General features: G+C 35.2%; 6 protein-coding genes and 1 long non-coding RNA gene across 8 annotated transcripts; 6 read left to right on the top strand and 1 right to left on the bottom strand.

The window, feature by feature from the left end:
• Positions 1–4839: 4839 nt before the first annotated feature.
• LOC128212211 (uracil-DNA glycosylase-like) lies at positions 4840–13198 on the top strand. The gene is made up of 6 exons (XM_052917549.1): positions 4840–5696; positions 5919–5973; positions 6398–6440; positions 8683–8780; positions 9849–10027; positions 11158–13198. Exons 1-6 carry the CDS (start codon positions 5631–5633, stop codon positions 11272–11274), a joined length of 558 nt encoding a protein of 185 aa, XP_052773509.1. The 5' UTR covers positions 4840–5630; the 3' UTR covers positions 11275–13198.
• Positions 13199–40583: 27385 nt separating this feature from the next.
• LOC128211741 (uracil-DNA glycosylase-like) lies at positions 40584–54041 on the top strand. Its single transcript, XM_052916773.1, has 7 exons — positions 40584–40679; positions 44279–44374; positions 45064–45079; positions 46262–46310; positions 49046–49134; positions 49617–49795; positions 50830–54041. The coding sequence occupies exons 1-7, from the start codon at positions 40584–40586 to the stop codon at positions 51013–51015; spliced, it is 711 nt and encodes a 236-aa protein (XP_052772733.1). The 3' UTR covers positions 51016–54041.
• A 2693-nt stretch (positions 54042–56734) lies between these two features.
• On the top strand, positions 56735–59484 carry LOC128211406 (uncharacterized). The gene is made up of 2 exons (XM_052916161.1): positions 56735–57372; positions 57704–59484. Exons 1-2 carry the CDS (start codon positions 56983–56985, stop codon positions 57983–57985), a joined length of 672 nt encoding a protein of 223 aa, XP_052772121.1. The 5' UTR covers positions 56735–56982; the 3' UTR covers positions 57986–59484.
• Positions 59485–60180: 696 nt separating this feature from the next.
• Positions 60181–70778, bottom strand: LOC128211404 (cytosol aminopeptidase-like). The gene is made up of 13 exons (XM_052916159.1): positions 70682–70778; positions 70344–70471; positions 69483–69643; positions 68944–69012; positions 68553–68679; positions 68045–68209; positions 66501–66659; positions 64667–64791; positions 62744–62935; positions 62335–62414; positions 61473–61622; positions 61079–61172; positions 60181–60674 (listed from the first exon to the last, which is right to left on the bottom strand). The coding sequence occupies exons 1-13, from the start codon at positions 70769–70771 to the stop codon at positions 60622–60624; spliced, it is 1593 nt and encodes a 530-aa protein (XP_052772119.1). The 5' UTR covers positions 70772–70778; the 3' UTR covers positions 60181–60621.
• Positions 70779–71040: 262 nt separating this feature from the next.
• LOC128211405 (uncharacterized) lies at positions 71041–75358 on the top strand. The gene is made up of 4 exons (XM_052916160.1): positions 71041–71776; positions 73125–73276; positions 73632–73877; positions 74187–75358. Exons 1-4 carry the CDS (start codon positions 71191–71193, stop codon positions 74667–74669), a joined length of 1467 nt encoding a protein of 488 aa, XP_052772120.1. The 5' UTR covers positions 71041–71190; the 3' UTR covers positions 74670–75358.
• Positions 75359–75654: 296 nt separating this feature from the next.
• On the top strand, positions 75655–76596 carry LOC128212080 (uncharacterized). The gene is made up of 2 exons (XR_008257385.1): positions 75655–76252; positions 76285–76596. It is a non-coding gene; the product is annotated as an uncharacterized LOC128212080 (long non-coding RNA).
• A 1782-nt stretch (positions 76597–78378) lies between these two features.
• Positions 78379–108514, top strand: LOC128212081 (transforming acidic coiled-coil-containing protein 3-like). 2 transcript variants are annotated; one of them, XM_052917337.1, is made up of 19 exons: positions 78379–78418; positions 84335–84583; positions 85036–85132; positions 85801–85870; positions 87536–87629; positions 88538–91380; positions 91676–91800; positions 92369–92430; positions 92621–92702; positions 93415–93466; positions 94085–94304; positions 95559–95639; positions 96273–96451; positions 98524–98567; positions 98830–98885; positions 99622–99714; positions 100046–100152; positions 100918–101059; positions 107258–108514. In XM_052917337.1, exons 2-19 carry the CDS (start codon positions 84341–84343, stop codon positions 107318–107320), a joined length of 4653 nt encoding a protein of 1550 aa, XP_052773297.1. In that variant the 5' UTR covers positions 78379–78418; positions 84335–84340; the 3' UTR covers positions 107321–108514. The 2 variants fall into 2 exon arrangements, with proteins under 2 accessions (XP_052773297.1, XP_052773296.1); XM_052917336.1 differs by having other exon boundaries at positions 78396–78468.
• The last annotated feature ends 3076 nt before the right edge of the window (positions 108515–111590 follow it).

The following is a 111590-nucleotide window of genomic DNA, read 5'->3' on the forward strand; positions in this document are numbered from 1 at the left end:
CACATGTGTTAAGAACATAAAGAAGAAATGTCGGGTGCAACAGGACACCGCAGGTCTTTTTTCAAACGTTTTGTATGCACATTTTTTTAATGAATCAGATCCACCTGCTTTTTATCTATGTTCAAATATAAGTGTTGAATGTCGTACTTTCATAACCTTTTCATCGCCATGTTTACAATTTCAATGTCTAACAACCTTTTCAACATCAATCCATTTTACTGTACCCTGTGGTTACCTTGTAACAAATAAATACAGTTTCCATTCAGATATGTATGATCTGAATCTGTTCTTTAATTAACATTTGAAATTACACCTCTTGTTCAGTGTTGACTTGCCTGTTTACACCAACCTTACCTTAAACAAATTTTAAAACACACACGTTATCAGTAAATCTTTAAACAATCCAACATTTGTTAAACAAGTAAAACATGCTGTTTGTTAATAATAAACCTATATCAAAAGTCGAGCCAAGCTTGGTTTTTCTATATCATGCTGAGTTTACTTGAAGTAGTATGCAGGTCTTGAGGGTTTATCAGGATTAGAAACAATGTATAAACAAACTATGGAAACCTAAGTGGAATTTCCATTGAATGTTATTAAAGTTATGTTGCGTTTCATATATGTTGGCAGTCTATGAAATGACTCAAAGTTATTGCAGCGTTGTGATTAAGACCTCATACATGTTCTATGCTGTAACCAAGTCAGGTGTCCTGATGTCAAATATTTGTTTGCAACAAATAAGATGGAAACCCAAAATGCATATTAAGTTTAAGCAGAATGTAATTAACATTAAAATTATAGTTTTTAGTGCAGAGCGATAATGAAGTGCACATCATTGGTTCATTGGTTTTGCTTGGCAACTTGTGGTAAAGGTTAGTGAGCAACTCTGTTTTCATTTTGAAAGTATTTTTCATAATTTTTTATCTGCTTTTAGAACTAATTTTGGATGCCAAACAACTCTACTCCGATTAATTGAGGATTTGAAGAGGGGCCTGGACAACCATGAGTATGTAGCGGCTATACTGATGGACCTGACCAAGGCCTTCGACTGCCTCCCTCACTATCTTATTGTCCTAAAACCTTAAGCCTATGGGCTCTCCGACCAAGCTACTGACCTCATGCATGACTATTTGACTAACCGCAAACAAAGAGTAAAACTGGGTGATTTTCATAGTGAGTTGATGGTTATATCAAACGGCGTACCACAGGGATCGATCTTGGGACCGTTGATTTTCAATATTTTTATCAATGATATATTTTACTTCATTCATCAAGCCAAATTTTACAACTATGCTGACGACAATACTTAATCTCACTGTGATTCCAACATCAACAACCTACATGATTTTTTTTTAATCTGAAAGTGCTATTCTAATCAACTGGTTATCATCAAGATAATCTTATGCAAGCAAATCCTGATAAATTTTCATCAATATCTATCGTAAAGGTCACATTAAGTAAAATAGATTTCTTCAGAATTGAAAACTCAGAAAAACAATGTGAAGAAAGTGTTAAACTCTAAGGAGTAGAGATTGATTCACTGTTAAACTTTGATGCTCATGTTGCAACTATTTGTTAGAAATCAGCCCGGCAAATAAATGTTTTGTCTAGATTGTCTACATATCTCACACAAGATACAAAAATGCTTATCTACAAATGTTTTGTCCGTTTCAATTTTAACTACTGCCCTTTAGTCTGGCATTTCTGTAATCAACAAAATACTGAAAAACTAGAAAAAATGCAATATAGAGCATTGAAATTAGTTTTTAACGATTAAACATCGAGTTAAAAACAGCTGTTGGAAAGGGTAAATATGCCAACTCTTCTTATAAGTAGGCTAAGACAAATCGCTGTTGAAGTTTTCAAATGCTTACATAAGTTACCTACCATTTACATACAAGAACTTGTCTCTGTTAAATCTAAACATTACTCTTTCAGACATAAAAACATCTCGACATTCCAAGTGTAAATACAGTTATTTATTGTAAGAAAAGCTTTGGTTTTGATGCCACTCAAGTATGGAACAGTCGAAGTACGCACAACTACTGACTTCAAAGAGTTTAAGAGACTGATCCATACTTGGAGTGCCAGCAAATGTAACCGCTTTTTCTGTTATACCTTTAACCTTGTGTGCTAGTAAGCTTTACTAACCGGTGCTTGTGCGTGTATAACAAATGTATAATTGAAATGTGACTTAGTTGCTTTATGCATGAAATGTGAACTATTTTCTTTTGTTAAATGTTTATATTTTCCAAGTGATATTCATGACCAATATTATAATCTCTTTATAGCAAATAGCCATATTATTTCTGTGTTTTCCTGTTTTACTTTTAGAAGAATGTTTTAGTATTTAAGCAATGCATCATCTTTTTTCTTAGTGAAAGCTATGCTTTTTCTGTTGTGTAGTTGAATGCTACAGTTCTGCTGGAAGTGAATGCTCAGTTCACCACAGGTCTGACCGTGGTGATAATAGGATCTTTTATACCCATTTTTATCTATGCATCGTAATGCGTGATTTTCTTCAGTGTCTTAATTTCCTTTTCGTCTTAATTATTTTTTAGAAAACGATAGCGTTAACCTCCAGCATCTTATTGTGTATAAGTAAAATATCTGTCGTTTATGTTGAACTGCTTTGTAATAGCCGCTAACAACCTTCTTATCGCTTAAATACGTATTGCTGTTTGAATTACATGTTTTGTGTCTTACTGTTGCCTTTATTTAAATGTCACTTAATGCATTGGACTAGTATTTAAATCATAAATATATTTTATCTTGTAACTTTGATGTATCTGGCAATTTTTATAATGAAGCCTTTAATCTTATTGCAACCTATATATTAACATTTTGACATGTGATATTATGATCTTGAATCTTTTCAGGTCCTTTGTTTGTCTTTTATTGGATAATCTATTATGTCGGAAGATAGCTATCAGCTAGTGTTATTTATGTTTATCATAACCGACTTTAAATAAAGATTATCTTATCTTATCTTATCGTATTTTACCTTATGTATACTGTGTCAAACCTCCGACAAATATGCAAATGCATTCAATAAGGATAAACAGAAGTTATACTTGACAATAGGATAAAAATAACATGGAATGAAGTAACACATATAAAAGCAAGTATTACATTGTATTAGCTCATTGTTATTAATCAAAAGGAATATATACTTTATGTAGAAATCATTTCACATATTAACATTAAAGAAATGAGTTTTTTTGTAAATACCGTCGGAGCTTTGTTATAATAGAAAGAAAAACTCTATTTTAAAGCTCAATTTAGGAATACAAAATGTGTATTAATAATTTTTGAGGAAAAAGTGCGTCTTTACAATGTATTATTATCCAAGTTAAATAAAATACAACACTGTGCTAACAAGCAACATATAAATTACACATGATCAATAATTATAGTCATAATGAATATAATCAATATATGTTTTATACTTTGATTTGCGTCAGTCACAACGATCAATAAATCTAATATTTTACCTGTATTTATAATACTGGCATCTTCAAGCGATGCGATAGAATAAAGAAAATCAATAGCGAAACTTAAAAAAGCCAGGGGTCATATCTAATAACCACCTTAGAGTTAACTTTATAGTAAAATATGAGTGTCATGATTGGTCTGTAAAGTTAATTGGCCAATAATCTGAATGAAATCACAGAGGCATTTTAAGGATAGAGATAAAAAATATATTGTCCTTGATTATGGTTTCATTTTTATCCTGTTCACAAGTTTCAACCATTCAAAATGCAATTGAAAACTAATGACTTTTGTTACTTTTTGTCTATGTAAATGGCCGACAAACGTGTTTACCTGATGTTGTTAATTTTAACTGCAGACTTTTGGCACAACAAATGTCAAAATGATACATTAATAATACCTTTTCAGTGGATGGCTTTCATGCAACCAGCGTATCAGACGACTCTATATCAGGCAGACGAACTGCTGGTCAACGTTGAGGAATCCTGGAGAACAGTCCTGGAGCCGGAGTTTAGCAAACCTTACTTTACAAATGTTCAACCAACTTACTGATTGACCTTAATTCAAACCAAAAACCTCACTTAATGATTCATCATATTCAATATCATCACTAAAACTTGCAAAAACGTTCATATTCTTTAATTGCTCATATTTTTGTCGTTTGTTCATACTGTATGATTGCAGAAGGGCATGCGGAACAATTCCATGAATGGGCAATATTGATATAGACAATGACATCATAACCCCTTGGATGATATGCAGTATGAAAGTCAAGTTTTCTCTATACACACGACTAGGCGAATTTTAATATAACATTATCCTGTCACCTGCATACAAACTGGTCCAATAAGAAGATGCCTTGCAAATTTTAGTTTATTAGGATAAATGACCACATTATATTTATATATAGTCAGTTGGTCATGTGACATCGAAAGGGGACATCTTTTCTATTAGTTTAAACTTAAATATTTTACAACGATTGTGAAACAAGTTACTACAACATTTTCTTTCATGCTTTTCGATGAAATATGGGGTTTTATCAGTGAAATAACAACAGTGAAAATTTTCACAGCAAAATAAGGAGTGAAAATATCAACTTTCAGAACTACTTTTAAAATCCTTTGTACTTCCCATTGATCAAGACAGAACACTTCACTTTGAACCAGAAAATGTTGGCAAATTTAAAGAAATGTTTTATATATTTAAATAAATATATATTTGGATATTAACAACTTACCGTTTACTGCCGGTTATCCCGTTTTCAAACGTTTTCTTGATCTTGAAGCTGAATGTTCGAACATTTGCTTTCATACCAAACATGTTACAGACGAAAACAACTGTTCGAACATTAAAAGAATATTATATCATCGTTCAAATGTATTTTTAAGTGTTTGTCGTTGTAATACGTAAAACGAGCTTCCCGGAAAATCCACACAACAATTTACAGATAATCTGATATTTTTTACCCCACCCACGTCTCAAAATATGTCAACAAACTAGCGTGGTCCTCATCATAACCTTGAAAACGACCTGTCTTCAAGCAAAACAGACTGGTCTCTGACATAAAGATGACTGAATATTCATGTATCAATTCATGAAACACACTCTAAAACTAAGAAAAATGTTTAAAATCCAATGATTATCCGCATTTGTTTTGCTAACACATTTGCCCTTCCAAATTTCCATTCATTAAATCGCGGCGTAATTTGGTTACGTTTTCATGCCCCGCTTAAAATAAAAGTATTTTCGTTATTTTAGAACATATGTGCACTTATTAACTACATTGATTACTGTTCATAAAAGATTTGCAGTAAAAAACGAGCGAATAATAAACTATAAGAAAAGTTGACAGCTATAATTTTGCGTGAGGGGCGCCCTACGGGTAGCGGCGTCAATAACACCCTTTTCAAAAAAGGAGGTTATTAAGAAATAAATTAAAATACTAATAAAACTCCGAAAATAAGCATAAAAGAAACAGAAAATTTGTTTATTTCAGTGTAAGTTCGTGTTTAATTTCACTCGTGATCATAGAAAAACTATATTTTTACTTGTTGCTTCTGATACGATGGTAGCATGAGATTATCACGGCAGGTCAGGGCGATTATGGCATAATTGCCTGGCGAAGACAAAACCGTGCGATGTTCACAGTTTACCCATCTGAGGAGGATGTGTTTTCCTGGACGCAGTACTGCACTGTTGATCAGGTGGGAATTTCCTGGTGTTTAATAATAAACCATTTATTTGTCGGCATTTATAATTTCAACAGCGATAAAAAAGTTTGTCAAAAAGAACATTTTTATATTTATTTTGAATTTCTGACTGGGAATATTTATTCAACATTTTGGAAAAAACACACTTTTAAAATTGGAAACATAACCGAATAGCGACCACATTATCAAAGAAAAAAAAACAGTGCCATATTTTAGACGGAGGTGGTTATTCTGGGACAGGATCCCTACCATGGACCATTCCAGGCACACGGTAAGAAAGTTACAAAACTCATATGTAATGTACCTTCACAACGAAATTCAATTAAAAAGATAATTATGAGCTGAGATTTATCACGCTTGAGTTTGTATCCTTGGTTAAAACCAATACTTTAGTCTATTTTGAGTAAGGTTGGACACCTTAACCACCTTGTATGTAATTGTGTAGGTGAAGATCTCATTTATGGTAGATAAAATTGGATTTATTGCACAATAAGTCAAAGCATTCAAATGAAAATATGGCAAATGGCGGCTAAGTATTATAAGAGTAGTATAGTTAAACTGCACATGTTCAGTAAGTGAATGAAGTCTTGTTTTTGTATTAATAAGGTACGTTTAATTTCTTACCAAAATATCATCAACCATCTTAATTTGTTATGTGGGAACAGTTTACAAAATATCTTTAATATTACTTTCAGGCCTGTCATTCAGTGTACTGCCGGGTGCGCCTATTCCGCAACGGTATGTTCATGTTAAGAATCAGAACAATTTCTTGTTTTAAATTGAAAAGATATAATATTAAAAACCAATGTGTCAATGCATGTACATACATTGTACACTTACAATTTGGCTTCCACACCATACATGAACCATGCAGGGGGCTCACTTACCACATTATGTCCTTCTCCCCAAACCATGCTAGTTCCTGCCTCACCACTTTTTCCTGGCTCATTTTCTCGTCCCTGCCTCATAACAACATCATTCTGTATCATGTGCTACCCTGCTGTTATCCATTAGAATACCATTCTGTATCTGCTGTGCCTAGTTAACAATTCTTTGTATATATAACCTATCCTGGTGTGCCTCGTTTACATCATTCTATAATAAAGCTATCAGTGTAGTGTCTCGTTCAAAATAGGGATGCAAACGAATAGCAAAATCCATATTCGAATATTCGGTAATTCTTTCGATTGAATATTAGAATATTTGAAAACCAAAATGAACCTTTAAGAATTATAGTAAACTATTATTCACTAACGTAATAGCCGGGGCCCTGTTACCTTTTTTGTCGTATTCGGTACACGCGAAGGACACTTATTTTTCCACAAATTAGCCTCTGAATTTCCCCATTTTCAGAACATATCCCAAGAAAAAGCGATATATTTTAAACAAAAAAACGAACTGTATCAATTCCTCTGCGTTCATTTTTGTAACCAATGCAAAATAAGATCGGAGAATTTCGTATTTTCCCGGTTAAATGACGATATGCGCCAACATGGGACTTGCAGCCTCGTTCTGAAATTGATGTATACGAAATATATTTAAAGAAAACGACACCACGGCCAAACTTCGATTTTAACTGATGTATTGTACAACAATACAGGACATACGAGTATATCATTAAACGTTAAACCACACAGTTACTTTTCAACGCAAGAGCGTTTTATAAAAACATGGAAAACAGTTTAAAGCAAATAACTAGCACACGTCCTTCGTATCATCAAAGCGATTTGAGCAATATCGCCAAGCTTGATTACCAGTGAAAACAACACTTTAAACTATTCTATATATATCCAACTCTGTAGTGTCTCGTTTACACCATTCTGTAACATGTTCTACCATGCTGTGCCTTACTACAACACCAATCTGTAATATTTCCTACCTTGTTGTGCCTCAATACAACTTCATTCTGTATCATGTCCTACCCTGCTGTGACTCATAACAACACCATTCTGTATCATGTCCTACCCTGCTGTAACTCATAACAACACCATTATATATCATGTCCTATCCTGCTGTGACTCATTACAACACCATTCTGTATCATGTCCTACCCTGCTGTGACTCATAACAACACCATTCTATATCATGTCTTACCCTGCTGTGACTCATTACAAAACCATTCTGTATCATGTCCTACCCTGATGTGACTGATAAAAACACCAATCTGTATCATGTCTTACCCTGCTGTGACTCATTACAACACCATTCTGTATCATGTCCTACCCTGCTGTACCTCATAACAACACCATTCTGTATCATGTCCTTACCTGCTGTGCCTCATTATAACACCATTCTGTAGTATGTACTACTCTGCAATAACTCATTACAACACTATTCTGTATCATGTCCTACCCTGCTGTGACCCAATAACATTGTTCGGTATCATGTCCTACCCTGCTGCGACCCATTAACATTGTTCGGTATCATGTCATTTCGTGCTGTTACCGATAGAAACACCATTTTGTATCATATCCTCACCTGCTGTTACCCATAACAACACTCTTCTGTATCATGTCCTTCCCTGCTATGACTCATTTACAGTATTCGGTATCATATACTCCCCTGCTGTGACCCATAAACATTGGTTGGTATCATGTCATTTCGTGCTGTTTTCGAAAACAACATCATTCTGTATCATATACAACCCTGCTGTGACCTATTAAAATTGTTCGAAACCTTCCCTGGTCTTACCTATAACAGCACCATTCTGTATCATATCCTACCCTGCTGTGACTCATTAACATTGTTCGGTATCGTGTCCTTCCCTGCTGTTACCCATAACAACACCATTCTGTATCATATCCTTCCCTGCTGTGACTCATTAACATTGTTCGGTACCGTGTCCTTCCCTGCTGTTAGCCATGACAACACCATTCTGTATCATATCCTACCCTGCTGTGACTCATTAACATTGTTATGTATCATGACCTCCCCTGCTGGCACTCATTTAAATTGTTTGATATCATGTCCTTTCCTGTAGCTTGAAGAACATATTCAAGGAGCTGGGGGAAGAATATCCGGCTACTACGATATTTCAACAACCTTCCCACGGCTACCTGAAGGGTTGGGCAGAACAAGGTAGGCTTTTTGCTCAACACATTAACCCGACATTGATACCACATTATATGCCTTTCCATTATTGTGATACCTCCGTTGCATAGCAGGCAGGTAGAGATCATTTTTCTCCCACCTCAGATAAGTAGATCCATTAATTTAACCATGCTAGAAATTCTTATCTTGCCCACGGGCGAAGATAAAACGCCTGTATGGAACTTCTTTTAATGGTCACCACATTGTAATTACCTCCCTTGTTGAAGACTGTCGTCTGTAGCATCATGGAAACCTTGTCTTTAGGCAATATTTAGAATGCGAGTTAATTATTTCTCGCTTCAAATGTCACAAGAACACAGTTTTCACGCACCTTTCAAGAAATAATGCTTCACTCTTCTTAGAACTATTTAAAGACCGATCACACCATTTACATACTCTGAATCACTGCGCGAATATCCATGATTACAACGAATTATTGCATATCCGTACGCAATTATTTTCATTAAGTACTAAAGAGTTCCGGCAAAAAATACATTTTGACTTAATTTTGTTTAACTGAGGTGGGAGAAAAAGCATCTACCATAGCGGCTCGTGTAAGATAGGTTCATCCCGACCCTCGCGCAGGGTGTTTTGCGGAAACTCGGTAAACCTCGTTTCCGCAAAACACCCTACGCTCGGGTCTGAATGAACCTATCTTACACTCTCGGCCATGGAAGATACTTATAGTCTGGCATCGCCTGTGTCATTGTCGTCATCAATTGTCAATCTTTAATAAACTTGATCGCGATGTTAAAATGTACTATGACTATACTACAGAATTTTAAAAGCTTCCAAGATTGCAACATTCACTTTGGAGTTATCGGCGTTGAATGATATCTTTGCAAGTAAAATTGAGCATGAAAAGCAAAGACACTATGCGTTGTGTGCACGTTGGTATTTAGAAATAGTTTTTACAGTCATAGTAAATGGAAACGATGATGCAATGGCCAATTCTTTAAGTGAATGCTTTTCGTCGTCAGCTATCGATGCTTCTAAGCTTTAAAATGGATGTTGTAAACAATAGTTAATAATATGAATGATTTGTTTCTTGTGCAGGTGTGTTGATGCTGAATTCAGTACTGACAGTTCGAGGGGGGTTCGCAGAGTCTCACAAAGGCCAGGGCTGGGAGCAGTTCACAGACGCCGTGCTAGCGTACCTTAACAACATCAAGAACGGGCTAGTCTTTGTTCTGTCGGGAGCGGATGCTCAGAAGAAGTGGCGGCTCTTTGATAACGTAAGAAGAAGAGGAAATAATAAAGAGTACATAGCTCTGGTTCGTCAACAAGTGACAAGTGAAGAAATAGTAATTAGAAGGTGCTTTAACCGACACTCATCTTAAAATACAATTAACTGTTTGTATGCTTGGATACAGTTAAGATGTATGATGTGCTTTAAGTTGTGCACAATTATTTCATACTATGTTTTGAATTGAATTGCATTCATCTCAGTAGTTTTAGACATAAAAATACAGAAGTTATTCAGACTGGCATGTTATACAAAAAATGATTGTAGGCATGTTAAGCTCATCTCATCTGAGAAAACAAATGCTGAGGAATTATGATAGCCTTGTCGTAGATGTTGTTGTAGAGAAAAGGCTTTAAAGGGGCTAGACACCAGATGATACAATTGCAAGAAAATAGGAAAATTGTCAAAAATTTACATAAAATTGACATCGTCCGTGTGCAACGCATTTAATCTTACTAACTGATGTATCATTTCGCTTATATCATATCGAGGGGTGAATGCGAAAAGGTTCTAAGTGACATTAAATAACGAAGCAGATAGAACCTTTTCGCTGTCACCCCTCGATATGCATCCATCGCATTTTTTACGCTTTTTTCCAATTCGAAATTAACTCAGGCTGTCCACCACGTACATCCAAGTAAGTTTTAAAATAGCGTCAGATTATTTATCTGTACTCATAAACAGATATAATTTAAACTGGGAAAACAATTTGCGTTTTTTTAACGGGGAAACACAGAGAAAGTAACATGCGTGTTGTGTTTATTATTTTAATCATGTAAAATGATATATTAACGGCCTCCTAGTAGCTCGCATTGATAATTATAGGCTGTTTTTGAGGAAATACAGTATTTGACAATTTTGAAGATTTTGGAACCATCTGGTGTCTAGCCCCTTTAACCTTAGCCATAACTCTAAAATATTCATTACATTAAAATGAAACTTGGTACACATGTTGCCACAGTTAATAAGCACAAGTACAGCAAGCTTTAAAATTTGTTGAGTTGTGCCCTGGCCTTGTTCGACTGGAAAATAACAGACAAGCGTTATTGTGTTCTCAGAGGTCCTCTTGTTGGAAATGCTTGTTTCCTTTTATTGTAACTGATGTACTGTATATTTTAGGAAAGGCACCTTGTCCTGACGAGCTCCCATCCCTCCACGCAATCTGCCTATAAGGGATTTTCAACGTGTCGGCATTTTTCACAGATTAATGCGTATCTGCAGGCAAATGGGAAATAAAACTGGTCATACCTGCCCCCTTTTGCATAGACTTGATATATACAGACTTGGACTTGAGACTTAACATTAACCAGTCCATTCCATGTTGGCTTAGCCTATCCGCTGTGTAAGACTTTCAACTGAAAGGTATTCATTATGTTGCCTTTGACCGGGTGACATATTGTAAAAGCCGCATATGCATTGAAGATTGTTCATATTATGTATCTTTTTCTGTGTACTGCATGACTATATCACTGACTTTAAGAATGTGTAGGCTATGGCAAAAAAAGGATCTTAAACTTGTCAGTTTTGTTTTTTAGAGAAAAATAGTGGAGAAAAACAATGGAGTATTGTCAAAGCCATGGTATAAGGGATGGGTGCATTTTTTCTTTAAACCTTGGTTATCAAGAAAAGATGGACAATAACACTGGCTTTGATAATAGTCGAATTGTTCTACTTTAATAAATACTTTGGATGAAGTCTTTATCCACTGAAGTAACAACAGACGAGCACGGTCAACTACAGTAGTACTCTTGCTCTTGTTTTGGCTCGTCTGGTTGATCACAAAATGTTGGTGTAATCCTAATCTGGAATGACTGCTTAATATTTCCAGTAGGCAAGTTTATTGTAAAGTTTGACAAATTGGAATGACGTGCATATTCTCAAAAACGTTATTTATATTATGTTTTTTTATCGTAAAAGAAATGTATTTACTTATGACCTATGTTTTTTCTGTATTTACATCTGTTGGCCATGACTATTGAGTAGACTTTACTACAGAGTGTTGTATATGTTTTAGGTTATGAATGTTGTAACATTGAATGCCGAATAAACAAAATGTTATGTTATAGTAGGGATTGAAATCGATCTAAAATCATTATAGATCAAAGAAAATTATCAATCAAGCTTTTTCGATTAATTTGAGATTATGTTATCTAAACAATAAATGTACAGGAATGTTAACTTCTTGCTATATTGGAGTACTGTTTCAATGATCTTGTTTAGTTTATAAGCTGAATTGAAAATTATTAATACTGTTCATCAACAATATTTATTTCGAGATAAGCCATATAGGGATGATCTTAATTGAGATTATGCAATCAATTATCAACAACCTGTATCATAGCAATCAATTATCAACAACCTGTATCAGAACAATCAATTATCAACAACCTAGAAAATTTATTTTGACTTAAGCATATAAACAGCTCATCGTCACATTACACAACATACACAATACGCATACACATACAAATAAACAATAAATAGATGAATAAATGCATGAATCATTATTCAATTTCTATATATAGTGATAGAGAAAACAACAACAACAACAGCTTTCATCTCGCCTATAAATACCTGTGAGAGTGTTCACTCTCTACTCTCCATAGAGGAACGTTTAGGCAAATGTTAGGCAATGGTACTTTTAAAGAATACAGTGGTTTGATAACGGTGCTAAATAGTTATAAGTGCAAAGATAACAGTACAAAAACAACTAATCTTAAGACAAAACACATGGAAGGATATAAAGGATATAAATATTTCTAGAAAAAGCATATATGTATTAAAACATAATCATTTCTTTCTTTTAAATCAACACCCTGTATCATAACAATCAATTATCAACAACCTGTATCATAACAATCAATTATCAACAACCTGTATCATAACAATCAATTATCAACAACCTGTATCATAACAATCAATTATAAACAACCTGTATCATAACAATCAATTATAAACAACCTGTATCATAACAATAAATTATCAACAATACTTATATACTATACTGTATTACAATACAATACTCAATCATCGGTTTTTCCTTGATCCATGCTTATGTACATAACACACTTTCATTTCAGCCTTATGTTCTTTGTAACTGATATTGACATTGTTGAAAATTTTAGAATTTTGTATTGTTTGTAATATATCTTAATCTTTTTATCGTCCATAACACTTACATTGTACAAAAGACTCTAATAGAAATATATTACGTTTTAATTTTTATTTTTTTTTGTTTTCTTGTCAATTTAGAAGCAATGATTTTTCTTGCAAACTTTTTAATCTGAACACTTTTGAATTGCAAAATAATCCCTGTAAGTTTAACATTTGGGGAAACTAAGTTGAGATCGTGCCAAATAACATTCAAAGACAAAACATCTAGTCGAAGTGTGTACAATATAAGTTTCAATGCATTGTATAAATACCAAGGATATGTCAGTTTTCGACAATTTTCTTTTAATCTTGCAAATTGATCATCTGGCGCACAGTTGCTTTAACGTAATAAAGTTGAAATTCCGTAATGGTCCATGTCGTGTCAAAAGTAGGTCACATGGCCAAATGTTGACAAAACATCTTGTTAACACTATTGAGGCCATATGTTGCATCCAATACATCTGAACGATTGGTCACTGAGAATCTATATAAAATCTACATTTAAAGGCCTAGTTTTGTCGTTCTATAAGTGACCCCCCCCCCCCAACAAAATAAAACAAAAACGTGTATTATACACAAGTACACAACCTTTGTGTATTGATTTTATTCTAATTGTCTTATCGGATCGCCGATCTGATTATCCTGATGTGCAGTTTTGGAGGTTTTATTATAGAAATGGCCCTGAGACAATAAACAGGAAATTGGCCCCTACTGCGACATCAGTGCAGTTAGCAGGAGATGCACAGCAGGGGATTGTCATGCCAAACATTCCTTAAACTTGGCTTTTATGTTAAGTTTAATTACATGTATAAGTCTTTTCCTGTCAAAATTTGCGTCTCTATGCCTAACGAATTATATATGAGAAACCAAGTCGTCACGGTCCGTTTTGGCTCTTGTCCGATGTAAAGTATGTCTTATTGCCAATTGCTTGGCTGGCCTAGAGACATTTTCAATCCAATCTGTATGAAGCTTGTTGCTATAAAATCTAAATGATCGATTTTATGTCATGTTTGGTTAAACAAATCCTACTTCTAGCACGAGGTCAACCATTACCAAAGAGATACAACATGTATAGTTACTCTAATAAAGCCACCCTTTCACCCAATCTTCAAAACAAATGTTAAAAATACCTAGATACCACATTGTTTAGCCAATCGTTATTAAACTTGACCAGATGTTTATGTACGTTATGTTCGTAACTGTTTGGTCAAACAATGGTCACGAGGGCAACAGTCAGAGAGAATCACTTGTTAACCCTTTAGAGGCCATATTTTCTACTTATTTTTTGGATGGAATGCGTGTCTCCTTGAAACTATGCCAAGTTCGAGTATGGGTCACGAAGGATCCAAACGTAGGTCATTAGGTTAACATCACGGAGTACATCAAATTCGTCAAAAAAAAACGTTAAAAGGTAAAATGACATCAGTGTTTATCCATAGATAACAATTTTCAAATGTTCCAATATTCTTACCAATAATCTTTAAATGGTCCAATATGTTTTCTTACAGACAAAAAATAAAGAACATTTTTTTAAGAAAAAAAGCAGGTGGTACTCAATTAAGCTGATGTGGGTCATGCAGGGCAACAGTAGAATGGCCTCGTAAATATTTCGGCTGAAGTCGGGTTACCCTGCCGCAGTCTTAACAAAATCTGCCTTGACAACACGCAGAACAGATGTTAATAAGTGTGTATAACCGTCGTTCCGTGCCCATCGACTCACCGTGTGTCATCATGACTTAAAGTTTATATATCGAAGCCAGCCATTTAATTTGTATATCTGACCGCCAAGCATCGCGCTCAACGCTTTTCACCTTTCAGAAGGGTTGAAACCATACAAGTAACTGACCGCCAAGCATCGCGCTCAACGCTTTTCACCTTCAGAAGGGTTGAAACCATACAAGTAACTGACCGCCAAGCATCGCGCTCAACGCTTTTCACCTTCAGAAGGGTTGAAACCATACAATTAACTGACAGCCAAGCATCGCGCTCAACGTTCATCACTTTTCAAAAAGGGTTTAAACCATACTATTATCTGACCGCTAAGCATTATGCTCGACGCTTTTCACCTTTCAAAAAGTGTGTAAACCATACTAGTAGTATCTGACCGACAAGCAACGCGCTCAACACTTATCACCTTACAAAAAAACACAGGGATTCGACACGTAGCTTGGACACTAAAATATGGCCTTTCAGTCTTTTGATATTGTTTAGAAAGTAATAAATTGACATTTCAATATAATCATTTTTAGTTTAAAAATAATATCATTATATTATACATATATATTTAAAAAAGACAAGGTAGTAGCCTCTTAGTACCTAAACCAACAGCTTAGTTAGACGCTGGGCTTTACATTGTGTTTACCTACAACACGGTCTTCACGTTGAATAACCGAATACGTTATTATTCAAAGGAACGATGTTGTACTAGAGACAACAAAATCTAAAAAGATACATGAGATGCATTGAATTTGACGACAATAACAACCTGGCAAAAACACGCTGTTGTTTACAATGTTGATACTGCTTGATAATGAAGCGTAAGGCTCGGATATCGACGTTTTCAAGTTTCCTACCTTGATTAAGTAATATCTGTATTATTCTTCAATCGATTGAAAACATCAGGCACTCTCTGTTTACAAGCCAATGTTTGCTGCTCGGAAGCAGGTTGTAACGAGGGAAATAAAATCTATTAGCTGGAATTAACCGCCTTCTAGAACGTGACTTTAATAGTGGAAATTGAAATAGTAATGTTCCTTAGTTATTTCGAGGGTTGTTGACGACTTTTTTTGACGGTATGTGAATATACCAAGCATGGTATCAGTAGTGTTCAATTAAACTGATCTAGATTTTTTTATTAAATGGAAACTTATCGACAGCAATACTATTTCACTTGTTCATCAGCTGCTTCTCTTTAAAACCATTGTTATACTCGGCAAGCCAGGGGCGTAGCCAGTGTTACGCACTTATGCATGTGCGTAATATCAATATCAAAAATGAGAAAAAAAATATGGCCAATAATGGCATCAAAGTTGAGGGATAAGCTAAAAATTTATATCCAAAAAAAGGAAGATCAGCACATGTTACTGAGCCTAAATCAATCACTTGGTAACTACAAAGACGGCCACCTCGAACATATAATTTCCCCAAATTCACCTCAGAGCTAATTTCAGTTCCATTTCCCATTTTCACCCTGGGGAGGCCCCCGACCCTCTAGGCTACAGGAATATTTCCCCTCCCACAACCCTCCCCCTTACGTGCGTAACATTCAGTAAGGCCTGCAAACGGCGGAATGACTAGCATCCAAGCATGATCATTAATAATACATAAATCCTATTCAGACAAACAGGATATGATATTTAGATAGTGCCTTTCAAGTTTATGATCGTATGTCCATCCTTATCTAATTACAACCACTGATTCACTTTCAATGTTTGGATCGTATTAGGTTTAATAAACAGCTTCATTTCCAGTCGGTCCCTGTGCAGACGGATGTGGACTGGTCGCAGACGATCGTCTCAATCTCATCTGCTGTGATAAATCCCCTGGGCAAACGTCACAGGCGCCACGTGCCCACCAAGACGACACCGGAAGTGCTCTACCAGCAAATGATCCAAAACACTGTGTTAGTGGACAGTATTTCGGACAGCAATCGCTCTCGTCTGCCATGGAATAAAAATGTCGGGAAAACGTCCTGGGCGTCATATGTGTTTTTGTTCGGTATGACGATCGTAGACCAAGCCTTAAAACCCTAGTAGGGTTAATTATATTTACTTTATATATGTGATTCATGCTTTATTGATGAGGGTAAATTCACAAAACCGTTCAAGGAATCTTCACACCTCACAACCATTCTTTGCACTTTTCAATCATACAACTTATACGTTGCATCCAACTACTACCTACAAAATGTGATTATTATAGTGTACCCCTCTCAATTAAGGATCAGCTTACTGGGAATTTGGGAGTCATTTATGCACATCCTGAGTCCAATCCTATATACCAGGCGCCTGGCAGGAAGGCAATCGGAACACATTCATTTAACAAACTGTTAGGACAGCATTCTGCCATATCAGAACACGCCCGTCCTTCTACCTTACTTACCGTAAGCGGAGGCTCTTACCATTAGGCCACGGTCCACGTAGCAGAACATCTGCCGATGCTTCATAAATCTATGTAAAACTTCATTCGACCAAAGCCTAAACACATAAGCAATTTCGCCTGGCACAATAACCTATTTCTTGATTACTGAGAACAATTTCGAAACTACAGTAATTAAGAAAATATGGGTGTTTGTGTCCAGACCATGTTTCAGTGTATAGTTTCTTAGGCTAACTATTTACAGAAAACCAATTTAATTGTCAGAAATTAATTCCACAACTTCATTCCAGTTGTCAGTGCTCCTTTTATTTCGTTTATTTTGAGTATACCTCCGTTAATTTCGCTTGCACCTCCGTTGATTTTGCTTGTTCCTTCGTTTAATTCGCGTTCTCCTTCGTTTAATTCGCGTTCACCTCCGTTTATTTCGCTTATGCTTCCGTCAATTTCGAGTGCATTTGCGCTAATTTCGATTGCACCTCTGCTAATTTCGCGTGCACCTCCGTCAATTTCGAGTGCATCCCTGCTAATTTCGAGTGCATCTCCGCTAATTTCGAGTGCACCTCCGTTAAAACTCTAGTTATATCGATTATGCAATAGATAATACAATATTTAGTGATCATATCGTCTCGAAGGTGAAATGAAACCACCATCTATGTGAAAAAGAAGCCAAAGCGCCGCGGAGCGAATGCTAATCTGTTCTTTACTTCCGCCAAACAACTGGAATAACTCAATAATTCTTCATGCCAGAATTATAATCATTGCAATATATGTTCATTTGTTTCTGACAACATGCGTGTAAGTTTTATTTAAAGATCTCGGACGTTTTTTTCTTCAAAAACTGATGAGCTAGAAACGTTAGAAGCTTTCTTCTCCGTTTAATTAAATTCAAATTTTGAAGAATACAAATATCAATGTTCATCGAATTTGTTAGAAAGGACACTGGAACTATGAAATACATTGAACGTGTCATGCCGATGTGTAGTTTTGTTTCACGTTCGATACTTTCCGATATACGAATCACAACTTCATACCAAACCCATTTTAAACAGTGTACACATATCACTTCAGACATTTTGTCATTCACTCAGAGTTTGTGAATCAGTCATTGCTGTGATAGATTTTCTTTATATCTTCAGCTGTTTACCAGGTATGCCAACTTTCACATTTGATGTGTTTTAATTAATAGCATGAATCATCGCCGACGTCTTTAAAGGGAAACACTCGCAATCATTTTTATTTATATTTAAGTTTATTGCTATTGAGATATTTTACTTACTTTTATGAACAAACACAAATCAACAAATGGCCGATCATAACTAGTTTGGACAAAATTTTGTAAATCCAAGCCTAAAATATTTCTATTTTCAGTTATGTTACTACCTTTTTGGCCAAATAGAGCATTTATGTCATATTTGTAAGTGCCCTATGCTCCTTTGAACAGTGCGGTTCTACTTTTGGAAACCTGTCCATGTACGAAATCGCTCCTACGATTATTGATGAAACAGCCGCAAAATTGCAGAAATAAGTTTAATATCTTAGGTGAAAAGCCTTTAATCATCGACTGCATACTGGTCCAGTATAGATCATATTTAGACAAATTTCTTTTCGGCCAAAGATACTTTATTCCATTACTACACTACAAGAGAACATGGTATATAAAAACTGGAACTGCATCAATAAATCACAACAAACGGGTTTTTTTATCATTATAATATGCAATACTTGTATTTCCTTAAATGTACATGCATGAAACCCTAATGCCAAACAAAGAAGGGTCTTAAGAGTATCCATTTTAACATTCCTTTTCAGAATCACAAGGGTAACATACGAATTGATTCAGTCAACACAGAACAGAAGAGAATGTTTATTTAACTTAAGCATATACATCGTTATAAACACAGAATGAAAAATAGCATGCATGTAATAAATAAGTAATGCATATGGATATTATGGTAATTATACCAATAATGCATATATTGTACACAAAACCAACACATTTAACAGCAATTAGTACCCACACATACCTAATGAATATACATGCATACTTACACTCTACAGTTCCTGGTTTAAATTAGATATGTTGTTGCAAGCACCACAAGAAGTTATAGGTATCTCAAAGTCACAAACCATTTCATTTTGTTGAAACCAGGTCAAGCAATGATCGCATGTTTTTGCTAGCGTTAGTCTGGGAGTATCCACCTTATTAACTGTAACATTATATATCTGGGTAAACATTGAAAAAATATCTCCCTGTGAATATACAAGAAAACATATCTGTTGAAAACGCCGATTAACTTTAAAAGGTATGATAAAACCAAGCAAAGAAATAAGTCAACCCGCAAGGACATACAAGTGGTAAGATTTTAATACAAGCAAAAAACGTTAGAGAACACCATCACTAGATTTAGACTTGATTGTGGGCTTCACACCAGCTTACAGTTCTCTTAGCATCCTAGTCATACTAAGAGTATGGTTAGTGGGCGCAAGGCTAATCTGTTTTCATTAATCAAGGTTCAGAACTCATCATAAATGTTCGCCATTGGTAACATTTAACTATAGTGTGCTTTCCTTGAATGATTTTTATGTGATCACCCAAGGTTTGCACCTAGTCAATAGCCACATCTGATGGAGACAATAATTCCAAGTATCCCATCATTTAAGTAACAGAGGCGCAGGGCATTATGAAATAATTACAAGTATCTCACCAGCTCAATTCCTTCATGTTTCATCAAATTTATTCACTTGCATTTATAATATGCAAATCTTATTGCTAATTTTCGTTTTTAGGGGATAAAAACATTGTACCAAGTGTATGGTTAATGGGAACCAAGGCAATTCTGTTTTTCATTAATCAAGGGGCAAAACGTTCTAATCAAGAATGTTAGCCACGGTAATAGTACTTGCTACTACGCAATTGTACTGTTACCGATAACACACGTACAAACTTTCGTGGGACTTCCTTGAATGCTTTTTAATGTGATACAGAGTAGCAAATCCTAATGATGATAACAATTTCAAGGCTTTAAAAGTATCGCATCATTTTAGCACCAGAGGCACAGGGCCTTATAAAATAAGTACAAGTATCTCACCAGCCATGCCCTTGTCGAGGTATTGGACCTCGACCCTGTTTACCCCTGTGGGCAAAAAAATCCAAGTGAAAAAAATGTGCATACGAACGCAAATACCCACAGGGGTAAATGACAAATGGGTACAAACTTTCCTTAAGTCTGGAGGTGGGGTAAATTTTACACGTGGTTTTTGATATCAGATAAGCAAAACAACTTATTTATAATTATAAGTTATTATTACACTTTTGTTTACTCTGTAAAACCATTTTCAATATCTCAGATGACTGTTTCTACAAAGGACTGCAATATCATGTCATTTATTTTAATATTTTGTTTTCAAGTTAAGCTATTTGGACTTTCTTTCTTGGAGACTCATATGCTATCAAAATGGAATGCTAAACTTTCAAATACATTAATCTATAAACGCTATCAAACTCCTTTTTCAGTGTTGATACTTATAAAGTTACCAACTTATACATTCTTGATTTAAAGTCTGGCATTTCTATTTTTGAACGACAGGTATCTTTCTTATTTTATTTAAATTACTGCAACATTATATCGCTCAGTGAATAGGAGTTTTATTTATTACAGAAACTGATATCTTACGTAAGTAATGTTAGCTTCATCATTGTCAAATGTTCTTTTCAACTCAAACTATTTGCATTTTATTAAAGTGACACTGTTATTCAAAATCAATACATACACAGTTATTACAAAAAATAGGTTTTGAGTGATAAACCTTTAACAACTTACTAAATAGTGCATTAATGGAAATTATTAACTTCTGATAACAAGATTGTAACCGTGTATTTAATTGCTGAAAACGCAAAATATTAAATGATTGGTGAGTGCTAAAACATAGACTGTGATCTACTGTCGTCTCTTAAGGTAGAAATACCGTGTTTTCTGAAACTTTGTTTTAAATTAAACTCGGTACTCTTCATAAGAACCATTGTTTTTGACATTTATTCATTCCTTTCGGTATATTAAAACAGTTGTATTAAATTTGGTAAATCTCATGTGGAAATAAGAGTTCATCTGCCCAAATTTGCCCACGTCGCAATGAAACATATATCATTATGGATATATGGTATAACTTTTTTATTATTCACTTTCAAAATTCAGTTCAACATCATTTGAATGTCAAAATGCAAATATGAACAATATCGACAGCGTTATTACTAATATCTTCATTTTATATGTTAAAGTCATAATGTTATCATTTTTATTATATTTCTTTATTTAGAATTTTATCATATTAGCTTTTTCCAAACATTAAAATTCATACCATATTCCTACTTAAACGCATCCAGTTCTTAACAAGCTTCATATAAAATATGTGTGAGTTTCCTATAGTCCTATCTAGCCGGAAGTATTACTTCTAAAACTTATGATGCTATAGTTAAGTCCATCATGTGTCAAGCAAACACCAAAGCAGCAATAAAATCGGATTTCCTAACCACAGAAGCCAATTTTTGCGAAACTCCATGGAAACCAGTTATAAAAGGCTGCTGATTTTTTAATTTAAGTTCAAAAATTGTTGTTGTATGCATTTTTGTTAACACGTTAGTAACGGTTTAAGCAATAAAACATAATTTTCGAACGGAAATATGAATATCTGCGATCTGATTTTTTGTCAGCAATCTTATATCATTGGTTTGCAGATATTTACGCAAAAATTTGCTCTTTCAAAGACAACAAAAAATAAAAAGGTGTAAAAATGGTAAATCTGTGGGAGTGCACCTTAAAGACACCGTAAATTAAAGCGCAGCGCATATGCACTGATGTTTGAAACATATTTCAATCGGACGGCATTGCTGCATGTTGTACTTTCGATTTCTACGAGAAATAAACATATGTCAAAGCTACCAACTCACTGTAAGTATCTTTTTCCCATATCATTTGATTGCTAACAGATTTATTTGAGGCTATCATACGTTATTTTTATTCGATGTGTGTGTTATTATGCGAAATTGTGCAGTTTTCATGTGTTGATTTATGTGGGGAGTATCATAGGGGCATTTTGCGTTGTTATGACACACCCATATGACCATGCCCCCCCCCCCCCACAAAAAATAGATAAAAAAACAACTACATAAATAAAATATTCCAAGTCTCATAAGCAACGATTGGGAAACTGTCACTTGTAATTACTAACCTTTTTAACTATTATTCTATAATTGTTGTAAAAGGTGACGACTCGCCATTGTATTTCCACTTATTTGTCGAGATGATCATGTTCAAGAAATCCTAACTTGGTCAAATCTCATTCAAACACAACAATTTTGGACTTTCCTTGTAGAGGTATGACCAATCTTGTTTGGGTTATTATCCTGCCTTAAATCACCAGAAGATAAAAAGTGATACTATGAATATTAAAACTTAAACAATCAATTTTTTGTTTTAAATAAGTTTACGCTTCTTCGGTAAATCGTACTTTTGGTATCATAATACGCAATAAGTACTCGATATATCAAAGAGAATTAACTGTAGCTTAAATACATTTGCTTATTTAACGAACGGTAAATAATAACCTTACCGAGCGACGAAACTTCCTTTGTTTATTGGAAATAAATTTTAATATCTCGGATTAAGCAAGGTATAAAAATATATTCTGTGTAAAATTTAATGCGTTAGACATGTAGGTGCTCTTGTTAAGTCTTGTTAAGTTTTCTTATACAGCAATTCAATTGTATGCTTTCATTTATTTGGAGAGAATTGCGGAGGTTTGGGTAATATTAGCTAGGGTAGGTGAGGTTGGGTGGGACGAATTGACTATGTATTAACATATTATACAGATATTTGAAACACAAAGAAATATAATCCTTATTAAACTGCAATTTTGTTTATGTACCAAACGAATAATTTACCAAGCGATCACTTTACCATTTTACAGGGGTTGATGAGGGATGCAGTTTGTCCAAAATATGTGATATGGATATAACAGAATTAAGTCCACGTTTATTTTTAGCTAAAACTTGTTTAAATACAAGCAAAACATTTTTGATCCCAAAGAATGAGCCTTTAAAAATGCAGAAAGTTGAATATTACTTTGTTCACATCAAAACACATGTACAAACATACGTTTGTTAGGTAAAAAGTGTGTTCTTACTAAATGGCTGGGTACCACTCGCGCATGCACCGTGAAGTTTTTCCGGTGGAAACAATTGCGCAATGTTCATGTCGGCATATGCATGTGCAAAGAAATAAACACCACAGTGAAGAAGATATTGGCTGTAATTGTAAATCTTGCGCACAGCTCTGTAGGACAACATTTGACTTCCATTTTACAGGTATCATGATATATTTATGGTTTCTGTTAGTAATACATGTTGAATGTTTGATTGCATAGCGAAATAATGCATTTTTAATCTGAAAAAATTGAGTATACTTAGCAGGTATAAGGTGTTTTTACCATAAGAATAGCTGTGGATTCATCCGGGTTTTTTGATAAGGTCAGTATTCAATCAGTTTCTTAAAAACACACCTGTTCGGTCCCGAGGTTCGCCACAAGAGAACCCTACTTGGTGTGCTTTTTAATCCTCGTCCCACAGAACGCCCAACAATCTACCTATGTTTACACTACACTCCTCCCTGTTTAAATTTGTACGGTTTAAATCCAGGGTGCCAAAATGATTGCAAACCAACCTTTTGATTAATAGGTCCAATGTACATAACAGTTCCTTTATCAGCCATTGCATTAACTTTTTCTAGGTTTTTGTTCCAAAACCGCCCCCACCTCGACAAAATGAAGACTTATTATATGACAGCTTATACTAAGTCACTATCATTGGCACGATGTTGCGCGGGAGTGTGCACTACATATATACTACTCCTTTTAGTTGGTAGAATTATTGTATCATGTCATGATGGATATCCATCCCTTTTCATGTAGAACAAGGACATGGTCCGGATTCAAGAGTCTCAGGACTTTGTCCATAACCTCTTGCTGAGCTACCCCGTTACTTTTCATTCACTGGGTAATCTAGTCCAATCTCCCACAGAGCTTTTGCCCCAAGAAGATCCTGTGTGCATATTCCAGATGCTCGGGTGTAGCCCTATGGCTAACATAGTAGCTAGTTCTGCAAATGGATAACTGAATGGATCACAGAAGTAAACGACCCCGCCTTTTACCGTAACATGAAAATCTTGATCTTAAGGTGCGGCCTCTTGAATACCATGAAGATTATTAACCTTCTTCCCAGCGAACGCTGCTGTTCGATCAAGGTGAGAATCCCAGTTGCTGGTAGTTCCTGGGGATGAAGGAGTCCAATCTTCTCTGTTCTTTGCTGTTTGAAGACTGCTACCAGCAGAAATGTTTTGAATTCCCGTGCTTCTTTTACCTGTTGTTTTCTCATAACCCCTATTTCATTCCTAATAATGTCTGGGAGACCCGTGTGGTAAGATTGGTAACAGCGTGGCCATCGTCTAGCAGATGCAAATATCACATGACGACGCGGTGATTTCCTTGTAGGTACAGATATAGCGGCAGGGGCTTTAGCCCCCACCAACAATTCTGACACCCGACTGTTAAGAAGTGCTTCCACTTCGTCGTAGTCAAAGTCCATAAAGGGGTCAATTGTACCGGACTCCATCTTTTGCGTTTTTGCACTACAATAATTACACGATTGTAATGCATTAATCTGTAATCTTTATCATAAATATGAGTTAAATTATAAACACATTGCCTCTGATGCCACCAACTGCAACCGCTGTCGATTACGCTGTTTTTCGTTTGCCTGCTAAACCTGTAGCAGCAGCTCCAACTGTTTTTCCGACGGTAAGCCACTAAACATCAGTGTATTGGTCAGCCTACGACCTGATCTGTAGCTTTGTGTGTCATTTAAAAAGAGATTTAAGCATTATTAAAAACCAAATATCATTGTATTTATCTTTGTTTTTTCTTATAAAATCAGACATATTGGTCAAACCAGAGCTTCTGAATGGGTGATGCATACAAATAACCCATGAAAACACTTATTACAAATATCACATTGGATCATGAAACGATCCTACCAAGGTTGGCGACAAAAACAATACAAGGTTCCGTCCTCGACAACTCGAACTACATCCTGTGTTGGATTTTCTCGCCATGAAATGATCCATGCCGGCAAGCACCTGTCTTAACAGGGCTTTAGACGGTCGTGATTGACCGCAAAAGCTGACTTAAGCATTTTTACTCTGATATATTCTTCTCTATGATTGCCAGGCCCTTTCAGGGAGCCAAGAGCTTGTTGCACTTACCAATTACCATAGCAGTGTCCAACAGATATATTACATCACCTTCCTCGTATGTCCGCTGTAGAACACGCACATCATTATACCTCTCAATACGTTTATAAAAGGTGTAAAGGATTGTCGAGTCACTTCAGATGCAGCTTTCATGTTCTTCATTTTCATCTGCATACAGCCAGATACCCTTCTTTTGAGGGAACATCAAATATGCTAGAGTATTGATTTCTCTACCTTACATGAGCTTGTTCGATGTGAACCTCGTACTTCGGATTAACTGCACTGCGAAATGCTCCTACTATTTGTTGCAGATACAATTGATTCTTTGAATCTCGAATGTAACAGCGAACAGCATCTATAAGCTACCTGTTATATCGTTCGACTTGTACGTTAGCCGATGGACGATATTATATTGTTGTTGATTTGTGAATCTCAAGCACCTCACATATTGCTGTCAAGAGGTATGACTTAAAATTTGTGGCCTGATCTGAGAAAAGCTGCAAATGATACCCAAAGCTAGAAAGGAATTGGTCTACCACAGCTTTTGCTGTAACCTTACCTTGAAGTCAATATGCACTCTTTCCATAGGTACATCTTATTGATATTCCTGCATAGAGATTACTCCATGTTTGTCTTCTTTCTTTCGTTTTAATCGAACGAGTAGAGACGTAATTGACTATGCCATTGTTCATTTTGTACCAGTAGAATTTATCTTTTAAGCGTGCCTTTGTACGTGATATGCTTTGGTGAATTAAGGATGGCAAAGCATGATGAATTTTATCAGATGAATTGCCATTTCACGCATAGTTTTAGGTATTACTAAATCTCTCGCATTACCTTCATTGCGTGTTATTTAGACCACACCTTTAATTAAAAAGAAATGCTTCGTATTCAACCAATACGCTTTTGTGCGTTGGTTTGCTAAGAAAATATTGTCTAATTGGGAAAAACAGATGTAACCAACCATGTCATTTAAATGGCTAAATCACTGACCTTAGATTGTATTATCTTAGATATTCAATTTTTGAAATCCCTAGTAAGTCTAAATACCAACCGGTTTAGAAATTTCACATTGTGACAACTGTGGTTGTTTGAAATTGATTAGACAAGCTGAACATGGGCCCTAACCTTGAATGTTTTCCCAACAAGTAATGCTTCAACTATCGGTTAGATCTCACTTCAGCAAGGGATTCTTTCCTCGGTGTGCAGTAATTTTTCTGCTATTTTGTTAATGTATAACAACCATTAGCTTCAACTTTCTCTTAACTGTTCTGGATCTGCAATAGTTCCGTACCAATTGCATGATCTGAGGCATCAGTATTTGGGATGAAATCACCTTGTATTTTTGGAAAAGCCAGCAGTGGTGGTGGTACTAATGTTTTTGTCACAGTCGTTTTGTTTTACATCCCCCCATTTGTATTTGTTTTTCCAAACTCATGCATATAATAGCGTTCCAGTCTGGAAATATTCTGAACGAAAGAACGATGATAATTTGCCAATCCCATAAAGGGTTCAGCATCTTTGGAACAGTATATGACAGGCCAAGTTGCAACGGTCTTGGTATCCTCCATCGGCATTGCAACGCTGCAGGACTTCTTGTAAGTTAAGGAGGTGGTCCTCGATACACCAACGAACTCACACGATTGCGCTTGCATATGAGTACCGGCGATGATGCCCATTTAGAGTTAGATTCTTTAATAACTCCCGATTGCAACATTTTCTGCAAATTGGCCTCTTCTTCTGCTGCAAAACATGGGCATGTGCGCCGTAACCTATGTTTGACTAGTTTTGCATCACCTGTGTCAATGTTATGCTGAGTTAATGATTCAAGGTCAAAATCAAACTTTGCAAATACAACTGTTCAACTGTCAGATGTGCATTTTTTTACTAAATACCTGCTCAAGGTGTTCTGGCATTGCTTCACAGTTTTGATTCTCTAATGGTATTTGTGTCCCAGGCATTTTAGCCCAGTCTACAATTAACATGACGCGGCCTGTCAGTCAAACTGGCCGCACGATACCCGACTGACCAATCAGCGTCCAGATTAGGCAGGGCTTATTAGGTGCCAGTTGCTATCCGCCATGACCTCCGACAATCTGCACTTATCAACAATAGTGTAATTACTCTGTTTTCAATTTATTAAACACAAAATAGTTTTTATAACTGAGATATAGTAAAAACAAGGAAATTTATAATGCTGACATGTTCCCTTATTGTTGCTCAAATTATGAAAATATGCATGTTTTAGAATTTGTTTTAAAACAAACTGACCTCTCGGCAGACTATTTCAACCCTCCACATTCTTAATGTGACCGTACAAATGATAATATATTTTTCATTAGTCATAAAGCGAGAAATATCATTATGAGTATTAGTGTATAATATTGACGACATCTCTCGATTTATTTTTATTTTGAATTTGTTCACCTTCTTGTGCGTATAAAATCCGAAACAATATACATTTGCTTTTAGGTTTACGAACTGTAAGTGAAAGAGACAATTCAGTTAATATGAGTTACATTCTTTTTATTAAATTTAGATAAAAGATCAAATATCATGTAGCTGAAGGTCGCAAAACGTATATACGTTTAGATAAAACAAATCATCTTTGTGAATCATTGCATAAACATGTGCATTTATAATGACTATGATCACTTCTTACTCCTACATGTATGCTTTTTGTAGAAGCAGTTTCGCATTTCATTTAATACGGATATTAATTCATTGAGATAATATTATGTTAGTTATACTTATAATAATAATTCACTAAACTTGTATAAAAGGTGATTTTTAATGGAGAAAGGATGTTGGAGGGTCCTTACTGAAGGGTCACGTGACACTGTAGGCGTAGCCTTATCGTAATCGGTGTGGTGTCAATTACCTTGTCCATATCAGTTTTCAATTAAATCTCTTCTTACCTGTGTATATAAATCATCAACTTCAGTATGACACCTTCAATTGGATAAGCTCTTCCAACCTCCTTACCTTTAGAGTGGAGTTGATACTTGTCAGTAGCATTAACTACACAAAGAACAAGATGCTGACCACTACCACGATCAACTCTTGGGCCAAATACTGAATATTTTTCACGATGTTCAATGTAGTAATCAGGCAAGGTGGACTGTATGCTACAGTTAAGTCACAATGTACCTTTCAATTGCGTTTGTTGAAACCACTAGCCTTTTAGTCACAGCGAGCAATTACTGGATGCTCATTTCTATTTTCACAGCCCATAATGATCTTATGACCAGCGTACAGAGTACAAAGTTTTCATGCCGATGTTCTTTATGGCATTGTCATGAAACAAACAATCAGCTCCAAAGGTCATATCTTGTTCAATAGAGCTTAACAGATAGGGCAAACATAAAAAACTATCACCTGTTTTCATAAAATTTTACGGAGGGTTCTTCAGTTGAGCAAATATCTTGTCCGAGATCATTGTTACCTCAGCAACAGCATCCACCACTGCTTCTATCTGTAGATCACCTATCCTCAACGGGATAGAAAGTGAAGACAGATATCAACAGAAAAATGCGTGCGTTAATTGCTGTTATAATGTCTGTATCATTTCTGTTTTAACATTGGGATGAGGTGCATCATCATTTTAATTAAAAACATTCACTTCTGGTCCCAGCTTAGTTGAAGCAGGTATGAATGGTGGAGCAATCACGTAGAACCAGAATCTAAACTTAGGGACAATTCAACATTTTTACCTGTTCCTGCAGGTCAATCGTTTGCCGAGATGCTTAATGCTCTGGCAAATCCCGAAAATTATCAGATGACAATACCTGAATCCTGTCAGACCAATCTACCAAAGGTTCTCCTTTTACCTGTGACGCTTAAAAATATTTGGCTTGCTCGGAAGCTGGAGGTTCTGCGCCAAACCTGCCCTCCATTTTATGGAGAACTTCACGATATATGATGCGAGTGTTTGATTTATTCAATCTTGCATAACAATCCAATGCCTTACCTTTTAAGCATTGGAGAATACATATTATACACTCTTCCGCTGTCCATTGGAACGATTCAGCATTCTGGGTAAATTGCATTTCAAACGACTGCCAGTATAAAATTCCAATTGTTTTTGGTATTATTAACGCATTCTTGAACCTACCTTTTTTGTAGGCTGGGACCTGTGCAAAGAAAGTTGTTCACCTCTTTTTTATTGATTGTTGAGGATCATGTTTGTATTGACCGGGACCATTTAAACGCAACTCATCATGCAATAACTGCATTCTAGCTACGCCTTGGGCCGACGTGCTTAACAGGGGCATACTTACATCTGGATCCTGACGTGATAAATGTGTCAGGTTTCCAAACGCAACTTTGGATCCCCTTGTTGCTTCATTCCTCTCAATTTTGAAGGCCTGCTAACATTACCTTCATACGGGATATATCCCCATCAAGCTATTGATATGACATAGAGAGCCGATCAACAGCATCAACTTCGCTAATACAAGGTGAAAGCTCAGAAAGAACACTGGGCGTTTGTCTGTGGTCATTCCAAAACAAGTCCGTATTTGGTGTGAAGTCCAACTGGATCCGCCGGTATCTTAGACCGAAGAAGCATCTGCAATGATTCAGCAGTAAGATTTCCAAAATCATTGGACACAACTGTACTGGCAAGTTTATCACCAATTCCAGGCACCAATTTTCCGTCATAAACTTCTTGAGACATTTTGAACAGGCCATTTTGATAAAATGAGATCGGATGGAGGAAATCAATTATCCAAAAAGAAAACCAGAAAGGACTATGTTATATAAAGAAAAAGATATAAATACAAATTTCCAAAACACCACGAGGTAAAATTTCAAAAGATTATTTTCGTTAAAAAAGGGTAAGTAGCGACCAATAACCATCTTACTATGGCACCACATCCACTCTTAAAGTATTCTAACTATACGAATAGCTGTGGATTTAGCATTTTTTTTGTTAAATTCAGTATTCAATCAGTTTCTTAAAAAAACACGTCTCATGGGGTCCAACGTGTTTGGTGTTTGCCGAATTTTAAGTCAGGGAATTGTGTGAAGCGGAATAAAATGGCGGTGTTCGAAGATATTTAGATGAGCGTCTGTCCGGTCCAGAGGTTCGTCACAAGAGAACATCACTTCTGTTTTGGTGTGCTTGGTAATCCTCCTTCCACAGAGCACTCAACAGTCTACCTATGTTTTCACTACAGGTAGTTGGTATGTCGAGTAGCATCTGTTTTGCTTCTCGGGTTTGGAATGGCATTTGTTTTCGGGAAAAGTGAACATGTTCTTAAATATTGTAAGTAACTCTACAAGGAAAGCCCGATATTGACGAGTTTGGTTGCGATTAGACAAAGTGATGGCCTTTTTAACTTGTTCATCTCTGCAAATATGGAAAATACAGAGGCAAGTCGTCACTCTTTACAAAGACTAAAAATAATAGTAAAAAATGCGGTGCGGGGTGATACAGGAATCCAGTGGATTTCACGTGAAATCGACTCAAAACGTGAAATCCGCTCCGAACTCATTCATTTTAATTAATAATAATTATTTTTTGTATACTTATTGGAATGTGCCTCGTGAAATGTTTATATTTCAAATTTTATTGAAATTTGTCAAAAAATGAAGAAGAGCAATTTTTCGAAAATAGATCGGAAATCGAAGTGAAATACAGTTTTCGAGAAGTGGAATCCACTAATAACCCATTCATTTTGATTAAAAGATAATACTTATTTTTTAAATTTTGAAAAGTGCCCCATGAAGGGTTTATATTTCAAATTGTCAAAAAAAATGAAGAAGTATGAGCAATTTTTCGAAAATTGATCGGAAATCGAAGTGAAATCCACTTTTAAAGACGTGAAATCCACTCATAACTCATTTATTTTTAAAAAAATATTTCATTATGTTGAATAAATAATTGAAAAGGCTTCATTAACGTTTATATTTCAAATTTTATTCAAATTGATCCAGAAATAATAAAGTTGTAGACATATTTTGTAAAAAGATCGGAAATCGCAATGAAATCCAATTTCCGAGAAGTGAAATCCACATTTTGAGACGTGAAATCCACTCTAGCTCATTTAGTTTCAATAAAAAAAAAGTTAAACAAATAATAAATAAGTGCGTGCGTGCGTGCGTGCGTGCGTGCGTGCGTGCGTGCGTGCGTGCGTGCGTGTGTTAACGTACAAACAATTATATTTTATTAATATTTAATACACCCTTCGTTGTATTTATTTCCTTATACTAAGAAGATTTCCTTCTCCAAAATTGGATTTCACTTCGATTTCCGATCTTTTTTCAAAATATTTCTTTAATTTGTTATTTTTCCGACCAAGTTCAATAAAATTTGAAATATAAACGCATTATGACGCCTTTTTGCACCATTTTAAATAAAATTTGAAATATAAACCTATTATGAGGCCTTTTGCACTGACATGTTAAATAAAAAAAATATTTGTTACAAAATAAATGTGTTATGTGTGGATTTCACTTCTCAAAAAGTGGATTTAACTCCGATTTCCCATCAATTTTCAAAATATTTCCAATTAAACTTTCTTCTTTTTTATCAATTTGAATAACATTTCAAATATAATCCGATTATGAAGCCTATCTCATTATATGTTCAAAAAATGGGTGAAAAAATTAATGAGTAATGAGTGGATTTCACTTCTCAAAAAAGTGGATTTCACTTCGATTTCCGATCGCTTTTACTAAATACTTCTACAACTTTCTTATTTTTTTGACCAAATTTAATCAAATTTAAAATATAAAACGTTTATGAAGCCTTTACATTTAGTTGTTCAACAAAAAGAAATATTTGTTAAAAATAGATGAGCGGATTTCATTCTCGAAAATTGGATTTCATTTCGTTTTCCGATCTTTTTACAAAATATGTCTAGAACTTATTTATTGATCAATTTAAATAAAATTTTAAATATAAACATATAATGAAGCCTTTTGAATTATTTGTCCAACAAAAACAAACATTTGTTAAAATAAATGAGTTATGAGTGGATTTCACGTCTCAAAAAGTGGATTTCATTTCTCGGAAATTGGATTTCACTTCTGTTTCATGTATAAGTAGTTGTAAAATAAATTATCAGCGTTAGATCAGTTGCTTTCTCAAATCGAATGCTTTATATACGAATTTAGTTAGCGAGAATATATCACTAGTAGCATCAGTACACATTATATTATTGAAAAAATGAAAGCTAGTCCGGAACAATTCACGTCGTAAACCATCGTAAGAAGGACAGACCAGAAGAAAGTGGTAATCGTCTTCTATTACATTGTAACCTGTACTCGAGCATAATGGATAGAATCGAATTCCCCGTACAATATTCAAGTGTTTTTCTTTTTCTATCATAAGCGTATGACCTGAGCATCTTAAGTTTGCAAAACATTTTTTTCAAGGATATGGTAGGTCTATTGACAAATAACGCTCTGGGTCAAGAAGAGTTTTATAGTGTTTTTAATGTTCAGCTTTTGGTGACGACTCTATATATTTTAAAAATTAAAAATGGCGGGCAGGTAAAACCTGTGTTTACAGGTAGAGTTTAAAAATATCGAAATTTACGTGTTTTAAAGTGTTTTTTAAAGGAATACAACATAAATAGTGAATTATAAAGGTGAGAGGAATATTAGCAGAGACTTATAATGGCTGAAAGTAGCGAAACATTATCGCAGTTGATGAACAATTCCCAAGAAATGGAAAATGAAGATATGTTTGGGGTTGATAGCCAGCAATGGCAACAAGTTGGGCAGAGCGGGAAACCAGTTGGGGCGAAGTCTGGGTTGTCACAGCGAAAACTCTAGTTATGTCAATAAAAACGCCTCAGGAATTTTTGATGATGTTGTGCGGAATAAAAGACAGGATTTTTACTATAAGCTTAATTTATTTAGGCAAGATAATAATGAATTAAATAGGTTAGAAATGGTGCGAGCTAGGAGCATTTATAAGAAAAGCGTACGGACCTTTAATTATGAAAAGGCAAAAACTAAAACAAATACGTTGTTACATGCACGTTTTAAGAATGCAATGTTGTATTGGCGATTATTAAAAGAATCTTCTGGTGTTAACTCACCTCAGAATATTTCTTTGAATTCTTTCACGGATTATTTTAAAGCGATTAACAATCCAGATGACAGGTTTGTTCAGGCGGATGAAGATGTCATATATTTTAATGAAGTGATTCAGAAATTGAAATTGTACCAAAATATTGTTATTTGGAAATTGTGTTTACATCTGGAGGCTCCTTTATTGAATGCATGAAAACATTGTCAGGACAAGCAAATAAGGCAATTTTTAAAATAAAGAAATACCTTCAAGGCTTTGTTAGCATATCGACTGAACATGTTTTAGATTTATTTGATAAACTAGTTAAGCCTATTTTATTCTATGGATGTGAAGTTTGGGGATTTTCCCGTGCGAACAACGTAGAAAGAATACATACTATGTTTTGCAAGAATTTACTTGGTGTTAAAACTTCTACACAAAACGATTTTATATATGGAGACCTAGGCAGGATTAATTTTTATTCGATGAGATTAACAGTTATATTGAAATATTGGTTTAAGATATTTCACTGTAGTGAACGAAAATACATAAGTATTATATATAAAAGCATGTTAATTGAAATTGAAAATAATCCTGGTAAAAACAACTGGGCGGTTATGGTGAAAAACATGTTATGCACTTTCGGTTTTCAAGACGTTTGGATTGCACAGGGTGTTGGTAACAATAATAATTTTCTGAGCATATTTAAACGTCGAGTTAAGGATACTTTTATTCAAACTTGGTATAGCAGATTAGAAAACTCAACTAGAGCAACTTTTTATAAAGTATTTGCAAATTTTGAAATGCAGTCATATCTTAACCAAGTCAATATTCAGAAGTATAGAATAGCACTTACAGAATTACGTTCGTCTTCACACCGGCTCGGTATTGAGACTGGTCGATGGAAAAACGTGCCAAGAGCAGAACGGTTATGCGCTACGTGTAATAAGTTAGAAGACGAATATCATTTCTTATTTGAATGCATATTGTATAATGATATACGATGTAAATATATCAAGCGTTACTATAGAGAAAAACCAAGTATGTTCAAAACTATTCAGTTGTTAAAATCCAACAACGCAAATATGTGAGGAAATTAGCTGTATTTATCTTTAATGCTTTTGAAATAAGAAAGACACACACCCTAATCCAGGACAATTAAGGGAGACCTAAATTGTTGTGTTGTTGTTGTTGTTGTTGTTTTTTTGTTTTTTTTCTTAATGCTACTCGACCAAGATATTTAACCAGTTTCATCAAAATCTTTATTCACTATTAAGGTTATAAACATTATATTATTATCATATTGGTATGCTGAATACAGTTGTTGTCTTATGATCTGTCCATTTGTTTAAGAATTTCATTGATTTTATTTATTTTTGTTAATTTCGATCATGGGCCATTTGCTCGTAATTTAATATGTATATACAAGCGGAAGTATTCCCTATAATGGGTATACAACAGAGAAAATATTTCAAAGTTGATGTACTTAGAAAAGTATATTGAATCATACAGATACAGTTGTTAACAATGCGATATAGATAAACCTATTTATAAATAATTAAATATGCTTCGCCATACATGTATACATAAGCTATTGTATTATGTTATGTAATAATTTGATCAAGGGTCATATTGGCCTATTTCAAATATGTAGTGTGTTGTATGTTGCTTTTGAATAAACTTTCTTCTTCTACTTTCTTCTTCTATATGCATACAAGTTCTGTAGGGAACAGTCTTTCAACCTGTTCGTGAACATTTTCACGAATATGTTTGGTTGGCCAACATCTTGCGCTATTAATATGTTTCCAAAAGCGTGTTCAAATATGATATTTTTAATATGTGTTGCCCAACTACCACGACCAGCATTATCCATATTCAAAAGCAAAATGTAACACTGACGTGAATATCTATTACTGGTCATGTCCATCATTTTGATCCAATATCTAACACATTTTGGAAGATAAATTGTCAGCATTGGCAGTATATCACACTCGCTCGAAGCAAAAAAGTTTAAAACTGTTATATTTAGCCCACACAGTTTCTTACAGAAGTTATTATGCACTTTTGGCTATGTTCTGGCAGTATTTGTATCCCCAAATTTCGGACGAGTAACATAAAATTGGTGTTACCATAGAGTCGAATAGTTTAAACGCATCTTTGATATGAAAATGACCAAAATGATTTTGGTAGCGGAATATAACTGAAATTGCTTTCGTTGCTTGTTTTGAAAGATGATTGTTTGTCATAGTCCATCTTAATTTAGGCGTAAAAAGAGCCGAGGTACTTATATGATGACACAAGATCAATTTGTATTTCCCTGTACCACCATCTTTCATAATGTCGCAACGTGCCCCCGTTTTGGAAAACTATTACTTTTGATTTGTCCGTATCAATGTTCATACTTGTGCTGTCACAAAACCTATTGATAAGGTTTATTTGAGCTTGTAGATTACGGGCTGTATCTGCGAAACTAGCAACACCATCCGCAAACATAAACGCATATAAAATTCCCGTTCCCTCTGTGACGAATATTCCATTTGGTGATTTTTTTTAGTACGTTTATAAGATCATTCATTATGAGTGAAAATATTCCGGGCGACGAGATGCATCCTTGTTTGGTCTCTATTTCACAGGCACAAGTACTCAGTTAATCCACAAAATAGTTTTATAAACGATTCAAGATGCCCATACATTGATTTAAAAATATCTTTTAATTTTCCACGAATTCCCAATCTGTACATTGACTGCGACAGTGTATTGTGTAAGCAACCATCAACTGCTTTAAGAAAGTCGACGTAAAATACATAGAAACGACCGCCCTTTTTAGATAAGTATTTTTGTATCAGCGCTTGTAAATTAAAAATATTGTCAACCGTTGAGTATTTTTTCTAAAGCCTGACTGCGACTCGTCAATAACTTCATTGATTTCACACCAGCATGTCAGTCTCTTCGTCAAAATATTCACAAATATTTTGCTGAGGCTGTTTAATAGTGTTATAGCTCTATACTTATTACCCTCCTTTTTTGATCCTTTTTTTGTGTATCTGGGTAACTATATTTCTACTCCATTCAGGCAGAAACACTCCACGGTCATAAATTGTGTTAAACAGATCTAATAAGTATGTTTCAACAATGTATATTGTGTATTTATACATGTTCATATTAATACCGTCTATTCCCGAGGCACAATTTCCCCGAAGGCTCTTTTCACTATCACGTAGTGCAGATACTGTGATTTGACTATTTACACAATCAGAGTTTCTTTCCCTTTCTAGTGGTGTCAAAATAGTACCATCAAGAGTGTCGTCAGAATGTCTCGCTGAAAAGAGATCTTTAAAATAGTTGAATATCACCCAATATTAGGTCCGTGTCATCTTTTGGCTTTGCCTGAGCAGTTTTTATTTTTTTCCAGAACAGTTTCGGATTTGATCTACTTTCAATTAACTCGACCCGGCGTTTGTTTTCAATAGATCGCTGTTTTAGCTTGCATGCATTTTTAAGATTTGTTTTGCTTGTTTGTACCTTGCTAAGTCATGTAGCGTGTTGGTTAATCTGTATGTTCTCAAATGTTTATATTTACTGCGCTTTTAGTCACTGCATTCGTTATCCCACCACTCTGGTTGGGAATATGACCGGGGCGTATTACCAGCGCGTTTTTTTTCATGCATTCACCAGCTCTCTGATATGCAATTGTAAACTCTGATAGTTTTTTTTTCAATAACATTATACTTATTTACAAATTGCGCAAAATGTGTGAATTCATCCGTAAATTTTGTTAAAAATGTCTGTTTCATCTCTTCGTTCCATTTGTATTGATAAGCGCATTTTAAAGTGTCTTGTGAAAGCGACACTTCTTCATTCGGTTTGCATGTAATACAGCACGATACTGGAAAGCATATTTGTTATAAACTTTACGGTAAACAATATGACATCCGTAAACGTATGACAAATTCGTAAACAAATGGATATTTGACGATATCACTGATAAAATCCGAATGTCTTTTGAATACATCTTTCTTACTTTTAAGCAGTGTTTGATAATTGATAAAAACCAAGCCACAATACCCCTTGTTTATAGGAGATTTTTTATTATTGTTGGAAAAATGACCCTCGCGCATTACAAACCTATTTTCCTAGTAGTTCTTTCGGTTTAATCAATTAATTAATCATGTCAAGTTTGTACAGAATAAATTTCCAATCCAGTGATATAAATTTAATTATGTGGTCTAAATTATTCCCGCACGATATCTATGTGCGCCTGACGCCTAGTTCTCTATATTGACGTCGTACTGGTACTCAACATCACTTTCATCGCAGCCAGAATGGTCTTATTTGGTAGCCAATCACTAAAATATAAATACCATTATTCAGTAATCTTGTTTTCAACCATAGTCAATAAGTGCAAGAATTAGTTCTAAATTGCACTAATTTATATTCGAAAACACGTTTTTCAACCGCTGTTCGATGTAAAATTCCGTGATATACATAGTGTTTTGTAATCGGGGTTGTCATTGTTAATAAAATATTTGTACTTACTTTCAACTTCTAGAAGCAGATGCCCATTTTTAAGACCGAATAAGCGACTAACAGAGGTGACACATATGTCCCATGTAATGATATATGACCTTTGTTTAAACAGTATTTATATGAAAATCTAGGCAATTTTGTGTTTATCCAACATGGCCGACATTTTGACACGAGCCTGAACCATGACCTGTGACGTCACACGCATGATTAATAAAATGAAGTTATGTTATTGGTCATTAATTATAGCTTGCTACCTTGTGCAAAAATAATCACGAAAAAAACGAGGCAGGAATGCCTTTAAAACTGCGTAATAAATGTTCACCCATATTTGACACTCATGACCTTTAGTCGCGTTTTTTCTCAATTCTTATAATTGTAACATAGTGTTTCTTTGATTGCATTGTATTTATCGATGTTTGTACTTCATAAAAATGCATTTATAGCAAATAAACAAGCAACAGGTATGAAAGTAAATGACCCTACATTACGAGTGCGTAAATATCCGTGTTTAATAAGCTCGATGGATCGAGGTGTAGAAATGAGTAACCATGAAGTAAACGATTAAGTATTTGCATGCACAGTTTAAAAAAATGACGTTTGCATTTACATATTACGTTCATTATAAATTATTGCAAAGGAGAAAATGGACAGTCACACATATTATGCCAATTAACATTACTTAAATTAAATTAAGAGCATTATTGTTATAATTTAAATAAAAACTACTTCAATTGTCACTATTAATCTTACCCCCTCTGAATTTCTTCAAAGAATGGCCACGATAAGGTCATTCTTATTTAACAATTGCACATTATTTTATCTTGGTAGTTCGTGGCTTTAATACCCACCATTCTCAACAAAGATAATTATTATATAATTTTGTATAGGACACTGCAGGTCTTCTTTTGAAAGTTTTGTGTACACACATTGTAGAAGTCTATTAACTTTAATATAAATAAGGTATTTTAAAGTTTAACGTGTTTTATCTATGCTCAAATGTCAGTGCTGAATGACATGCTTTACATGACTTGCATAACCTTTATATAGTCATGTTTACAACTTCATTTTTGTTACAAGCTTTTAATACATAAATCCATTTTATTGTACCCTGTGGCCACCTTTTAACAAATAAATATAATTCCCATTCTGATATGTATGATCTAAATATGCTCTTTAAATAACATTTGAAATTACATCTCTTGTTCAGTGTTAACTTGCCTGTTTACACCAGCCTTACCTATAAAACACATTTTTAAACATACACTTTATCCGTAAATCTTAAAAAAAAACCTATTACTTTGTTAAACAAGTAAACCAAGCTGGATGATAATAAACCTATATCAGAAGTCGAGGCAAGCTTGGTTGGTCTATGTCAAGCTGAGTTTACTAGTAGCAGTATGCAGGTCTTGAGGGTTTATGTGGACTAGAAAATCATAATGTATAAACAAACTATGGAAGCCTGGAAGTGGAATTTCCATGTCATGTTATTGAGGTTGTGTTGCTTTACATATATGTTGGCAGACTATGAAATTTAGTCAGTTTGGTATCTTTTAAGATGCACTCTTACCCAAAAATAAGATTAACCACAATTAATACTATTGTTTTAATATTCCCAAAACGATTGATAAATGTCGAAAACAATGGTTCATATAAAGAATACCGAGTTTAATTGGAAAGAAAGACCATGAAACACGGTATTTCTACCTTATGGGATTATAGTAGATCAGTAAATATTTTAGCATTTACCAATCATTTAATATTTTTGCGTTTTCTGTTATTAAATACAGGGTTTCTTCCTTGTTATCAGTAATATTATTTTTTTTATCAGTCAAAACTAATGTTTGTTATACATGTATTGATTTTGAATAAGAGTGACACTTTAAGAGATGAAAAAACACTTGGATTCGTAAAAATCAGGACCATCAGCGGCGTTAAGAAACGCTGTGCTGCATTTACACCACTGAGGTAATGACAGAGGGTATGGATGCCACGAGTCAGCCAAAACAAAAATGTAAAAAGACGCTTTGCGCCTTCCATTAATATTAATGTGCGGATCCAGCCAAATAAAGAAAATAAATAGCGAAGCCAGGGACCATGTTCAATAAACATCTTAGATTTAACTTAATAGTAAAATCTAAATATTATGATTGAACTGAAAAACTAATTGGCTTATAATCTGAATGGAATCACAGAGGCATTTTAAGGATAGAGAAAAAAATATATTGAACAGTAGAACTACACACTCCTTGATGATGGTTTCATTTTTAGCCGAATCACAAGTTTCGACCAGCCAAAATGCACTTGAACAATAATTACTTTTGTTACCTTTTGTCTATATAAATGGCCGACAAACATGAAGACTTGATTATGTTATTTTTTACTTTGCAGACTTGTGCCACAAGAAATGTCAAAATGATACACTAATAATATCTTTTCAGGGGATGGCTTCCAAGCTACCAAACACACTACTGGTCAACGTTGGGGAATCCTGGAGACCATTCCTGGAGGCGGAGTTCAGTAAACCTTATTTTGCACAGGTACAACCATCTTACTAACTGACATTGATTAAAATAAAATAAAAACTCACTTAATGTTTCATCATTAACGTCGCTTGGAGATGCGACGTCATTCCACGCGACGTCAGTTTGGAAAAGGTTTCAATGTTTTACCATGGAGGATTACGTGATCAAAATGGACCAGCCAGCATTACTATTGCAAAATAAAACTATAAAATATGGTTGATAAAAACAACCTTAATGAACAAACAATTGTATTAACTAATTGAAGAAAAAAGAGGTGACCATGACCAGCAGATGAGCCCTGTTGCTTTAGAGGTCAATGGGCCAATGGTCCAGGTCGTTTTGACCGTTAGCTGAAAATACGCAGTTTCCTATCAATAGTTAAAAAACGCTTAGGCCTAGAGATCTTGAACTTGTATGTGATTATATGTTCTATGTCTTTGGCGTTTACCCAGTGCCATTAAACCGGGTTTATAATTAAACATTTTGCTACTGAGCTTGTTTCTATAGCTTTTTGCATAAATATTAGTAGAGGGCCCTCAAACTTGAACTGGGCCATAACTATTATGAGGTCAGTTGGAAATCCGTTTTTCGTTCAATAACGGGAAAATGCGTGTATCCAGGTACCTTACCTTTTAGTAATGTTTCAAAAGCATTCGCGGCGTCTTTAATGCTTTGCAGGAAAATTAGTCTTGTATTCAATTTAATTGCTAAAATTGGCAAAATGTTGATATTCTTTGACTGATCACATTTTTTTCGTCTATTCATTCTGTATGATTGCAGAAGGGCATGCGTGCAAAATCTATTAAGTGGGCAATCTTGATATATAAACAATGGCATTATCATCCCTTGAATGATATACAATATGAAAGTCAAGTTAACTCTATGTAAATGACTAGGCAAATCTAAATATAACATTAATTTATCCTGTCACTTGCATACAAGTCGGTCCAATAACAAGATAACTTGCAAATTTTAGTTTACCACGTGATGTTTATACAGTCAGTTGGTCAGGTGACTGCGAAAACAGACCTCTTTTCTGTTAGTTTTAACTTATATATTTTACAATGATTGTAAAACAAGTCAAAACAACATTATATTAATCACCCTAGTTGGCCCGATGTTACGCGAGAGTGTGGTCTTTTGATGTGGAGGAAACCGGAGTACCCGGAGAAAACCAACTTGTTCGACTTTGTGAGCACAAACCAAACTCACATGTGCCCAGGCCGGGAATCGAACCCAGGTCGCCTTGGTGAGAAGCGAGTGCACTCACAACTGCGCTAACCGGACTATCAAATGTTTAAATTCTTTGATTGATTACATTTTTATGCCCCCGAAGGTGGGCATATTAAAATCGCACCGTCCGTCCGTCCGTTTGACATATTAAGACGATGTGTCGCGTACAAGACCTGTGTTCCTACCTTTAAGTTAAAGGTTACACTTAGTGTTTGAATACTATGGAATGCTACATATAAGGACATAGAGTAAAGGTGGTAATGTCCGATTTGTAGCTTTCTTTTGTATGGACATATCTTAAAATAACATTCCACATATGTTCCACATACCAAAACGATGTGTCGCGTGCAAGACCATTGTCCCTACCTCTTAAGTCAAGATCACACTTAGTGTTTATTGACAATCGAATGCTGCATATAAGGACATAAGAGTATAGGTGGCTGTGTCTGGGCTGTAACTTTTTCATGTATGAACAGATTTTAAAATGACTTGACACATGTGTTTGACATACCAAGACAACGTGTGCCTACCCAAAAGGTCAAGGTCATATTAAGTGTTTGTTTACTATGGAAGGCTCCATTTACGAACAAAGAGTGTAGTTTGTTGTTTCCTGGCTGTAACTTTTACTTGTATGGACATATTTTAAAATGACTTTCCATATATTTTCAACATATCACGACGATGTGTCGCATGCAAGACCCGTGTCCCTACCTGTTAGGTCAAGGTCACACTGAGTGTTTGTGTATTATGGAATTCCGCATATAAGGACAAAAGAGATGTCAAATATGTGTGGCATTTTTATGTTCAAAGGCAATTTAAAATAACTTGCCGTATGTTTTTCACACGTAAAAGCTAAAGTTGCATTTGCAAGACCCACGCTGTATTGTTGTCAAGCATAAAGGGGTTTCAATCCTATGGCACAGGCATAATGTCATGTGATCTTCCAAATGTACCAGCCATGTTGGTAAGGCATAATGCAATGGGGTATTGCAAATGCACCAGCTATATTGGTTAGACATAATTTCATGTGGTTCTGCAAGACCACCACCCATATTGTTTAGACATAATGCCATATGGTAAAGCAAATGCACCAGGCATTTTGGTAAGACATAAAGCCATGAGTGTGGTATTTCAAATGCACCAGCCATATTGAATAGACATAATGCAATGTAGTCTTGCAAATACCCCAGTCATGTTTGTTAGACATAATACAACGTGGTCTTGCAAATGCGCCAGCCATATGGGTTAGACATAATGCCATGTCGTCTTGCAAATGCAGCAGCCATGTTGGTTAGACATAATGCCATGAAGTCTTGCAAATGCACCAGCCATGTTGGTTAGACATAATGCCATGTGTTCTTGCAAATGCATCAGCCATGTTGGTTAGACATAATGCAATGTCGTCTTGCAAGTGCACCAGCCATGTTGGTTAGACATAATGCAATGGGGCCTTGCAAATGCACCAGCCATGTTGGTTAGACATAATGGAATGGGGTTTTAAAAATGCACCAGCTATATAGGTTAGACATACTGTCACGTGGTCCTGCAAGGCTACCAGCCATATTGGTTAGACATAATGGAACATGGTATAGCAAATGCACCAGCCATGTTGATTAGACATAATGGCATGTAGTCCTGCAAATGCAACAGTCATATTGGTTAGACATACAACAATGTAGACTTGCAAATGCATAAGCCATTTTGGTAAGACATTATGCGATGTGCTCTTGCAATTGCGCCAGCCATGTTGGTTAGACATAATGCAATGGGGTCTTGCAAATGCACCAGGCATATTGGTTATACATAATGCCATGTCGTCTTGTAAATTCACCAGCCATGTGGGTAAAACATAATGGAATGTGGTCATACACATGCATCAGTCATGTTAGTTATACATAATAAAGCGGGGTCTTGCAAATGCACCAGTCATGTTGGTTAGACATATTGCCATAACTGTGGTCCTGTAAATGCACCAGCCGTACTGGTTAGACATAATGGACATCTCATTAATATTTTCTTCCCTTTTTATGTACTGACATTTTTCAAAGGTCTATGTCACATTCCGGGGGCATTCGTCAAATACTGTGACAGCTTTTGTTTTCGAGTGTTAATACTGAATGATTGCGAGCAAATTCCATGAACTGGGCAATATTGAAATAAACTATGAATTATAACCCCTTTGGTGTTGTACAATCAATAAGAAAGCGTGTTTTTACTATACATGACCAGCCGAATGTAAATATTACAATATATTTATACACCATATTATATAATTGTTCTTTCTGCAGTGATTTTATGGAGGGTCTACATGTAAATACCATATATCACATGTATTGAATGTCTCAGAACTCACGACTATGTATTACATTTCCTCGTTGTAGCTCACCCAGTTTGTGTGTGCTGAGAGAAAGAACTTCAACGTTTACCCATCTGAGGAAAATGTGTTTTCATGGACACGGGCCTGCAGTTTTGAACAGGTGGGAATTTCCTTTTGTTGGTCCTGCTGGATAATAAGACACATATCATAATCGATTTGAAATGCACAACCATAATCAATTATCAAATGCGAAATAATCAAAAGTGTATTTCTGTACTCAATATTTGTATCAAACTAACATTTATGCTTATTCAAGAAACTTCCATTGCTTTTATATTGTAACATATTGAACAGCAGAGGAAGAAAGAAATACTATTTTTCAAATACAGTAATTTCAACAATTTGAAATGATGTTACGACTTTAAAATGGATATTGTACACGTTCATATTTTTAAGTAAACAAATAAAGTGCTTGGCTATATCTTTTCTGTCACTTTACAGCTAAAAATAATAATGACTATCGAAAGAAGGAAAAACATGTAGATTGCAACTAACAATTTGACAATTCAAAATATCTTATTCAGTCTTTATTGTTGATAATTATGGGTGCATGGGTTAAGATGTGTTGCAAGAACTTTTATTTCATTTTTTCTTAAGGCTTTACTAATGGACAACCTGTATCACCCGTCTTGAGACTGTACATGTGTAGTTAGCTTCGTGGTATGAACTAAGTGTTTCTTGTAACACTTCCCCCCACCCCAATATGTTTGGGAAATGCCCTATACAATGGAATTGAGAATCTCCACATACTTTTCACAAAAAATGAGTTATTTCTTTGTAATTATGTAGGTTGAATATATAGAGGGTAATAGTTTGTTTCAGTTTAAGATCTTAAAGATGCACTCTTACATCCAAATAAGATTTACAACAATAAATAAAATTGTTTGAATATACCAAAAAGAATGATTAAATGTCGAAAACAATGGTTTTTATGAAGGAAATCGGGTTTAATTTGAAAGAAAGGTGCAGAAAACAGGGTATTTCTATCCTATGAGAAGATAGTAGATCACAGTAAATATTTTATCACTAACCAATCATTTAATATTTTTGCGTTTTCAAAAGTGTATGTTTGTTATACATGCGTATGTATGTTTTTCGAACACTAGTGTCACTTATATATCGTTGAATGAGCACCAAAAGCTATATTTATGAGTACCGTATAGCCCTGTCCAAGCCTTTTTGGCAGTGATGTTTTATTCGGGTGTGAGATTGGTCTTAAATTCCTTAAGAGTGAGAAATATCTTTGAAACATTAAAATTGCAAATAAATAATGCAAGAACATCAATATATACCACCGGAAAACATAATATAAACTCAAAAACTCCTTTTAACCATTTATTTGAGGACATGTATAACCTGAACAGCAACTACAGTTTTTTTCAAAAAGAACTGAAATTTATTATAAACACACACACACACACATATATATATATATATATATATATATATATATATATATATATATATATATATATATATATATATATATATATATATATATATAAATTAATTATAAACACACACACACAAGGTGGTTATACTGGGGCAGGATCCCTATCCTGGACCGAAAGAGGCACATGGTATGATAGTTACGTATCTTACAGTACTCCTATGTAATGTAGCTTAAACCGTTTCAAATTTAAATATTAAAGATAATTATGAGCTGATATTAATCGTGCATGAGGCTGTATCCATTTTGACAGTCCACACGAAAGTGTCCCGAATTGGGGATTAATTTGTGACCTTTTGGGTAAAGTTTTGATACAAAGACCACCTTGTGTGCAATTGTGTAGGCATAGATCATGCTTATCGTAGTAATAAATGAACATAATTGCAGAATAAATTTTAAATAAGTCATAGCGTTTAAATATAAATATAGCGAATGGCTGCTTAGTACTATATTAGCAGTATAGTTTAACTGCACATGTTCAGTAAGTGAAAACAGTCATCCCGTTATGTTACGTGGGAAAATGAACATACATTTCAGGCCTGGCATTCAGTGTTCCGACGAATGTGACTCCTCCCCCTCCCCCGAGGTATGTTCATGTTGAGAAGCACATACATTTCTTTTAACTATTTTATATTGAAACCGATGTTTCATGCATGGAAATACAGAGACAATTTGTATTTTGGCTGCCAAAACATACCACATAATGTATTTCTCCCTATACCATGGTGGGCCCTGTCTCGCAACACGTTGCCTCCCTGACATACCCTGCAGTGCCTTGTTAACACCATTCTGCTTCATGTCCTACCCTGCTGTGACTCATAACAACGCCATTCTCTATCATGGCCTTCCCTGCTGTGTCTCATTACAACACCATTCTGTATCATGTCCTACACTGCTTTGTCTCGATACAACACCATTCTGTATCATGGCCTACCCTGCTGTGTCTCATTTTCACCATTCTGAATCATGTCATACCCTTTAATACCTCATATCAATATCATTCTGTATTCTTTCCTTCCCTGCGTGACTCTTAAGAGTGTTCGGTATCATGACATACCCTGCTGTGACTCAATAGCATTTTTCGGTATCATGTCCTTCCCTTCTGTGACTCATTAACTTTGTTCGGTATCATGTCATTCCCTGCTGTGACTCATTAACTTTATTCGGTATCATGTCCTCCCCTGCTGTGACCCATTACCATTGTACGGTATCATGTCTTCCTCAGCTGTGACTCATTAACACTGTTCGGTATCATGTCTTCCCCTGCTGTGACTCATTAACATTGTTCGGTATCATGTCTTCCCCTGCTGTGACTCATTAACATTGTTCGGTATCATGTCTTCCCCTGCTGTGACTCATTAACATTGTTCGGTATCATGTCTTCCCCTGCTGTGACTCATAAACTTTGTTCGGTATCATGTCCTTCACTGCTGTGACTCATTAACATTGTTCGGTATCATGTCTTCCCCTGCTGTGACTCATAAACTTTGTTCGGTATCATGTCTTCCACTGCTGTGACTCATAAACTTTGTTCGGTATCATGTCCTTCACTGCTGTGACTCATTAACTTTGTTCGGTATCTTGTCCTTCCCTGCTGTGACTCATTAACATTATTCGTTATCATGTCCTTCACTGCTGTGACTCATTAACTTTGTTCGGTATCTTGTCCTTCCCTGCTGTGACTCATTAACATTATTCGTTATCATGTCCTCCCCTGCTGTGACTCATTACCATTGTTCGGTTTCATGTCCTCCCGATGCTGTGACTCATTAACTTTGTTCGGTATCATGTCCATCCCTGCAGTGACTCATTATCTTTGTTCGGTATCATGTTCATCCCTTCTGTGACTCATTAACTTTGTTCTTTATCATCTGTAACTTATTAACATTGTTCTGTTCCATGGCCTTCACTGCTGTGAATCGTTCACATTGTTCGGTATCATGTCCATCCATGCTATGACTCATTAACATTGTTCGGTATCATGTTATTCTTGCTATGACTCATTGCCATTGTTCGGTATCATGTTAATCTTGCTATGACTCATTAACATTGTTCGGTATCATGTTATTCTTGCTATGACTCATTGCCATTGTTCTATGTCATTTAGTAACATACTGTTACTCATTAACATTTTGTTTGGTATCTTGTCATACACTGCTGCGACTCATTAACATTGTTTGGTATCATGTCCTTCCCTGCTTTGGATCATTAACATTGTTTGGTATTATGTCATTCCCTGCTGGGACTCATTAACATTGTTCTGTGTCATTTTCTAATATGCTGTGACTCATTTACATTGTTCGCTATCATGACCTCCAATGATATTACTCATTAGCTTTAAGTGATTAACATTGTTCAGTATCATGGCCTTCCCTGCTGGGACTCATTAACATTGTTCGGTATCATGTCCTTCCATGCTTTGGGTGATTAACATTGTTTGGTATCATGTCCTTCCTTGCTATACTCATTTACACTGTTCGGTATCTTGTCCTTCTCTGCTGTGACTCATTAACATTTTTCAGTAGCATGTCCTTCCCTGCTTGTTGATTAACAATGTTCAGTATCATGTCCTTCCCTGCTTTACTCATTTACACTGTTCGGTATCTTATCCTTCTCTGCTGTGACTCATTTACATTATTCAGTAGCATGTCCTTCCCTGCTTTGGGTGATTAACATTGTTTGGTATCATGTCCTACCCTGCTGTGCCTCATTGACATTGTTCTGTATCTTGTCTTTTCCTGCTGTGACTAATTTACATTGATTCGACATCATGTTATTCCCTGCATTAGGTGATTAACATTGTTTGGTATCATGTCCTACACTGTTGTGTCTCATTTACATTGTTCTGGATCATGTCTTTACATGTTGTGACTCATTTACATTGTTCTATATTATGTCCTTCCCGTCTGTGGCTCATAACATTGTTCTATGCCATTTACTAACATTCTGTAACTCATTAACATTGTTCGGTATCATGTCCTTCCCTGCTGTGTCTCTTAACATTGTTTGGTTTCTTTTCCTTCCCTGCTGTGACTCATAAACATTGTTCGGTATCATGTCTTTCCCTGCTTTGGGCGGTTAACATTGTTTGGTATCATGTCATACCCTGCTGTGACTCATTTACATTGTTCGGTTTCATTTCCTTCCCTGCTGTGACTCATTAACACTATTCGGTATCATGTTCTACCCTGCTGTGCCTCATTAAAACACCGTTCTGTAGTATTGCATACACTGCTGTTACTCATTAAAACACCATTCGGTATCATGCCCTACACTGCTCCGACTTACTTAAATTGGTTGGTATTATGTTCTACCCTGCAGCTTGGTGAACATATTCAATGAGCTGGAGCAAGATATTCCGAGTTTTCGACGACCTGCCCACGGCTACCTTCAGGGTTGGGCAGAACAAGGTAGGCTTATTGCTTAACACATTTACCCAACATTGATACCACATCATATGCCTTTCCATTTTTGTGTTACCTCCGTTGTATAGCAGACAAATACAGATCATTTGTCTGGCACCGCCTGTGTCTTTGTCGTCATCAATTGTCAATCTTTAATAAATTTAATCGCGATGTTAAAATGCATTATTACTCTATTACGGAATTTTAAAAGCTTCACAGATTGCAGCATTCACTTTGGAGTTATAGGCCTTGAATGATACCTTGCAAGTAAAATTTAGCATGAAAAGCAAAGACACTATGCGTTATGTACACGTTTGTATTTTAAAAGAGCTTTTACAGTCATACTAGTATTTAATGAAAACTATGATGCAATTGTCAACTGTTAAAGTGAATGCTTTTCTTCGCCAGCTATTTATGCTTTCAAGCTTTAAAACATGGATGTTGTAAACACTAATATTAATAATATGGATGATTTGTTACTTGTGCAGGTGTGTTGATGCTGAATTCGGTGTTGACAGTGCGAGAGGGTGTCGAAGCATCTCACACAGGCAAGGGCTGGGAGCAGTTCACAGACGCCGTAATCGCGTACCTTAACAACAACAAGAACGGGCTTGTCTTTGTCATGTGGGGGCTGTATGCTCAGAAGAAGGCTGCTCGTATTGATAAGGTAGGAAGAAGGAGAAATAATTAAGAGTATTGAGCTCTGGTTCCTCAACAAGTGACGTTGAAATAGTAATTAGAAGGATGCTATAACCAACAATCATCTTAAAATACAATTAACTGTTTTTATGCTTGGATACAGTTAAGGCGTATTATGTGCTTTAAGTTGTGCACAATTATTTCATACTGTCTTTTGCAATTAATTGCATTCATCTCAGTAGTTTTAGACATAGAAAGGCAGAAGTTATTCAGATTGGCATGTTATACAAAACAATGATTGTAGGCATGTTATGCTCATCTTGTTTGTCTGAGAAAACAAATGCTGAGGAATTGAAATAGCCTTATCGTAGATGTTGTTGTAGAGAAAAGGCTAGACACCAGATGATACAATTGCAAGAAAAAAAAGAAAATTGTCAAAGACTTACATAAAACTGACATCGTTTGTGAGCAACGCATTGAATCTTACTTACTGATGTATCACATGACTTGCAACATGTGTATTTTTCGCATTTTATACGCATTTTACCAATTCGAAATTCACTCAGGCTGTCTACCACGTACATCCAAGTAAGTTTAAAAATAGAGTCGGTTTATTTATCTGTACTCATAAACAGATATGATTTAAAACATAATGCATTTTAAAAAAAACCCGGAGAAACACAGAGACAGCAACATGATTGTTGCGTTTATCATTTTATTCATGTAAAGTGATGTATTATCTGCCTTCTTCTAACTCGCATTGACACTTATATGCCGTTTTTGAGGAAATACTGTATTTGACGATTTTGACGATTTTGAGACCATATGGTGTCTAGCCCATTTAACCTTAGCCAGAACTCAAAACCATTTATTACATTAAAATAAAACTTGGTACACAAGTTGCCACAGTGAATATGCACACGTACACCAAGCTTTAAAATGTGTTCAGTTGTCCACTTGTTCGACTGGAAAATACCAGACCAGCGTTATTGTTTTCTTAGACGTCCTCTTGTTGAAAATGCTTGTTTGCTTTTATTGGATTTTATGTACTGTATATTTTAGGTAGTGAGTCACCGTATCCTGACGAGCTCCCTTCCCTCCCCGAACTCTGCCCATTTGGGATTTTCCGGGTGTCGGCATTTTTCTCAGATTAATGCTTATCTGCAGAAGAATGGGATAGACCCGATAAACTGGTCATACCTGCCCCCTTTTCAACCTCGTCTGGTAGATCACAAAATTTTGGTGTAATCCTAACCCACAATGACTGCTTAATATTTCCAGAAGGCAGGTTTATTATAAAGTTTTACAAATTGGAATAAGGTGCGTATTCTCCAAAAGGTTATCCGCATTATGTTTTTATATAAAGAAATGTATTTACTTATGACCTATGTTCTTCTGTTTTTACATCTGTTGGCCATGACTATTGACTAGACTTTACTACAGAGTGTTGTATATGCTTTATTGTTATGAATGTTGTAACATTGAATGCCGAATAAACAATTTGTTATGTTATATTAGGGATTGAAATCGATCTAAAATCATAATTGCTCAAAGGAAATAATCAATCAAGCTTTTTCGATTAACCTCAGATTAAGTTATCAAATCAAAAAGCTCACAAAAATGTTTAGAATAAGTGTGCTAGCTAAACAATAAATGTACAGGGATGTTAACTTCTTGCTATACTGGAGTACTGTTTCAATAATCTTATTTAGTGTATAAGTTGAATTGAAAATTATTTATACTGTTAATCAACAATATTTATGGCGAGATAAGCCATATAGGGATGATCATGATTGAGATTATGCAATCAATTATCAACAACATGTATCATAACAATCAATTTTCAATAATACACACTTTCATTTCAGGCTGATGTTCTTTGTAAATGATTTTGACATTGTTGAACATTTTAGAATTTTGTTTTGTTTGTATTATATTTTAATCTTTTTATCGTTCCTAACACTTACATTGTACAAAAGACTCTAACAGAATATATTAGTTTCTTATGTTCTTGTCAATTTAGAAGCGATGATTTTTCTTGCAAACTATTTAATCTGGACACTTTTGAATTGCAAAATAAGCACTGTAAGTTTAACATTTGGGGAAACAAATTGAAATCATGACAAATAACATTAAATGACAAAACATCAGGCCATCTAATCAATGTGTGTACGATAAAAGATCATAAGATCATGAAATTCTGTTGAATACTTAAAGTTGCACTCTTACTCCAAAATAAAATTTACCACAATTAATAGAAAGGTTTTGATGTACCAAAGAGGACGGTAAATGTAAAAAAACAATGGTTTTAATGAAGGACACCGATTTTAATTTGAAAAATAGGTCCAAAAAACATGGTATTTCTACCTTATTAGACTAACAGACTATAGTAGATAACAGTAAATCTATTAGCATTCACCAATCATTTAATATTTTTGCGTTTTCAGCTGATATATACACCATTACAATCTTGTTGATATTTCCATAAATTCATGATTTAGTAAGTAGTGAAAGGTTTATCACTCAAAATCTATGTTTATAATAGGGTAGGCCATGATACAGAGTGGTATTATACATGTGTATGTATTGATTTTGAATAAGAGTGTTACTTTAAATATGGGCAGAAATTGATTTAAGATATGAAATTAAACTCAATTTATAAATAAACCAGTCGTAACATTTTCAGCCTTACCTTTTCGTAAAAAAATCTCATTATGACCTGGAAAAAACAGTAACAAAATCGACTGAAGATGGCACCTTTTTCTTTCATGCTTTACAATGAAATATGGGGGTTAAACAGTGAAATAACAACAGTGAAAATATCACTGCAAAATAAGGAGTGAAAATATCGACTTTCAGAACAACTTTTAAATTCCTCTGTAGTAACCTGCCTTGATTAAAACAGAACACTGGACTTTGAACCAGAAAATTTTGTCAAAAAATGTTTAAGAAATGTTTTTTAAATTTAAATAAATATATATTTGGAAATAAACAACTTATCGTTTATTACCGGTTATCCCGTTTTTTAAACATTTTCCTGATATTTGAAGCTGAATGTTCGAACATTTGCTTTCATACCAAACAAATTACAGACAAAAACAACTGTTCGAACATACATAGAATTTTATATCATCGTTCAAATGTATTTTGAACTGTTTGTAGTACGTAAAATTAGTTTCCTGGAAAATTCACACAACAATTTACAGATAATCCGATATTTTTTACCCCACCCACACCTCAAAATTTGTTAACAAACTAGCGTGGCATTCACTCTTTATCTGGAAAACAAACATGTTTTCAAGCAAAACAGACTGGTCTCTGTAAGTAAGATGACTGAATATTAATTTGCTATGAAACACATGCAGTCTTTAACTAAAAGAATGTTTAAAATTCAATGAGTATCCGCATTTGTTTTGCACATTTGACCATCCAAACTTTCATTCATTAAATAGCGGCTAGTAATTTCGTTATGTATTCATGCCCAACTTAAAATAAAAGTGTTTACATTATTTATTGGAACATATGTGCACTTATAAAACTTCATTGTTTACTGTTGATAAAAGCTTTGCACTAAAAAATGAGCGAATAATAAGCTATAAGAATGGATAGCAGAGAACTATTTCACAGCAAACCGAAAATAGAAAAGTTGACAGCTTTAGTTTTGCATGAGGGGCGCCCTTTTCAAAAAAGGGGGTTATTCAGAATTAAATTAAAAAAAACTAATAAAACTCCGAAAATAAGCATAAAAGAAACAGAAAATTTGTTTATTTCAGTGTAAGATCGTATTTCATTCCACTTGTGATCATATAAAACACTACATTTTCACTCTTGGCTTTGCCTCTGGTGAAAATATGTTGTTGTTTTTTCTAAAATACGATCTAACACTAAAAAACAAATATCCTCTATATCCTTTACTTCGTTAGTTGATATTTTTTATATACAATTTCAAGTATATACTAAACTATTACAATAGAATATCAAGCAGCTACATTGAGCATTTGTACTGTTTATTTTTCGTTTTTGCAGAACAAAATTTAACCCATTTGAAGGGAAATATGATATTATGAATTTGGTGGAAGGGGGAAATGTTGGCCTTTTTCTTGTACATGTATGTATTTAGGCAAGTACTCATCAGGAAAAAAATCCCGTAAATCAGTAGTTCATGACTGTTGAAAATAAATAGTTGTTATAGATTTGTTTATAGTGAATGGACGAAGAAAATAGTTGTTGCGTGGTTTTTAAATGCATATTATGTTATATTGAATACCTTTTGAATAAACAGTATCATATAATCTGTTAAGCCTTTTCAACAGTTAAAGGGTACACACCAGATTGGCACCAAAAAAAGATTTTTCCTGTAACGAATCTCAGGACAATTATTTAATAGAATGTGTTACGCTTTGATATCATAATTGTAAAAAAAGTACCAAAATGTAAAACAAAATGTGTCGGAGACCGGGTTCGAACCCGTGTCGACAAAATTGCAGTCCAGCGTTGTATCCACCGTGTCCATTGTGTTACGATGGCTTACTCCAAACGAGTGGTATATTTAAGCTATATACCTAACTTGGTAATATCACGTGATAACATCGACTAGCCAATCACGCATTACGAATAACTGCTAAATTTAATTAAATTTTAAACTATATGGTACTTCAGTTAGTAAGTTTCAATGCATTGTACACATTGATTCCAAGTTTATGTCAGTTTTCGACAATTTTCTTTTTTGTCTTGCAAATTCATTATCTGGTGCACAGTTGCTTTAATGTAATAAAGGTGATATTCCGTAATGGTCCATGTCGTGTCAATAGTAGGTCACATGGCCAAATGTTGACAAAACATCTTGTTAACACTATAGAGGCCATATGTTGCACCCAATATAACTAAACGATTGGTCACTGAGAATCTATATAAAATCTACATTTAAAGGCCTAGTTTGGTCCTTCTATAAGTGACCCCCCCCCCCCAAACAAATAAAACAAAAACGTGTATTCTACACAACCTCTGTGTATTGATTTTATTCTAAATGTCTTATCGGATCTCCGATCTGAGTATCCTGCTGTGCAGTTTTGGAGGTTTTATTATAGAAATGGCCCTGATCCAATAAACAAGAAATTGGCCCCTACTGCGACATCAGTGCAGTTAGCAGGAGATGCACAGCAGGGGATTGTCATGCCAAACATTCTTTAAACTTGGCCTTTATGTTAAGTTTAATTACATGTATAAGTCTTTCCTGTCAAAATCTGCGTCTCTAGGCCAAATGAATTATATATGAAAACCCAAGTCGTCAAGGTCCGTTTTGGCTCATGTCCGATGTAAAGTATGTCTTATTGTCAAATGCTCGGCTGACCTAGAGACATTTTCAATCCAATCTGTATGAAGCTTGTTGCTATAAAATCTAAATATTCGATTTTATGTCATGTTTGGTTAAAAAAATCCTACTCCCAGCACGAGGTCAACCATTGCCAAAGAGATACAACATGTATAGTAACTCTTATAAAGCCACCCTTTCACCCAATCTTCAAAACTCTGACAAAATGTATGTCACCTTAACATCTTCGAATACGGATCATGTTTGCTTCAAAAAGTAGGTCAATAGGTCAAATGTTAAAAATACCTAGAGACCGCATTGTTTACCCAATCGTTATTAAACTTGACCAGATGTTTATGTACGTTATGTTCGTAACTGTTTGGTCAAACAATGGTCACGAGGGCAACAGTCAGAGAGAAACACTTGGTAACCCTTTAGAGGCAATATTTTCTACTTATTTTTTTGTTCGAATGCGTGTCTCTTTGAAACTATGCCAAGTTCGAGTATGGGTCACGAAGGATCCAAATGTAGGTCATTAGGTTAGCATCACGGAGTACATCAAATTCGTCAAAAAAAAACGTTAAAAGGTAAAATGACCTCAGTGTTTATCCCTTTAGATAACAATTCTCAAATTTTCCAATATTCTTACCAATTATCATTAAATGGTCCAATCTTACAGAAAAAAAATAAAGAACATTTTTTTAAGAAAAAAAAACAGGTGGTACTCAATTAAGCTGATGTGGGTCATGCAGGGCAACAGTAGAATGGCCTCGTAAATATTTCGGCTGAAGTCGGGTTACCCTGCCGCAGTCTTAACAAAATCTGCCTTGACAACACGCAGAACAGATGTTAATAAGTTTGTATAACCGTATTTCTGTGCCCATCGACCTCACCGTGTGTCATCATGACTTAAAGTTTATATATCGAAACCAGCCATTTGTTTTTATATCTGACCGCCAAACATCGCGCTCAACGCTTTTCACCTTTCACTTTCAGAAGTGTTTAAACCATACAAGTAACTGACCGCCAAGCATCGCGCTCAACGCTTTTCACCTTCAGAAGGGTTTTAACCATACTAGTAACTGACCGCCAAGCATCGCGCTCAACGCTTTTCACCTTCAGAAGGGTTTAAACCTTGCAAGTAACTGTCCGCCAAGCATAGCACTCAACGTTCATCACATTTCAAAAAGTGTGTAAACCATACTAGTAGTATCTGACCGACAAGCAACGCGCTCAACGCTTATCACCTTACAAAGTAAACACACGTAGCTTGGACACTAAAATAAGGCCTTTCAGTCTTTTAATATTGTTTAAAAGTAATAAATAGACATTTCAAAATAATCATTTTTAAAAAAAAATATCATTATATTATACATAAATATTTAAAATAAACAAGGTATTAGCCTCCTAGTATCTGACAGCTTAGTAGACGTTGGGCTTTACATTGTGTTTACCTGCAACACGGTCTTCACATTGAATAACCGAATACGTTATTATTCAAAGGAACTATGTTGTACTAGAGACAACAAAATCTAAAAGGATACATGAGTTGCATTGAATTTGACGACAATAACAACCTGGCAAAACACGCCGTTGTTTACAATGTTGATACTGCTTGATAATGAAGTGTAAGGCTCGGATATCGACGTTTTCAAGTTTCCTACCTTGATTAAGTAATATCTGTGTTATTCTTCAATCGATTGAAAACATCAGGCACTCGCTGTTTACAAGCCAATGTTTGCTGCTCGGAAGCAGGTTGCAACGAGGGGAAAAAATCTATTAGCTGGAATTAACTGCCTTCTAGAACGTGATTTTAATAGTGAAAATTGAAATAGTAAAGTACTGTTCCTGAGTTATTTTGAAGGTTGTTGACGACTTTTTAAAGGTATGTGAATATACCAAGCATGGTGGCTTGGTCGTCTGTGTTTATACCTGACGGGAGCAGTCTGTCGTCTGACGGTTCGGACAAGCAGACGACAAAAGGCGCTTTCACGCTTGAGGAGACGCTCCGTTGTTACGTCTGTGAGGAATACTTCACCAAGCCGCGCGTGCTGCCGTGTGGCCACAGCTACTGCTCCTCATGCATCCTGCAGCTTCGCGAGAACGCGCTTGCGGAGTTCAACAAATCACGTGATCAGAACGCGCACCGGCGCGGGGAGTGTGGGTTCTTCACGTGTCCTTGGCCTAACTGCCACTATTCGATGCGGATCATGAACGTCTACCGCTGGACGCTCCGAAACAAAGCGCTCGCCACTGCCGTCGCCGCTGCTAAGAAACGGGAAAGTGAAAGAGAGGTACCTAGTATCAGTAGTTTTTAACTTAACAGATATCGATGTTTTTTATTACATGGAAACTTCGACAGCATTACTATTTCATTTTGTTCAACAGCTGCTACTTTTTAAACCATTGTTATACTACGCAAGCGGTTAAACGGCGGAATGACTAGCATCCAAGCATGATCATTAATAATACATAATTCACCATTCAGACAAATATGATATGATACTTAGATAGTCTCTTTCAAGTTTACGGTACTAATATGTCCATCCTTATCAAATTACAACCTCTGATTCACTTTCAAGCCGTTTAGATCGTATAAGGTTTAATAAACAGCTTCATTTCCAGACGGTCTCACTGCAGACGGATGTGGACTGGTCGCAGACCATCGTCTCAATCTCATCTGCTGTGATGAATCCCCTGGGCAAACGTCACAGGCGCCACGTGCCCACCAAGACGACACCGGAAGTGCTCTTCCAGCACTTGATCCAAAACACGGTGTCCGTGGACAGTATCTCGGACAGCAAACACTGTCGTCTGCCATGGAATAAAAATGGCGGGAAAACGTCATGGGCGTCATATGTGTTTTTGTTCGGTATGACGATCGTAGACCAATCCTTAAAACCCTAGTAGGGTTAATTATATTTACTTTATAAATGTGATTCATGCTTTGTTGATGAGGGTAAATTCACTAAACCGTTCAAGGAATCTTCACACATCACAACCATTCTTTGCACGTTTCAATGATTCAACAATGTTGCATCCAACCACAGTGTACAAAAAGTGTGTTCATAATATTCACACCCCTCCCAATTTAGGACCATCCCACTGGTCTTTTGAGACACATTTATGCACATCCCGATTCATATCCTATATGCCAGGCGCCTGGCAGAAAGGCAACCGGTACCCATTTATTTAACTAGCTATTAGGACAGCAACCGTCCATATCAGAACACGCCCGTCCTAAATCTATGTAAAACTTTATTTGCATCAAATTGATCATTTCCTCGACGATCAAAGCCTAAACACAGGCTGGCACAATAACCTATATCTTGATTACTGAGAACATTTTCGAAACAACAGTAATTAAGAAAATATGGGTGTTTGTGTCCAGATTATGCATCAATATATATATTCTTAGGCTAACTATTTACAGACAACCAATTGAATTGCCAGAAATTCATTCCACAATTTCATTCCAGTTGTCAGCGCTCCTTTCATTTCGCGTGTACCTCCGTTTATTTCGCGTGCACCTCCGCTTATTTCGCGTGGTCCACCGTTTATTTCGCGTGCACCTTCATTTAATTCGTGTGCACCTCCGTTTATTTCGCGTGCACCTTCGTTTAATTCGCGTGCAGCTCCGTTTATTTCGCTTGCGCTTCCGTTAATTTCGCGTGCACCTCCGATAATTTCGCGTGCACTTTCGATAATTTCGCGTTCACTTCCGCTAATTTCCGGCGTGCACCACCGCTTATTTCGCGTGCACCTCCGTCAATTTCGAGTGCATCTGTGAACATATCGTCTCGATGGTAAATTGAAACCATCATATATGTAAAAAAAGAAGCAAAAGCGTCGCGGAGCGAATGCTAATCTGTTCTTTATTTCATTTGAACAAGGGAAATAACTCAATAATTCTTCATGATCGAATTATGGACATTACTTTATATGTTCATTTTGTCTCCGAAAACATGCGTGTAAATTTTATTTAAAGATATCGAACGTCTGTTTCCGTAAAAAAAAAACATGAGCTAAAAAAACGTAAAGCTTTCTAGTCCATCATTTAATTAACATCGAAATTTAGAGTGAACGCCGTCAATGTTCATTAAATCTATCAGAAAGGACACTGGAACTATGGAATACATGTAACGTTTGATGTCAATGTGTAGTATTGTTTCATGCTCTATAATTTGGTATGAAGTTGTGATTCATTTTTAACATTTGTCTACATGTCATTAAAGCATTTTGTCATTCACTCAGTGCTTGTGAATTTCTGTGAAAGTTTTTTCCCCTGTTAAGGAAACATTTCTCATAGTTTATTGTACAGTAGATAAGATTCTATTGCATTTTGTCAGACTTCATGTTGCTCTATTGTTTGTAGATAAATTCACAATAAATGTGGTAAAATGTTATGTTATTGATATCTTCAGCTGTTTACCATCTATACAAACATTTACATTTGCTGTGTTCAAATCAATAGCATGGATCATCGTTGACTCGCAAATATTTCGTTGGCAACCATTTTGTTTAAAGTGACACTCTTATTCAAATCAATACATACACATGTATATCAAACATAAATTTTGACTGATAATCCTTTAACTACTTTCTAAATAATGCATTTATGTAAAATATTAAATACTGATAAAACGATTGTAACCGTGTATTTAATAGCAGAAAGTGCAAAAAAACGTTAAATGATTGGTGAATGCTCAAAGATTTACTGTTGTCTACTATAAGTCTCATAAGGTAGAAATACCATGTTTTATGCGCATTTATTTCAAATTAAACTCGGTATCCTTCAGATGAACGATTGTGTTTGACTTTTATTCGTCCTTTTTGGAATATTAAAACAATACTATTAATTGTGGAGAATCTTATTTGGGAGTATTCAGCAAGAGTGCACCTTTAAAGTTTATTGAAATGGAGTTATTTTACTTACGTTTATGAACAAACACCAATCAACAAATGGCCGATCATAATAACATTGGACAGAATTTGGTAAATCCAAGCCTAAAATATATTTCAATTTTCAACAACATTACTAACTTTTTGGGCAAAATAGAGCATTTTCAGACACATTTTTAAGTAATCACTAACAAAACAGCGTTATTTGATCTTTTTTATTTATGTTTTAGATCATTGAAGCATTCATATATAACATTATAGTGCCACACAAAGAAGGGTCATAAGAATACCCATTTCTACATTCTTTTTCGGAATCACCAGGGTAACATACCAGTTATTCACATCTTTTTCTACCAATCTTGACTAAAGTCGCTCAACTGACACTCTACAGTTCCTATTTTTTAATTAGATATTTTTCATGGCAAGATTCACAAGCAGTTACAATTATCTCAAACAAAATCACAAATATTTTTTTTAACCCAGGTCAAACAATGATCACATGGTTTAGCTCAAGCTTGTCTGGTTTTATCCGCTGTATTAATAACAACATTTTATATCTGTTTAAACGTATTCTAAAATCCACTAACAGACGGATTGTCCAGCAAATCATGACAATATTTCTCTATAATGCTGATAAGCCATCAGGAGGAGGAGATCATGTGTATAAACTCGACTATCGTTCTGGTGGGTCTCCCTGTGAATATACAACAAAACATATCTGTTGAAAAAGCAGATTACCTTTGACAGATATGATAAAACCATGCAAAGTATTCAAACAAACAAGGATATTCATGTGGTAATATTGAATACAAGCAAAAAACTTCTTTAAGAAAATATCAGGGCCTGCATTTATAAAGCTTGTTAGTAATTATTTTCAACGTAGAATTTATAAGAACGTATATTTATATTCCCTTCATTTTTCATCAAATTTATTCACATGCATATATTATATGGAACTTTTATTGCTAATTTTCTTTTCTTTTTGTAAAAACATTGTTATGAAGACAATTATTCCAAGGCTATAAAAATATTGCATCCTTTTAACACCTTTTAACACCAGAGGCGCAGGGCCTTATGAAATGAGTACAAGTATCTCACCAGCCATGCCCTTGCCGAGGTATGGGACCTCGTCCTTGTTGGACATCACCCCGGCTATGTCCAGGTGCAGCCAGTCTTCATGCGTTACAAATTCCTGGATAAAGTCATATCAAATGAATAATATTTAAACATGTTCAAGGCTATAACTACCTTTAGGCCACTACAAATTCATGTTTATGTCAAAAAATCTACCACATATATTTTTCACAAACCATTTTTTTAAGCGACATCTATTTTTCCGTAAAGAATTGAAAAATGACAAACAACAACAGACATAGTTTTGGCTTTAACATTAATTTCAGTTTTAACATCATGTAGGACTATATAATTGTATATGCTTTTCAAAGGTGCACCTCTTAAAGCTGTTTCTTATTAGGGAAATTAGACTGGCTACCTTGAGGAATGCTGCTGCCGTACAGGACCCACCAGAGCGACTGTATTTACCGACATTGTTCACGTCTGCAAGCTGGCAGTCTGTCACCTGGCCTGAGTAATGGCTGAACAACGGCATCCTCCACATGCGATCCCCAGTCCTACTTCCCGCCTGGAAGTATAGTATATATAGGTAATGTTGGACAATCCCAACATTTCAATCAATCATTTATATGTACATTAATAGCACCAATTTTCATAACGGAAAATATCATATTATGGATGTGTAAATTATCATTTCAAATAAAATAATGAAGTTCAATGAGAACCAATCAGTCATAATTGTAATTATATTTATTATATTTTAACCAAATGCCAACATAAGATATAGGCTTTAAAACTGTCACTCTTTTGTAAGGGTTATTTCATTTAAACATATGGTGGGTACTTTTTAATTGGACTGCCCCCCTTTCATTTATATAACTAATTAGAAGCTAGAAACAAACAGGAATCTTTCCCTATTGATTTTCTTTAGTATGTCTTCATGGGTTGGGTTGTATGTTTAAATGTTTAAGCCTATATACTCACCACAGCTTAACAAGCATAATAAGATTTTCATTAACAGTTGGTTTTACATATCTGAGAGCTTATGTTTTTTTTGCACCTGGTCCTGCCAACTTAAGAAAATCTGATTCTTATCAAATTTTGTTAAGACATTAGGCAATTTTGTTTCCAGTATTGGTTTAAAAGGCACTTTTCTCAAGAATAATTGTATTGGAAGCAATGTTTTATTGCTTGAAACATTGTTTTAATAAGTCATCAAAGAGTAAAGTTATATTGACATACATAGTAAATGGTAAGGTAAATTATGAATTATAGAATACCTTCTGGAGAGTGTTGAATGTCTCTGTGGATTTAGCAAACACCCCTGTAGCAGCAGAGCCTAGGGCCACATCAATTGCCCCTGTAGGATAAGTATGGTTATAAATACAAGGCCTCATAATGAGATCAACATCAATACAGATTTATGTACTTGCAAAAAGTTGGAGATCTGTAGTTATGTCATTTCTATTCTAATATTAAGATAATTTATTTTTAAACACCAATAAAATGTGCCGAAACACATCCACAAATATAAAGTATAAATATGTTTAAAACTTTTTCCATATAGGTTTTAAATCCATCTAAGACCAGTGACCTGCTGCCTAAAATTTGTGTGTGTTTTTTTTATAGATCTTGAAACCAAACCATTCAACATTAGTCAGCAGATTGAACAACAACTGTGCTACCCACCGGTGAGTGTAGCCATATCCAGGATGAGGCATGGGTTGACTGTCTCAGCGTAACTGAGAGCGTCAGCCAGAATAAGCCTGCCCTCCGCGTCTGTGTTGTCTATCTGGATGGATTTCCCATTGCGTGCTGTCACCACATCGCCTGGCTTGATGGCTGCACCTCCCGGCATGTTTTCACACAGCGGAATAAATGCTGCAGTGGAAACAAACCTCAATATTAAGTTTTTAACATCAGCTTAAATATAATAACAGCACACAAGATAGAACTATCAATATGATAAGCCCTCAATATTAAGTTTTTAATATCAGCTAAAATATAATAACAGCACACGAGATAGAACTATTAATATGATTAGCCCTCAATATTAAGTTTTTAATATCAGCTAAAATATAATAACAGCACACGAGATAGAACTATTAATATGATTAGCCCTCAATATTAAGTTTTTAATATCAGCTAAAATATAATAACAGCACACGAGATAGAACTATTAATATGATTAGCCCTCAATATTAAGTTTTTAATATCAGCTAAAATATAATAACAGCACACGAGATAGAACTATTAATATGATTAGCCCTCAATATTAAGTTTTTAATATCAGATAAAATATAATAACAGCACACGAGATAGAACTATAAATATGATAAGCCCTCAATATTAAGTTAATATCAGCTAAAATATAATAACTGCACATCAGATAGAACTATAACTATGATAGGCCCTCAATATTAAGTTTTTAACATCAGCTTAAATATAATTAACTGCACACGAGAATTATTACAATGATAAGCCCTTAATATTAAGTTTTTAACATCAGCTTAAATATTATAACTGCACATCAGATAGAACTTAAACTACAAATGGTTGAAAATTCCTCAATATTAAGTTATTAACATAAGCTTAAATATAATAACTGCCAGTTAGATTGTAACATAACAATGATAAGCAGAAAATAGCAGCTTCTAAAATAATTAATTTTAATTTGATAATAAATTAACCACACAATAACAATCTAACAAATTATCCTAATATCATGCTTCATGATCACCTGGATGGTAAAGGCATTAATTAAATCATTCAGAACTGGTAATATTGTTTTAGGACAATTATATGACAAAATATAACAGAAACAGGTCACAGGCAAACAAGACATTATGTTTTTACAACATTTCAAACAAGAGCTGGCACTGAGACCACACACTTGACTGTTACGCTGCTTTTAAATTTACGGATTGCAAAGTAATGGTGAAACATGCATGGATCACTGTTAAATTAGATAACATGCAAAACCTAAACCAGAATTTCTAAGTCAATAAATTAAAGGCCATATTTAACATTACCGGTATATGCAAAAAAAAGTTATCTTACCGAATAATTAGGTAGGTTGGATAGTTGTAAACACCAGTTTCATTGCAAAACATGATGCTTACAAACTGACTTACCCGTAAGTGGCTAAACATGGATAACGGGTCTTTGCATGGTCTAGTTATCATTTGGACAAGCTTTACGCATTCAGGGTTACTATGATATTGACGTTTAACCGATGATCACAAAACCTATTGGGGTCATATACTAGTAAGACTCAGCCTCCATGTCAAGTTTGAGGATAATAGGTCAAAGCATTGTCAAGTCATAAATTGGACAAGTTTTTTATGTTCAAGGTCACTGTGACTTTGACCTTTGACTAGATGACCTTAAAATCAATAGGGTCATCTACTGGTCACCCTCAAAACCCAAGTCAAGTTTGAGGACCAAAGGTCCAGGCATTTTTGAGTTATCACTTGGACAAGCTTTGTTCTACCAACTGACCAGACGACAGGTGGAAAACAATATACCTGTTCTTCTTTCAATTGAGGCATTATAAAAAAGTTTCACAATCATTGTAAAATAAATAAGTTTAACTAAATGTTATATGTTTACCATGTACAAAAGTATTGGTTCCCAGCCTGTCAACAGCAAGCAGGGAGCCGACCACACAGGCTGCCCCACCCATGTCTGCCCGCATCAGGTCCATACTGGCTGACGGCTTGATGGAAATACCACCCCTGAAATGACAAGGACAATGTCATGCACCGGTAAAAAATGTAAATCTTATTTCTGTCTATGAATTGGTTGATGATTTGTTAATGTTAGATATATGTCCATGTTATTTTATTTTTCATATATCACACAAACATAAAACATTTTTTAAAGCTTTCATATCTAAAGGTTTTGGCATTACACATTCATCAGCAGATCAATCATAGAAAAAAGTGACTCAACATCATACACTGCTTAATGACAGCACATAGTTTAGAGGCAAAATAAATGATGTTGATGGAATCAGATATATGATATAGACACATACATATGGACATAAAAGTTTTAGCTTAAGCAGTGGTCGAAATAGGCACAAGCCCGCAAGCCCTGCACTGGTAAAATGCTTTCCATGCTTGCTCAAATTCTGGGTTTTATACAGGGCTTGTTCAAAAATGTAATGCAAAGCAGTAATATATGAATTCGGGCTAATTTTCGATCAAATATACTGCTTAAGTCCACTGAATTTTTGTTCATTAACAGTACAAGTAAAGAAACAATCAATGTGGTTCCAATTTACAAGTGTTTCAACAACAAGAGCTGTCACAGAGACAGTGCGCTCGACTATTCCGCCGCTTTTCAATGTAAGGATTGAAAAGTTTTGGCGAAACATGCATGGATCACTGTTAGATAAGATTTCAATGCAATACATGATGTGCTGAGATATTAACATAAATGTGGTTACATGGAAAATTTTAACCAGACTTTTTAAGTGTAATAATAAAGGGCCATTATTTGCAAAATACAATTATCTAACTTGATTAATCAATTATGTTGGGTGGTTGAATATTGTATAAAGTCTCAATGCAATACATCAAGTAGTTGCTGAGATATTATCCTATGTGTGCTAACATGCAAGACCTTAACCAGAATTTCTAAGTCTCATAATAAAGGGGCAAAAATTATAAAATATGAAAGAAAGTTATCTTACTTGATTAAAGAAGAAGGTTAAATGGTTGGGAGCCTGTGTGTAAAGTTTCAATGCAATACATGGTGTATTCGCTGAGGTATTGACTTAAAAGTGGTTACATGCAAAACCTTAACCAGAATTTCTATGTCAAAAAAAGGGGCCATTATTTGCATTAAATGCAAACTAGAGTTATATAACTTGGTTAGTTAAGTAGGTTGGATGGTTGAGTACCATTGTATCAAGTCTCAATGCAATACCTCAAGCAGTTGCTGAGATATTAACCTATGTGTGCTTGCACGCAAAACCTTAACCAGAATTTCTAAGTCGAATAATAAAGGGTAATTATTTGTATTTAATGCAAACTAGAGTTATCTAACTTGGTAAATTAAGTAGGTTGGATGGTTGAGTACCATTGTATCAAGTCTCAATGCAATACCTCAAGTAGTTGCTGAGATATTAACCTTTGTGTACTTGCAAGCAAAACCTTAACCAGAATTTCTAAGTTGAATAATAAAGGCCTATTATTTGCATTAAATGCAAACTAGAGTTTTCTAACTTGGTTAATTAAGTAGGTTGGATGGTTGAGAACCGTTGTATAAAGCATCAATGCAATACCTCAAGTAGTTGTTGAGATATTAACCTATGTGTGCTTGCACGCAAAACCTTAACCAAGGTGTGACGCCGACGAGGACGCTTGGGTGAGTAGTATAGCTCTCCATATTCTTCGAATAGTCGAGTTAAAAAGTAGAAATTCTACTCGTTTCCTACGTGTCAAATGTGATCCCCTTGCCGACCAGGGCAATGGGCTTCTCCATGGTGCACTGTGGGTGTTTGTACACTATCTCCAGGAAATATGGGGGTTCCCTTGATCCCTGGGCCACCGACAGGAAGGCCCCCATCTTTTCACCTTCAATCCATGCACGGTCCCTGTGGGTGGGGAGGAGGTTGGAGGTTATGGTTGTAGAACAATGAATTCACTTAAGTTTAATATTACATAATTATGTAAACAGATTTTATAATGGCTTCTTCATACGTAAATTCTAAGCGTACATATATCTTAGATAATATGAAACAGAAAGACACTCAATAACCTATGAATAAGTTTTATCACTGAAGAAGCCATCAAAAATGGAAATCCGGAATTAAATTTCTTGAAAAATCTTTTATAACCAAATTACTTATTGAAGCTTGATTTTCCATTTGAACACGGGGCATAACTCGACAATTATTCATGCAAAAGCCACGAAAGCTATCTATCACATTACCCATACTTATTTCTTTGAGAAACAAGCGAGTAAAAAAAAATTAAATAGGTTTAATAATCTTACATATAATATAAATAATATAATTCAGTTTAACAAAAGTGCCAACTGTTGCAAAATACACCTATCCTATTAAAATATTTTTAGGCCAACAAGTTTGGGGATAAGTGGTTGTACATATAGCCATGTGCAGATAAATGTGCTGTTAATATATTTTTGCGGATTCAAGGGTCAATAGTCTGGAGTGAATACAAGGCAACATGGCTGTCTATCAAATATGACCAAGATATTCTGCCCATACACATTCTGACCAAATTTGGTGATGATTGGACAAAGGCTTCTAAAGTTATTGATCAGAAAAGATTTTTTAGGTAATTTCTATAACGAAAGGACAATAATTCTGGAGTGTCTGGAGCAATATAGCTGGTTACTGAACTTGCAATACACATTCTGATCTAATTTGGTAATAATTGGATAAAGGCTTCTAAAGTTATTGATTGGACAAGACCTATTTTAAGTAATTTCTGTTATTAAAAAGTGATTACTCTCGAGTGACTGCAGCTATATAGCTTGTAATCAAACTTGTCCAAGATAGTAAGCCAATACTCATTCTGACCGAATTTGGTGATGCTTGGACATATGCTTCTAAAGTTCTTGATCGGAGACAAATAATTTTAAGGTAATTTCTATAATTTAATGCTGATTTCTCTTAGGTATCTAGAGTGATATGGCTGGTTATCAAACTTGTCTGAGATATACAGTAGCACATTTTGACCAAATTTGATGATGATTGAATAAATGATTCAACAGTTATTGATCAGAAAGGCTGCTGGCAAGCCCCTAGGCCAGGGGAAAAGTATCAATCATCCTGTTCTCTGAATGGGCGTATAAAATCTCTATACACAATGTCATAACATTACACAATTTATACAAAAAAAATGTACATGGAACTTAATCCTGTTATAAGAGACTTAAGGTTGTTCGAAAAATGGGGGTCAGGAATTTAAAATCTAGGACACAAGTTACCAGTAACCTGTTTATAGACCTCACCTGACAGTTACTTTAACATTTGGTCTGTTTGCAAACTTGGCTTGCACAAGCTCTGTGAAAGCCCTGGGTGTCAGTTTGTTAGAGGGTGCTTCCATGAGGTGGCGTGCAAGGTTTTGTCCCTCTGCCTTCCCACAGCCACGCTGCCACAGAGAGGATACATTCTCCCTGTAGAAATATGGTCACAGATATAATCAATTATGTATAATAAAATAAATATATTTTTTTTAAACCAAAAATGGTCATTACTATGAACATTATATCTTAAGTTAAATTGTGTTAACTGATTTCATATATGTACATGTACACAGATAAGAACATTGTATTTTGAAATTTAATTATAATGTATATTTAAGTGTATTTTTGGATTATCCATACTGATACAACTAATTGTTCACAGATACAAAGAAATCGTTCACAATGGCAGAAAAATACTTCATAACACAAAATCAATTCTTATAAGCCATCAATAGTGGAACAACAACTACATGTATGTGTCATTTGTACCTACACAGAAGCTGGGTCTGAGGCGGTCATATGCTGTGTGAGACAAGCGAGGCTTACGCGTTTTTTCCTCTTTTCTGGGTTCTTTAACTCATCATACTCAAACAGAGCCAGGTGACCTCCCTCTGCAGCCGCTGAAAACTCAAAACTCAATCATTTGAACAAGCTCTACAACGTATGAGCAATTTAATATCCAACACTTGCTCCACAACTGTTTTAATATTTATAAATACTATTGTGGTACATGTTTCTAAATGCTTGTAAATATTTGGTTAATGATTTCCATTGTCTTACATTTTGCTCCCTTGATTGAAATATTCAGAGTGCAAACATACCTAATTCAGACATTTACAATACATAACGTTTTACTCATAGTAATACAGAAACTCTAACCCTACCTTCTGCCATGAGGCAGGGGTCGACATCTACTTGGGTTTCACCAACACTTCTCAATGCCCGCACACCACCTGTCAGTCAAAAAATTGGATGCCTTTCTTTTCAAATAATAAACAGAAAATTAACAAGAGCATTACATGGGGATGCGAATGCTTCTCTGTAATTCTCAGATGTCCAGAATAATTGGCTTGATACAATATATGCATATTGTCGTTGTTAACCCGTGTACTAAGCTACAGATATTTAATATCTGAAATTCATTTGCAATATTAAAGCTTTTTGCTAAAACCACCGACAGATGTAACTAGTATTTGCTTTTGTAAAGCATTGTTGTTTTAGCTGAATGTGAAAACATTTTCATATAAAAAACATTTTTTTTTAGAAAAGCCATTATTTTGCATTCACAATCAATAAATACATTCTATATCTTATGATGAATATTGATTTTTAATGGCATCATCATGGCGTTTTTTTTTCAGAAAATGTTTATTTTGCTTAACTATCAAATTAATTAACGTTAATCTTTTTTATTTTTTTCTACCTGCTACAGCAGCACGTATATTCTCCCAGCCCTCCTCAAACCCCTCCTGCTTGCTGTATCTGGTTCCCCGTTTACCCAAACAGCAAACTGCTGTGATGTCATAACCTGGAACCACACCATACAGTACACGACTCCCGCCCTTCTTCAGGTTACAGGTGGCTCTACAAGTAAGAAAGACTGGTTGTCAAAAATTGAGGAAATTAAAACACAGTCATTTTACTTATAAAATGTTCAATTTTAAGCTTTTATTGTTGTTATTATATTTATTATATGTGTAAATACAGACTATTTGTCAAATATGAAAGACAACAATTGACAAGCTTGTAGACTGTCAACAAATATAAGCTATTTTGCGATTTTGTCTGAACACAAGGACAGATATTCTCTGAAAGTTTGCTTGCGGAGAATGTCTAGAATAGATATAGCTTCAATAAAAAGAAATTTAGCTAGAAATGCACAGTCAATTGTAACCACGGACCCCCCAGGTACGGGGGTATAAAGGGGATAGGGGGGGAAAAGGGCTGTGTTTTTACCTTTCAGGTGCAGAGTGAATGAGGTGGTTTTGTTTTCGCTCCATTTATAAATAGCTGGGAATGGGCCTTTCCTATGTATCCTGAGGTGCGGGCTACAATTGACTGGTGCATAAGGGGGGAACATATTAATATACTCATGTTTTTAGGATTCTTGCCAATCAATGATAATAAATTTCTAAGGAGAAAGGAGGCTTCTTAGGCTAAAAAAAATCATTTTTTAACTAAGGATAAAATCATATTACACAGACCTCCTTTCAAATAAATGCATTGATTAATGACACATATTTTAACATGCAACATAATTCAATTTAAAACAGCAAATACTTACAGTTTAAGGACACTGGCCAGCTGTCCATCTGTCTGTTTATTGAAGTACGCAGCCGAAGGGCTTGAGGCGACATCAACAGGATCCCCTTTGGTCTCAGCTTCATACACACCCAGGACTAAGCCTTTATTCTTACAATAAATGTTCAATTAAAATTCTATTATATATTTCGTTCACTATACAAACATTCATTCCATTATCACTTCATACAAGATTCATAAAACAAGACTTTATCCGAAAAATTGTATATATCCGAAACACTTTCTTGTCATTAAGATGTTTGTATTATGCCCTCACCGACACTAGAAACCGGCCATTTATAAACTAATAAACATACTTACCAGATAAACATTTGTTGAAAAACATCGGTGTATACTTCTAAATTTAGAGCACTTTTTACAAACATTCATGATTTTCAAGGGCGCAGCCATGTTGGTTTGTTCGATTACTCTAAAAATAGAATTTTAATCGATTATAAAACGGAGCCTGATCAATGTGTTCTTTTCCTTGTATTCGATTTAATTTGATTGTACATACTGTATTACTAAGAATTAATTATGTCAAATATTTCACTCAACTTGAATTTCTGATATTTTTAAAGTTTTTATTGGAACAAGTCAAGATTTCGTAATTAATAGAAATTATGACAAACGGGATTATCTTTTTCTGAAAAAAGTGTTTTCTAACCGACACACAATATACATGTACATTACTGTGAGATACATGTACATAGATGGTCGATAACTGACAAAGATGATAAAGTATAATTGTGGCATAAATAAGAACTATTACTTTGCCGTATACTTTTGGCATGAGCCTTTAATTGCCTGAAGTTGTAAAGTTCGTAGGTATGTTCAGAAGATTTTTCTATGCACTTTTCGGTCGTTTTCTAAGGCCGGGAGGACTACCATCTTTGACTGCAGCAAATGAAGAATTTAGCAGTGGCAGTGAGGACTTTCAACATATAGAAAGGAGGGACTTGCACTCAAATGAGTGTGTTTCACAAGGAAAATCTAACAACGGTTCCAAGCGTAAACATAGGCGAAAAAGAAATCATTTCACTAGAAACGAAAACGAAAGTAGAACTCCAGGCAGTCGATCAGAACTTGGGAGTGGGAGAACCCGTCAAGGACCTCATACTTCAAAACAGAACGAATTTCACGAGGAACATTCTGCAATGTCTTCACAATCCCCCTGGGGCGGGCGTGGGAGGGGGCGTGGGAGGGGGCGTGGAAGGGGACAAAAGCATGCATGGGAAGATGCCAAGCGGGGCAGCAATTTCAAGCCAAAACCTAAGGGACAGATCATTGCTGAGGAGAAATACGAGTATTTTTGGACCGCCCAAGACATCTACAGTCAGTGGCATCAATCAGCCTTCAATATTGGTGATCAAACTTACTGCTGTGCCGAACAGTACATGATGTCTAGAAAAGCAGGTGAGAGTGATTGTATACCGAGATGGCCGGGGAAACACTGGCCAAACTCTTGTTTCCCAAACGTTAGGACAGTTTTCGCCATATCCCATCTCGTACAATACATTAGTTACAGTATAAACAATTAAACATGCATATTATTCTCTAGGCCGGACGGTCAGAAATAGACAGAGGCGACCCAAAAATTTAGCGTTGTGGTGGTTGTTCTTGTTTTGGGTGGAAGGGGCTGCACCGCCCACCTTAATCCGCTAGTGAGGCCGATATGTATACATTACAAAATGCTAAGATAATAATAGTAGTTAAAATGGTCGTCAGATGATGCTTTTAATAATATTGATTAATTTCACTATAACGTGGATGATAAAACTGACGATTTATTGCGTTTAATTGCATTAAAACGCACGCTAAAAGGCAATACTATGTTCTAGTTACAACCATTTAATGCATGACCCAAATATGTATTGTATTACTTCCTTGTGCAAAAACAATAACGATAAACTTGTGACTGCCTTCTAATTTGCCGATAATGCAAAAACGATGTTAGTACCTAACATGATAGGTACATGTAGGATATTTTTAGTATGCGTGATGTCATTATAAAGCTTTTTAAACTATACATGAAAACACACGTTTGTTTCACTTTTATTATTTTTGTTTTACCGGCTGACTTAATTAAAACTAAAGGGTTGGCGCCTATTTCAATGTAGGGTCGGGTTAAACGATCTCGCTGAAGTATTCTTAGGCCAAATTGAACTAATCACATTGTTTGCTCAGTTTGCATATAAGCTGCGATATTTTGAAAAAAATGTATATGTACTTTCCAAATCCCATTATGAACGAGCTTCAAAAACATGAGTTCGTTAAAGGTGCACTCATACTCCCAAATAAGATTTACCACAATTAATAATATTGTTTTAATATTGCAAAAACGATGAATAAATGTCGAAAACAACGGTTCTTACGAAGCTTACAGAGTTTAATTTTGAAAGAAATGAGCATAAAACAAGGTATTTCTACCTGAATAGACTATAGTAGACCACAGTAAATCTTTTAGCATTCACCAATCATTTAATATTTTTGCACTTTTTGCTATTAAACACACGGTTACCATATTGTTATCAGTAATTAATTATTTCCATAAATGCAGTATTTAGTAAGTAGTTAAAGGTTTATGAGTCAAAATAGATGTTTGTTTTACATGTGTAAGTATAGATTTTGAATAAGAATGTCACTTTAAATTTCATTAGAGTATATTAACTTGTTTACGCTGTGTTTAGTTTTAGTATGCACATTCCACCGACTTTTGAACAATTCCGACACAATTATGCAAACTCTATTTTCGATATTCTAGCCCTATTCGCTGACTGGGACAGCTATGCTAAGATCATGTCCACCACCGAACCCCGTAAAATGAAGCAACTGGGTCGGAACGTCCGAGGGATTCGACATACCACGTGGAAAGAGAACGCCATACGAATCATCCGGGAAGGAAACATAGCGAAAGTATACTTGTACCTGACATACAGATATAAGCTGAAATTAATTTAGCTGGAGTCCCTTACCATTTTGGGTGGTATTTCATATAGGTCAGTTATTCAAGTTAAGACTAATATCGAATTCCACCCTGGGTAAAAACCGTTATAATCAGTATTACATTGTATGCTAGTGAAGAGAAAGTTACCGATTTGGGGACTGAACCCCTGGAATCAGAAGCGGACTCTTATCCCTCTTTCACGTGCAGTAGTTGACATATCATTGTCCAGATTTACTTTTTAAGTTTTGTTAATATAAATCATGATAGACTATGAAACAATATGAAGCATTGTACGTCCAACTATCTTTTCTCCAAACAATCCAGTTCTCACAGAACTACAAACTCCGTGAGCGCCTGTTTCACACGTTCCCGAAGATCCTGGTTGAGGCCAGTCCGTACGACCGTGTGTGGGGGATAGGGCTTGAGCGGGGGTGGGAGGCCGCCTGGGACGAGCAGTCCTGGAAGGGCCTTAACCTGCTCGGATTCATCCTCACTGACGTCCGCAATAAGCTTATGGTGGATAATCTTGAGAACTTCACAGTGCAAGATCTGGAGCGCAACAATTGCAAGGTGACCGCGTTTTTCTTAGATCATTGTTTGTATGTGTTGTCTTTATACATGTATATGGTACATGTATATGTATGATATGTGCCAATACGACTTAAATATACCAATATGTATATGATATATATAAATATTGGTATATTTTAGTCGCATTGGCACATATCAAGTATTTGTTACGTTTAAGTGGTATCGATGTTTTCATTTAGGTTTCTTCGACAGGATTCGGGAACCTGTATATATCTTAAATGCTTCACATATGCATGTTTGTTGTAGCAGTTATGAATAATCATTTCTCAGTTCGATTATCTTTTACAGGTAGACATGACCTCCTTACAAGCCAAGTTCAAGGCCACGAACATTGACCCGGCTCATGAGGAAGAGGAACTGTCGCACGACGAGGCGTGGAATTCTGAAGCGTCGAGTGGGGATGACCAGTGGTCTTTGAATGGACAGAGGTCTGGAGGTGACCAGTCGTCAGGGGGTTCCCTCCAATGGTCGGACCATGATGACAGACGGTCGCACAGTGACGGTCTTCAAAAGTCAGTTAAGGACCAATCACGAGAACATTTTCACGGACACGATTCAGACACAAAAAGTGCAGGGTCGGGCGCAGGTGGACAGAACGGTGATTTCAACCGTCATCGTAATCAGTATGGAATAAATACGGAGAATGACGACTCTCAGACAGCGCACGCAAATGCTAATTCAGCAAGTGGTGGCAACTACAACAGCAACGGTGGTGGTGCTACAAATAATCAAGAGGGCAAACTTCGCGTCGTTATTGTGGATGATGATTAGAAATGAGACATTGGTCAATGAAAGCTTGTTTAGACGTGTTTTCTAGTAAGATGTATTTCCGGTGAGTTCACTGTGGGTGTCTCATGTATATAAACTAATACGCTTGGTTCTACAAGTTACTGACAGTGAGGATTGGTTTTATTTAACAGTTGATTTTGTTTGCATCTATTATTAACTGATGAGAAATATATTCACGATGTTATCATTAAAATGCAAACTGAACTGTGAATAAATGTGAGCTGATTAAGCTCTGCAATCATGTTATAGAAACACTATGTATTCACAACGCTATTCATTAATGGTTTTAAACACATATATTTATACCTTAAGAACAACACTATACTGTATTCCTTGTTAACAATGAAATACAAAATGTATCCCGTTTTCTCTCTTATCATGTACATGTATACTCTGGCAATAATTGTATATGTGTTAAGACGACGTACCCATGTATAAGTGTTTATAAATGCCTGTTCTGTTCTTATGTTCTGTTATTTATTTTAAAAGGTGATTTTGTGCATTATTGTGGGAATTTGGATGATTATTTATGTATCATCGTATTTATGTTTATTCTTCAGCAAACTATTATAAATGTACATGTTCCCTGTATTTTGATTATGAAACATTCCACATGTCATTGTTATGGTCTATGATTTGTCATCTGGTCAATAACATCTATGAAAAATGTTGATTGTGGTTCCTGGTTATTTTTACACTGCTGAAGGTTCATAATCTATCGAAATACATTTATATAGCTAATTCTTTTTTATAGCTGCCCTGTGGTGAACACTTATAGCCCGTAGAATATCACTCGAGCCCATTTCTAGCGTATATAATGATTAAAGATGCACTCCTACTCCAAAATAAGATGTGCCGCATTTTATTTTAAATTTACTGAAAATGATGAATAAATATCAAAACATTTTTTTTTATAAAGGAAACCTGTATAATTTGAAACAAAGGTGCAGACAACTCTGTATTTCTTCCTTATGAGATGCTAGTTGATCACTGTAAATCTTTTAGCACTCACCTATCATTTAATATTTGTGCGTTTTTAGTTATTAAATACACGGTTACAATCTTGTTATCAGTAATTAATAGTTTCAATAGATGCATTATTTGGTATCTAGATAAAGGTTTATCATTCAAAATTTATGTTTGTAATACATGTGAATGCATTGATTTTAGATACGAGTGTCTGGTATCCATATTGAGAGGCCTTGAGAACAGCCCACCTGGTGAAGTTCGAGTGCAAAACCCGGTCTTGGAAGAGGGGCAAACCGTGACCTAGACCACTAGACCAGTTTAATCCCCAAAGTGAACTTTGTATACGTCAGTGTACTTGACTCAAATACCATCTGAGGTCCAGGGTATAGGTGGTCAGAGTTGGTAACAAAATGTGTTTACAATAGGGATGCAAACGAATATTCGAATATTCGATCAAACGTTTGCTATTCGAATGTCAAAACCGGTATTAGAATATTCGAAGAAATATGTTGAATGAATAGCTATTGCCTTGAACTCTGTTCTTGTGTATAAGAGTGTAGTCTTGTTTTAAAAACGATCGGCCCCAAATGACAGAGGTGTAACTTTACATCGGCCCCAAATGACAGAGGTGTAACTTTACATCTATTTACGACTATTATGAATTGTGAAAATGTCAGATGATCTATACCATCATTTCCACCAATGATACTGAAGGATACCTTTGGATAAAAGTTTAGAAAACGAATAGGATATTTTTATCGAGATTCATGGATCCATATATTTTCGGAAGAATGGATGACATTCATAGTATGTATACCCGCTGCAGTAAACTAGCAATTCTAGTGTGTTTTTTAAGTATTTGATTTCAAACCTCGTAATAGCGAACTATCAGCTTGATGTAAAAAGAACTTTTGTGACGAAATAAATGAAAATCAACTAATTTTGGCATCTACGCAATCTTTTGACGACAGTTGAGGCTGGGATTCGGATTGACGCAATGTGAAATCGATAAAAAGGAAAACCAAATTATGAATAGGTAGATAATTATAATGTTTCTTTAACCAGAACCCGAGAACATTATTAACATATAAACAGACAATGTATACCAATATAGTTATACACACATATATATTACAGCCTGTATATAGAGATCATTGCTGTATGAGGGTATAATATATACCGGGAGAGGGTCGTAACTGATGTTGGCATAACTCGTGGCCCAATCCCTTTGCATGCTTGATTTTATAATGTCGGTTTAAATTTTGTGTTGAAATTTGTATTGATATTGTCATTGTGAAATGTGTTCTCATGCAATAAAATATTATTAAATGAAATTAAAATATATACTACATGATTATGTTGCAATGGTATTCCTATATCATGATTCGAAATCTAATCACGTTCAATATCTATATATGTACCCTAACACTAAATAGAAGGGTCAAGAAAGATACACGAAATATTGTGCACAATTAAGAATAACTTTATATGCCGTAATTGGTCATGGTCAGTATGTTTAAAGATAGGCCTACATGCTCAAAACACTGGTCGGTAGGACAGCAACGATACATCGGTGTCAGTCTCTCTCAAAATATGGTACTGCAGTAAGATTATCGTCATATTGATATACCGCCAAAAGTCTTTTAAATGCGATTTTGCCGTGCAGGTTGTTAGCAGAAATCCTTATAAAATTCCCCTCACGTTGATACAATTTGCTTCCATACGATCACTTATGCACCAGTCTATTGTAACCACGCCCCCCCCCCCCCCAGGTCCGGGGGTATACCGGGGAAATGGGCCGTGTTTTACCTTCCAGGTGGCCCCGCACTGCCGGTGAATGCGGTGGCTCTGTCTCAGCACAAAATATAGTGGGGAATGTGACTTACATTGTGTCCCTGGGGTGCGGGAGCATTTGGCTGGGATTTAACCTTTAACCATCAGTTCGTCCCCGCAGGGCGGGGATTTTACCCGGGCTTGGCTGGATCGAAAGTCAAAGTCCCCGCTATTTCCCGGACCTGAGGGCCATGGTTACAACTGACTGGTGCATTAACTTTATAGCTTTACTAGTCATTATTACTGCTTAGTGTTCACTATTTGTTACGTTTTAACAAACAATAAACTGTATCAATAAAATAGTCTCTTAATTTTGAGCTGTTCGTTTTGGATTTATTTTGTGCAAAGTTTCATGTAAAACTTTGTTTTCCTTTTTTAAAAATCCGTATTTTAATCACCTCATCAGGGACCTATAAACCCTATTCGTTCTAAAATTAAGAATAGGTTTACTATAAACCCGTGACTTCATTAATGGTTTCATGATGTCTTCGAAACACTAGCTAAGTTATAATTTATATCTAAGAGCCGGACATAAAGACATTTTTCTTCGGTTGTCTTAAAAAAACACACAAAATATTGCAACATATCTAAATGTTTGGCAAAAAAAGGCCATGTTTATTGCAAAACGGTTTTTGACACATTGTTGCAGCCCTACTAGTCGGCACTCGCTGTATGAATAATTTCGGATGATAAGCTTCCAGTATCAATCCCGGTGATAGCTTTCCCGTAGGTCTTCAATCCGTTTTATTTGCTTTGCAGGAATATAATGAAATGCAAGACAAATGTGTTGAACAGAATTCATAAAATAGGGAAATACGAGTTCACCACCAACGATGCGAACTCAAACTTTAGACCGTTTTCATTTTTGCCGTTGTGACAATATTTTTACCGGAAGTGTTCAATAATCCGCGCACGCGCGACATTCAAATGTAAATTTTGTTATGATACCTTTATTTTTCTAATACAGCATCGATATACGGTAAAACATTGATTTCATTTACAATAGGCCTTCTTTATATACGATAATTTGAACGTTAAATCTGCAACAATGCAAATTCTAAACTGTCAGCCCTGTTGTTTTCTTGTTTATACAGTAATTATTTGGCCGTTTGGACCAGTTGTCAAAATCATTTCGTATATAAACACTCTTTTCCAGATATTTTGATAATACCACTATCATGTTATTTATGCACTGGGGGTTTAAACAAATTGCAAATATTGTCAAATTAAATACAATTTAAGAGACCGTCCCATGAATGTAGCGGTGGAAGGTGAAAACTCAAGGGACACCAGTTGATGTTTCTTAGTCCACCTAAATGGCCGTCAACGTGTCTTTTAACGATTTTGTTTTACTATAGCAGACTCGTGACGTCCACTATCCCAGCAAAAAGTAGCGAACGGTCCTTTCACAGAGAATCCTCGCGGCAATAATTTTGAAATTATCTCCGTTATAAATTAAAATCTACGAAAAATATTATTGCCTACTATTAAAAAAATCTGTATTCATGTCATTATGACAAAAACATGTTCAGATATCATAAAACACTTACATGTGTTTTTGTTTATCAAGAGTCACAATATCTGTAGATCTGGGAAAAATCTGACGGTTGTGTACAGTCAAGTTACCCTTAGCGGATCATAACCAATAGCGGATCACTCTCTTGTTGAATACATGCTATAAAGTTTATTTAATTGTATTTTTTTCTGAAAATTGGCAGTTATGTACTTTAAAGTGATTGTGAAAATCACAACAAATATTGGTTAAATCGAACTTCAAAATCATCTGTATCATACGAACGTTCGATGCAACTGTTTACGTGACCCAGTTGTTCCGGCCTCAATTTGATTGCAACATGTGCTTTTTCTGAGAACTTTTCGTCCAACTACAATGTGTAAGTGAACAATTTATACATTTTATGAAAGGTCAATATATAACCTCTAAAAAATGCATAACATTCTTTTCTTTCATCAATGAATTGTTAGAATTTGGCGGTCATAATTACGTGTGGGTAATTAACCAACCGCCATTTTGTTTATGCAGTGAGTGTGAGGGGTTCTCTCAACATAGTGAATTTGTACCAGTTTGTCATTGCCGATTTTTTTAAACATAAAACAAACATTGCTGGATACTTATGTTACTTTAATCATGATTAAAATATGAATTATAATACACATATCTAATTTAGTTTCAAATGTTTGACTTTTTATTATACATAAATATGATGTACAGTACTGTACTCACTAAATATCATAAAAATGATATTTATCAGCTTTAAATTTAAAAGACGCCTGTGTTTTAATTGGTATCGAGGATTGCCACTTCCATAAGTGTAAACCATGCAGTTTGTGATTGTTTTTAAAAATATCACTTGTGTTTTACAGATGAATGAAGATTGAATTTGGGCAGAGTTGACAACATTATTTATTGAGAAGAGTTGGTGGAGGTAAGTAACCATTTGAATCTGGAACAGAACATCACATTAACATTATCATATTGTAGCAGGGTACACTTAAAATAAATTATTTGAAATAAATCTCAAAGTTACTTGCTCATGGTTTGTAAAATCTTTAAAGTTCAGGTGGCCGTGTGGACTAGCCAGCTGTCTTCTACTCTTTTCTTCGTTTTCCCTAATTCTGTATTTAATTGAAATGATTTTCTTTCAGGTACCACCGCCACCTAATATATCTGCCATCAAAGCCAGAAGAGGAAGAGGCCATGATATCTCCACAGACAAGGAAGCCCATGATGAACCACAGTCTTCAGCAAGCTGTTGCACATCTATCACATTAGAGAACTCGGTTATAAAGGGGTACCATGTGTACAAGATAAACCCCTCAATAACTGACCCTGTGACAAAGCTTGTTGTAGATAGGGAATATACTTACATCAAAGATAAAGATGCATGCCTTGTGTGGATTCCTGGACTTTCTGAGTCTGATATCACTTTACATGACATGGTAACAGATGATAAAAGACAGCTTAAGTTGTCAGATATAGCTGCTCTTCCAACTGGCCATGTACCATGCATTCTTTGTTTTTACAATGTACTTGATTCGGGTGGACACGTGTGTGCCATCATGACTGGTGAACCGACGCCCATTTTCCCACCATGGCCTGCTCCATCTGAGAGTGGTGGTGGCGTTGTTATTCCATGTAAATATGTACTTACAGCAGAAGATGAAGTGAACACTATACAATTGTTAAGAGAAACACTCAAAAAGATGCCCGAATGTTATGTGATGAAAATAGTTGTTAATTGACATTGATATACTTGTTATTGCCATGAAAATATGGTGGACTAAAACTGATATATAAACTAATCAGTTAATTCATATGTCTTTAGAATGTATTTAGAATTTAATTGGCATTGTTTTGTTTTCAACAAATCTAGTGATTGATGTTATTGATCAAAGAATCTCCAAATTACAATTTTTGATTGTAATAAGTACTTTATATGGATTATGGTTTTGTTTAGTTGTTCAATGTTTTATACTCAAAGTAGCTTGAATTTTGATTCAAATTGTTGCATCTTTTGCCATCAATCTTGTTCACTCCAGTTTTCGTGATGTCTGTGTATTTTGTTCAGGTTTAAGAAATAGGTTTACCTTATACAGTACTACACATGTATTTCTAACAGCTTTTAACCTGTTACCTCATATCATTGCATAGGTTAGTTCCATAATATCAACACCTAGCTCAGGCTAGCTGGTCAGAATTTCTAGTCAACTTGTTATGTGTTTATATAAATTATATTTGTTCATATTTTACTTTTTAAATGTCTGTGATTTAATTCTTGATTATAATGTGATTTACTGTGATTTTATGATTCTGTTATCCTCAATAATTGTCAAATTATTTTTAAATGAAAATAAATGATCTCAATCAGCATGAGTTTAATCTATGCATAGAATTAGTAAATCCTATTCATAAACAGTTCACAGATTTACAAGCAGATGCATACACAGTTATTATTCATATCCATTTTGAAAATTTTATACAGTTATAAAAAGTCCAAAAGCTCTCAAAATTAACTGGACCTGAGTGTTTTCAGCTGGAAATTTGTTGAAATTATTTAACAAATCGGATATCTTTAAATATGTATGTGCGATCTCTACCGACTTGACGTGATACAGACCACCAAATAAGCATCCTGTCATGATATCACCTATAAAATGCATAAAAGAGGGACTAAATATATTTAACAGAAAAGATAAACAAACTGATTGTCAGTTTTGACAGCTAAAATCTCGCTTGAGAGAACCCCCAATATCGGAATGTCACATGATCCGTTATTGGTAAATTTGGTTCGCTAATGCCTCATTTACTCGTACATGCAAACAACGGTCAGTTAATCTGTTTCTGCACTGAAATTGAATTATTTTATGTCAATCAAAAGAGGAAATATTTTTCTTTTTAACGGTAAACGTTGCAATCTCAGAATGTAAAACGTTTGTTCAATGCACAGCATTGTTTCCATACTGATCCGCTAAGGGTAACACGACTGTACATGTATAACAGTATTCTTGACCAAGAATATATTTATGTGAAAATAATGACTAATGACAAATTAAATCCAGTTACGATCACTGTCAGGTATATATTGAACAACTTTGTCATTATTATTCAACATCGATGCATAATATTACTATATATCCTTTCGCCCAGTGTTAAATGGTAGAGAGTTATAGCGTCACAGGGATACATAAGAAATGTCATCATAATAATAAAAGGTATCCCTGATCGCTCATTATTGTAGCTATGATGTTTTTCTGCCATATAAATGACCTACCATTGAGCGTCAAATCGCAGGTTTGACTCTTTTGCAGATGATTGTTTGCTGAATCAACAGATAAAGAACACCTCAGATCACTTTTACCTTGGCAAAGATTTATCCGAATGTCTTCCACATAGGGCAAGAAATTCAATGCAAAATCTGTGTCAAAAGAAAATTATTCCACTTTTATGAGCTTGACAATACAAAACCACACATCGCAAAGTTCAGAAAAAGTGTTTGGCATTCGGACCGACTTTTGTTAAAAACAAAAATGTCAAAGACTCTGAAGCAGCTGTTGATATGGACTAACTCGCACTTAAACATAATGAAAATTTTGATTGGTCAATTTGTTGGCAATGTATATTTTTCAGACTGTACTGGTACCGAATTCGGAATCAAATAATAAATAACATTGTTTAAACATTTGGAAATATTCCAATGTACATGACAAAAGTTTATCATTAGCCTTTCCAAACATCATGCGATATATATACAAAGTAATATACATCATTTGGTAATGTATTTCAAATTTCCACTGTGTATTCAGCAGACTGGTGATGCATTACAAGATAGCAGGGGGTATGGTGCTGGCAGTGGACCCTGACTATTAAAACAATCAAACAAATTTGCGTAAAAGCATAAGCATACACTAATTATTTAACTTCTAATATAATAGATAGACGTGCTTCTAATAACACACATCCATAATATGACATTCCCTTTGCTGAACACTGAACAGTATAAAAAAAACATTTTTTAGCTCGACTATTCAAAGAATAAGGAGAACTATACTACTCACCCTGGCGTCGGCGTCACACCTTGGTTAAGGTTTTGCATGCAAGCACCTTTAAGTCATTATCTCAGTAAATACATCATTTATTGCTTTGAAACTTTGGATATGTATTCCCAACTATCTTTTATATTAAATTAATGAAGTTAGATAGCACTTATTCGAATATAATGCAAATAATAGGCCTTTATTATTTGACTTAGAAATTCTGGTTAAGGTTTTGTGTGCAAGCACACATGGTTAATATCTCAGCAACTACTTGATGTATTGCATTTAGACTTTATACAATGGTATTCAACCACCCAACCTACTTGAATAACCAAGTTAGATAACTGTATTTTGCAAATAATGGCCCTTCATTATTAGACTCAGAAATTCTGTTTAAAACTTTGCATGTAACCATATTTATGTTAATATCTCGGCACATCATGTATTGCATTGAAATCTAACCTAACAGTGATCCATGCATGTTTTGCCAAAACTTTTCAATCCTTACACTGAAAAGCAGCGAAATAGTCGAAGTGTTTTCGTATTTTTCCATTAAAAAAGATTACTTGGTATGTCTACCTAGTAGAATTAATTCCTTATGCGTGTCATGACTGGCTAGTCGATGTTAACACGTGATATTACCAAGTTAGGGGTATAGCATAATTATATCACCAGTTAACAATAAGCCTTCTTAGCTCAGTGGATACAAGGCTGGACTGCAATTTTGGCGACACCAGTTCGAACCCAGTCTTCGACAAAAAAAAATTAAATTTTGGTATTCTTTTTTACAATTATGATATCAACGAGTAAAACATTCTATCAAATAATTGTACTAAGATTCGTAACAGAAAAAAACATTTTTTGGTGCCAATCTGGTGTACAGTCCCTTTAAGACCAAAGACCTAGAAAACTTCAAGCCATAAAGGTCTTATTTGATCGGCGCTGAAAATGGGGCCAAAATTCTTTGTTTGAAATATGCCATACTATAAAATGTTAGAAATGTTTGGCACTTTGTCTCCTTTTTCAAAATTCTAATGGTCCTTGCCCCGTGTTCATCCATGTACCATATGTATTGCTTTAAACAGTTATTGAAGAAGATTTTGAATTTTGTTTTTTTTGTGGATGGAGTAAGGACTATTACAATATGAATCATTCTCGTCTCCTCACATGTCGATGTTTGATAATAGCCTATAAATGTGAAATGTGAATAGAAAATTAAACAGCTCTTAATAATTATTTTTATCAAAGTTTTTTTTTAACTGGTTTGACTAACAGTTGTGATTTTATTGCAGTATAAGATGGCTGAGATAAATGAAGACCTTATGAACTTTGAATGTGAGGAGAAGAGAGCAGCTGACAGGTCAAACTTAGACAAAGAAGATGAATATGACGATGAAAACACGGAAAACCAGGCGCTGACAATACCACCCAGCCTCGTACAGTCACCGGTCATTGTGAACTCTATCCTGAAACAGTCAAACAAAGACAACCTGATACAACTCTACACACCTATCCAGAAAGCAGAGAAAGGAAAATTGAAAGTAAGCTTGCATGGAAATGGTTTATTTATAGAAGTACAAGTATTGGCCATTGTAAGATGATCTCGGTTATCAGAAAAAAATGTCCCTCCATTTTGTTGCATTAGATGGTGTTATTGGAAGTCTGTGTGTTAACACGTGGACAGTAACAATAAATGCAATTTTAGAAGTATTAGTAATCAGTTGCTATATTCTCCATTTAAACAGAGAACTTAATAAGTATTAATGGTTTTGATTTAAAACAACATATGCAGCTTTAATAGGCAAACTTCTGTTTTCTCTATTATTACATAAAATTGTTTCTGAAACTGCTGGACTCCTTGATTTTTATCCTTATATTTGTAAGTACATACATGAAGAAGTGGAGGAAAAAAACATTTATAACACTGTTTTGGTTGTCTATCCATTCATCCATTAATACGGTATCAAAAGCATATTTGTCTTACAATTTAAAGGTACACTTTGGACATGACAGCTTGTTGGAAACTCCAAACATACGGCAAACCAAGAAGAGAGTCAACATCGCAGAGTGTATCCAGGAATCAGAAACAGGTTGGTTCTCACTACTAGCTAAAGTGTAATGGAAGTGTGCTGCATCCTGCCATCATCTGCCCTCGTGGGCACACTTCTTCCTTCATAGAATTAAGGGCTTAAGACTCTCAAATATTTTTTTTTTTTAAACTATAATGTGATTATAAATACATAACATATTTATTAAATCATGATGTTCAAACTATGCACTGCCAGATAAGAAGTCCCCTTTTCTGCAGCACCATGTCCTCTTTTTAAACCTGGCTTAATTCTAAGTAGTTCTAAGTGGTTGAAATAAGCCCACACCATAAATCCAAAAATAATTAAGAAAACGGTTTTGAGTTTGTATTTTGTAGAAACCATGTAAACAGCGTACACTTCCCACAATTTATACTACTGCTTGGATTGGGGCTTTGTAGTTTTTAGCAGTATTTTTTACAAAAATGTAAAGGTTATAAAATGGTACCAGTCTTTAAGAATAAATATGTGTCTTCTAGGTAAAAAAAATAGTTCACTAGCTCAAACCTTAGGTTTGCTGCATTGGTGTCTTGTCTATTTCTTATTTAACATTTTGAAATAGGCAAATGCCAATGGATGTTTTCTAAAGATTTAACTCTTACAAATCAATCAATTTATCCTCTGTATTCCTATTCTGATACAATTTCATGTTCCTGTTTGTTTGTTTTTAGAGACACCCAGTTCCCCAGTGAAGACAGAACCCAACCCACCTCAGACTTCATCATGTGAACAGAGTCACAGGTACAATTACTTGCAGAATTGATTGTTTCAAGATTATCCTGTGACAGCTTGTTTTCGTTTTTAAAAACAATATTTTGTGACTTTATTTGTCTATGAGTTATTCAAAAAGAAATTATTTTAATAATTTTAATTTTTGACAACTTTTTTGTTTTTTGTCTTGGAAAGAACCAATTTATGCGGAAATGCATGGAAACCAGTCACATAAGACTGCTGACAAAAAATTATATGGCAGATTTTTATAGTTAAAAAAAATGATGTTTTATGCATTTTTAGCTCGACTATTCGAAGAATAAGGAGAGCTATACTACTCGCCCAAGCGTCGGCGTTGGCGTCACACCTTGGTTAAGGTTTTGCGTGCAAGCACACATATGTAAATATCTCAGCAACTACTTGACGTATTGATTTGAGACTTGATACAATGGTACTTAACCATCCAACCTACTTAATTAAACCCAGTTAGATAACTATAGTTTGCATTTAATGCAAATAATTGCCCTTTATTATTAGACTTAGAAATTCTGGTTAAGGTTTTGCATGCACGGACACATAGGTTAATATCTCAGCAACTACTTTAGGTATTGCATTGAGACTTGATACAATGGTACTCAACCACCCAACCTACTCAATTAACCAAGGTAGATAACTCAAGTTTGCATTTAATGCCAATAATTGCCCTTTATTATTAGACTTAGAAATTCTGGTTAAGGTTTTGCATGTAACCACTTTTAAGTCAATACCTCAGCGAATACATCATGTATTGCATTGAAAAATTACACACAGGCTCCCAACCATTTAACCTTCTTATTTAATCAAGTAAGATAACTCTATCTTTCATTTTATATACTTTTTGCCCCTTTATTATGCTACTTAGAAATTCTGGTTAAGGTCTTGCATGTTAGCACACATAGGATAATACCTCAGCAACTACTTCATGTATTGCATTGAGACTTTATACAATGGTATTCAACCACCCAACTTAATTGAATAACCAAGAGATAACTGTATTTTGCAAATACTGGCCCTTTATTATTACACTTAAAAATTCTGGTTAAAATTTTGCATGTTACCACATTTATGCTTATATCTCAGCATGTATTGCATTGAAGTCTAATCTAACAGTGATCCATGCATGTTTCACCAAAACTTTGCAATCCTTACACTGAAAAGCAGTGGAATAGTTGAGCGCGCTGTCTCTGTGAAGCTCTTGTTCTTAAACCGTTAGTAACCCTTTTAGCAATAAAATATTAATTTTTCAAACTGAAATATGAAAATGTGTGATCTGATCGTATGTCAGCAGTCTTTTATCACTGGTTTGTAGATATTTACGCAAAAGTTGGCTCATTCCCAGACAAAAATAAATTAAAAAATGATGTCAAAATGGTAAATCTGAAAGAGTGCAGCTTTAAGATGTTGGGCATACATGTACCACTGATTCCAGTGTCCACAGTTGCACTTAAAAACCTTATTTAAAAAACAACAACAGAGAATGCTCTTCATCATCAGGATCACAGCAAAGTCTGGTCAATATTCTGCATACTTTTGACTGCAGGCACCTGAGCATATTTTTATAGTTTGATGTTTTATGGATTTGGCACAAATTGTCCTTGAACAAAGTAGTTTTTAAGTCTTCTCAAAATAATGTTAGTTTGTGTTTTATTTTTCCAGCCAAGCACCAGCACCGGTACCAGAAATTGCTGATTCCACAGACAACTGTGAGGAGGTTGCAATGGAAACCAGCTACTGTGAGGTGGCTGTGAAGGTATGTAGTTAGTAAGGAGGTGGTGCTAGGAGGTAATGCTCCTCAACTTTACTGTTATGTCGTAGTATTGCTTGTGTTTGCTTAAAGTGACACTCTTATTCAAAATCAATACGGTACATACACAGGTATAACAAACATACATTTTGAGTGATGAACCTTTCTATCAAATTAAACTTGGTATCCTTCATAAGAACCATTGTTTTTAACATAAATTACTCATGAATCCTTTTTGGTACATTGAAACAATTGTATTAATTGTCGGAAATCTTAATTGGGAGTAAGAGTGCATCTTTAATATAGTTCTGTGAGGCCAAATGAAAATGATGTTGTGGTTCTGGTTAACCCAACCAACCGTATTCTAATAACCTTAACCTCATATTTTAATATTTCTTTTGCTCTATTAATTGTATTTAGTGATACAGTAGACTTGTATAATAATTGTGTTGCTTTTTTGGAATTCATTTTATGTTAATGTCAAAATGTGTATGTATATATATATGATACCTAAACATTATAACAATGTTTAATGCTTAGTACACAATAAAATAATTTTCCAAAATAAAATACTTTCCCTACCGACTTAGCCTATTTCTGTTGTTTGCATTGTGTACCAGGAACCACAATATAATATTTGGCCTTTCAGTTATCAAATTAAGCATGCAACTTTCTGATGGACAAGCCTAAATTTTATACTCATGCTTTGCCTCACACTTTTTGGATTACTGTTATAAATGTGGGCAGTCTTTACAGGCATACTGAATAACACAAGTATTTGCAACAATGTATTGTGTACAGTTCTCATTCTAATATCTATAAAGTAAGTATCTGTTGAATATTGTGTATATTTTGTTAACTTAAGTATTAATCTCAGGATAAGCTTGTGTCTCTTAACTGTTCTTTTTGTATAGGCTGATGACACGGAGAGGAATATCCATGATGTTTTGTCCATGGCGGGTGATCTTCTCAACATGCTCCGCTCTGAAAGCACGTCATCTGAACCCAGCACAGCTGATGAGAGCAGTTTGGCTGAAACCAGAAGAGCGGCCAATGATACAAGACAACAGACCACAGCTGAGATAACGCAAGCTTCTGTTGAGAAAAACCTCACTGATAATGTTGTTCATTTGTCAGGGAAAGAGCCTGAACATCCAGAAACAGTTCTTGAATCGGGTGGATCTGAATTGACTACTGGAAACAATAAAAATGTTCAAATTTTGGAAGAAGAGCCTATGGACTTTGAGGAAGCAATGGATGTTGATGATGAAATTACCTTCAACATCAGGACCCCTGTCAGACAAAATTCAAAGCAAACACCAGTCAAACAGCCATCAGAGCAAACTACACCTTTAAAAGCACCTGAGGCAGCAGACAAGGATGCTGAATCCATTACAGTGAAAACAGAAGAAAATGAACCTGTCCAAAAAGATACTGGCAACATTGATGGGAATAAGGCGGATGTGGTCGTAAAACAAGAGCCTGCAGTAGAGGATAATAAATCATTAGAAAACATTGAGCAAGATGAAGGAAAGGTTACCAAGGGAAAAGGAGTAGAAAACAAAGAAGAATCTCCAGACAAAAACCAGTCTCCACCTACTACAGATCAAGCTAAACCAGCGGTATCAACAAAATCAGGGGAAGCGTCTTCGGATGAGGAGTTTATGTCTGCAGATGAGAACATGGAAGTGGATGCCTCTCCTGCAAAGGTAACACCTGCCAAACCTGCAGTGCCTCCTGAACTGAAACAAGAGCTGTCCCCAGAGAGAACCCCGCCAAAGGTTGGATACAATCTCAACTTTGATGACCTAGACGTCGAGAGTATGAATCCTTTTGCCACAAAGAAGAGCCTAGTGAACAGTCCTGATGTGGGTAAACCAGCTGGTGTAAAAGAGGTAAAGCAAGAAAGTGTAGTCACTGCTAAAGTAGCTGGAAAGACAGAAACTAAAATCACAACTGAAGAGAATAAGACAACAGATGATGTTGAAATAGAAGAAAAGACTGAAAAAGGTAAACCTGACGTTCAGAAGGAGACTGCACAGATTGAAGGCAACACAGAAAAAACAGAAAGCACAAAAACAGTTACTGATACTGTAAATTCTGAAGTGCATGAAAAACAAAAAGATGAAGACAAAGTTCAAGAAAGCAAAGACATAAAGGATGAGGAAAAAACAGACCTCAAGGGCACAGGCTCAGAAATCTTGAAAGCAGATGAGACTGTAGGAGATGATCAAGCACCTGTTCAAGAAAACACACCAGCTATCTCCGACTCTCCAGCCATTCCAATGAAGTCAGGGGCCTACAACCTCGACTTCCTTGATGACATAGATCAGCCTTTTGGCATAGATCCTTTTAAACCTGCAGCACAGATAGTCAACTCCCCAGATGTCGGGAAAACCACAACTCAGGTGCCACCCATGGAGTCTAATCCTTTCAAATGTAAGGCACAGCTTATGAATTCTCCTGTTTCTAGCAAACAGCCTGTTACCCCAGAAACAAAGAAACGGGATATGGGAAAGTCTGATAAAAATGACAACATCTCAGATAATACTAATGCGAATGTTAATGATAAAAACACTGAAGTTGATGTTAAAGCTGTTGCCAATGAAAAAGAAGTTGATACAAAGGCAACTACACAAAAAGAGAAAAATGTGGTTGATCCATTAGATGTGAAAGTCGCAGATGTTAATGATACTGGGTCAGCAACAGCCCCATGTGATAGTGCAGTTGACATGGATCCTTCTAAACCTGTAGCACAGAAAGTCAACTCCACAGATGTGGAAAAAATCACACATCAGGTGCCACCCTGTGAATCTGATTCGACACAGTCTGAACAGATACCCGAGGCTCCTAGTTCCCCAGTGATCCAGCCAGCTAGCTACGCTCAAATAGACTTTGATAACTTGGATGATGTTGATCCTTTTAAACCTAAAAAGCAAATGATGAATTCACCAATTGGTAAAACTGTATCAGCTTCAACTGAGATTCAATCACAGGAAATTGTTGATCCTTTCAAGCCTACAAAACAGATGCAAAATTCTCCAATTGCAAAACCTACCCTAGAAGTAGTTGAAAAGACTAAGGAAAGTGAGAATGCTGAAGTTAACAATGACCAAGATGAACATCCTAAAGTGAAATCTCAAGAAAACACTGTAGACATAGAAACTGTTGAAGATATAGACCCATTTAAACCAACAATACAGATGCCAAATTCACCTGCAGTTAAACAGACGCAAGAGGCTTTGCCATTTGATTTTGATAACTTAGATGAAATTGATCCTTTTAAACCCAAGACACAAATGCTGAATTCACCGCTTCCTCAAACTAGAGCAATACCCAGCACTGCTAAGAAAGACAATCCAGACAGTAATTCAAGCATTAGTAATGGTTCAAAACAAGAACAATTGGAGCAAATTTCAGATCCGTTTGCCGATCTTAATCCTTTTGAAGTGAAATCAAAAATTGCCAATTCACCAGAAAAATGTGTCACAAATATTGAAGAGACAGTTGATCCCTTTAAAACAAGTAATAAGATTGTTGCATCCCCTGATAAGACATTAACAGAAGAAAACCCCTTTGAAACAAAGTCAAAAGTAGCATGTACACCAGAAAAGAAGAATGCTGAGGAAAACCCATTCCAGACAAAGACTAAAGTGGCTACCACCCCTCCCTCTAATGCCTTTAGTCCTGCAAGATCACAAATACATGATGATGATCCATTCAAAACTCCATCCAAGCCGACCAATTCAAACCAAAAGTAAGTTGATTTTTTTTAGAATTTAAATGTTTATTTAATTGTTTTATGGTTGATTTATTTTTACAAAATACTTCAAAAATATGTTTTGTAAATGTAAATATCAATTTTTAATTTATTACTACATGAATTTTGAAAACTTTATGGACATGTATGTTAAGTATGTTGATACTGGTTTAATTCTTCCAAAATTAATCCATTTATTATTCAAATCTTGGTGGAAAAGGTCAAGTAATTTCCTGACTCGTTGCAAATTTGTTGATTCGACAAACAAGCTTACCTCTCTGAACTGTTGCAGTGCTGTCAGCCTGCTGGAGACGGAGACAGATTTTGAGGTACAGGGAGTGACACGCAGGGGCCAGACATCGGCTGAGGGAATGTATCCTGACATTGACGAGTCACAGTTTGTCTCTGCATCAGAAAGTAGGAACCTGTGATTTGTGTTTTTGATTTTAATTTGCATGACAGGCCTTTAAATATTTTGGCCATTTTTAGCTTGTCTGTTTTTGAAAAAAAGTATTGTTTTAGCCATCATGTCGGCAGTGGATGCCTCAACTTTGATTTCGTGCAAAAAATAGCCATTACTGCAAAGCCATTTCAAATGTTCACATGTTACCAGTGACAATATCAGATGATATGTTAATCAAAGTACATTCTTTTGACTCTCAATGAATGTTACGGTAACTAGCGATGCCCCATTAGAAACAGAAAAACATGACTGTTGGCTTCACTATTGATGCTCTTTTTAAGTTTCAAGCCAGTTTTAAATGTTTAATGCTTTATATTAAATTTAATATCTGGGGTTAACTTACAGAAACAAATGAATAAAAAATTCTCTATATGTTATTAGACCATTTTCTACTTATTTTAATTTTGGTGTACAAACGTCAGCGTAGAAAAAACTATGTTCGAAATTTTCACTTAAATGGATTATAAATACGGCCTTCGAGCTCTGTATGTTGTTAAATCATGATTGTTTTATCTTTCATAGTCTTCAATGACCCAGCAGCTTGGGAAATGCTGGAAAAGTTTGGCAGTGCAGCCTCAAAAGATGTAAGTTCACCTTGGCTTTAAATTGATTACTAAAATCTGTATTGAAAGGGAACAACTGCTATTGAATTATAGGACTAAATGAAATTATTATTACTTGGTTATTTTTTGTTGCTTATGCCTCTATGCAACCAATAAAACTTACCCATATCGAGTATGATCAGAATGCAAGTGGCTTTTTTTTCCTCCCTAGACTGAGTCGGCTCTGTCACGGATGTCACTGTATGTGAAGTTTGACCCTCTGGTTGATGCAGCACCCACAAACAACTTCCTCAGTAAGTACCCGCTTGAATGGATAAATGTCCCTGCATGTCAGGTATACTGGCACGTGCACTGTCAATGACGGATGAGTATTTCTTTGCATCGTTAAATGGACCTTGTTCACAGATTTTCTAGTAGCAGTGATTTTTTGGAAATTATTTTTACCGCCTGTGCCTTGCTAATTAGAAGAAAGTTGACTTTGGGGGAAAATACAAAATCACACCAAAATAGCTAATATAATAGCAAATATACATTATGTTGTGAAAGAGTTAGTCATGTCAAGATTTTGTTTATATTTCAAGAAATTCATTGCTTTTTTTAAGCATCAACGTAATCTGCATTCATCAAATTGGGGAAAAAATATTAATTTTTGGAAAAATGGACATTTTTTTGCAAAGTGAAACAACAATTAGAAAGGCAGTAAATTGCACCAAAAAATCACTGGGTAGCAACATTTTATTCAAACTGTTGAATTGATTCATTTTATCTACTTTGTTAACAAGCACCAAATGGCATCTGGCAGATAATCGTTTTAATATAATTTTGTAAATTTAAGCCTAAGTGTTACTAATGCTTTTTGGCATAATAGAGCATTTAATATTCCATTTGTCAATATCTGTTAACAGGTAGAGCTCTCATGTGAGCATGTAATATGTCTTATCATTGTTACAAGGTTTTTGTTCTCCTTTCATTCATAATTATTAAAAAAATATGTTGACATTGCAGATCCAAGGAGAATAAGTATACGTGCCTCTCAGCTGGAAAAGGTTAAAGAATAGTAAGTTATATAATACAACATTTTCACAGTTAATAATTATTGATAATTATGTGATTGATGTCACTGTTTGATTTATTTTTTATCAAGCATGAACAAGCTCATGTTATAATGTGCTTCTAAACTCAAAAATCAGTTATTGATCTCATTATATCTACAACATGTAGGTTTTCAAGTCAGGGGCTTTTTGCTTTATCTGTGTGCCTAGTCTTACATATAAAAGAAAGAACATGGCTTCCATAAAAAATTTGAAACTGGTAGTATGAACTTCCTGGTCATCAATATTGGAAATATGGAAGATTAAGTCTCTTGAATAAAAATAAAAAATCCACTATTTTCAACAAGTATGTTAAAAATCAAATAATTTACATATATATAATATGTAAAATTCACTTATTTCGATTATAATTATTCATTTTACTTAAAGACTGAATGAAATTGTGACCATAAAAGTAACATTGACACCAGGTTTTGATATTTTCAACATCCAAACTTTCAACTTTTCTTCAAAATGATTGAAGTTTTTGTACTTCCATGGAATTAATTTTGGAAGTTTTAACCCTGAATACGAGTTTTGTGAAGCTTCCTTGCTAAGTAACATCTACTCTGATTCCCCTACAGTGGCCTGGATGAGACCCTACTCCTGTTGGGAACACCCCCCAAAAAGCGTCGCCAGTCCATGGCGGCCTCTGGCCCACGTATCCCGCCTGGTGTAAACAAGCCTTCCTCTTCGGGCACTCCCATCCAGGCACAAGGTCCGGTGAAGAAACTGGAAACTGTCACAACAGAGCCCAATTCAGTTGATCTGATTATGCAGTACAGTCCTGCGAAGAGAAAAGAGGTAAGTAGCCTTCTATATACTTATAAAGTTACACAATCTAAGTGATTTATTTTACCATTTTGGAAGAAATATGGCTTGTGCTTCTGCGATGTTAAGTTCACAGCTAATGGTTTCTTGCACAGCATTTTCTCATTAAAATTGTCTGCATTACAAGGAAGTGTTGTGTGAAAACGTATCTTTTGACTAAAACAGCATGAACAGTACAATGCATATTAACTTTGAATTTTTCTGAAGGGAAATGACCATTTTGGTTTATAGAGAATTTCGCCACTGATACTACTTCTTGCAAATTAGCATGGCATTTCAAGTGTTTGATGCACTGAAGGGCCATGGGTTTAATTCTACCCAAATCCTACTCATGAATTTCAAATCAAGCCCAACATCTATAAGCCTGTCAATTGACTTTCCATCAAAAGAAACAATATTCAGTTGTCAGCATTTTGGCATTTACTTTGACATATCACAATGAACTCACTACTAATGAACTGGGCTCAACAGTGTATACCTGCAAAGCATCGGTAATTGAAGTCTGCATTGGTTTCCCTTTAACAGACTAACCAAATTGTAGTATTAATGTAAACTCACAAGGAATCATACATGTAGTTACCAACAAATCGCTATGAAGTGCCCAAAACTTGCTGTTTGAAACCACTTTTAGAGCAGTACAAATTTATGGACAAATGTCTCCTCACTAAAGGACATTGTGATTGTGATTATATTAACTGATTAAAGATCTTTGCTTAATAGTTCTTTATAAACAATAGTACAATGAACAAGCAGAAGTATCTGTAAAAAAACATATATATTTATATGAATGGTGAATGAACAACAGAGATAGGTGATACACTAGTGGTAAATAATATGTAAGCAGGTATTAGGAGTTCATAGCTTCTTGTTAAACAAAAATGGTGGTGCCCATCATGTTACATGTAATTTTTTTTGGTCATCCGGGGGTTTTGTGACCCTCATGCTAGCTACACTGTCTCTGGGGTCCCAGTTTACTGTTTTATCCAAGCATAGTTTATTTGGGCAATTGGAGTGATGAACAATTAGTTTAAAATGGCTGTCAGGGACTCTGGTTTTCTGTGTCTGAAATTCCTCTCTAATGGGCACTTTTGAAGGAAAGTGTTTGCATCTATTTATGTTAAACAATATTACATATTTGGCATGATTACTAAAAATGACAATTTCAAAAATATACAATTAATAACTGTGTCCGCTTGTTGTGGTTCATATATGCTTGATGTATTACAGGGAGGAGAGATGGCTCCTAGTACCATCAAGGTTGGCAGCTTGTTTGATGAAGAGCCAGAGGAGGAAGAAAATCTCTTCCAGGTAACTACATAACTGTAGTGTAGTGTAGCAGTAATGCTGGAAACGTGAGAGCAAGAACGTTCTATCGGCTTCTTCATTTTATGTCATTTAGAATCATTTCGCTAACATCCTTGTGTTGAACAACCATATTTTAAGATAAAGTAAAATACAAATCTAAAAACAAATAAAAGGTCAAGCCGGACAATAAAGCATGGGAAGTAAGATATGTTATACTACCACAAAAAGTAGTTTGACTGGGCTAATGCAATTTTTTTATCCCATTATGTAACTTCACTTAACCTCATTGGCATTCGAAATCAGCTGTATTACTGAGCTGGTTTAACAAATAAATTTCTAGTTCTTGTTTACATATATCAGTAGTGATCTTTCAAGGTTCCCTTTGATAAAGTTTCTCACCAAAGCATCCTTCCCACCTGAGCACAAGTGAGATTGGTTTGTAGTCACCAAGCTGGACAAGTTCATTTCCACCAGGTGCTCTGGTTTCCCCCACAACACAATACCACACTCTCGCACACAATATAGCCAGAGTGATTGATATAATGTTGTTACAACTTGTTTCATAATCATTGTCAAAAAAAGAAAGTTAAACAAAAAACATATTTTACCATTTTAACAATACCTGTCTGTGCATAGGAGCTGAAGTACACGGACAGTGACGTGCGACGTATCCGGCAGGAGATGCGGTTAGCCCTACAGGGGGAACTGATGGCTAAGGATCGTGAGTGGTGCACACGTCAGGAGGACTGGAACCGTGAGAAAGAGAACATCCTCACTCGATGGAAGGAGGACAAGGCCGAGTTCAAGAACCTCGAGTATGTTACACAACACTGGCATTTTTATGTCCGCTGAATTTTACATAACACTGGCAATTTTGTGTCCCATGAATGTAACATAACACTGGCAATTTTTGTGACATGTAATAGAAAATTTACGGGTTGTTTCTTTCCGATCAATATATTTTGTAAACTTTGTATGCACATAAGCCATTATCAGTAGGTGACCCCCTATTGATTTTGGGGTCAAAGATCAATGCTACCTGGGAAACAGTTATGTCACAAAAACAGCACACATGTTAAGTTGTTTTGGGAATGAATGAGAAAAAAAGTAAATGTATATATTTTTAAAAGTTCAAGGTGTGCTGGTTCAAGAAAATTATAAATTAAACGACATCATATATATCCTATAAATATAATAGAATGCAATATTTTTTATTTATATATATGTATATTCATATAACATGTATATATTATATATATGTATCCCCACATCTATCTTGGGATAAAGGAGTTGTGTTATAATATTGTGCACCTGCAATTTTCGTCACATATTCAGGCTCATAATAGTTATGGTCATTGACATGAAAAAAAATCGGCCTGAAAGGTCTTGAGTCCCTTGTAGCTCCAAAAGTATTTGGCTTACTCACATGAAACTTCATAGGAATGATGGTCACCATCAGTTGTTGTGCAGCTGCCATTTCTTTGAAACTTTACTCTATCTAACAATAGAAATAGCCATTGAATATGTAAAAAATGATCAGAATATTTTTGGATTAGGCCAAAAAAAAAAAAAATGTCTTGTTTCTGGTCACATGCCTCAAAAAAAACAGGGTCGGTAGGTAGGTGTTTTTTTTTTTGTTTTTTGTTTTTTTTTATTCAAACCTTTGGAATGAAATAGTATAGCGTTTGAAAAATGATGAAATATTGTCTGCCAATACAACATCATCAAATATGGCTTAAAGGAAACTGGACACAAGTTTATAACCATATTTATGTATTTATTAGTTTAACAGAACAACAACAGCACTATTACATGACAAGAAGCAACAAGTCCAAGACTAGAATTTGAAATAATCTCAAGAAACAATTGTCATTCTTTGTCAGAAAACAAATATAAACATGGATGGAAGAAACCGTAATACTGGGTATTTATATGACGTTCGGTATTTGAGAGAGACAAAGTATTTAAATCCATTCACTCAGCATAATGATTCACGCTTCGTCGGCATTATTTTGCCTTAATTCGTCCGATTCAAATAAACCTTGTATATGTGTATAGATAGTCTTTTGAATTACGAAAATGTCGGTGCCAAAACTGTCATTCTCGGTCGAGGCATTATTTGTTTTACGATGGCCCTTTTACGATATCTAAACAACCATACAACTTACCGAACATTTAGCTTCAAGTCGGACATTTTCTCGCTCGCCATGTAAATCGATGAAAAGACTTTTTATTGTTGTTTGCGAATGGGCAACTTTAATGACACTACAACCGTCGAAGTGCGAACATTTGTCTATTTTTATGGCTATCAAATGCGTAACAGATGTCGTCTGCGCAGGGCCAGCCATCTTCGACACGGCCGTATAAAAAACACGTCACGAATATAATATTACTGTCGGATAGCGCGGTTTACTCTTCGGCGCCGGGACCGGGAATCCCGGCTCACTTTACGCTAATTATAAAAAACGGTCTTTACGCTATAAAAAAAAAACGGTCGGGGGGTAAAAACTAGGGTCGGTCGGGTGACCAGAAACAAGACATTTTTTTTATTTGGCCCTATGATGAAGCACCAAACGTTTTGCACCTACATCTTGCAACTTGATAGGAATGTTAGTCAGCAAAGGCTGTTTTGTGTTGCGACCTGCCATTTCTTTCACTTTTCACTCCTTAATTCCTCAACTAAACATTAAACAATTTCTGCGTCCAGGTGATTTCTGGGGTATCCATCACGACTGTGGTAGCTCTGTTTGTTATTGTAGAAAATAAACATTGTATGTTCATAGTGTGAAAGGTATTTACAAACATGCATATTCCACCAAGGATTTTTTTTTTCGAAAATGGCATTTATACTTTGACAGTTTTAACAGGTTGTTTTTCTCTTTTCCAGGCAAATATTTTGTATGTTGGAGAAAACAGCCTATGAAATTTCAGGTATGCTTTGCATCTATTGTCTGATATTTACCGTCCTGTGCGTGATTTTGTCATAGATGACTTTAGAACCAGGTTCCTTGTTGAGATATCTTGACACAACATTGTCATTTGTAGTTGAATTCATGTCCTATAAGCATTGAAACTACCATCCAACCATTAATAAGGAAAGAAAAACTGTGTATATGTAAGCAAAACAAATTAAATACCAACAATAATTTGTTTGTTATGTGTATATTGACATAATGTCCAATGTTGGTTTCAGCTGCAAAAAAGAAGGCAGAAGATAAAAACAAGGAGTTACAGGTCGAGAAGGAACAGGTAAACTTTGAAAAATATATTTGTTCATCAGAGGTTGAATGGAGGTCACTTTTCTATGATTACGTAAAGGATATCAGACACCCTCTATGTGTATTGCCTATTTTTATGCTTCCCTAAGGGAGGTGAATATAGTCAACACTTTGTCCATCTGTCATCCATCCATACAATCCTCACACCCTTGTTGGGAGAATAACTTTAAAACTACTGATGGGATTGAAATAAAACTTGGTATTTAGATATATGACAATGAGAGGAAGTGCAATGAACAACAACCATAATCATATCATACATTGTTATCAAGGGATTTAAATGAAACTTGAAATATAGATGGAATGTTATGACAAATAATGCAGTGCACAAGAACCATTGTTGCACCCAACATATTTCTGTAGTTATCTTGCCATTTGATCTACCTGATATTTTACGGAAATGCTAGGGCCATATCTTGGAAAATAGTTGAAATATAGACAGATGGAAATGAGAGTAAGTGCAGTGAACGATAATAAATCTAGATCTATCTACATTTGCGGTATCATTTTAATCCATTTAGATTCTAGATGTAGATATTGCCAGTCAGTCTCTTCTACAAAAATTAAAACTAGATGATAACATGTTATTAGTAGCTTTAGGTGATTCGTAGCAAACATTGAGGCTCATAATCTTGTAGTACTTGTCTATGAAAGCTAGTGTATAGACATTGGTTGATAAGACTGTATTATCTTTAATTGCATTGTAGGCTGTGGAGGACCTTGCTGCCATAGAGAGGTCATTCTCTGACCTTCATCGGCGATACGAGAAAACCAAGGACATGTTTATGAACCTTAGAAAGGTAAGTGGTTTTTAATGTAAAATATGATAGAAATAGGTGCTTTGCATGGCGGCAGAAAGCTGGAGACATTAATAAATCAGTTGTTTATACATGTATCTGTGGCACCCTCTAATGGCAGGCAAGCAAGCTTTACTGTTAAACATCTTGAAATGTTGAAACATAAACTAATTAAACAATGGAAATCTTATTTAGTTTCTCAATTAATGGAAGAGAAGAGGAAGGATGAAACTGTCATAATAATATTCTTGATTATCATATATTTTTCGCTTCAGTGTTCTCCAAGAGATTCATCTTATTTACTTTGATTTCAAACCTTATAATATCATTTTAGAATGAAGAAACACTGAAGAAATATGCAGCCGACCTCATCGAGAAGTCAAAGAAACAGGATGAAAAATTCGACAAACTTAAAGATGTCTCTGAGGAAAAATTGAAAAAGTAGGGAGGTGTCAAAAAATAATATTATTGTAAACTGGTGTGTTTGGTATAACAGTATGTGTATTTCAGGTGATTAATTACATCATAAATGCTACATTGGAAGGCAACATTTTGCTTCGAATGAAGATTTAAAACAAAAAACAAGTTTTCTTATTCTTTGCTATTTTAAGTGAAACACAAGGCAGTCTATGCCGCTTAAAGAGCACCCCCTGCCTGTAATTATTGGAGTTTGATTGGTAAGTCCCTCAAACACTGTGACAACACACTGTGACAAACCTGTTTCTAAACTAAGCTCCATTAGGCGACTGTTTTGGGAAAAGAGTTTTAAGAAAATAAACTCTCAATCAAAACTCTGGTAAAGGACTGGATGCAGGGCTATGTAAGAGGCATAGACTGCGCTTTGTTTCATATAAAATGGTGAATAGATTTTAAAGTTATTTTTGTTTAAAGTTTTCATTTGAAGCAAAATACAGCTCTTTGTCGTAGCATTTATGACATAATTTATCACGTAGTATACACACACTGTATAAGAATCCTTCTAGATGCTTGATTCAGCCTGATCTTCATTATAAATGAATACAAACAACTAAACTGGCCCGAGATGAAAATAGAACCATCAAATAAGATTATCTTAATCACGAAAGTGCACACATTTTTATCACTGGCTGTTCCTAGTTGGCAAATTTCTAAACAAAATATTTAGAAGACATTGATGTGAAATTTGGAAATTGAATGTATGTTTTTATTTGAACTTGAATTCGCCAGAGCATCCGATGAGATAGAACGGTTGAAGCAGGCCGCAAAGATGTCTAATGAGAAGTTAAAGACAGAGAAGAAAATAGAAGAGATGAAGGTGTCCAACCTGGAGATGAAGATCAAAACCCTCGAGACTGCTCTTGAGAAAAAGGTATGTTACCTCTGGTTTTCATGTGGACTTTAAAAAATGTACTGTATGTAGCATCCTGTTGTCATAAATATTTTAAAATAGGTACTTTATGTAGCCTATGGTTGTCATAAAAACTTTAAAATAGGCAATGTATGTAGACTTGGGTTGTCATATAAACTTTAGATAGGTATGTAGCCTCTGGTTGTCATATAGTCTTAAAATAGGTATGTAACATCTGGTTGTCATATAGACTTTGAAAAAGGTACGTAACATCTGGTTGTCATATAGACTTTGAAAAAGGTACGTAATCTGGTTGTCATATAGACTTTTAAAAAAGTATGTAACATCTGGTTGTGACTTGTCATATAGACTATCACAAAGTTATGTAACATTTGGTTGCCATATAGACTCTAAAAAAGGTATGTAGCCTCCAGTTGTCATATAGACTATCACAAAGTTATGTAACATTTGGTTGCCATATAGACTCTAAAAAAGGTGTGTAGCCTCCAGTTGTCATATAGACTATCACAAAGTTATGTATCATTTGGTTGCCATATAGTTGTCATATAGACTATCACAAAGTTATGTAACATTTGGTTGCCATATAGACTCTAAAAAAGGTGTGTAGCCTCCAGTTGTCATATAGACTATCACAAAGTTATGTATCATTTGGTTGCCATATAGACTCTAAAAAAGGTATGTAGCCTCCAGTTGTCATATAGACTATCACAAAGTTATGTATCATTTGGTTGCCATATAGACTCTAAAAAAGGTATGTAGCCTCCAGTTGTCATATAGACTATCACAAAGTTATGTAACATTTGGTTGCCATATAGACTCTAAAAAAGGTGTGCAGCCTCCAGTTGTCATATAGACTTTCACAAAGTTATGTATCATTTGGTTGCCATATAGACTCTAAAAGAGGTGTGTAGCCTCCAGTTGTCATATAGACTATCACAAAGTTATGTATCATTTGGTTGCCATATAGACTCTAAAAAAAGGTGTGTAGCCTCCAGTTGTCATATAGACTATCACAAAGTTATGTAACATTTGGTTGCCATATAGACTCTAAAAAAGGTGTGTAGCCTCCAGTTGTCATATAGACTTTCACAAAGTTATGTATCATTTGGTTGCCATATAGACTCTAAAAAAGGTATGTAGCCTCCAGTTGTCATATAGACTTTCACAAAGTTATGTAACATTTGGTTGCCATATAGACATTAAAAAAGGTGTGTAGCCTCCAGTTGTCATATAGACTTTCACAAAGTTATGTAACATTTGGTTGCCATATAGTTGTCATATAGACTATCACAAAGTTATGTAACATTTGGTTGCCATATAGACTCTAAAAAAGGTGTGTAGCCTCCAGTTGTCATATAGACTATCACACAGTTATGTAACATTTGGTTGCCATATAGACTCTAAAAAAGGTATGTAGCCTCCAGTTGTCATATAGACTTTCACAAAGTTATGTAACATTTGGTTGCCATATAGACTCTAAAAAAGGTGTGTAGCCTCCAGTTGTCATATAGACTTTCACAAAGTTATGTAACATTTGGTTGCCATATAGACTCTAAAAAAGGTATGTAGCCTCCAGTTGTCATATAGACTTTCACAAAGTTATGTAACATTTGGTTGCCATATAGTTGTCATATAGACTATCACAAAGTTATGTAACATTTGGTTGCCATATAGACTCTAAAAAAGGTGTGTAGCCTCCAGTTGTCATATAGACTATCACACAGTTATGTAACATTTGGTTGCCATATAGACTCTAAAAAAGGTATGTAGCCTCCAGTTGTCATATAGACTTTCACAAAGTTATGTAACATTTGGTTGCCATATAGACTCTAAAAAAGGTGTGTAGCCTCCAGTTGTCATATAGACTTTCACAAAGTTATGTAACATTTGGTTGCCATATAGACTCTAAACAAGGTATGTAGCCTCCAGTTGTCATATAGACTATCACAAAGTTATGTAACATTTGGTTGCCATATAGACTCTAAAAAAGGTATGTAGCCTCCAGTTGTCATATAGACTATCACAAAGTTATGTAACATTTGGTTGCCATATAGACTCTAAAAAAGGTGTGTAGCCTCCAGTTGTCATATAGACTATCACAAAGTTATGTATCATTTGGTTGCCATATAGACTCTAAAAAAGGTGTGTAGCCTCCAGTTTTCATATAGACTTTCACAAAGTTATGTAACATTTGGTTGCCATATAGACTCTAGAAAAGGTATGTAGCCTCCAGTTGTCATATAGACTTTCACAAAGTTATGTAACATTTGGTTGCCATATAGACTCTAAAAAAGGTGTGAAGCCTCCAGTTGTCATATAGACTTTCACAAAGTTATGTAACATTTGGTTGCCATATAGTTGTCATATAGACTAAAGTAATGTAACATTTGGTTGCCATATAGACTCTAAAAAAGGTGTGTAGCCTCCAGTTGTCATATAGACTATCACAAAGTTATGTAACATTTGGTTGCCATATAGACTCTAAAAAAGGTGTGTAGCCTCCAGTTGTCATATAGACTATCACAAAGTTATGTATCATTTGGTTGCCATATAGACTCTAAAAAAGGTGTGTAGCCTCCAGTTGTCATATAGACTTTCACAAAGTTATGTAACATTTGGTTGCCATACAGACTCTAAAAAAGGTGTGTAGCCTCCAGTTGTCATATAGACTTTCACAAAGTTATGTAACATTTGGTTGCCATATAGACTCTAAAAAAGGTATGTAGCCTCCAGTTGTCATATAGACTTTCACAAAGTTATGTAACATTTGGTTGCCATATAGACTCTAAAAAAGGTATGAAGCCTCCAGTTGTCATATAGACTTTCACAAAGTTATGTAACATTTGGTTGCCATATAGACTCTAAAAAAGGTGTGTAGCCTCCAGTTGTCATATAGACTTTCACAAAGTTATGTAACATTTGGTTGCCATATAGACTCTAAAAAAGGTATGTAGCCTCCAGTTGTCATATAGACTTTCACAAAGTTATGTAACATTTGGTTGCCATATAGTTGTCATATAGACTATCACAAAGTTATGTATCATTTGGTTGCCATATAGACTCTAAAAAAGGTGTGTAGCCTCCAGTTGTCATATAGACTTTCACAAAGTTATGTATCATTTGGTTGCCATATAGACTCTAAAAGAGGTGTGTAGCCTCCAGTTGTCATATAGACTATCACAAAGTTATGTATCATTTGGTTGCCATATAGACTCTAAAAAAGGTGTGTAGCCTCCAGTTGTCATATAGACTATCACAAAGTTATGTAACATTTGGTTGCCATATAGACTCTAAAAAAGGTGTGTAGCCTCCAGTTGTCATATAGACTTTCACAAAGTTATGTATCATTTGGTTGCCATATAGACTCTAAAAAAGGTATGTAGCCTCCAGTTGTCATATAGACTTTCACAAAGTTATGTAACATTTGGTTGCCATATAGACATTAAAAAAGGTGTGTAGCCTCCAGTTGTCATATAGACTTTCACAAAGTTATGTAACATTTGGTTGCCATATAGTTGTCATATAGACTATCACAAAGTTATGTAACATTTGGTTGCCATATAGACTCTAAAAAAGGTGTGTAGCCTCCAGTTGTCATATAGACTATCACACAGTTATGTAACATTTGGTTGCCATATAGACTCTAAAAAAGGTATGTAGCCTCCAGTTGTCATATAGACTTTCACAAAGTTATGTAACATTTGGTTGCCATATAGACTCTAAAAAAGGTGTGTAGCCTCCAGTTGTCATATAGACTTTCACAAAGTTATGTAACATTTGGTTGCCATATAGACTCTAAAAAAGGTATGTAGCCTCCAGTTGTCATATAGACTTTCACAAAGTTATGTAACATTTGGTTGCCATATAGTTGTCATATAGACTATCACAAAGTTATGTAACATTTGGTTGCCATATAGACTCTAAAAAAGGTGTGTAGCCTCCAGTTGTCATATAGACTATCACACAGTTATGTAACATTTGGTTGCCATATAGACTCTAAAAAAGGTATGTAGCCTCCAGTTGTCATATAGACTTTCACAAAGTTATGTAACATTTGGTTGCCATATAGACTCTAAAAAAGGTGTGTAGCCTCCAGTTGTCATATAGACTTTCACAAAGTTATGTAACATTTGGTTGCCATATAGACTCTAAACAAGGTATGTAGCCTCCAGTTGTCATATAGACTATCACAAAGTTATGTAACATTTGGTTGCCATATAGACTCTAAAAAAGGTATGTAGCCTCCAGTTGTCATATAGACTATCACAAAGTTATGTAACATTTGGTTGCCATATAGACTCTAAAAAAGGTGTGTAGCCTCCAGTTGTCATATAGACTATCACAAAGTTATGTAACATTTGGTTGCCATATAGACTCTAAAAAAGGTGTGTAGCCTCCAGTTTTCATATAGACTTTCACAAAGTTATGTAACATTTGGTTGCCATATAGACTCTAGAAAAGGTATGTAGCCTCCAGTTGTCATATAGACTTTCACAAAGTTATGTAACATTTGGTTGCCATATAGACTCTAAAAAAGGTGTGAAGCCTCCAGTTGTCATATAGACTTTCACAAAGTTATGTAACATTTGGTTGCCATATAGTTGTCATATAGACTAAAGTAATGTAACATTTGGTTGCCATATAGACTCTAAAAAAGGTGTGTAGCCTCCAGTTGTCATATAGACTATCACAAAGTTATGTAACATTTGGTTGCCATATAGACTCTAAAAAAGGTGTGTAGCCTCCAGTTGTCATATAGACTATCACAAAGTTATGTATCATTTGGTTGCCATATAGACTCTAAAAAAGGTGTGTAGCCTCCAGTTGTCATATAGACTTTCACAAAGTTATGTAACATTTGGTTGCCATACAGACTCTAAAAAAGGTGTGTAGCCTCCAGTTGTCATATAGACTTTCACAAAGTTATGTAACATTTGGTTGCCATATAGACTCTAAAAAAGGTATGTAGCCTCCAGTTGTCATATAGACTTTCACAAAGTTATGTAACATTTGGTTGCCATATAGACTCTAAAAAAGGTATGAAGCCTCCAGTTGTCATATAGACTTTCACAAAGTTATGTAACATTTGGTTGCCATATAGACTCTAAAAAAGGTGTGTAGCCTCCAGTTGTCATATAGACTTTCACAAAGTTATGTAACATTTGGTTGCCATATAGACTCTAAAAAAGGTATGTAGCCTCCAGTTGTCATATAGACTTTCACAAAGTTATGTAACATTTGGTTGCCATATAGTTGTCATATAGACTATCACAAAGTTATGTATCATTTGGTTGCCATATAGACTCTAAAAAAGGTGTGTAGCCTCCAGTTGTCATATAGACTTTCACAAAGTTATGTAACATTTGGTTGCCATATAGACTCTAAAAAAGGTGTGTAGCCTCCAGTTGTCATATAGACTTTCACAAAGTTATGTAACATTTGGTTGCCATATAGACTCTAAAAAAGGTATGTAGCCTCCAGTTGTCATATAGACTTTCACAAAGTTATGTAACATTTGGTTGCCATATAGACTCTAAAAAAGGTGTGTAGCCTCCAGTTGTCATATAGACTTTCACAAAGTTATGTAACATTTGGTTGCCATATAGACTCTAAAAAAGGTGTGTAGCCTCCAGTTGTCATATAGACTTTCACAAAGTTATGTAACATTTCGTTGCCATATAGACTCTAAACAAGGTGTGTAGCCTCCAGTTGTCATATAGACTATCACAAAGTTATGTAACATTTGGTTGCCATATAGACAAAATATAGCTATAATCTTTTGCATCTGTACGCAAATCATACACTTTTTTGTTGTGATTACTAAAGTCAATTGAATGTCATAATAAAATATAAAGGTTAAAAAATAAGTTTTGCATCAACTGATATTGTGCCCCTTTTTAAAAAAGGTATACATGTAGCCTGTGGTTGTCGTATAGTCTTTTATTCCTAATATATATTCAGTTAGTATCTAGTCGCGACCTGCCTCTTGCATGCCAAGTTGTATGCGAGAAAAAGAAAAGATAAGCTTTCAGTAAAAAATAAAAGATGAAATAGCAAGTATGCTTTAATTGATGAGAAGATACTACTTGGAAGTTGGGATTTTATGTAAATAGTATATTGTGAATAATTTGATGAGATTTCAATAGTTTGGGGTGATGAATTCATGGACTTGTAACTGTATTTTCACTGTATTTTCAGACTGAAGACATCAAACAGTTGACAGAGATCTGTGATGGTCTACTGGCCCAGGTCGGCAAATAAACGAATCCCAAGGCATTATGCCCTGGAGACCAGAGCAGTTCTCCTTTAAAGCTTTAGGCATGTGAAACGTAGCACAGTGGCTGTTTTCATGCCTGAGTGATTCCAGTCAAGCCATTGGCCAGTTATTTTTAACAGTCCTATCAAAATACTTGGATTAAAATCATAAAATAAAGTAAAATCTAAGGTGATGATTGAATACAGCCCCAAATGTCTTTATCACCAGTTTGAGTAGCGTTAGTCTGTCGGTAGAAGGGGCTACACATGCTAACTTTATGGATTGGGAATATTATGCTGCATATGGTGTGACACAATACAGTTCACTTAAAGTGTTACTGGTGCTTCATGCAGTTTAAATTATGTGTAGGAATAGTGCTTAGTATGACTGTAAGTTGTCCCTGTGAAAATGTGTTCAAATAGTAAACTAGAATTCATTTATGAGTGAGCTTGATTGGAACATTTGCAATTCATTTTAGAGGACATTTTGTCTACAGCTTTGCTTTGTCTGGTGTATTTATAATAGAAACAATTAGAATCACACACCTGTCAGAAGATTATGCTGAGTATGAATGCAAACCTATTTGCTTAATTGCTGATTATAATATATATGTTTTTCAATGTTCGCTCTGCTGTAAATTTAATTCTAGATGGAGCAGAATATTCTAATATTTTACCTTAAAATACCTAGGCATATTGTCTTCTTGTGTTTCTTTTGTTAGTGCTCACATCATTTAAACAGAAAAGATTAAGTTTATTGTATAGATATAAAGTGTATATGTGATTTTTTTGGAATTATTTTCACTGCCTGAGCCTTTGAAATTGGGGGATAAATCTGGGAAACATACAAAATAAGGCCAAAATAACTTATATAATTGCAAATATCCATGTTTTTACTTTTTTATGCATACATATTGGTGTTAATTAGCTTGTCTTGTCAAAATATTGTTTATTTTACAAGAAATACATTGCATTTATGCAATTTCATTATCAAATTGAGAAAAAAAAATTGACGGGGGGGATGAAAAAAAATTGCGATGGTTAATTGCACTTAATCGCTAGGCATAGTGATAATAATGGTCATGTTTATTATTTATAAAATGGTTTCTGTTGCTCTATTCTCCCCTTTTTCTTTCTGCATCTTTCTTTATATTTCTCATGTTATTACTATTAAGAAGTGTAAATAAAACTGGTATTCCACATTTGGTGTTGTTGTCTTTAGTTGTCTGCTTTTTGAGGGAATAATCAAGATATTTTTATAACTTTGGTATTATTGTTGCCGTCATGCAAAACCTCTAAAAGCCGGATTAAAACCATTTGAAGATATTCAAATATACCTGTATACAAAGCTGATCGAGACAAGGCCAATAACTCTGGGTTTGATAATTGTTGAGTTATTCCCCTTGTTCTACTGCTGGGGTGGGGTAAACAATCTAGCAAGATCTATTGTTTTTGCCCTGTCTGTCAGACCGTTCAGCACACATCGTTTCCTCTCAATATCGCAAGAAAGCTAAGACCCAGGAAAATGGTTTCCACTCAATAACTAGAGAACGCATGCAACCAGGAACTTAAAACTTGGCATGCAAGTTGGTCATGACCAGTAGATGGCCCTTATTGGTTTTGAGATCAGGAGGTCAAGGTTGCGGTGACCTTAGGGTGAATAAATGGTTTCTGCTCTATAACGGAAGATCCTTTGGGTCCAGGAACCTCATACTTGGTATGCCAGTTGGTCATGACCTCTTTTGTTTTTGAGATCAGAAGGTCGAGGTGACCTTTAGGTGAAGTGATATGTAGGCGGTGACCTAGGGTTGAAAAATGTTTTCCGCTCATTCACTAAAAACGCATGAACTTCATACTTGGTATGCCAGTTGGTCATGACTAGAAGATGACCCCTATTGATTTTGAGATGACCATGAGGGGGAAAAAACAGTTCCCCGTTGAATAACTTAAGAACGTTTGCACCATGGAGCTTCATACTTGGTATACTAGTTGGTCATTCTTAGTTTTTGACCCTATTGATTTAGAGATCAGTAGGTCAAAGGTCGCGGTGACATTGAGGTGAAAAAACCGTCTTCAATAATAACTAAAGAAAACTTCACCCAGGAACTTCATACTTGGTATGCCAGTTGGTCATGACAAGTAAATGTCCCCTACTCACTTTGAGGTCAAAAGTCAAGGTCGCGGTGAAAAACGGGTTTTGCTGAATAACAAAAAAAATGCTTACACATGGGAACTTCAAACTAGGTATGTCAGTTGGTCATGACCCCTATTGATTTTGGGATCAGTTGGTCAAAGGTCAAGGCCGCGGTTTATGTCGCAGTGACCGTGACGTAAAAAAAGCTTTCCGCTCAATAACTTAAGAACGCTTGCATCCAGGAACTTCATACTGTGTATGCTGGTTGGTAATGACTAGAAGATAACCCCTATTTCTAGGTCAAAGGTCTAGTTGACCTTGATGCTATATACGGTTTCCGCTTAATAACCAAAGAACGCATGGGCCCAGGGAACTTCGTACTTGGTTTGCTAGTCGGTCATGATTAGTAGATGACGCATATTGATTTCTAGGTTAGTATGTCAATGTCACAGTGACCTTCAGGTGAAAAACTTGGTGGTTACCACGTCATCACACTTCTTTCCGCACTATAACTAAAGAGCGTTTTGATCCCAGGACTTGGTCATGACCAGTAGATGGCGCCAATGTTTGTTCGTCTCCAGACCAAACGTACACTTAGCATGTCCAGCATTGATTATTTCTCACTTAGGAGGAGACGAGCGATTTTTCGAAAAAGCAATCTCTGGTTTGAATGTATGTATGTCCCTAAACGGATGTATATAGAAGTGTGGGTAAGATATACAGTAATAACAAGGTCCATCTGTTTACCTAGTGTTATGGTTGTATTCAGCCAAAGTATTCTCTCCTATTCTCTCTAATAGATGTGTTTAGCAAAATTATTATATCCTATGGTAAACTTCAGCAAAAGTATTCTCCCTTGTGGTTTTCATTAGGCAAAGTATCCCCTTTCAAGTTATTATAAATACAATCGAAACTATAGGGGCACGCCAAGTTACCAAACATTTAACGAAGGTACTTTGTCTAGTCTTTCTCAGTCAGTCAGGTACGAGACCGAAGAGACAAATTAGGGATACAAAGAGTGGTTGCGTTAGAAGAATGAATGACTCCTTCTCGTATTGTGTATTTCACAGATATAAGAACCGAGTATTTGGTAATAGTATTTGTTTTTCATTTTACGTAATGAAAATTGGCTTAGATCTAAAACATTGACTCGCCCCATTTTTTATTGCCGAATGTATCGATGGCGAGGGTAAATAAGCTCGATCACCCCCACGCCCCCTCTCGTACACACAAGCACGCGCGCACGCACACTCGTGTCGAAAATAGTTTTGAGTTTAACGTCCTATTTGTTTATCACCTTCTTTCACAGCATCGTTTTCATTGAAGGATTGTGTCTTACGTATACGAGCAGCAGGAGGCTATTATCGTGTTCTGTCATTCCTCGTACAACGACACTCATGTACGTTAGAACAGTTATCACCTATCTCTTCCTTAAATTATATAAAGTAACAATAGGGAAAAATGAATATAAGATTATTTTTATTTGCATAGCTACGATTTCCTAATGAAAGAGCAAAGTACTTCACAAAAACTTAATATGTCACTTTTCAATCCATAAGGGACATATGTGCAGCCCGTATCATTACTGAACATTTTCATTGCCAAATAGAATACCATTGGTATCCTTGCGCTGTCATGGTAGCAGTATTTTAATACACTGTTTTTACTTTTGGCATGAATGAAGAAGTAAACAAGAAACAAAAACTGTAAAAGCGTTTATTTTTTGGAACAGTTTATGGATTTCCTCCTCTTACGTTTCGATGACAATGCATTTTTTAAGATTTACAATTTGCTATATGAATCTGATATATCTAGATCCGCAGGCGGACACTACCGTGTCGCTTTAAAGGCTAGGTAAATAGCATGACATAGATGATGCTTTACTGAATAACGTTACACAATTGAAGCTACAGGGACAAGCCCGACAGCCAGATAATTTCCAAGTATATAACATTTCAGTCATTTTAGTATATTCTCCTATGGTTGTATTTAGTTAATATTCTCTCCTATTTTTCTCTCTTCAGCCAAAGGATTTTCTCCTATGGTTATATTCAGCTAAATTATTCTTCCGAATGGTTTTATTGAGCCAAAGTATTCTCTCTAATGATTGCCTTCAGTTATTGTATCCTCTTTAATGGTTTT

This window comes from Mya arenaria, chromosome 12 (assembly GCF_026914265.1).
Source record: "Mya arenaria isolate MELC-2E11 chromosome 12, ASM2691426v1".
Classification (NCBI taxonomy): Eukaryota; Metazoa; Mollusca; class Bivalvia; order Myida; family Myidae; genus Mya; species Mya arenaria.

Coding starts and splice junctions, on each gene's coding strand:
- LOC128212211 (XM_052917549.1), top strand. CDS start 5,631: ATGTTCACAGTTTACCCATCTGAGGAGGATGTGTTTTCCTGGACGCAG. Junction 6,441..8,682: donor GGTGCGCCTATTCCGCAACG/GTATGTTCATGT, acceptor CCTTTCCTGTAG/CTTGAAGAACATATTCAAGG. Junction 10,028..11,157: donor AGTGGCGGCTCTTTGATAAC/GTAAGAAGAAGA, acceptor TGTATATTTTAG/GAAAGGCACCTTGTCCTGAC.
- LOC128211741 (XM_052916773.1), top strand. CDS start 40,584: ATGGCTTCCAAGCTACCAAACACACTACTGGTCAACGTTGGGGAATCC. Junction 46,311..49,045: donor ACTCCTCCCCCTCCCCCGAG/GTATGTTCATGT, acceptor TCTACCCTGCAG/CTTGGTGAACATATTCAATG. Junction 49,135..49,616: donor TCAGGGTTGGGCAGAACAAG/GTAGGCTTATTG, acceptor TTACTTGTGCAG/GTGTGTTGATGCTGAATTCG.
- LOC128211406 (XM_052916161.1), top strand. CDS start 56,983: ATGGTGGCTTGGTCGTCTGTGTTTATACCTGACGGGAGCAGTCTGTCG. Junction 57,373..57,703: donor AACGGGAAAGTGAAAGAGAG/GTACCTAGTATC, acceptor CTTCATTTCCAG/ACGGTCTCACTGCAGACGGA.
- LOC128211404 (XM_052916159.1), bottom strand. CDS start 70,771: ATGGCTGCGCCCTTGAAAATCATGAATGTTTGTAAAAAGTGCTCTAAA. Junction 68,680..68,943: donor CCCCTGCCTCATGGCAGAAG/GTAGGGTTAGAG, acceptor TTGAGTTTTCAG/CGGCTGCAGAGGGAGGTCAC. Junction 64,792..66,500: donor AAGGGGATCACATTTGACAC/GTAGGAAACGAG, acceptor TTGTCATTTCAG/GGGTGGTATTTCCATCAAGC.
- LOC128211405 (XM_052916160.1), top strand. CDS start 71,191: ATGTTCAGAAGATTTTTCTATGCACTTTTCGGTCGTTTTCTAAGGCCG. Junction 73,277..73,631: donor GGGAAGGAAACATAGCGAAA/GTATACTTGTAC, acceptor CAAACAATCCAG/TTCTCACAGAACTACAAACT. Junction 73,878..74,186: donor TGGAGCGCAACAATTGCAAG/GTGACCGCGTTT, acceptor TATCTTTTACAG/GTAGACATGACCTCCTTACA.
- LOC128212081 (XM_052917337.1), top strand. CDS start 84,341: ATGGCTGAGATAAATGAAGACCTTATGAACTTTGAATGTGAGGAGAAG. Junction 84,584..85,035: donor CAGAGAAAGGAAAATTGAAA/GTAAGCTTGCAT, acceptor TACAATTTAAAG/GTACACTTTGGACATGACAG. Junction 98,886..99,621: donor TACAGGTCGAGAAGGAACAG/GTAAACTTTGAA, acceptor ATTGCATTGTAG/GCTGTGGAGGACCTTGCTGC.